At 32.7% G+C, this 144179-nt stretch overlaps 12 protein-coding genes, 2 long non-coding RNA genes, 1 other non-coding gene and 1 pseudogene across 21 annotated transcripts in view; 7 read left to right on the top strand and 9 right to left on the bottom strand.

Moving 5' to 3' along the window:
• Positions 1-5444: 5444 nt before the first annotated feature.
• Positions 5445-8962, bottom strand: LOC124830559 (tRNA-splicing endonuclease subunit Sen2-1-like). The gene is made up of 2 exons (XM_047304320.2): positions 8719-8962; positions 5445-6394 (listed from the first exon to the last, which is right to left on the bottom strand). Exon 2 carries the CDS (start codon positions 6387-6389, stop codon positions 5664-5666), a length of 726 nt encoding a protein of 241 aa, XP_047160276.1. The 5' UTR covers positions 6390-6394; positions 8719-8962; the 3' UTR covers positions 5445-5663.
• A 13537-nt stretch (positions 8963-22499) lies between these two features.
• Positions 22500-26461, bottom strand: LOC148197066 (uncharacterized). The gene is made up of 2 exons (XM_088093590.1): positions 26410-26461; positions 22500-23155 (listed from the first exon to the last, which is right to left on the bottom strand). Exons 1-2 carry the CDS (start codon positions 26459-26461, stop codon positions 22500-22502), a joined length of 708 nt encoding a protein of 235 aa, XP_087949716.1.
• A 704-nt stretch (positions 26462-27165) lies between these two features.
• Positions 27166-30923, top strand: LOC148197067 (putative E3 ubiquitin-protein ligase ZFP1; annotated as a pseudogene).
• Positions 30924-37773: 6850 nt separating this feature from the next.
• On the bottom strand, positions 37774-38574 carry LOC148197068 (uncharacterized). The gene is made up of 2 exons (XR_015780188.1): positions 38265-38574; positions 37774-38163 (listed from the first exon to the last, which is right to left on the bottom strand). It is a non-coding gene; the product is annotated as an uncharacterized LOC148197068 (long non-coding RNA).
• Positions 38575-44255: 5681 nt separating this feature from the next.
• On the bottom strand, positions 44256-47439 carry LOC148197069 (uncharacterized). The gene is made up of 4 exons (XM_088093210.1): positions 47172-47439; positions 46908-47069; positions 45933-46151; positions 44256-44675 (listed from the first exon to the last, which is right to left on the bottom strand). Exons 1-4 carry the CDS (start codon positions 47382-47384, stop codon positions 44334-44336), a joined length of 936 nt encoding a protein of 311 aa, XP_087949336.1. The 5' UTR covers positions 47385-47439; the 3' UTR covers positions 44256-44333.
• Positions 47440-58200: 10761 nt separating this feature from the next.
• LOC148197070 (uncharacterized) lies at positions 58201-60831 on the bottom strand. The gene has a single exon (XM_088093591.1). It carries the CDS (start codon positions 60829-60831, stop codon positions 58201-58203), a length of 2631 nt encoding a protein of 876 aa, XP_087949717.1.
• Positions 60832-63158: 2327 nt separating this feature from the next.
• On the top strand, positions 63159-65024 carry LOC148197071 (uncharacterized). The gene is made up of 3 exons (XM_088093592.1): positions 63159-63647; positions 63934-64058; positions 64529-65024. The coding sequence occupies exons 1-3, from the start codon at positions 63159-63161 to the stop codon at positions 65022-65024; spliced, it is 1110 nt and encodes a 369-aa protein (XP_087949718.1).
• Positions 65025-65051: 27 nt separating this feature from the next.
• LOC148197072 (uncharacterized) lies at positions 65052-66022 on the top strand. Its single transcript, XM_088093593.1, has 3 exons — positions 65052-65501; positions 65593-65664; positions 65858-66022. The coding sequence occupies exons 1-3, from the start codon at positions 65052-65054 to the stop codon at positions 66020-66022; spliced, it is 687 nt and encodes a 228-aa protein (XP_087949719.1).
• Positions 66023-66323: 301 nt separating this feature from the next.
• Positions 66324-67071, bottom strand: LOC148197073 (uncharacterized). Its single transcript, XM_088093595.1, has 2 exons — positions 66514-67071; positions 66324-66422 (listed from the first exon to the last, which is right to left on the bottom strand). The coding sequence occupies exons 1-2, from the start codon at positions 67069-67071 to the stop codon at positions 66324-66326; spliced, it is 657 nt and encodes a 218-aa protein (XP_087949721.1).
• A 2591-nt stretch (positions 67072-69662) lies between these two features.
• Positions 69663-71060, top strand: LOC124824739 (uncharacterized). The gene is made up of 2 exons (XM_047297240.2): positions 69663-69936; positions 70689-71060. The coding sequence occupies exons 1-2, from the start codon at positions 69702-69704 to the stop codon at positions 70916-70918; spliced, it is 465 nt and encodes a 154-aa protein (XP_047153196.2). The 5' UTR covers positions 69663-69701; the 3' UTR covers positions 70919-71060.
• A 268-nt stretch (positions 71061-71328) lies between these two features.
• TRNAV-UAC (transfer RNA valine (anticodon UAC)) lies at positions 71329-71401 on the bottom strand. The gene has a single exon. It is a non-coding gene; the product is annotated as a tRNA-Val (tRNA).
• Positions 71402-71498: 97 nt separating this feature from the next.
• On the top strand, positions 71499-75675 carry LOC124824740 (tetraspanin-19). Of its 2 annotated transcripts, none has more exons than XM_088092350.1 (6): positions 71499-71848; positions 72661-72760; positions 73444-73524; positions 73650-73754; positions 74555-74734; positions 75260-75675. In XM_088092350.1, exons 1-6 carry the CDS (start codon positions 71676-71678, stop codon positions 75269-75271), a joined length of 651 nt encoding a protein of 216 aa, XP_087948476.1. In that variant the 5' UTR covers positions 71499-71675; the 3' UTR covers positions 75272-75675. The 2 variants fall into 2 exon arrangements, with proteins under 2 accessions (XP_087948476.1, XP_087948477.1); XM_088092351.1 differs by having other exon boundaries at positions 71503-71848; positions 74555-74722.
• Positions 75676-93126: 17451 nt separating this feature from the next.
• Positions 93127-95993, top strand: LOC124846962 (protein ACCELERATED CELL DEATH 6-like). Its single transcript, XM_088092271.1, has 3 exons — positions 93127-93949; positions 94306-94859; positions 95248-95993. The coding sequence occupies exons 1-3, from the start codon at positions 93175-93177 to the stop codon at positions 95896-95898; spliced, it is 1980 nt and encodes a 659-aa protein (XP_087948397.1). The 5' UTR covers positions 93127-93174; the 3' UTR covers positions 95899-95993.
• A 2063-nt stretch (positions 95994-98056) lies between these two features.
• On the bottom strand, positions 98057-101320 carry LOC124842753 (uncharacterized). Of its 6 annotated transcripts, XR_015780077.1 has the most exons (5): positions 100915-101315; positions 100513-100704; positions 99619-99694; positions 99282-99373; positions 98057-98356 (listed from the first exon to the last, which is right to left on the bottom strand). It is a non-coding gene; the product is annotated as an uncharacterized LOC124842753 (long non-coding RNA). The 6 variants fall into 6 exon arrangements; XR_015780078.1 differs by having other exon boundaries at positions 98710-99694; positions 100915-101320; XR_015780081.1 differs by having other exon boundaries at positions 99282-99694; positions 100513-100700; positions 100876-101319.
• A 27117-nt stretch (positions 101321-128437) lies between these two features.
• On the bottom strand, positions 128438-130492 carry LOC148197074 (uncharacterized). The gene is made up of 2 exons (XM_088093596.1): positions 129445-130492; positions 128438-129255 (listed from the first exon to the last, which is right to left on the bottom strand). The coding sequence occupies exons 1-2, from the start codon at positions 130490-130492 to the stop codon at positions 128438-128440; spliced, it is 1866 nt and encodes a 621-aa protein (XP_087949722.1).
• Positions 130493-142780: 12288 nt separating this feature from the next.
• LOC148197075 (expansin-B3-like) overlaps positions 142781-144179 on the top strand; it is a 3329-nt gene continuing 1930 nt past the window's right edge. The window contains exons 1-2 of the mRNA XM_088092346.1: positions 142781-143099; positions 143655-143955. Of these exons, the coding sequence (XP_087948472.1) occupies positions 142925-143099; positions 143655-143955 (476 nt within the window). The 5' untranslated portion in view covers positions 142781-142924. The remainder of the gene's footprint in view (positions 143100-143654; positions 143956-144179) is intronic.

Here is a 144179-nt window from a genome sequence, read left to right on the forward strand (position 1 = left end):
TAACAAAAATTGTTTTACTTATATAGATATTTCAATCTCATATTTTCATTTTTTTTTACATAGATGGTTGAATGTCTTATTTTCAAGTATGTTATAAAAAAGAATTTTGTTTATATTGTAACATCTTTTGTCCATGGTCTATGTATCATACATAATTGAATCTTGTTAATTTGATGTGACAACATTCTATAAATGGGACTCTAAATAAATTTCACTAATCATTGTTTGACTATTTTCACCAAGAATGTATTTCCTTATATATTAAAAGTTTTAAAAGGTCCAATTTATTTAAACAATGGGATAAATCCAAAATAAATAAAAAATTCAATCAAATTTCTTATCTTTTAACACTAGGAGAAAATTTAAATTCATGAAAACAATAAAATTTTAATTCTAAGATATAGAATTATACTATGTTTTTGAAATTGTGAAACACTTCATCTTTTAAATTTTTAAATAACGGTAGAAGTTATTGTTACTGGATGAATTTGAGCGTGCAACTTTCACTTTTTTTTTAAAAGGTTGTTCAAAGATACTCTTATATCATATAAAATAAATATATTCTAAAAGATTATAAATTATTTATAATTGTATTGATACATTGTTATGTAATCAACAAATAGTTCATATTAGCACAGTTACTATGTAATGTATTGAATGACAATTGTTTTCGTGCTTTTGTTACAATTAATTAAGAAACAGTATTAAAATTTGCATTAAAAATCAAATATTTTATAACTTTGTACTTTTATGTACTAATTAAAATTATTCTCTTTCCTGCATAAATTCAAGTATTCTACACCAATTCTTAATAAGTTCATTTATTATTTAGGAAAAACTTTTGTAAAATACATAATAAAAAGTAAAATTTTATTTAGCACATTTACTAATTATAAAGATATCATATTCTTAAGTATTTACCACAAGATAACATTTAGCAATTTACTTGTATCCAAATTTTGGCTTATTCTAAAAATGTGATGAATATATAAGTTATTTTGTTTCTGCGTTGAAGTTTCGTGCAGGTTTACTATATATAATATAATATAATAAAAATAAAAATAAAATTATTTAAATAATATATATATATATATAATATTAATTATAGTAAAGAGTTATATTTTACATTATCGATGATATTAACTCTTGGTAAATAAATTTCCTTTGGTTATGGAAATCATCGGGAAAAACAATGTCGATAAACAATTACCGTAGTTTTAATGGAGTTTTCAAAAATGTCATTGGGTTTTTCAAAACTACTGTTACTTGTTGGGGTTTAGTAAAATCGTCGCTACATGCGGGAGTTTTTCAAAATTATCGTTAGTTATTAAGGGTTTTACAAAACCGTTTTTTACTAAAAATATTTCCATTATCTTAAAAATAATTTAATAATAAAATACATAATCAAATTATTTAAAACTAAAATTAAATATTATTATATAAAATAAACGATAAACATTGTTAAATACAATTAATTGTTCAACATAACAAATAACATTATTCAATAATAAAAGTTAAAATAAACATGTTCAACAACAACGATTGTTTTTGTTCTTCTTCATTATCTTCATCATTTTGTACATTTTCTTAGATCATATACCTACAAATAAAATAATGATTAGTTAATAATATGTTAAAATTATAAAGATCGAGACTATTCGAATAAACATTAAATTCATTTATTTCTCCAACTTCTTGCTTTTCAGAATGCCTAAATAAAACTTTACCCAAGAACACAGTAATTATACTACTTAAGTGATTTGAAACTCTCCACTCACATGAACTTCCTTCACTCTCTTGTTATACTCATTTTCTTCATCTCTTCTTCCTCCCCATCTACTTCCCCTTCGTCTTCTTCATCGTCCCAACCAAAATCTTTGAAATGCCTAGAAACTGAAGGATGGTCCCTTGCTTCTCCCACAATTTTCATTATCTCCTCCACACTTTGAAAAAAAACTTGGGTTGCATCTTTGGTAAAAGACAACTTGAGCTGATTCAGTTAACTCTCTTGGAAGATTCTTCAAAAACCATGGGTGGCCATTAATTTTCTTGAGATTGATTCTCTGATAAAGAGAACCAGGTGTGACAGTTAGCTTGATGTAAACTATATATTGACTCCTGATATCACATTCAATCAAATGTACTTTCAAAAGCACAAAGTTTGTATTTAAAATGTTGTCTTCTATTAAAAGCATATCAAAATTGGTCAATAAAGTGAAGATAACCTAGGTTAATCAAAAATAGGAAGCTTTATTTGGATTTAAAGCAACACAAGTAATTTTAATAAGGACTGAGTGTATGTTAAACTTTTAAAAGCATGAACTAGTCAATTCACTCGTCGGAGTCAATAATGGCACCAAAATTTTGAAAAGAAAATACCATTAGTTCTTCATAAAATATGATAAGATTTATTTTCAAATTTGACAAGTCTCAATTTTACATTTTTCGGGATCACTGGCAATTTTTTTATCATCATAAAAAAGTGGAAGATTGTTTGTACAAAGAAGAAGATGGACATTTTGCTTTGATAAAGAATTTTGATGATGATGATTCATGAAAAAGTTTTGAAGATTTAAAGAATGTCTGGATTTAAAAGATACATTTAAAACTTGAGAATTTAGTTGTTTTGTAATCTGTGTATTTTATTTAAAATGAGTAGATCAAAAGTCAAAAGGTAGAACTCAACCAACAAAACACTCTAGATAATTTTACTTTTCTTAAAAATCCCTGTGATAATAAACTATCATAAGTGATAATCGATTATCATAATCGACTATCATAAGTGATTAATGACTGGATGTAGGACCTTTTGATCTGAATTAGTATAAAAATAACTTATGCAAGCTTTTTTTTCCATACTCTCTTTTATTTACTTGTTATTATTCATAGTTATTTTTTTGACTTGTTAAAGATATTTTAAAAAAGTGAAAGTTTGTTAAAAACAAACGATTTCTAACGCAAAACCAATTCACTCCCTATTGGTTGTTGTCTACTCTTTAACAATTCCGTTATTCATTTTCTACAATTGATATCAGAATTTGCTTAGATAGCTATTCAAATTTTTCGAAAATGGTTGGATAATTTCAAACATTTGCAAAGGGTGTGTCTATTAACAAACCACTTCTTTTTAATGGTGAAAATGATCTATTCTGAAAAGTTAGAATGCAAATCTTAATGGAATATGTTGATAGAGGTGTTTGGGATACTATTTTGAATGGACCATATTTGTCTACTATTACTATAAATAATGTGCAGGAATCAAAGCTATTTTTATAATGAATTATGGAAGAAAACAGAAGGATTTAATAAGATGTTAAGACTAGAAATATTATTTCTTCTACTTTATCTCTATGAGATTTCTAGAATTTATGTTTGTGAAAACGCTTAGAAAATGTGAGAAGTTTTAAGAGTCACTCATGATGAAGGCACATATCATGTTAAGTTGACATTTTGTGATTCAAGATCTTCATCAAGCAACTCATCTAGCTCAAGCTACTCATGAGAAAGCAAAATTATGTTTAATGGTAAACAATTATGACATCAAGAGCCAAGTAATAAGTATTTCCAGTAATAACGATGATTTTGTTGATTTGCAAAAAGCTTTTTTATAATTACTTTATGAATATGAAAATTAGACGTTGTTCATGAAAAATTAAAATAAGATTTTAAAGAATTACAGTTTAAATATGAAAAAGCTTTAGATGAATAAGTCATTTTAAAATTGAAATTTCTAATTTAGAAATGAAAGAAGTTTTAATTGTTGAATCTCTCATTGAATGTCAATATTGTAAGAATCACATGTTTGATATTAATATTCTTGAGAATTTAATTGAAGTAGAAACCAAAAATAAAAATGTTAAAAAGCCAAATTTTAAGAAAAATAATTTTCATAAAAAGAAATCAACTCTTAAGAATAAGAATATGAACAATTATTTGAACACAACCTATTATTCACTACAAAGTTTCATTTTGAACCTCGAGAACAAGACTCACATGGAAACAAGTTTTTCCACACATTGAGTGACTGAAAAGAAAGGAAAAAAATGAACTTATTTTGATTTAGACTTTGATTAGGTGAAATCATTGCTCTCTACACAGTAACTCCTACGGTTCACTCATATCTTCAAAATGAAGAATAAATTGGTCAAAATTTGAGAGAGAATAGAAGAAGAATATATTTAAAGAAATGGCAAATTTTATAAAATAAAACTTGATTAATTCGTTTTCTAATTATAACTCAAGCTTTTAATAAAAAAGTAATCAAAACTTCATTAATATTATCTACTCCTATTCTTAAGTATTTTTCAGATCTTACGTTAATATATATCTAATTTGACTTGGAATCCAGTGTAATGTAAATCCATAGTGACGTCTAAAATTGCTTTAGATAATTTTAACTTTTCAAGTCTTAAACATAGATATAATGACTTTAAACAATTTAAAAATTTTCACATCTTAAATATAAATACAAGACGTCAAATAAAATTGTCTGAGAATCCAAACACCAAATTAATCTTTAGTAAAACAATTATTATTTATATCTTTTAATTTTACTGTCTTTATTCTAATTATTCTGGAGAATACTTCTCAAGTATATTAAACTGTTTAATACTTACCAAATTATTTTTCACAATGTTAAAATTGATGTACATTCATAAGGGATTTTTTAATGATGAAATTTCAATTTTGAAAGTTACCTTTTAGAAAACCAACATTTATGATTAAATAAATGGGACATCAATTTCCTTTAAATTGCTCTGTATTTACTATACATTGGTACAATAAAATAATTGAAGTTAATATTAGAGAAGGGTTTAAAATTGCTAAAATTTATTTCAAAACTTTGAAATTCCAAACATCAAATCAAATATGAACATAGATGCTATAATATGTCTACAAATTATCACAGGCTTAATAACACTTTATATCAGTGTTTAATTTTGATTCTTTATTTATAGTTTTCTAAACAGAATTCTTATAATTCTCCATCTTTCATCTAAAATTGCATGTAATAGTACAAATGCATTTGAAAACATAAATAATGTTTAAATAAAAATAATAAAATATCGGTCTCATTATTATTTTAATATTTTACGGATTTTCTTCTAAACTATACATATAGTAATATATTATACTTCCATTGTAATTTTATTAATTATTAAATGAAATTTAAAGAAACTCAATTCGAACAATCAACAACTATAAATACTAAATATGACTAATTGACCAATTAAAATTAAAAGTAAGAATCACACAGAACAAAAACACCAAAATTAAAATTAAATCAAAGTATAAAATGAAGTGGTTTCAGCAGAGCATGCCTCAACATTGGATTCAAGCGAGACGAGGATTAGGTTATGCAAACATGCATATGGAGAACCTTCAGAAAAAAGAGATAGCAATGTAAATAAAAAAAGGAATATTTGACTATTGTTGTCCTTGAATAACAAACAAAGACAGTAAAAAATATTTTTATACTATCATATTTGACAATATTTTGAATGCTGAGAAAAACAATGGTCAACATTATAAAATCCACTTCAGTGTAAGCTACTAAGAGTAGCTTTTGTGTTTAGCTCTAAATATGACGTGAAAAATTAGCAAGACTTGCATTGAAAATATGTATCTATAATTACTCTTTGTTATCTTATCAGTGCTATGATCTACATATTTTCACGGTTCTGTTCTGGACTCCATCTGGTGATTGTGCACTCTTCAACAGTATAGTTTGCAAGACATAATGGAGACTCGTTGTTACCAATTTCATTGATCTGTAGAACCAATAAGATTTTTGCAACACTTCCAACAAGTCGAGTTGTGCAATGAACATCAGACCATAGTCTGAGTCTTCCATTCAGGTCTTTATGTTCTCCCTCTGATAAAACAAGCACACCATACTCAGAATGGACCCGAGATGGATGGTGGCGATAGATAACAAAGTCTACACCATACTGAGATCCTGACCGTACTACCCAGTTTTTCATTCGAAGGTGGGAATAAGCCTTGTAGAAACAAGGGAATGTTTCTTTCTTCGACTTCATGTAATGCCACAACTCTTCATAATTTTGGGAACCAGTACCACTGCCATTAATCTTAAGGCATTTCAAGGAATAACATAAGTAAAATGCCTCCTCAAAACTTAATTGAAACCAGTGTTTGTCCTTTTCAATTGTTCTCACAGGTCGACCAAAGCATGCTTTATCAAGCAGATCAAGTTGCTCTGCTCCCACTGCTAACTGTACATTGTTATCAGAGAGAAATCCACAAGTATTTGATTGAACTAGAGAAGACTTGAGTTCAAATACAATCTTTGACATGGGTTCCTTGAGCGCCCCGGCTTCTGCGTCCTTTTTGGCTTTTGCATCTTTTCCTTTCCATCTTGGTGCCATTTGAACTTACAAGATGAGTAAACAAATGTGTCAAATCCAGGTTAGTGCTGCTTTAACAAACTTTACTAAAATAAAGGTAATGGCCGATGATAGGATATAAAACAGTGGAAAAATATTCAAGTTCCCCCCCAAAAATAGCAAGAATGTTAAGAAAAGCTTTACTAGTCAACTCCATTTGCTTGGACAACTCAATTTATAAACACGAGCAAATTTGTACACTTACTAACACAACCATTAAGTAAATTACATGACTCAAAGTCCTAACAAGAATTACAGTGCTTAAACTATATTAGTTTACTTTGGATTTAGTAAAAACAAAATTAAAAGACAGTTATAACCCAATAGACAAATATAATGTCAAATTTAGAGGGGGGGAGAGGGGAGGGGACAGGGTAAGAGAGGATCCAACCTTAAATATTTTCTTACCATATCAATTATATGTGCTGAAAATTAACAAATCAAATTCTCATAAAATAGAAATGGTCTCAGACTCGGCTTAGAAACAACGAACTACCATCTCAATTCTATGCTTAATCAGTATATTATGAGGCAAAATAGACATCTTATTACAAACCAATTATGATGTGTATTAATCCATTTCAACATTTAAATTTTAAGATGAAAATCAAAAGGAAATGAAAATTTTCACCAAGTAAATGCTACCCAGTCTGCCATCTTGCTACAAAATGAGCTCAAGTGGTATTATTACTTGTAAGCGAAAGTTTACTGTAGATAAGAAATCATGCAACTGAACATAGACATAATAATAAATTAATATATCTGTACAAAGTCGAAACCCAACGTTGACTGAAGCTTAATTTTACAGTTTAGTATAAGTACGTAAAAAACCCAAATAAAAAATATGCTTAATTATTGAACAAGTAGAATTCCTTCTTAATGACCTCCACATTGGAACAAAATGACAAAGAAGCAAACAATTCATAACAGAAATATTTTGCTTCAGTGGTACACCATTTCACCTAATAAAATTTCAATGTATCTCACATTTTAGTCCCTTAATTGCAAGATTCCACTTATGAAGTCCCAAAATTTCCCATTTTGCATACGAAATTAATCTTTCTTGTTAACATTAATATAATGACCAGTCCATAATTTATATATAAAACATCCCCAAAAGCAGACCATTCCTTTATCTTCTCCTACCACTATACAACTCACAGAACCACCAAAAATGAATCTCTATTTTAAAAGTGAGATTCTATGGGAAACCAGTTATTTAAATCTTACACAGTGTTGTCTATATGGAAAATTTACACACATTGTGAACTGAATAGGTTTCCAAAAAGGATGCTAACTAAAATTCATACCACTACCAATATCACCCACAGCCGAATTTGGTGCCTAAAATCCCCAATGAAATTCAAATTAAGTTGGAAATTAGTAGAAGGCATTCAACTCCATTATCAATCCTTTTGAACGAAAATGCTTGGATCTCTACCATGTTTTAAGTAGTTGCAGAGAATAGGGGAGAACATAGGAAGAGTAAAAAAATCAACAACACAATGATAGAAAATAATAGAACAAAACAAATATTAAGTAACACTGCAATTCAAGGTTAAGCTTCTTATCCCCTTTCTCCTTCCTAATCTAAAGTATCGACCAATTCAGAAGATTACACCTACGCAGTGAATATTTCAATGTTAAAAAAACACAATAAAAAGGAAACTCAGTGAAAACAAGAAAAGAATGAAATAGGTTGAAGCAAAACAGTGAGAAAAACGTAGATTGGGATGGGTCATACAGCATATACCTTGAATAAAGAAAAGGAAAAATAATCATGTTTTAAAGCATCGAATGGATTATTCTAAAACAATGTAACCGATTTGTTGATTCGTCCAGTGAGATAGGTACGATAAGGAAATATATGGTTCGGGCATTTTGTCAAACAGTTACTGACATATCAATACCATGTTTTTTTTTTTTTCTTTTCTCCTTTGTTTCGAAGTCCTTTTGGGAACTTATTCCAGATTCAATATAAGCACAAAAACCAGAAAGATGAACAATATAAACATGCATACAAGCAAACTCAATTTTACAGAATAAAACTGATATAAAAAGGAAGGGAGAATAACAGTAACAGTAAAAGCTCCATGTCTATCCTAATCACTACTGTTACTTAAGAAGTTAATTCTACTGTGGATTGGATTTGCGTGAGGACCATAACATTCTCCAATAAACGAATAACAGTAAAAAGCTCTATGTCATACCCAAATCACATTACCTCTGCCTAAATCTCTAATTTACCAAAACCTCTAATTACCAATGAGAATGAAAGACCTGCAAAAACAGAAAGAGTAAAGGGATGAACCTGATGAGGGTTCCGAAGTGAGGATTTAGGAGGAGGATAACGGTGAGAGCGGAGGTTGGGTTTCCGGTCAGGGTTTTTGGTGACGGTGGATTTGGGTTTCCTATGAGGTTTTCCATAACGGGTGTTCGCATGACCAATGTGAAATGCATGAAGGTTCCACTAGAATGAACGCTCGACGAGTTCGCGATAAGGAATGAAGGTTCGCGAAATGACACCGGAGAAGGGTTCTTGAAACGAGGGAGAAAGGTTTCGAAATGTATTTCAAGTGGAAGGTTTATGCGAAGGGAAAGGGTTAGGCGGACGAGAAAGGTTTTTAGAATAATAACTTTCGGGAATTGATTTTCTTTTTGTGGAAAAGAGTATTCAGAGGGAATTTTATTTTAATAAGAAAAAGGTTAAAATCCTTCCATTTTTATAAAAAAATTCAATCAGTCCCTTAACTTTTATTTAGTTTAATTTAATTATATAACTTTTTAAAATATTTAATTAACTTCTTTTCATTAAACTAACCTTAGATTAGAATTTAGATTAATAATTTAATATATAAATTTAAAAGAAAATTTAACGTTAATTTAAAATAAAAATTAAAGTTTCGGGAAGTTTTCTTTTATACTACTTGACAATACAATATCAAACGAGTGTTTCATTATAAACTTCTAACTTATCAATCAATCATGTAACTCTAAAAATTTCATTTTTAACCTTCTTACACCTCAATTTGCACTTTTAATTTTTTCAAAAGATTTACTTTTTAACTTTAACAAAAATAATTTATTTTCTTCTCTTTTTTATTAAAGGCACCTTAATGAATATCTTTTTATTTTCTTCTTTTTCTTACAAAGTCACTCTACATCACATTAATAATAATTTAATTTAATTTAAAATTTAAATATTATTTAATATAAGTTTATATTTTAATAATTATCAAAAATATGAATTTATAATATAATAATAGTTATATAAAAAAATAAATAATAATAAAAATAAAAAATGAAAAATAAAATAATAATAATAATATTAAATTTGATTTGATATGTTAAAATATATTAAAATATTAAAATAAATTAAACAATTATTAAATTTTAAATAGAAAAAAATTTAAATATGCTAACGGTTTTGTTTTTTTATTTGAAATTTAATAAATATTTCATTTAAATGAAAATTATAATATTATTTATTATATTTTTATATTTTAATAATTATTAAAATATGATTTATATTTTTATAATAGTTTTATTAAAAAATAAAAATAAAAATAATGAAAAAATGATAATGAAATAAAAATAATATTTAAAATCACATTTAAGATATTTAAATATATTAAATTATATTAAAATATTAAATTAAATTAAATAATTATTAAAATTAAATAAAAAACAAAATTTTAAGAAAATTTTAATCGGATATCCATATCCGAGTATATTTTCAATTTTATTATTATTATTATTATTTTAGTTATTTTTATTTTTATTTTTTTAATAAAATTATTATAAAATATAAATCATATTTTAATAATTATTAAATTATAAAATATAATAAATATTATTATTTTTAATTAAATTAAATATTTATTAAATTTTAAATAAAAAACAAAACCGTTAGCATATTTAAAATTTATGTTTCTATTTAAAATTTAATAATTATTTAATTTATTTTAATATATTTTAACATATCAAATCAAATTTTATATTATTATTATTTCACTTTTCTATTTTTTATTTTTATTGTTATTTTTATTTTAATTATTTTATTTTTATTTTTTAATATACTATTATTATAATAAATCATATTTTGATAATTATTAAAATATAAAATTATATTAAATGATATTTAAATTTTAAATCAAATTAAAATTAAATTATTATTAAGGTGGTGCAGAATGATTTTAGTAAGGAAAAGAATAAAACAAAAAAAATATTAATAAGGTGCCTTTGATAAGAAAGAAAAGAAAATAAAAATATTTTTATTAAGTTAAAAAATAAATCTTTTGAAAAGGTTGGAGGTGCTTGAGATGTGAGAAGGTTAAAAATTGAATTTTTGGAGGTGCATGATGAGATGTTGAAGGTGTAGGATGAAATACTCATATGTAACTTTTAACTCTTGATGAAATCAATCCAAATTCCAATTGAACTGTATCAATTATACAAATCAACGACATATTCATATTACAGATGCAGAAAGTGAAGCATTGGATCAAGGGTTAACAAATTATCTCTCTCACTTCAATATATTCTGACGCACAAAGGATAAATAAAAGAAAAAGAATAAATAATAATAAGTATCCAATGTACCATTTATCAGAAAAAGAAATCTTATATAGAAACATTTCCTCTTTAAGATAAAAATTGTCATCAAACATCTTACTAAAAGAGTTATTTGTAAGAATTTAGAAATTCAGAGAAAGTGAAAGACAAGTGTATGTAACTGATTGGACAGGTCGAATTTTGATGATAGTATATAAAGGAATTTTTCAAAATTTCATGCCACTTTCTGCATGCACTATCTCTTCTCCAACTTTCTGAAATCTTCTTTTCTCCTTCTTCTCTCTAAAATTCTCCTCCTTCTCTCTACAAATTTTCACCTTCTTCTTTTTATCATCAATCAGGTTGTGCTTGAGTCTTCTTGGTGTCAAGGGCTTTTCTTTTCACCAATCAAGTTGTTGTTTTGGAGTTGAAATTGTAGGATGCTTTAGAAGTTACATACGGGTTAGGTAAGATTGTGGAAGTGTAGAATTTGTCTGGTTTGTTCGAGGTAAGGGAAGCTAACTAATTTAATTACTTGTTTTTAATGTATGAAAATATTGTTTGATGATTTTGTGTATGTGAAATTGAATGATTTGATGTTCGGTGATGTTTGTGTGAAATGTTATATGTTATGTTCATGAGTTTGGTGATTCTGTATAATTCTGGTTTAATGCCTGAGAAAATTGTGAGGAAGAGTGATGGTGAAATTGGAAAAAATGTTTAGTTTTGGTAGGGTTAAGTTTTATACTAGGTTGTAGGGTTAAGTTTTGGATTAGCGTTCGTTCTCGGTAATGCTAGGTTTTATACTAGCACTCATTCTTGTTAGCGCTTGGTCTTATACTAGCAGTATGCTAGTATTGACACTCGGTCTTATATTAGCACTTATGTTAGTATTAGCGATCTGTATTATTGGGTTGTGTGGTCTCTTATTAGAGCTCGTTCTTATACTAGTGCTCAATCTCGTACTTGTATTAGGCTTAATTTTGTTCGGTTTAAGTTATAGGTGTTCAACTTCTCATGGACTAAACTATAGGTGTTCGTCTTAGGTGATAGCGCTCGGTCTCTTACTAGTATTTTATTTAGTACTAGCGTCCGGTCATGTACTGGTATACAACTTTGTAATAGTGTTCGATTTTATCATAAATAGTGAGTTTCCGTTCGGTCATATTCGGGGGTTGTGTTGTTGTCGTTCGATCTTCTTCTATGAACGATTATTTGGTCTTTAAATGTTCATTTCACTGCTTGACTTTGATTGCTTGTGATAGTTGTATTGATCTACTATGTATGAGAAATTATATTGAAATTCAAATCGGTCATATGTTTCAAGTAATGTGGAAGAGAATTCCAAGGAGGAATGTCTTACTGAAATGTGTATTGAAGTGGTAAAGTATGAATATGGACAGTGAAATCCACGGAGTTCATCCTAATATTCTAATGATTACCAATTCTCAAGTAGAGATGGGTAATGCATTGTGTGAGAATGACAAGAGGTCCTAACCCATAGGTTCTTGGGTGAGTTATAACGGACTAACCTCGGGTGGCAGCTGATGGTTTTCAAAGTTACTACACCACCCGGATGCACGAACGGCCTCAAGCTACATATTCATAAATTCGGATGGTCGAGTCAGGTGTTTGGTCTATACATGAATATTGTGATCGGTCTTAACTATTTGAATGTTCAATTTGTATATGTTTGCTTGTATTCAGTTTTAGTATGTCATAGCGTTCGGTTCTGCATTGTTTGACCTTGTGCCAACTGTATGTATGTATATGCAATTAAATTACATTAGTTTACCCTTATTTCCTGTTTTATCCATGTTTTCGTTTGGTTTATTCTTACGATGATCACCCTTTGGGTGTGAGTAGAGGGGGAGGAGTGTACATTGAGCAGGAGTTGGACGGCGAGAATCCTACTGTTTAGATTATTACCATTCGGTCATATTGTTTTCTATAGTTTTGAAAAACCGTTTGATCAAATTTTAATTTTTTTTTATATAAATCGTTCGGTTGTGTAAATACTTTTGTGGTAGTATAGGAATTGTGTAAAGTTTTAAATTTTAGAGTTATTTTGTAATAACTGTAAGGTTAACTTTATTTTTTCAATAACTGTTCTATCATATTATTAAATGATGATACCTGTATATAATTTTGATGTCAATATATAATTAACCGTATTCATAATGATAACTATGCTAATCATATTTTTTAAGAAAAAATATTTCCCAGAATACTAAATCATATTCATTACAAATATGTGATTTTATCGTATTTTTTTTAATTATCGACGGTTTTGGTAAATACATTTCTTACCGTTAGAAAAAATGTTGGGAAAAAATATCATTAACAAATAACTTTTTAAAATGGTGTCCTATCCTACTTTTGGACGTTTTTAAAATTGTCACTTACTTATGAAATTTTTAAAAACCACCACTGTTTGTGGGTTCTTAAAAGGTTTAATAGGTTCGGAGGTCCCTATATTTGCGGGTTCGTTTCACTTGGGTCCTCCAATTTTAGAAGTGATCAATTAGGTCCCTAATTTAACAAAATTGAGTCAATAATACCCTTTTCGTTAAATGCAAGGGAATCTGAATGCAAATTAAAAATTGCAGAAATTGTCACGTATTAAGCTCAAACTCTGCCACCTGCAAATAAAATGATGCCTTAGCATGCCACCTGTTTAATTTGCATTCAGATTCCCTTGCATTTAACGGAAAGGGTATTATTGACTCAATTTTGTTAAATTAGGGACCTAATTGATCACTTCTAAAATTGGAGGACCCAAGTGAAACGAACCCGCAAATATAGGAACCTCCGAACCTATTAAACCTTCTTAAAAATCATCGTTATTTATGGGGTTTATGAAAACAGTCAATATTTATTAAGGTTCTACAAAATCGTTGATATTTACGATGATTCACCAAAATCGTCACTAATTTTTAAATGTGTTAGAGTTTTCAAAACCGTCGTTAATGAAAATAATTTAAAATTTTTATGATTTGAATTATTTGATTATCATAAGAAAATATTTTAATAAAAAATTCTAATTTCAATGATTTTTTTTTCTAGCTTGATACATTCTCTTTTTCTTGTGAAAAAAAGTTTACATTTCCAATGATAGAGGGAAGGAAATTCAAGAAAACATAGTCCATTAGGCTTTGTTCGCTTGAAGCGATTTCACTGTTCACACAGATTTATGAGCGAAGAATTAAGTTGTCTTTCGTGTTCGTTTGAGAGGAAATGCAACGATGGATGACGGTGGATTTGCGGGATGGATGAATTTTTGGTCTCCTGCGATGGTGAAGAGATTAGGAGGGATTTATAGGTAAAAGTCACATGTGTCCTCAACGTTTTATTAAATTCCAGCATTGCTCTTCTTGATCAGCCTCTTCTGTGGCTTCGAGCGCGCTGAATCGTTGTCGTAAATCGGTGCCTGCGACCGATCCCGGCCCTGCCACTCATCGTCGACATCATCCTCGTAATCGTCGAGCTTGTGGCGCGGCTCCGGAGAAGGCTCGCGGTTGGATTGAATGTCATTGTAATCCATTAATGGCTTACCGTCTTCGTAACCCATGGCTGATGCTGTGTGTGTTGGAAATTGGAAAAGTAATTATCAGTGAATTAGAGGTAAGAGGGTTAGGGTTTGTGTTATGAGCGATATTGAAGAAATAATGAAATAAAGAAAAAAGTTAAGAGGAAGATAATGAATACATATGAAATGCAAAAGAAACAGAGTTGTTTTATATGAAAGGAGGGTTCCCCGAAAGCAAAAGAGACAAGGAAGATCTACTGAGATCTTGGTATAATTAGATCTTGTGATAACTTCAAAAATATTATTTTCAATATAAATAAATTTTTATTAATGGAATAAATCTAAATAAGACATTATAAAAATAATATCACATTAAAAATTGCAAAAAAAGAAACTTTAAAATGATTTGAATTTTTTTTAGTGGAGATATCATTAGATATGATTAGTATTGTTAACTCAAAATTAATCGATCTCACTTCCATGATAAATAAGTCCATACTACTTCATAATAAATTATATTATAAGCAAATACTACATTTTAAAATAAATTTATTTTACTACATTATAACTTTTATAATTTTTAAACATTAATTTTATAAATTATTCATAATTTTTTTCTTTTTATAAATATTTTTACAATTAAATATAACATTAAAAAATAACATTTTATATTACTTTTATAACTACGGGCATTTTGATAATTTTTAATTTCTACCAATTAAACTAATTTTTAAAATCTATCACATCAATCAAATCCTACACTAATTCTCACAAACTTTGCTTCCAAATGCACTCTCAATTAACCACAAATCCACTCAAAAAAACAACTAAAAAATTACCCTCAAATCCACTCAAATCCATTCAAATCATCTCTCCCAAATCATCTCCCCCAAATACACCCAAAAGAACACACCTTTAGTGTTAGTTCAGGTAGGTAATTGCCGAGGTACTCTAATTCAAGGTTGGGATCCCGCATAATTTTTCAAGGGGTAGGTAAGTGGTTAGTAATTAGTAGTACACAACCAAATGATTAGGCAACATTGCCCAAGAACAATATTTTCACCTTGTATAAAGCTTGTGATGCCAAAAGAAACCTCCTAAAAACCAAGAATGCAAAAGGGTAATTGCATTAAGGATCTCTCAATAATGGTTTGAATTTTTCTTATTTAATTTTTCATTTTTTGATATGGATATATTAATGATTTGATGATGAAAATATCATCAAGTAACCGAGAACTGTTTTTATAGTGGGAGCAAACAATTGATATTCAGTTTTAAGTCTGTCTTTCCAATGTAGTTTTTGGAGAGGAAAAAATCTGAGGTACACAATAAGGTAAAGAGTGTCTGTGACCAACCTGTATTCCTCCGAAACCTTAAAAAAATATAGTTCAGAATAGAATTTGCAGAACACAAAAAGTTTCCTAGTGAAACTTCTTATCATTTACATCCAACTGCAACATTTGGGCATCATCAACCACATATTAGAAAAATATTGAATATTGAGCTAACTGAATAAGGTTTGAATTAGTAACAATATAAATTCCACTACCTTAGACTAAAATGACATGGATCATTTGTTTGCCTTGAATTTAAATTGTAGTAAGGTAGACTGGAACCTATGAAACATGATGATGAGTTCGGTTGACCACATCGGATGATGAATGCAGCAGAATGGAAAAAATGGGATAAAGTGATTTAGTGGATTTAATAATAAGTGTCACTCACATTTAATGTTTTGTCTCTAAATCATGAACACTTCTTACTGTGGCATCATTGTAAGACAATGAGGATGTGAAAATAAAGGGAATGGCAAAGACAAATATTGACAAAAAGCTTATCAGGAAATGAGATTCTAAACATTAATTTTCAGGATTAACTTAATCGAAATGTCACCTAATTGTGAGTTTTACGTTTACATACTCTAGAGGTTGCAATGACAATAACTCGCAATCTCCAAACCTATACAAACATAAGCCCCAAACAAAATTGAGAAGAAGAATTAAAAATGGAGAGAAGAGTACTGACGCGAAAATAGGGTCAATGTATTGTGCAAGGATAAGGAGGTAGCCTAGTGTCTTGGAGCTTACGCCTCATGGAAGCTAAGTGAATCCCCAGAGCGTCTTCGTACAAACCGTAGAGGAAAATCAACGATTCCTTCTGGAAGAGTTTGGAGACACCGACATGGATAAAGAGTTGGTCCATGGCAGAATCCTCTTTCTTGGGGGAAACCTTTTTCAAGTATGAAGGAGACTCCATGGATCAGATGTTGATGACGCAAAAGCATGAACTGGTGAAGGATATGAAGTGTGTAGAGTGGTTTGGAAATACATCTTGAAGGAGGTTGGACCGCCCATCAAGGAAAAATGGTTAAGGAAAAAAGATTAAGAAAGTCAAGTAGAAATCAATCCTAATGAACTTAAGGAAAAGAGGAATGCAAATTTGGCAGAGGTTCTTTTCATTAATTCCAAGTTAAGAATACAAAGCTCTAGTCACTCCTATTTATAAGGATAGAGGAGAAACTCATTTTCAGTTAAGTGCATCAGAATTAGTTAAGGTGCATTGAATGTAAAAGGTTACTAAGCCTTCCTTAAGAGTTTAAATGCAATGTAAGGGAGTTTCTTCAATTAAGACAGGTTTTCTAGAGGTTCCTTGGGTCCAAGCAAGCCCAAAAAGAAGTTAATTTGCATCTTTACTCAAAGGGAAGTAAAAAAAGGCTCAAACTAACATTCTGTCAAAAATTGACTCGAATAATCGTTTATATTAGTCAAAACCTCATGTTTGGTTAAACTCTCTTTGAAATAATAAGTTATCAGGAGAAATAATCGATTATTTTATAAGCAAAACCAAAGAAATGGCAAAAATACAATCCTAAATAAAAGGAAACCTTGACCCGAATACAAGACCTAAAACAAAGACTTATGTAAATATTTACAAGGCTTAAGAGAAGGGAAGAACAAGCTTGAAAACATCATCTTCCATAAGAGTAGAAGTTATTGAAGTCATTCTTTTTCTTCCAATCTCCTAGTCATAGCTTGAGTTATAGCTCCCTGAATGGATCTCCATCGAGCTCCCTGGATGGTTTCCATCATACCGTTCCTCTTGAAAATCGATCTATCCTAAAATTAGAAAAATATTTAAGGAAGCACAACTTTGGTTGTCGATCTCCTCTGGATCAAAGATGTATCTACAAAAAATAGCAAACAAAAATTGAATGAATTGTTGTAGTGATAGAAGAATATACCTAAACAAAAGAACAAATATATATTTTTGCAAAAGATTTTATAAGAAAGGTTATTGGGCTTTATTTCAAAATCATTTTTTTCTTCACTTTGCTTTGGCCATTGCCCTATGTTGTGCAACAAAACAAAGTGATGTTTTTTTGTGAAGAAAAATCAAAATGATGATTACCTTTTGGTGATGAAGAGTTCAAAAGCACGCATACCTTCTTTGATTTTCTATCATCTTCTTTGGAAGGTTGTTTGTTTAACTCTTCTTCTTTTCTTTTTTTCTCTTTTTCAGTTTTTATCTTCATTTTTATTTCATCAGCTCTCACTTGTTGAGGTGTGAGAGGAATCAAAACTATTTTGCATCCTTTATGAAATAAATTTATTTTATTGGTGTAGCCATCTTGAGTAGATCGATGATCATATTTACAAGGCCTAGGAAGTAAAATATGATCTGCCTCCATTGGTACAACATCACATAAAACTTTATCTTCATAATTTCTAATGGAGATAGATATACTTACTTGTTCTTTAACTATTATCCCTTCATTCTTTTTCATTTATTGAAGCTTGTAAGGTTTGGGATGAGGAGTAGTAATTAGGGCCAAATTTTCCCTTAATATAGAGCTACAACAATTACAGCAGGAGCCATTGTCCATAATCACTGAACATGTATTTTTAAAAATTTACATCTAGTATGGAATATATTTTCCCTTTGTGATTGTTCTAACTCTACATGTTAACTTTCAAGAAGTCTTCTCACCAATAATAACTCTTTCTCACAAGGAAGAATTTCCTCTACAAAATCTAAAACTTCTTCTTCACTAAGTGAAGAGTTAGAGTCATCCAAGCTTTAGTGTGTTGATCTTTCAAAACCATTGCTCTTTTGCGAGGACATACAGAAGAAATGTGCCATCTTTCATAACACTGGAAGAAATGAACACCTCTTGTTCTAGTTTATGTAGACTTTTCCTTTTCTTTATTTTTATCCTATAACCCTTCATATTTATTTTTGGAAGGATAACCCTCCTTCTTGGAATCCTCCTTAGGGGTTACATGTTTTGGGTACTCCTTTTTAGGAGTAAACTTTCTTTTCAATCTTAATACTTAGTTGAGCTAGGTCATCAAGGTCCCTATAAGGTAAGAGCTCTACCCTATCCCTTATCTCATAATTCAACCCACTTTGGAACCTAGCAATTGTCAATCTTGGTTCTATCCTAATCTAACCCTCTACATAAGCAACTTCATTTTTTGTCTGTGCTATTCAACACTTATATTCTTTTGTTGGATTCTTTGGAGCTTGTCCATTAACTCCTTATAGGTACATGTTTATTTCTAAGGGTGGTTTTAAATTGATTCCAATAATGGATTTGGGAAAGTTATTAAGGCAATGGTCCTTAACCAAGGTGGTCCACAAACTTAGAGCTAAGGCTAGGGGTACTCTCCTTTCCTCACTAATGTGGTGACACTCAAACAACTTCTCAGCCTTCATCTCTCAGTCTAGATACTCGTCTACATTATCTCTTCCATGGAATGAAGGAAGGTCAACTCTTGATTCTTTAGGAGGATGATCTCTCGGTCTATGTGTTCTCCTAGGTAGGGATTGATAGAACTCGTCATATTGATGGTCACTAAAACTAGAAGAAGGAGATTTTTTTTAGTGTACCTTTTTCGATGGGATGTTTCTTCTTGTTGTTTCCCGTTATGTCAATCTATCATGAATTTGGTAAACAACTCTTTTAACTCACTTGTTTCTCTCTTTTGTTGTTTTATTTCTAATATGTAAACCCTCTTGACTATCTTTTCTCTGGGTTCCTAGCTTCACGTATTTTTTTTTTCAAAAGGGAAATCTAGTTCAGATACCTAGGAAAAATCGTGACTTGATGACTAGGTAAGCCTAATATGTTCTCGTGTAGTGGATTATGTTGGCTACAAAGTTCTGCGTTATTTTTTCTAACTCTTTATTTTTGACATAATTAAAAGAATGACATAATGCAGTAGACACCAACCAAATTTTAACATAAAGAGCACCCACGACATCCACAAATGCTCGCTTCCACCAAAAAAACACTTGAAGAAGAACATGCCGGTAAAAAGGAGAAAGAAGTGAACAAGTTAGCCAAAAAGAGAAAGAACATTTGACGAAGTTAAAAACACTTAGGTCTTGTTCTTTTGAGTGGATTTGAGGGGATTTGAGAGGATTTGAACATAATTTTTTTTGTTGTTTTTTTGAGCGAATTTAGAGGTAAATGAGAATGAATTTGAAAATAAAATTTGTGAGAATTAGTGTAGAATTGTATTGACATGACAAATTAAAAAAAATTATTTTCAAATTCATTCTCATTTACCTCTAAATTCGCTCAAAAAAATGACAAAAAAAATTATGTTCAAATCCTCTCAAATCCTCTCAAATCCACTCAAAAGAACAAGTCCTTAAAGAAGAACAGGCCATTGAAAACGAGAAAGAAGTGAAAAAGAAAATATGTAAGATACGGGATGACAAAATTAGAGATTACGAAGAACAAAATAATTTCATTTATCAGTATATTTTAGAAACTTTCAAAAAGAATTTAAAAAAAAAAAAGATACTTAACTGAGATTTTAATAAAATTGTCAAAAAATTTACGAAGGTTTTAATAAAACCGTCAAAATTTACAGAGATTCTTTAAACTTTTCCTAATAAAATTTAATATTTTTACAGTGATAAAAGCAAGTAGTAGCTCTCAAACCAATTTTTAACATATTTTCATCTAAATGGTTAATTTATTACTAAAATTTACGAAACTTTTATAACCCTTACTCTACAAATGAGGATATTAAAAAGTATATTAAAAAAAGTAATATTTAAAAGTGTCATTATTAATGTTTTTAATCCTTAAACAATACTAATAAACATGTTTGATTAGAAAAAATTAATGAGCATATTAAAAAGTATTAGAGTGAAAATTATTCCGTAACTGCATACCTTGATATATATATATATATATATATATATATATATATATATATATATATATATATATATATATTATATATATAATAGATTAGCATTTATTTTTAAATTACAATGATTATTTAATAAATTTTACCTTATCATTTCTTTAAAATTAACTGTTTTTTAAATTTGAACGTGTTTTAAATTTGAATGTTTTTTAAATTTTAAATAAAATGTTGATAACTAAACTTTAAAAAAAATATAATTTTAAATTTAAAATATTATAAATATACATTGAAATAAAAAGATGTTAGAAATGAGTTAAAATAAAATGTTATTAACACAAATTTGTATTTGTTAGTGTCAACACACAATTTTGTCGGATAAGTAAATAAATAAAAAATGAAATATAAAAGAATAATAATTAATGGTGGGTAAAAAGGATAAAATAATAACTATAATACCAGACAATATTTTTGAAATGTTAGTTTAGTATGGTAATAATTTGAATCAATATTACGACAATAATTATAAGCAATAATTAAAATAGTATATTAATATAATTTGCTGCGTCAGTTGCTTTTTTAAAGACGAAAATATGATTTTAAAAATGGACAAATTTTCTGACAATTATAATCAATGTCTTGAATATTATTTGATTTCTTTTTCTTAGAACCACGACATTTTCTTTACCTATTTTGTTCATGGTCAATTAATTCTCAATTAAGATAAGATTACCATAATAATATTACAATGTGTGTATAGTGATAGAAAAAAGGGAGGACGAAAAAAAGATGGAGAGAAACACTATGAAATAATAGAAATAGAAAGAGTACGATAGAGTATAAAGAAAGCTGAAAAGGTATGCCATACATAAACCCTTCTTTTTCATTTTTGGTTGAAGGTCTTTCTAAAGGTATTATTTTTTATTACACACCAATAATGTTTTTCATAAAAAAGAATATCTTCTCTCGTTTCTTTTAAGTATTGGTTATATCTTCCGCATCACGTGATGTTTATTTATTTTATTTAAAAATAAATAATAAATAAACAACTTCAAAATAAATAAAAAAATATTTCTTATCACGTATTTTCCTATAAAAAAATAATAATAAATCATAAAATAAATTTTATACGTACTCATTAGCCTATGGCCGATTTCATTCCTTTTTTCCCACAATTTTCAAAATAAAAGAATTTCTTCAAAATAAAAAAAATGATGTTAATCCTAATCGAGTTCACTTTCAAAAATCTAAAATAATCTATAATAATTTTCAAACAAACTCACAAACCTTTCTCTAGATAAAGAACTACGTGATCCTTGATTGTCCATGCATATACGTAGGAGCAAGGTCAATCCTTGTCGGGTTCATAAAACAAAAAAAAATATGTTTTGGTTTCTTGTTAGTTTATTTATATTATTATTTTTTAGGAAAAATTAAATATTTTGAAAAATCCACGTCAACTTTCTACATTTAAATAAAGGTACTACTTTTAGGCAAGTGTAGTAGGATGCTAATAACTTTCTTACTCGTAACCGATTCCCGAACTTAAAATTTAGTTTTCCCAGACCATGTCTTATTTTATGGTTTTTCATAGTTTTTTCATAATAAATTATGGTGACGACTCCCAAAATCTTTTCTCAAACCCTTTTGTTTTCGATTCGTTGTCCCGTGACGATTCTAGATGTGACAGTTAGTATAAAATTTTAGATATATATTACCAGCACTAAGATTCTTTTCCTCGTAAACAATGCGTTTGCATACAGATAGAACATTATATTTATGAAAAACTAAGAAAAGTGTAACTGAACAAATTCAATCAAATGATGGAATCCAAGTACAACATTATTATAGAAGTTTTTGTAGGTGGGGAAGCTTAGACTTTGGAATCTGTCTAGATATTGGATCAAATTTACATTTACAACACGAGCACTCGATTAATAAAACTCTTTTAGTGCGGTCTCCATGTTTGTGTACACTTGAAATCTTGGGAACTTGGTATTTGCACCACTTTCTACATCGTAAACATGTACTTTTGGTAACTTTGTTGCGATGAGGAGTCGTTTTTCTTCTTAAATTCACATTTTTATAATTTGAGTCACTTAGGTGTCTCCAAGCATTGTAAATGAGTCTAAAAGCACCCAATGTTGCGACTGAAGCTTTCTTGGTTGGATTCAGCATGACTACTAATTTGTTGTGTTGCATCTTGATGCTCTCAATGTCATCTTCAAAGCCCTTCTTAATGCCAAGAACTTTGTACCAATTTATTGCACCGTTGTCATCTTTTTCCATTGCTGCCTGGTGGATCTTGTATGCTAAGATTGTTTCATCAATGCCATCAACTTTTGCGTCTAGTGTTTTGGCCATGCTGGCACAAGTGATCGCCCCTTTGATGTTTCCTTGTTTAAACATTTCTTCTGCATCCCTTCGTGCAAACATTGCTAGAGAATCTACAAAATGCATCGACATGGCTTGCAATAAACAATCACTATGAATGTGTTTTTCTGAGGTTTGATTGATTTATTATTATGCTATGTGAATGATATATATAGATCAACCAATTAGCATAAATATTCTTACATTATCTAAAAGATATTATTCTACACAAGATAGGATAGTATCTATTATATATTATTATTTTATTTTTAACTGTTAGTATATTATCTTATAAATTTTTTATTAAAAAATTAAATCTAACTTATTTACTGTGATTAGTGTGTATAAGAGGATAGAATTTATCGTATGTATGTTGTATCTTTAGTTATATATATTTTCATGATTTATTAAAACTTATTCAAATGTAATGATTAAATAGAGTAATAGCTCAACTTATCTCGTCATTATTATATAGATACACTCTTATATCTTATGCATTTCTTTTTATTGTTCTTATTTTTTAAGTGATAAATTAGTGTAGCATTTATTTTATTGAATAAAATAGAATAATATTTTTATTTGATTCAACACCTGCCTTTTCTACTACTTCTTTTCACTTCTCATTTGTTCAACATTAAAACATAAATTATACTAACTAATGATAAAGAGGAAGGAATGCGGTATTCTTATATTAGGTAAAAGATATTATTATATATAAGATAATATTTATATTCTATCTTTTTAGTATTATCTTATAGTGTTTTCTTTCGGCATCAACGTAGGTATTAAAAAGAAATTATATTATACTTGTATATTGTATCTTAAGAAAATTAAAAGAAACAAATATATTGATAATCAAGATTATAAAAAAATGAAAAACATATATTCGTCTCCTAAAAGAAAAATTATTATAGATATATCTTATCCATGACTGAACTAAACTGTAAACAAAAATATTATCTTATAATTAAAATATTGTAAATATTAAAATCAGAAGATCATACATACATATTTATATATAAAAGTAAAATCATATTAACACAATCTTGTTAAAAAAAAACTGGCAATTACTTATTACTACACATAAGTAAACATTTTTTTCCTGTGAATAAAATAACGTTGAATTTATTGAAACACTAAAACAGATATAACTAATCCAATATAAACAAATGGTGATAAATCCGCGTTGAAAAATAATTAAAGATATAAATGAGTATAAATATCAAAAGATAACTTCGTCACTATCTTATGGATACGCACTTATATTTTATATAGATCAATTACATATTTTATTTATATTTTTGTAGGATTTTTTTAGTTATCTTAAATCTACGTAAAAATAACTTTAGTTATTTTATAGATTTTTGTTTCCAACTATATATCTTATGGATACGCACTTATATTTTATACAGATCAATTACATATTTTATTTATATTTTTGTAGGATTTTTTTAGTTATCTTAAATCTACGTAAAAATAACTTTAGTTATTTTATAGATTTTCGTTTCCAACAATATATAAGTAATGACACTAATTTTATTTCTATTTTATAAGATAAATGTAAGTATAATGATACCAATATTAAATATATATATAGCAGATATTCAAAATTGGATTTTCAAATTTGAATTTATCTTTAATAGTAAATATTTCTTTTTATTTTAATCAGTATATTTTGTTTCCAATATATAAGTAATGACACTAATTTTATTTCAATTTTATAAGATAAATCTAGTAATGATACCAATATCAAATATATATAAAAGATATTCAAAATTGAATTTTAAAATTTGAATTTATCAATTTCTTTTTATTTTAATTAGTATTTTTACAAATATCTATGTGAGATTTACAAATATTGTTAATGAATTCTTTCTTTCATTTACAAATGTTATAAATATTATTGAAGTTCGTCATGTATCACAATCTCAGGACATATTTGTGATCAATATAGACCAATATTTGTGTATATGTAGGAAATGGAGTATCACAACAATTCCATGTTGTCATTCCCTCGCTGTTATGAAATTTCTCAATTTAGATGTACATGACTTCATACCTTGTTTCTTCAGGAAGTCAACATATGAAGAAATATACTCATCAATAATCTACCCTATTAATTGTAACAACATGTGGGACATTACCACATATGCTGATGTCTTGCCTTCACCAAAAAAATATTGTCAGGCAAACCAAAGAAGAAGAGAAGGTTGGAGTAATGGGAGTTGAAAAGGACCAAACAAGAATGAGTAAGGGTGGCTTACTTAAAAGATATGAGCTATGTAGGGAACTGGGTCACAATAGAACTTGTTGTCCTAAATCAATCCAAGAACCAGTAATGTCATCTCAACCAGTAATGCCATCAACAAATGAGTCTGAAGGTCAACCCTAGCAGGGGAGGTTTCTAGGAAAAATTTCAAATAGTTGTGTGAAAATTTTGTAACATATTACTTGCTTCAACAATTATAATTGTTGTGTTTGAAATTTGAACAATTGTAATGGTTCTATAAACAATTTGACCACTTTTGTATGTTTATGGAATGATAACTTCTGTTATCTTTCTAAATGATTGCCTGTTTACTGCATTGAGTGAATAATTGCCTTTTTATTGTAGCTAATGGCATTGACTAAGTTTTTGATTCTGATGTTTGTGATGAGTTCACTCTTTTTGAGATGATTGAATGCCTCTGTGTTTGCTTTCATTTTCAATACATACACAGTAGGAGCTAAACAAATAAGAACTAAGTTATTGTGTTCATATTACATCCTTTATGTCCTATTGCCATATATGATCACACGGCGTCGATAAAAACCAAGACCAATACCACTAATGTGTATAGTTCAAAACAGAAGGCATGTTTGAAGCATATTGTTAACAAATTCCTTTGTGCCATTTCTTTAGTAAGAAAAGTAAACAATATGGAATGTCAATTTGGCTTCACTTACAGATGTTAGTTATCATGTTTCACTATCAATTTACTATGTACTAAGGTAAGGTAATTGTTTTACATTGATTAAACCATTCTTCACTACTATATAGAAGAGAAACAAAATAAATAGATCTCAGTTCATCTATTCACAGATTAAACTTAAATTACATAACAACATCCACAAGTTTAAAACAAGTCTTCAATTCATTAAAACAAAACAACAGTACAAAAAAGGTAGAACACATCATCCAATTCTCAACATTGAAACTAAAATTATGTTTATTACACATAAAATAGAAACCACCCATATCAACACCTTCATCCACTTTTGAACAATCAACACAGATTTGTCCAAATTAAGTATCACTTTCCTATCAGCCTCCCTTTCTTCATTGTTCAACACAATATCATTCTTTCCTTTACACTTGAAGTAGGTACTCTTTTCCTCAAACCTAACATCAGTCCACCATTTGAAGTATTTGCAACCAACGTCTTCAGTTCCATTCTATAAACAAAACAATCAACACCAATGACCTTTTCTCAAAAACAGTTACACGAAATACATAGGTTCAAAGAATCTTACCTTATACTTAGAGCAATCCCAAAATTGTTTGCCTAGATTCTTCGTACTCCTCCCAGTCCTCAACGCACATTTTTGTCCATAATGGCAAATCGATGAATCATCCAAACTCCTCAATCCTCCTCTACCACGAAAACAGACACTAGGGTTTTTCTTGTGCCACCCATTACATGTGGAAGAACAACATGAATGGTCCTTGAACATCTTGTGCAAAGAAAAAGAAATAGATTCACCACCCAAGCACCCACGTTGAAGAAGAACAATTTCCTAGACCTCACACACTCTTTTTAAAAGGAATTTTAGCAAATTAGGGATTTAACCAAATCCAAAATTTCTTTCACCCCTTCAAAGTTACAAAACTCACGTCATGAATACCTTGAATGTGCCACATACTTAAGATTTGCAAAGTCAGCATGTCATGTGACTATAATCTTAACACCGCTTACTGAAATATACGACAAGGGTCCAATTGATTCAATTTTACACGACTAGGGATCTAATTAAGAACACGAATAATAGAAGAACCTATTCAAGAGGATTTTGCATAAACAGGGACCTCAAAAATGATTAAACATTTTTTCTTTAAAAGGAAAATCTAGTTCACATACCTAGAAAAATTCGTGACTTGATGGCGAGGTAAGTCTCTGTACTCCTGTAATGGATGATCTTGGCTACAAAGTTATGCATTATTTTTTCTAACTCGTTTATTTTTGGGATACTAAAAAGAATGATATAATGCGATAGACACCAACCAAATTTTAACATAAATGCTCCAATTTCATTTATAAATTCACATTTCAATGCTTCAGATGCTAGTTCTTTAATTGCTTTCCCTAATGCAAAGCACACTGAAATTGGCATTCCTTTGTTACATACTCTAGTTCCTAGGGATCTATGATAACACATGACTTTAACGGATTTATTTCAAGAAACTATTTAGGTGATCAATACTATCAACCAGTTGCCCTTCTCTGGTCAAACCATCTGGAGTACCATGCCTTTTATTTTTAAACACAATATATGCAAGAGGACAGGTCACTCGATCAACTTTCATCCTCCAAGCAGCTTTTCAATACCCTTACAAAATTCACCATTTGCGAGCACATATATACACAAACCTCCAATTTTTCGACACCGGATGAATCTTTTTCTTGTGGTCTTTCTTGAAAACGTAATATATATATATATATATATATATATATATATATATATATATATATATATATATATATATATATTATTTTCTTTACTTTTGACGCATTTCATACAGACAAAATTTATCTTTTTTTTACACGTCTTTTTTTATGCAAGATGTTACTTCATTGGGTGAACATGATTTGGAAATTTTGAACATGTCATATGAGGCAAGTATATTATGCATATTCTGTTATATTTTTCTACGAATTTAATTTTGAGAAGCTTTAATTTGCTAACTTTTTGGAATTGGACAATAGAGCTTGTTGGGTATTTTGAACGGATTAACAATGTAAGGATGGGTTTGTGACAGTAAATTATTGCAAGAGTACTGAAGACAAAAACTTGTTTACTCTCTAATAACTTGGAGTGGGTAATTTATAACATGCAAAAAATTAATCTTTTTGTAATATGTCTGTTGCAACTGGGATCGTGACGGGACGGCGAACCGAAAACAAACGGGTTTAAGAAAAGATTTTTGGAGTCGCCACCATAATTTATTTTGGGAAAACTATGGAAAACCATAAAGTAAGACATGATCTACGAAAACTAGATTTTAGGTTCGGGAATCGGTTACGCGTAAGAAGGTGTTAGCACCCTACTACGCCTGCCCAAAGGCAGTACCTTTAATTAAATGTATAAAGTCGACGTGGTTTTTCAAAATATTTAATTTTCCCTAAACAAAATAGTAATATAAAGAAACTATTAAGAAACAAAAAATATTTTTTTTGTTTTATGAACCTGACAAGAATTTTGAAAAAGAAGGTTTGTGAGTTTGTTTGAAAATTATTATGGATTATTTTGGATTTTTGAAAAGTGAACTCGATTAGGATTGACATCGTTTTTTTTATTTTGAAGAAATTATTTTATTTTAAAAATGGTGGGAAAAAAAGGAATGAAACTGGCCATAGGTGGACGAGTACTTATAGAATTTATTTTATGACTTGTTATTAATTTTTTATAGGAAAATACGTGATAAAAAATATTTATTTTTATTTTGAAGTTGTTTATTTATTATTTATTTTTAAATAAAAGAATAAATATCACATGATGCGGAAGATATAACTAATACCAAAAGAAACTAGAGAAAATATTTTTTTTATGAAAAACATTATTTGTGTGTAGTAAAAAATAATACCTTTAGAAAGACCTTCAACGAAAAGAGAAAAAAGAAGGGTGCAAAGATGGCATACATTTTCAGCTTTCAATACTCCCCTAGTTCTTCCTTGATAGTTTCTATTGGTAGAGTTCCTTTAGCGTGAGAACTTACTTTTCTCTATACTCTCTCGTACACTTTCTATCTCTATTATTTTAAGGTGTCTCTTTCCCTCCTTTTTTTTGTCCCTTTTTCTATCACAGAGTGCGTATTTATACACACACATTGTAATATTATGGTAATTTTGCCCTTAATTGTGAATTAATTGACAATGAACAACATCGGGAAAGAAAATGTCTTGGTTCCAAGAAAAAGAAATCAAATAATATTCAAGACATTGATTAGAATTATTGTCAGAAAATTTGTCCATTTTTAAAATTATATTTTCCTCTTTAAAAACAATTGACGCAACAAATTATATTAATATAATATTTTAGTTACTGCCTATAATTATTGGCATAATATTGATTCAAATTATTACCAATCAAACTAATATTTCAAAAATATTTTCTAATGATGTGTCCTGCATTAAGGAAATTTATTTTAGGTATAATACCTATTTTGGTCCCAATTTTGGTTGGAAATATTCCAAATGATCCCAATTTTTTTTTGTTCAATGTTGTTCTAAAGAACGTAATTTATGTTCAATTTAGTCCTTCTTGTAGACGGCGTTTAAATCGTTAACGGCCAGATATCCAGATGTTCAATAAATGACACATCACCCTTGACACGTCATCATCATCTCCTACCTCCAGAAACCTAATTTCCCCTACACAGAAACCCTAGCTACCACCTAACCCTAACCGTCGCCGCCACGGTCACGACCAACCACCATCTTCGCACCTCCATCATTTTCTCTACCACCTAAGCCCTAATTGTTGAAAATGTATTTCTGATTAGGGTCTCAACTCGCCAGATCACCATCTTCGCGCATCATCTTCCTCGCGCTTCCAAAATCTTAGGCTGCCACCACTGCTGCGCAGCAAAGCCCATTTTAGGTCGTCGCCGTTGTAATAATCGCGCCACTCAACGCGAGAACCTCCAACCACCACATCTCCATCCGCGACGTCATTAAACCTGCAGCAAATCACGAGTCTTCCTTTTCTAGCACCAACCTAAATCGCGAGTTTCGTACAACATTCATAGCCAACAGCGGAATCTCCATGGCCGCCGCTACTACTGCCACTCCCCTTCTTCAACGTGCCGCCGCGGCACACACCTCCATCATCCTCGCCAACCCCAAACCTATAACCACAAGAACCAGAAATCCGTTGTGGCACACACCTCCATCACCTCCACCGTTCGGTAGTCTCACCCCTTCAGCAGTTTGGTTCCCTTCTTCTTCTCCCTCACTGCTTGGCCTCTTCCTGCCTTCCAACTCACAACGCCACAAAGGACTCCACGTAAGCCAATACATGACATTTCACTATGTAATTGCACATCTAAACATCGGGTCGTTAACGATTTAAACAGCGTTTGCAAAAAGGACCAAATTGAACACAAATTACATTCTTTAGGACTACATTAAACAACAACAAAAATGGGGACCATTTCGAATATTCCCAACCAAAATTGGGACCAAAATAGGTATTATACCTTTATTTTATTATTTTCTTTTTTCCTTTTTCTCTTTATCCACCATTAATTATTATTATCTTATTCTTTATTTTTATTTATTTACTTATCCGGACGAAATTGGGTGTTGGCAATGTCAGGTATGAAATTTAGTAACATGTATAATTAATGCATTATAATCCATCAAATGCCTTATTTTATAGGTAATATTTTAATCTTTTAATTTACTCTATGAGATTATTCATTTGGGTATGATATCTTACAAAGAGTCATGTTAACATTTTTCTTTGCACTATTAAAGGAATACTTATGCTCTATTTCAAAGGATGAATATAAGAACAAAGAAAAGATTAGAATTTTGCAATACCAACATAAATACCACATAGATTGCATAAGGAGATGATTACATGAAAAAAAATGTTTGTCCAATCTACAAATCAAAAGTATTAGATCTTGAATAGAAGGTGTAATAGAAAACACTTATTTCATTGTCTCTATTTACTACACATTCTTGTACATGTAATTAAAATTCTCATTGTCGATTTCACTTATTTGATGGTACTAGAATAATTGTACACTACAGTAAATATGCATATTACCATCAGATCATTACCAACGACCTTAGATCCGTCAGTAATTGCGAATTATCGATAAAAAAATTGATGACTTCTTAGTTTTCATTTATCAGCGGATATATTTGTTAGTAATGGGTGGGTGATTTAATTTACCGATGAAAAAATAGATGACCTCTTGTGTTTCATTTACCAACAGATATATCTGTCAGTAATGGGTAGGTGTTTTAATTTATCGGTGGATATCAGGATAAAATTCGGGTATTCCCTCCCTTAAATTCATTAAAAACTCTTGTCATTGCACTATTTTTCTGGTTTCCCAATTCCTTTACTACTCTTCCCCAGTTCATTGTCAGTCTGGTGTTCTCCTGCCTTCATTGGTGTTTAATCACGTCGTGGTCTTATCGAACCTTCATTGTTGTTGAATCACGGTGTGTTCTACAACTCCTTAACCTTCATTGGCCTTCACTCTTGCTATCAAGAAGCCTTGTTGTCATGGTCTTCCCCTTTCCTCTATGCTTACATTTGCCTAGAGTTCGTGGTTGGTGGAGGGTTCGTGGTGGTATGAGGGTTTTGTGGTTCGTGGAGAGTTTGTGGTTCACGATTCATGGATGCTAGCGTGAGGACGCCAATGTTGTAACGTGGGGCTCCCTAGTATGTTAAGTGAGGTCGATGATTCATGCAGCGTTGAGCTTAGACGATCTTGTTGGAGGTTTTGTAGGTTGTCTTGCATCAAGATTAAGCCATCTTCTTCTCTTTAAAGTACCAAGTTAGTTTTAATTAGTTTACCATTTTACAATCAAATTTGAATTCACTGTGATGTGTTTGTTAATTGTGATTGCTTCTGCTAATTGAAGAACTAAGGTTAAAGCAAGATGAATGAAAACTTAATTTAATTGTTGTTTGTTATCTTATAATATTTTATTAAAATGAAATTTATGGTTTGGTCTTTGGTGATTTCCAAGTAATGGAAATTGTTTTTGGGCTAGGGTGTAGCTATCTTGAGTTTTATCATAGTTGGAGTATTTTGACTAAGCCTTTTAATGAGAATTTGCGTTGATGTGTGTTGAGTTGAAATAACTAAGGGTGTCTTATTAGTAGTTGGTGGGTAGTAGGATTCATGTAATGGGAAGGGTTTTAAATTCTTACCTAAAGTCCAAAGTTTCTGGCATATAATGATGAATTCCTTCTTCAAGTGAATAGATCTTAATTACTAACAAAATTGGTCCAAATGGCTCTTCCCATGTAATTCTCATGTATGGCCTTACATGGTCTAATAACAAAAGCCAAATGAGATTGCCTTCTCTTTTGCACTCCTGGCATAATGTTGTTCCTTTCTCCTTAGCATCATAGACCAGGTCTTTAATGTAGTTGTTGATGATTCTGACACATTTGGAGTGATATCATTGTAATCCTCTGGTGGTCTGATAGTTAGTTTTGCGACATTAGCCTTCACTTTTTCAACCAAAGCATCGACAATAGAATCCATTATCAGGACAACCTTAAGAGCAGTGCACCTCTGCCCATTTTTGTTGAAAAAAATATGGAATTATAATTAAAGTCAAATTACTTAAGAATGTGATTTTTGTCGATGTTATATTATATCTTATGTATACCATAAGAAAAGCACACGGTGGTTGAATTCTAACCATTTAACATTCTAACATTTCAATCTCTTGCATTATTACCTATTGCTTCCTTGCGATTCCACGTCAGCAAAAATTAATTAAAAAGATTACAAGTGGACCAATCCTAATCTGACACATGTTAGAGTTAAAAAGTTGTCAATAAAAGGAGTTAATATATCATTACCCTTTATTAAACTACCATTTTACTACCATAAAAAATACATATGAACCTAGGGTATGGATGAGGACTATGTCTCTCAAAAACATATCTTACATGTATTTTATGTTTCGAGCTCTTTTCAACTTTTCACATTAAAAGCACAATTTAACAGTGACTATTTTATATTTGATTCTACCATACACATAGTCCTATATCACTTAAGAGTCGGTGCATGACGTAATTTAAATATTCCTTCTTCCTTCCATCTTTGGAGGTGTCTTTTAAGAAAAAAATTATAACGAAATTTCATGCTCCAAAGCAGACAATACCTCAAATATATGGTGATTGACCTTGATGTCACTCAACGAACTTGAGATTAAAACATTGACACCCACCGTGAGGTCGATAATGAGTTTCTTAGATGAACCATCGATCCCTTAAGCCCTCCATTGGGGATGACTAATTATTCTGCTTAGACCTCAACTGGAAGGGCTTATGGCCCATAGAGGGCGCCAAATGATCTTACATAGATCTTAAGCGTAGATTTGCAAGCAGATGACAAGATCCTAGTGGTGGCTTAAAAGCTCATGTTTGTCATAATAGGATTTCTTATTGCTTAAAGGCATAGATCCACCTGCAAAAGACTCTTGGGTGTGGTAGGAACATAAGTCCCCCAATCGAGGTCTAGGAAATAAAGGTTCATCATAATGAAGGGCTTGAGGAATCGATAGTTTATCATAGAACCTCGCTATCGATCACACGGTGGACGCTAATGTTCTAATTCCAAATCCCTCGAGTGACGTAATTTGGGTCAACCACCATACATCTAAGGTATTTTCCAGTTTGGAGCATGGAATTCCTTACTGTTTTGTCCTTAAAAGGCATCTCGAGAGTGGAAGGAGGAATGAGTATTTAACTTGCATTTGACGTCGACTCCTAAACGATGTAGAACTATTAGGTCAACTCAAGAGTAGATAAGAACAAAGACAAACGTCCACTAATAGAATGCATAAAGGGATACAAAGACAACGTCCAAGAGAGAAGCAAACATTTTATTCCCAAAACCTTTAATTGGGATCTTTATTTGTTGAGTTATTTGTTTATGCTCCTTTATACTAAAAATGACTGGTGATTGGTGGTACCACAACTATGATCACATAATACATAGCTACGTAAAAATAACCATAAAGAAAGGAAGGTAGAACAAAGAAATTTGAAAGATGAAAAAACTTACAAGTGCAAGAAAAACAACAAGAACAATGAGGGTTTCCTTCCATGGGCTCCTCTTGTGGACGCACAAGGACAAACATCATCTACTATAAATCCAACAAACATGGTACCATAAGTCCTCAAATGAGACACCTGAGTTACTAGACGGTAACATAAAGACCACAGAGGTGGCAACAATAGAATATCTCTGAGGTGACAACGAGAAAAGACCATGGAGGTGGAAATGAGAAAAGACCACAGAGGTGGCAATGAAAAAAAGACCATGAACGTGACACTCAAGCCCTTAAACGAGGCATTGAGTTATTAGATTGTAACATGAGAAAAAAGACCATGAAGTTGGCACTTAAGCCCTCAAATAAGACACCGAGTTACTAGATTATAACATGAAAGAAAAGACCATGATGGTAGCATTCAAGCCCTTGAATGAGACATCACATTACAAGACTATAACATGAGAAAAAGACCTTGAATGTGATACTCAAGCCCTCAAACGAGGCACAAAGTTACTAGATTATAACAGGAACAAAATTCCATGAATGTGGCACTCAAACTATTTAGACAACAACTTTAATCTAAAATACCTTCATACAACGCAAGGCATCAATAAAAATGGAGGAGATACCGAGCTAAAATAGACAACTCAAAGCACTAGATCATGCATAAAATAAGCTTGATATTCCAATGCTCGAGTAGCAATTCGGCATGTATCCAAGTACAAGGAGAGCACGAAGTACAAAAAAACCTCAACATTTAAGTACCCAGGCAAAAAATAGACAAATTCGACATGTACCCAAGTAAGAAAGAAGTCTAGTACCCAAATACAACTTGGCATTTTAGTATATGAGCTACTTGATCTGAGTATAGAAACAAAACAATTGTTCTGCATAACAATATCTAGCACAACAGTAACTCGGAAGCCTGGTACCCAAATACAAAGGTAACTCGACATGATAACACCTAAGTATATTAGTTAACTAAAAGAGCTAAATCAGCTTTAATCCATGATACAAAAAAGGATGCAGAGAAAAAGACAAGAGAAGAATGTACGAAAAATAGGGAAGCTAAACAAGCTTAAGCAGTAGAGGATTAGCTCGACATAGTTGGGCAATAGAAGAGAAAATCGACAAGCTTGAGTAGTACGGGAAAAAACCTGACAAATTAGGAGAAATATTTTCAAGGCTTTCTATCCTTATAAAGTCAGCATAGGCTACCAACCCGCCAGTCCTGATGGTGGCAATCTCGTTATCCAGGGTGACCAACATCAACATCAAGGCTAGCAAAACCTTTTTTAGACCGATCACCTTCCCTTGAATAGCCTTTACACTCGTCTCAACCATCTCAACCTTTATTATCAAGGTTGTCCTTTCATCCTTTGGTTACTGAAGTTTAGAGGTCAGTTAAACAACACAGTTAGAACTTTATGCCAACTCCAAGTCTTTATTCGACAGCTCTCGACCAACTTCAATACATAAGTCGACCAGATTGTCATCTTCACCTTATCCTCCTTCCTTGGAAGAGTCTTAAAAGAGAAGAAAAGAAACATGAGGATAAAACTCGAAGAATAGTGTGAGGAATAACATAAAAGATGCTCGAATGATTGCACGAAGAATACTTGAGGTGGCGTAAAGGATGAGAAACAAAGTCCAGTATAAAAACAAGTACTAAGGCTTTATAGTGAAGTCGATAACATAACATTATAGTGAAGCTTGCCGGAAGTTAGCAGCATCAAAGTGAAGCCAACCCAAACACATCACCATCAAAGTTAAAAGCCGAAGACGGCAACATCAAAGTGAAATATGCCCGAAGTTGGTAGTGCTAAAGCGAAGACTGCCTAAAGTCAGTAGCATCAAAGTAAAGCTTGCTTGAAGTCGACAACATCAAAACAAAGCATGCCTAAAGTCGACAACACTAAGCAGAGATTACCTAAAGTCAGCAACACAAGTCGAAAGGAGTATTCTCACATATCTACTTTTGAACAACTCGATCGAATGACCAATCTACCGACAAGCTTGGTCGAATGGCCAATCTACCTACGAACTCAGCCAAGTGACCAATCTACGTACGAGCTCAGCCAAATGGGTAGTCTACCTATGAGCTCGATTGAATGGTCAGTCTACCTATGAACTAGGCAAAATGGTTGTACATGCGAGCTTAACCGAATGGCCAGTCTATCTACGAGCTCAGCCGAATGGCTAATCTACATGCAAACTCGACCAAATGACAAATCTAGATAAAAGCTTGACCGAATGACCAATCTACATTCGAGCTCGATCGAAAGGTCAATCCACCTACAAACTATACAAGTCGGCTAAAGCTCGACCAAGAGATCAGCACGATAACATATGCCAAATCAAACTCCCGAGACTATGAGGCTTATATTCTTACCAGGTCCAATACTAAAGAGCACGGCCTAAAAAGGCCCATTAAGCTTTTTCATTTTGGAGCATCCCAAATCTAGGAGGCAATATCCACATATCATAACTAATCTCAACAGTTTAGTATTATGGTTACTATTTATAATGAGATATCATTTTGTTATTATTAACTATTATGTTATTATACTCGAGAAAAATATTATTTTAATGATAAGACAGGTTCATGGTCCATGTTGATCTTATAAATGCAACTAGTATTTTCTAAGAAATATTCGTCCAATATTTCATACTCATACTCATAGATTATAAACTCTCTTAATCACTTGTTTAGAGAGCCCTTTGCAAGTGAGTCTCCGCTAAATCTTACTATCTGTCCAAAAATTCATGCTCAATATTCCAATAAAATTAATATTCATATTATATAAGCTTATTGAACCCATTTCTATTATCATCAACACTTTCACTTATTATGCTTTTCAACCAAATTCTTAACTGTGTGTGACTCTCATCAACAAAAAAATAAACACAAGAAAAAAGAAAATCCACACTCCCGTGAGCAAACTACTTTAAAACTCTCACACCATTATTCTTAACAAATGTAATTCCCTTGCCATTTAAAACTAAAAGCTCCATTGTTGTTTCTTGAATCGCATCAATTATCTTAAACTTCACACCAATCTTTGCACATTTCTCGCCCTTAAAACCCCAACATTTCTTGGCCACACGCTTTCAATGTATCCTCCTTTGACTACAATGCAAGGAAAATTGATCAACACGTTTTCAATAAACCCCTTTCATAAAACATGTTTTCTACATATGCATTTACAACACCAACCACACCAACACAAACGTGAAACACATATCACCCCTTTAGATAACATATATTGGTTAACAAAGTATTAAAACAGGCTTTTTATAAACGACATGTACTTAGAAACAAATAAAAAAATAAATTAGAGACTAAAATCGAATAAATTAAAGTTGAAATACTAAAAATATAAATACAAAAAGGTTCCATCGGAACTAAAAACATTTTTTATCTTACAAGTTAATATTTTTATATAAATTTATATAATTTTTCTTTACTTTTGTAAAAGGTAGTTTTTTACATAGAACACTAAAGAAATTATAAAAACTTCTTATATATGTTCATAGCCATTTTTATATATAATCTATGTTTTGATATACTAATCACTTGGTATATTGACTAATTATAATTTGTACATATCCTCACATCATGAAGCAACTTTTGGATCTATTAAATATTTTTATGGTTTTCCAGGGTGTTTTTACTAGTAGTTAGACTAATATAAGAAAAAAAAAACAAGAAAGGCATAAATAGAGTATAGAACATAAACTCCTTGCCAACTTTTACTGAGTATCTTTTACATTTGTCCTTTTATTTTCACAATTTTTATTTTAACCATGGATTCCTTGGTAGACCAGAACACAGCGTCTGAAAATTTACAACTGTTCCTGCATCTGTGGGACACAAAACAGGGGTCCCCAAATCAGAGGGTCTAACAATTACCAACAGTGTTAAAAGCAATAGAAATTGATTAATTTGTTCCCCCTTTCACTGTAGATAGAAGTTTCATAAAGCATTGAACATGATTCTGTCTCCTTTTATGTTTCCAGCACGTCTAATTTCCAAAACCTCATCATAATTCTTCATCATTTGTGACCAAAAGCTTGTCTCTATTCAAATCCAAAAGTTTCATCGACCCAATAAATAACTTTCCAATCGAAATCAATGAATGAAAATAGTGTTAATATTAATCTCAAACACCAAAAACTAATAGAAAATTGAGGACCAGAAGAAGCAAGATATGAAAACCTTATATTACAAATTTTGAGTCAAAACAGCAACATCCTGGAACATGCAGCAACTGCCAGTAGCAACACTGAGGAAGAACATAGAGAATAATATATAGAAACAAAAAAATTTAGATTTAAACAAAAACAAACATGGACAAAACAAAATAATATATCCCTAAAATTAGAAGAAGAAAAAACAATAAAAGGGTGAGAGAGAAGAAAAATAGATATGAAGAAGAGAAACCTATGAAGAAATAATACAACCAATACCAAAAAACCAATCAAGTGACTTTGAATATGCCATGCAAGTTGTTACAATCACTGATCAACGCTTGATATGCTTGACTTTGTTCCAACCCTTCTTACATGAATCTCCCACAATCTTCACCCCTTTCTTGAGCAAGACCTTGAGCTCCTTGGCTCTATCTTTCACTTGTTGTTCAAACCCAGCCATCACAAAAACTCCTTTCAGAGAGAAAACAAACGGGTTGTGCTGGAGAAATTGCTAATGTATTCTACAAGGTGATGGAAGAGAAGATACCAACCTCTTTAAAGTAAGAGGGAGTAGTGGAATCCAACGCATCAAACGACACCTGGCGATGATCGGTTGGTGGAACCGATTTAAAATTTGATCTCAGTCGTCCTTTGATGCTAACATTGATTGCGGGATAAGCATAGAGAGCACGTGTGGGGACCACATGTGTTGTGTTGTAGTAATGCTGACACATCTGAAAGCAAAGTGAGTCTGGCCGGGACCCACGCTAGCTCACTTATAGGGTGACAAAATCTAAGAAATAAAAAGTTAGAAGGAAGAAGAAAATTTCTGAAAATTAATCAGTAACAGTTATTTTTCTATTAATTAAGTTGTGCTTGGAAAAGAATATTTATTCATTACTAAGGGATTGGGTTTAAGAATCATTTATAAACATATAATATTTATGGTTAGATGATTATTATTTTTATGTATTTTAAGTTAACTTACGAATATAAATATATATATATATATATATATATATATATATATATATATATATATATATATATATATATATATATATATATATAAAGTGTGTGTATTATACTATATAATTTGAGAATAATATATATATACATATTTATTGTTGTCTTTACGTAGGCAATTTTATATAATATATAACAGTTTATATCTTTTTCTATCATTTTCTTTCAGTTCAATCAATCTTAAAATAAAACGCCACTAAAGTATTTGTTTGCATGTCTACTATTTGTTTTTAAAGAGAAAGTCCATTTTCATGAATAATATAACCCTCTCACCCACCGTTTGTTCACACACGCAAGGATGGAGATCCAAAGTACACAAAATCAATAAAGAAAAGGAATGAAAAGGATTTTGTTGATACATATATGGAGTTATTATGTCAAGAAATAATAAAGCATATTTATTGTTTCAGAGAAAAGCTTGAGACACTGATAAATTATGTCAATAAAAAATTATGCAAAAAGAAATTATTAAATATAAGAAGATGAGTTTTGATATGAAGAGAAACTCTCATATATTTAAAAATAAATAAATAAAGGAGTAAATCTTGCTTACCATTTTATTATAAATGAAATTATTTTCATAAGATAAAGAATTATTTAAGTTTAAAGTCATAAATTTTGGTATTTTTTAATTGGATTTTATTATTGAATATTTAAATTTTCAACTTTTTTAATTAAATTTTTATTTTTAATGGGATGGTATGATTTTTATCTTATTATGTTTCCTTTTTTATTTGTTTGTATGTATTAAAAAAATATAAAAATATATGTTATAATATAAAATGATGATTAAGTTTATTATTTTTATTAAAAAAATTGAAGAACGAGGTCATTATACTACAATAATAGTAATAGAACTATTCCTTAACCATTATAAATTATAACATAGAAGTCATCCAAAACATAATGACTTCATTCTCGAATAATTTTTCAACAAAAATAATAAAAGCTATTTTTCATCTTATTAACCGCAATATTATTCTTAGGTTAACTACAAAACTTCTTATTAACAGATACAACTAAAGATCATGAAAGCTATAAAACTTTTTATTAACAGATACAACTAAAGATCATGAAATGACAAAACAACATTCACATCATTCACTTAACAATTAAATTAAATGATAATATTAAATTAAAAATATATAAAAATCATATTTTAGACTATTTCGGCAGGATTTAGAATCATAATCCAAAACATTCAAATTTGTATGTTTTGATGTCCAGTAGTGCTGTCTTCTCTCCTCTTCTTGTCCAAGCCAGTGACCTCGCGTAGTAATATTGTAATCAAGATTAGTTATCAGAGTTCAAAGTTCCCTTAAAAAGTTACCTGTCCTCAGAAATATTTATAAATTATAATGAGCTTACTGTTAGGTCTGACTCATTAATCACCAATGAATGACAATATTACTTGTCAATAAATGAGCCATTTTACTGAGCCGTTAACTGTTTGTCCGCTCAGTTCATTTGCCTAGGAGGTACCATCGGTCGGTCATGAACTCAAAATAACTTAGACTCCTCTACACTTTTACTGTTCGGTTGGTTACGAGCCCATAGTAACATAGACAAAAAAACATTTAGTAAGAATATAATTAAAAATATCAAAATTTATGAGAGATTTAAAATTTAATTAAATCTAAAATCAATTATGAATAAAAGTAATTTTAAAATGACGTGATTTGTGGATGAACATTTTCGTATAAAAGAATTTAATATGAAAATTTAGTATAATTTTCTATTTAATAATTATTTTGGTTTAGAATCTATTAAATAATTTATAATCAATTCTTTAACATTAAATCGTCACCCAACTTGAGGAAAATTATTATGAAAACCGATAAATTTTGGTATTAGAAAAACCGAGAGCGTTCATGTATCCAAATCATTAGTTAACGAGTAATTACTTAAGTGGTTAACATTTCTACTTTGACAAATGCAAGTTTCTTTCCAATAAATTTCTCATTATAATTGGGATGGCTGAAGTGATTGTATATTCATGGTTAAATTTAAATACTTAAATTTTAATAAGAGAAAAAAAAAGTGACAAAAAAACACTTCTGAACCAGTACACAATTTGGCATGTGGGGGACAAAAACATCAAAATTATGATGAGTGAGACATAACCTCTTAGGACGAATAACTATGTTTCCATAAAGAGAAAAATGATAAAAAGAATAGAAACAAAAAATCTTATTGATAAATTAAAATACTCCATTGATGTGAGTGATTTGGGAATATAGAAAAATACCACCTTAATTATTTTCATTTAAAAAGGAAGTGATTTGGGAAACATAAGTGGTCACAATTGCACTATAAATAAAATCTACTTGTGGGTTATTTCAGTTTAAATATATTTTAGTTCATATAATATTAGTAATTTTTTATTTTATCCTTATAAAATAATTTATAATAATTTATTTTAAAAAATTGAAATTTATCTTTAATGTTTATAATTATGTAATACATCCCAATTCTTCATATATTTAATGAAAGATTAACCAATCACATACTAACGATAAATTGAGTAAAATCATCAAATGATAACATCTTATTGAGTCATAGTATAAGATAAATATGTGATATCTCTAAAAGAATTAATTAGGGCAAAAATTATGTTAATTACCCGTCTATAGATACCTTTTATAAATAACATTACTAATTTCAGATTTTGAAAAGATTAAAACTAAAAACATATTTCATGAAAACCAAAATAAATAAAATACTAATTTAATATAAGAATTATAAATTAAAGGGAGAGAAAATTTTACAAGAACCAAAACAAAAGCATTATTGTTTCATAAAATTAGAAAAGCAGAATTAAGTAAATTATTTTCTTTTAGCAAGGGTTTTTTTTTTTTATTTTAGTTTTACAAATTAAAAAAGATTAAACAAACATCTTTAAATTAGTATAATCAACTTGCTTAAATAGGCTAATGTAGTTTAATACCAAAATTTTAAACAAAATATAAGTGTTTTATCTAAACAGGCTTATGATATTATTATTTAATATTTGAAGGGAAATAGTGGTGAGGAAGTGTGGGAGGTAAATAGACTAATAGCCAGTTTGAAATTTTCGATTTGAAACGTCTTAAACACAAATTTAATAGTTTCTTCCTTTGAGGTTAAGGCTCCTCAGAAAGTGGTCAGTGTATAAAATATAAACTCATTCAATTTCATTAAATGTTAGTGGAATAATAGACTCCCAAGAAATAAAGCATTTTGTAGACCCTTCACTTTCACATTTTTTTCATATATAACTTTTAGCTTAAATGTTAGATTTAATCCTTTTCGACATCCCTATTTATATTCAAATGTTTCAATTGGGTTCTCATTTTCTAAAGTGTATCAAAATGGTCCTTAATTTTGAAAATTGAGAGAGATGGCGAAATGTTACTGACGTGGCATTGACCTGACTTAATAGTGAGTTTTTTAGATTTAAAAAAGTGAAATTTGTAAATCAAAACGCAACGTTTTGATTTTTAACATAAACAGCGGTCGTTTATGAGAAGGAGGAATCCCTAAATTGATGAGGGTTTTGTCGAGGTTGTCACCGCGTCACAGCGAACGTTTCATGCTCGACCTGGGGCGCTGCCGGCGAGGTGGGTTGCCACCGCGTCACTACCGCACGCCCAAAGCTCCGTCCATCTAACCGCCGCGAGCCACCGCAAACCACCGGAGCCTTCGCGAGAGATTCTCTCCTCTCTCTGACGTTCTCTGGGCTGCGTCTTCCTAACTGCCCGCCGTTCACCACCGCGACCCAGCCACCTCGCCACCACCTCTTCTGATCTTGACATTGGCAGCACACCCACGCGCCATCGGAACCGTTTCCAACCGCGGCGTCGTCATCCTTGGAGACCGCCACCGATGGGCTCTCCTTTTCTCCTTTGTCTATTTTCAGTTTGTGTTGGGTTGTTGGGAATGGTAGGTTTCTGGTGATATGCGTGATAGAGGAAGCCACAACGTGCGCTGTGAGAGTTGAAGATGATTGAATTTGAATTTGAATTTGAAGTTGGGTGATGAAAGTGAGGCGTGATGGAGGCAGGATGATGACGGGAAATATGGTGGAAGTAGTGAGTGAGCTGTGAAGAAGAAACAAGTGGTTGGGATGGTTACGGGTGAGAGAAGCAGAGGGGTTGGAGAGTGGTTTGAGAAGTGTAGGATGAAGATGATGGGTATTGGCTGTCCGTGAGGTGTTGGTAGTGATGAGCCGAGGAAGGTGAATGAGGTAGGAGTATGGGAGAAGAGAATTAGCAGAGAGAAAGAGATGAAGATCCGGTGCTGGCCGTGAGATGTTTATGGGTTAGGATGAAGAAGCAGAGGGAGGGAGCCAGTGTCCCCAATAGTCGTTCGCTGTTTATCTTAAAAATCAAAACGTTAGCGTTTTGATTTACAAATTTCACTTTTTTAAATCTAAAAAACTCACCATTAAGCCAGCTCAATGCCACATCAGTAACATTTCGCCATCTCAGCATCCCATTCATCAATTTTTTTAACGCCGTCCACCCAACTTAACGGGAAGGACTCAATTGATCTCAATTTTCAAAATTAAGGACTATTTTGATTCACTCTAGAAAACGATGACCCAATTGAGACATTGATGTCGAAAAGAATTAAACCTAAATGTTATTATGGTTAATAGGTGACATCTAGCTGCAGCACGGCATATTACTTTCACCATTCCACTATTTTAACTTAAAAGTTTCATCAAGTATTAAAAATAGCACAATTAATATATTATATTTTTAGAATATGGTCTTTATATTTAATAGTCCTAAGCTTTTAGGAATTGCAGATAAAGGTAATTTAAATATAACTCTTTAAAAGATAAAGTTATCTTTTTTAAAAATAAAAATGTGTTGAAAGCTTTAAATTTTAAAATAAACACACAATGTTATCTTAATAAACAAGTTAGAATATTAATACAGTTTGTGATGATGAAAAAAAGTTATAAAGACAAACCTTCGTTTAGTGAGAACCATTACATTCAAAGTAAAGTAGAACGAAGGGAATGGAATATCACTCGAACAAAAAGATAACAAGTTTGCTCAATCATATTTGTAAATACAATTTAATAGAAATAAGATACTACTAGAGTGAAAGCATTGTACAAGGAATGTATAACAATGGAGGAATACAAATTCCCAGTCCAAGAATAGGAGCATCCAAGTAAACACCCAATGATGAACAATTGAAGGAAGTTCTCACCAGATAAGTGAATGGCACTGAATATAACTGAGCTTATGGCAACAGCTTGTGGCCATTCCATGGTGGATGAAAGTGATGTCAAAAGAAATCCCCTATAAACAACTTCTTCCAAAAGGGGAATGACAATGCAATAAGCAAGCACACAAGACACTCTTGAGATTCCACTACTTAGGAGCATTTCCTTCTGAATGGGGTTGCTCACAGGCTGCATGCATATGGTATAATTAAAGTTAGGGGAAAACACCACCATTTCATAACTTTCAACCCATTTCAAAAAATTTGCAAAATTTAGAATAACTACGTACAGAATCATGAGGTCTGGTAGGAGGGAATGGACAAAATGATAGTTCCATGGTTTGAAATAATAATGCTTTTAATAATAAGCATCAGGAGAATATGATAATGACACATTTCAACAGCTCACAAAGTTAAGTAGTAGTATGAGTGCTGGATATGTTCCACAATTTAATCAATCACTAAGATTGTTATACAACGTAGGCAGTGCATAACAGTTCACATTAGTTAACTTTAACAGGGTGTGCAGCAACTTCTCTAAAGTATTGAATTAAAATTATAACACGCATTTTTCAGCCATTTAGCAGTTTTAGAGCCTTATGCAATTATCTAACTTTTCTAAGTCAGAAGCCAAACACAACAATTGTTTCTTACCATCTATTTCCAAATTTGCCTTTACTCTCTTATTCCTTTAAGTTCCCCTTTATTCTTCCAAAAATGTAGTTCTTTGTTTTCTTACAACCAAGTGCTTTTCAATTTTTTAAAAAATGCTAGTTGATTGGAACTTGGATTTGTTTAAGATAATTTGGATATTACCAAATTACAACAGAGGTACATATTAAGAGTTCCTCAAAAGTCAAGAAAGAAAAAGAAAAGACACCACATATCATTCCAAATTTCTATAACATACATGTCATATCCCCATTAAACAACTGCTTACATCTTTTGTCTTCCCAATTTTACTTTATATTCCACACAGCCTCTGGCTTTATCCTGTTGCTTCTCACACCTGCTTCCATGTAAGCAAGTTTGTTATATCCCAAAGCCCTCTTTTGCCCTTACATATTTACTACATGGTTTAGCAACAGGAGTGCCTGGAACAACTTGAAAATGTGGGGTATTTTCCATGATTAGGAAGCACAATCTTTTGAGTCAAGGTTTATTAATTATACCTATTTACTAATGTTGATGCTTGTTAAAAAATATATTTCTGGTGTGAAAGGCAAAAACATAATGATACCAGTTTCTGGTTCACTACCTACAGCAGTATCGGTATTGAACAATATGGAATTTGAAAGAATGTGCTAGACATATAGTTTATATTGTTTCAGTACCTATGTAAGCAGCAAACACAATGCAAGAACTATGACAGTGCCGGGCATATAGTTTTATTTTTTTTTTCTACACAGATGAAATGATATAACTGGGAAAAAATGTAATCACCAACCTTGGAGCCATATAAATAGTCAGCAAGTAGAGATGTTAAGAAAATCAGAAGAGCAAGAAACCCAAATCCCAGAGCTGATGACAAAAACCAGTTCCTGTAGCTCCATGAGTTGTTCTTTTTGAAGAAATTCGTAAACTTGTATTGTGGCTTAGCTGTGTACTTCAACAAAACTAGAGTCCCACTAAGCTCGAGAATCTGAATGGTGAGAAGAGATAAGGCCTGCATCAGCGAGGGAAAAGATATTGTTAAAATGTCTGCTCTAAAGACATAACACTGTGAATCAATGAACCTAAACTCTGGCAGATGTAAATTCAGACATTGAACTAAATCTAAAGATGAAGGACCCTTTATATTATGTCATTTAGAAACACAAATTCCATTGATACTCATTGCACTGCCTTAAACTTCTAACGTACTCACTGCCTTATAAAGAAAGCTATCCCCAAGCACAAGAAGACAGCAAAGTACAAACCTTAAAACAACAACTTCCAATTAAATTTTGCAGAACTAAAAAACAAGTACTGTTGATCTATACCCTATTAAAACAACAATAATAGTTAGAGTAAATGGTTATGCGGAAATCAACTCAATTGAACTTCACGCCAATCCACCTCCCTGCTTCCTCCTAGATTTACTCCTTTGAAAGTGTAATTTTCCATTTACAATGCTTCAAAAAAATTTCCACGCACACCCTAAATCATCTTCTCTGTATTTTGGTCATCAGTCAGTTCCTCTCATTCATTTATTTGGTGTTAGCGCCTTATTCCTTAGTAAGATCATGGTAACGTACATTTGAATTACCAATTTGGTGATAAAATTTGGAGTAATATTGTGCTGACACGTTAATTTCTTAAAGAGACTAATTAAATAACATAAATCTTTAGAACATAGACAAAATAAGATCCTAAGATTTGGATGACATCGGGGTTTAATCAAATGATTTTGAGAAATAAATGAACAAATAACAAAAGTGACCTCAGTTTGTGGGTCAATAACAGGTTGTCCGTTGAATAAGGCCACAACGGATAAGCCTCCAAAACTGAAAGGGATGTGCAGAGTGAATAAATAGAGTGCAAGATTGCTCCACACATTTCCACTCTCCCATGGACTGTCTTCCTCTTGCAAGGCTGAGAATCCCTGGAATTTGGAATAACAAAAAGAACAATACTATTCTGTTCTTGATAACATCAGAATTAGAGGGTCTGTAACCTGAGAAAGATTCAGCATGGCATTTCATACCTGAGAAAAGGGTGTGATTTCTTCTTCTTCTTCTTCCCTTTTGCAAAAGCTCTTAAAACTGTGGCGTTGGAAGGGAGTGCATCTCAACCGCAGTTTCGGTGAACATAGTTGGCTATAAATCGTGTTTGGAGGATGAAAGCAGTGAAAGGGTGTGCCCAAATCATTACTAACAAATTTCGCATAAGCATATGGACACCCCAGAACCAACAACATTTGACTCTTGAATTCAATCCTTAATTTTTACTCATTCTTTATTCTACATAATAGTATTTCATGGGTCATATTGAAGGTCATGAATTTGCGCCAAATGTTTATTACTGTATCTAATCAAATTAGATTTGATTAGATAAGACATTGATCTAGATATAGCATTAATTAGTTAAGACTATAGTTAACTATGATTTTGTAAATACATTTAGATATATGCTTAAATTTTTAATATTTTGAAATTTATTATTATTGTTTTAATAATAATCTATATATAGGTATACTTTATTTTTATCCTAACTTGGATAATACACAACTTTTTAGAACTTTAAATAGTATTTTAATCATTATTTTTACTTTGTAATTTCCTTGTAGAGTTATTCTTGTTTTGAAAATAAAGATGGTTTATTTGAATTTCTTTACCATGCATAAATAAAGATTTTTACCATTCAGTCAATGTTAAAATATATGTATCAATTAGTTTTAGTATAACTACAGGAAAAATACGTTCCTAGGTGCATGCATTTTCATTTTTTATTAAGATAACACAAAAAAATTAATTTTTATCATAATTATTTAAAATTTGAGATATAAAATAAATAAATTTTATAATTTTATTTATTACAAATGATTTTTTTATTATAATTAATTAAATTAAAAGGTAATTGTAACATTTAATTTTAACATAAAACTACTAAAATAGGTATTATAGAGAAATGCTATTATAATTATCCATATATATATATATATATATATATATATATATATATATATATATATATATATATATAACCATAAAAACATAACTTATACCAAGATTCTATAGCACATAAGAAACAACAACTAAATTATATAAAACTTAGAGTCTTTAAAAAAGGTACAATACAAACTAGTCAAACCTAAAAACTAAACTATAACATCTCCCTTATTCTCAGCTGGATCAATGGTTACATTCCCATCTATTTACACCGATGAAAGTGATCATTTTAAAAAGAAGAAAAACAACACAAGATAAAATACACATAAGAGTAAGCTAATATGGAAAAGAGATTTTCATATAATAGTAATAAAGTTAATATTTCATACAAGTCATTCATACAAACAAGAAAATCAAATAAAGAGTTAAACAAGACTGAATTATCCCGATTCATATACTAATATCAAACTTTGACAAGTTTTGCACTTGTGGTGGCCTCTACTACTCTGTAAAGTCATTATCAATGAGTTTTATCTTACCATATACAAGGTTAGTCTATTATCATCTTTGGTCAAGATAAAACCCTTAGACCAAGACCTTGTATTCTTCTCACGACATACATCACCCTTCTTTACATGAGATTGGATAATAATTAGAGCTTAGATAACTTCCAATATTAAATCCTTATATCAATGCATTCACTAAGAAAACTCAAACTTAATCCTCCTTAGATCAGTATCAACTATCCTCGTACAAATTTCAAACACAGATAGTCACCTTAACAACTTATAAGATTTCATCAACCACACCAGAACAATGAACATGGAAGTGGTTGAACTTTGTTAGTCTCGTCCAACAAAAGTATCCATTTTCTCAATGAGTGGTGCTTGAAGGCCCACTCACCCAACTACCAAACATCTCACCCAACAACACTGCCACTGGAACTCACAGAGATTAAATTATCCAAAATCTATCCATCGACAATCAAGTTAGTGGCACCCAACGCCCACAAGTCAGTCAACTCACTAACTTTGGTGGGGTCTAGTGGTACTGAAATTTCGTCAAATGCCAGTTAAGTCAAAGGCCATTATCCAAGTGGCACCCATTAACACTCGTCGATGTATAAAAAATGTGAACATCCTCTTTGGGTTTTAATTGAGCAATTTGACTTTTCTCAAGCTCTTACACACTTAGCAAACTTCATAAATGTTTTAATATATCAGTCTCTTAGCTTAAGAAGTGTCAAATATGTAAAGATAAGATCGTCTAGTGAGACTAGACTGTGTATTAACTTAGGCTTTGAAGTTTAACATACAACACTTAACGAAATATTGTTTATTGAGTGAAGCATCTAAAGGATGTGTTTACTAAAGAAAAATGTTGAACAAAATAAGTGTTTGAACGTAATACGCAATTATAACGTTTCACAACAACAACGTTTTCCAATATATAGTCTAATAGACAATGTTTAACAAACAACATTTAGCAAAAGGAAATGTCTAAGTATACACTTATCAAAACACTAAAGATTAAGATTTTATATCTAAAAAGTGTTGGACAAACAAAGTGGCTAAAGAAAAGAATCATTTAGGATATCATTTAAATATGTTAAATGCTACCTTTAAAGATGACTAAATGATATGAGAATGTTTGATATCACAAGAGCATCTAACATATACATAAAAGTGTTAAACATTATAGGACTTCTAATAGAGTGTCTAATCGTCATAGTATCTAGTAAAAAATTAAAGCATCTGAACACAAGTTTCGCTAAACAGAACTAAACGATGTCTTTACCTGACGAGCTAACATGAGCCAATATGTTTTAAACACACAATTTGACTAAACGATCACCAACATCTAAAACATTTAATGCATGTATGAAAAATGACTTCTTTGCTTGTATTGAGAGCAACATCATAAAGAAAATAGGTTTAATACCTATTTTGGTCCCTCAGTTTGTAAGATGTGTTCAAAGTTATCCTTCTTTATTTCAAAAGTTCGCAACCGTCCTATATTTTGCAAAAACAGTTTAAGTGGATCCCTTTTGCTTACGGCGTTAGAAAACTAACGGCAGGTTGCTCTCTTGGCAAAAATTAAATGACTTGTCCAATTAGTTGGCAAGCTCAGCCAATAAGACACTGGCACATGGCAATCCCCTTTTCACTCAAAAGCTTTATCACACTTCTTCATCTTCTTCAATCGCACGCTGCTTCCCAAACCCTAATCCCCTTTTCCCCTTTCTGTGTTCAACATTGAGGTTCTGAGATCTGAGGTTCTCTCCACTACTACGTTGCGCCCCATCTCCCTGCCCTTCCGCACGATCACCACGCACTCGCTCACGTTCACTCTCATCGCACCTAGGGCGCGGTAAAGGAGTGTGGTGTAGGTAGCCATGTTGGTGAGGGCATCAAAACAATTTCAATCAATACAATCTTTACGCATATAGGAGAAAGAGAAGAGTATTACAAGATCTGGAAATATACAGTGGCACAAGATTTGAGGAAATACAGTATTACAAGATCTGAAAATATACAGTGACACAAGTTCCCTTTTCCAAATTTAAATTCAATCTCAACCTCGCTTTAATTGTGTGCCATTGAGATGAACTGAAACTATATCAGATTAACAAAAAGGGAAAGTCGGGGAGGACCGCTTCCACTCTAGCAATTACAGCTCTGCCTACGTTTATGTCTTTCTCCTCCCTCAACACTTCCTTGTGCCTCTTCTCTTTCACATGTTTGTCACCTAATACCTCTTAACTAAATTTGAAAATTAAGTAAATAATTTCCTTTTAAAAGGCAGTTTTGTTCCGACAAGGTGAGGTGCAAGGTGAGGGCGCAGAGGTAGGAAGAAATGGTGGAGTTTGAGGAAGTGGAGAGAAAAAGTTTTTTCACTAGATAAAGGTTTTCAGAGGAGGAGAAGGAGGAAGCTGCAGAAGAGTATGGGAAATGCAAAGCAATGCCACGTAATAAGAAATTGTACAGCTCATTCAGGTTTCGCCAGGAAGACAACTCTGCCGTTAATTTTTTTAACGCCGTAAGCAAAAAGGACTAACGTGAACCGTTTTTGCAAAATATAGGACGGTTGTGAACTTTTGAAAAAAGGGAGGACAACTTTGAACACACCCTACAAATCGAAGGACCAAAATAGGTATTAAACCAAGAAAATATTATATTCTTTATAACTTAATTATCTATATGACTCCGTTCTCTTTCTTACTCATTTATAAAGATATATTTCATTTATTCATCATAACACAGTCAAAGACTAATAACGCAAACCTAATTCATTCTTCATAACACAAACAAGGAATACTATCAACTCAAACTAACAACACAAGGGCAGTTAATAACTCAAACTTCTAAATCAAAGACTAATTACAACTTATTTTACCAACACAAAGGACTAACAACAATAAAGGAAACAAGATATATCACCAAGCACACATGTTAACTAATGGTAAATTGGAACTTCAATTGTCACGTAAAATAAACTTTAAAACTGTGCAAAATAAAAACTAAAATCAATGAAAGACCAAACAATATCAAAGTTTCGATCAAGAACTATTTTCAATTTTACGTAATACTTCAAAAGACCAAAAACATATTTATCTTTTAATTTTATTATTATTTAGTACCATTTTTTAACAATAAAAAACAAAAATAGTTATATTCTTAATTGTTATGTTATATATATTAGTCTGATTATATATGATTTTGAATAGGTTCAAAATTATTTACTTCATTAATATTTACATGATAATTTATAATTATAATTATATATTAGTTGCAAATAAATTAGTTAAATGATTGTAATCTAAATATAAGCCTCTGTCGTGAATTTCAGGTTTCAAATAATAGAAATAATGTAATAATTTTAAATATAATTACAGTTATATAATTATACATTATGTAACATGTAAATATATAAATGATAATTAGTTATAATAAAAAATATATAAACAATAATACTTATTCAAAATTGTATTTAGAAATAAACACATTCTTTGTGTTAAATTAACTAGTATTTAGAACTAAGTACTCATTCCTACCTCCATAATATTAAAAATAAAATATAGCATCTATTTAAAAGTATTTAAATTCCCACTGCATCCTTAACCCAACACTCCTAAATCAAACAATAAAAATATATATACATACATATATATATATATACATATATATATATATATATATATACACATACATACATACATACATACATACATACATACATACATACATACATACATACATACATACATACATACATACATACATACATACATACATACATACATATATATATATATATACATACATACATATATATATATATACACACTAATTCAAACATAAACTCAATTCAAACCAAACATCTTATACATGTCATAACCTAGACAAGACTCATCTGAATTAGGTATGAATGTCGAACTCTCGTTAGTTTGCGCACTTGTATGGTAAACAGTTGGCCCACCCCAAGCACCACACAAGGTTAGTTCATTTCAGTTGCCTAGGGCCATGATCAAAGCCTACAGACAAGAACCTCCCGCTACTTTCAAATGGACCTAAACAAATGTGTTTAAACCAACATAAACTCATTTTAAAGTTATTGATCACATGATTTCAATCCAAAATTAACCAAAACATCACTTTATAAACCCAAATTGAATTTTGTTATAGCTTATTTTTAAACAACTTAAGGATTCCAACAAGTCCCAATTGACTTACTAACACCCTCCAAAATGATCATTAGACACAGAACCTATAATTTAAATTCTCACTAGTCCAAACCCCCAAAAACTAGTTCTAAACCAAGCTAAACTCTACCTATCAACCACCAAACACTCTTACATCAAATTTCCTTCATTTGAATGCTTAGACAAGTCACAAAACATCTCATAATATACCAAAAATGCCTCAAACCAGTTTACAATCCTTCTCTCACAATTTCACTACCTAAAACCCTTTTTCCCTTCACAACACTACCAAAACTCCTAGATTTTCAACTCTTTATTCCATACACTTTACAACACACATTCAAATTAGTAATGCAACATGTTAACATACAAATTCCAAACCAAAATATCATCCAATATACCTCACATCAACATTTCATCACTAAATTCTCAATTACATCCAATTAAATAAGTTAAAACTAGCACAAACACAAAAATGACACCAAATCAGTTTAATACACATATAAACATCAAATTTATACCACAAACATCAATTAAAGAAAATTCTAGCTTCCCTTACCTCTCAAAGACACTACCCAACTCTAAGAACGCTTCGCCGATTGCAAACGAACAGAGTCCTTAGAACTCTAGATGAACCAAGAACATGTAGGAGATACATGATTACACATGCAACTGTACAAGATTCCTCTAAAACATATTTGGAAACAAAAGAGGAAAAAAGAGTTGAAACTTACTTGTTCTATTGAAGAAACTAATCCGGTAAAAACGTAGACCTCATTATCGTGGTCAATTAGGTACCTTTTAATCGTCAAAGAGATGACTCAAGAGTTAGAACTCTTAGAGAGAATATGGAAAACTGTAGAAAAGTGATTTATAAAGAGATGATACATTTTAAAATAATAAAACTCGTTTATAACAAAACTATTTATAATAAAACCGTTTAATATTAAAATAATCGAGCCTCACTATTTTTATACTACCACCACTTCTAACATACCAGCTTTTTTGGGTTTTACAATTATTATCATTCTCCCTTTCTTAAAAAGTAGTTTATTTTATATATTGAAAAAATTAAATGACCTATTTTGGAGAAAAAAAGCTCAAGTGAATCACTTATTAAAATTACTTGACAGGTCCTATGTTTGTTTTAAGGACTTATTTTTACTTAGAGTGATTCTTCCTACACCTTACTACCTTCATCCTGCACCCCCAAATTTTCTTCTTTACCCTTCATTTAACAAAAAGTCAAAACTTAATTAATCAATTAATGTTTCTTAACCACCAACCATTTTTTGTAACTGCCAACAACTAAAATTTCTTTTGGTATAAACCCTAAGTTGCAGCCATCTTCTTCGTTTCCACTGTTTCACTGTAGCATAGCATTCTCTGTTCACTGCTTTTGTTTTTTTTTTTCACTCCTTTACTGTATTGAGTTAGTGGTTATCATTCCCTGACTGTGCTGGGTGTGCTGGGAGATCTGGTGGTGCTGTGGCATTGTTGGGTGTTAACTCTTTGGCAAGTGTACCAAATCGTTCAAAGTAATAAAACCGGTAAGACCGGATATCGTTTCCCAAGAGACTCGTGTCACCAAACAATCGTATAATTTCCAACTAACTTAGACTAAAGAATGCTTCATAATTTGTGTTTTTATGCAAATAAAGTAAACATGAAACATAATTAATAAAAGTGATCTTAGATACTCAAACACTTGGAAATGGAAAGATTAGAAATGATATGGAATGGTATTGTTGGGGGTATGATTTCACCTACTTCACTCTTATGTAAAGAAAATCACTTCCTCTTCATTCAAAAGCCAATGTCAATCTACTAAATTACTCAAACCCAATTCCTTGGTAGAGAGAGCCTAGACTTCCTTATTAGACTCCAATTCCTTGGAAAACCTAACAATTATTTCTGCATTAAGAATTGAGATCTTAAGACAACCAAAAGTCCTAGCTCTATCCCTAGATACTATTTCCTTTAGGTGTTTAATCCAAGTCCAGATTTACCCAACATTTTCCAATATCAAGCAAACCCTAAAATCATGTAATGGGTAGCAATTTCACAACAAGCATTAAGAAAAGGAATTAAACACTAACAATCAATGAAAGAGGCATAAATTCATTCAAAACATAGTATTTTACATAAGATTTCAGTGGCTACATCAATCCCCCAACAATAATGAAACTAGCTCTCCATGAATGGAGAGCTCAAGCTTACAACAATGGTGGAAATGGGAGAAGGAAGAAGACCCAAGGATGAAGAAGGACTGTTTCCACAGCTCCTAGCTCGCCTCCAAGAGCTCCAATTGAGAGAAATCGTGTCTGGGCAGCAAAAGATCCCTTCCCCTTCGCATTTTAGGGTTAAATAAGCTGTCTGCCACATCAGTAAAAATCGCGCCCGGGCGCCCTCTGTCAGTCGCGCCCGAGCGCGAAGCTCTCGTAAAAATTCAAAACTGGCGAAAAGTCGCGCCCGGGCGCCCTCTCTGTTTCGCGCCCGGGCGCGAGCCTCTCGCATCTGGACGAGCGCCCAATTCTGGCTTGGACGAGCGTCCTCTGCCTGGGACGAGCGTCCTATCATGGACGAACGTCCTCTCCTTTGGACGAGCTTTCTGGACGAACGTCCTCTGCCTGGCTGGACGAGCGTCCACTTCTGCCTGGCTGGACGAGCGTCTGCTTCTTGGACGAGCGCCCGCTTCTGGGACGAGCGCCCTCGGACAAGCGTCCTCCTGGACGAGCGTCCTCCTTCCTGGACGAACGTCCACTGTCCTGGGACGAGCGTCATCCTTCCTAGACGAACGTCCACTGTCCTGGGACGAGCGTTCGCTCGTGCTTCCACTCTGGACGAGCGTCCGTTCTTCTGCCTTCTGGACGAGCGTCCACTCTCCTGGGACGAGCGTTCTTGCACTGCTGATGGCATTTCTTCGTGCTAATTTCTTGGTCCAGTTCTATCGTTTGTTGGAGAGTCTTCCAAGCTCATTTTTAGCTACAAAATAAGGGATTATTGATGAAAGTACATCAAGGTAGCCAAAAACACAAATATATAGAAAACAAGACAAAACAAGAGGACTAAGCAAGTTATAAGTTAGAAAGGAGTTGATTTTGCTACTAAAATGATGCTTAAAATATGGTAAAATTTAGCATTATCAAATACCCTCAAACTTACAACTTTGCTTGTCCTCAAGCAAAAGTACTTCTCCTAGCAAACAATTCAATCACAATGGTCTAGCTGGTCAAGCATAGTTTCAATCAAATAAACAAAATCAATCATGCTTGCTCAACTTATAAATCACATTCAAGAGACAATATAGTCTTAACAAGCTAAACTTCAATCATGGTGCTCACAAATTAAAAGCCACAAGATAGATGCAAATGATAGATCAACAAACATGGCAAGATGTTTTCAATGAGTGCATGGAACCAATCCTCACCAAGGAAAGTGTTTCACTCAAGCACAATGGTGTATAAGGATGTGTGTCTAACTCTCAAATATCACAATGTTACACAAATAAACTTTGCCTTTCGTTTCAACAATTTCAAACACATTACAAGCAAGTTACATCACAAGGACTTTTTGAAGCTTGTATTGTGGCTGGGCTAAGAAGAAAAATTGGTTTTTTCTCAACAACAAAGTACCTTGAGATAAGAGACCAAACAATTTAATTCATGATATAACATAGTATCTCTTTTTCTCCAAAATTGAATAAACCACTCTCAACCTATTTCCCAACTCTTGGTCATTGAATTCATGTTTTTGTTTTTCTTCCTCTTTCTTCCTTTTCTTTCTTTTTAACTCAACTTATTGTTTTCTCAATGCTCCCCTTTTTACACTCCCCCAAACTTAGACCATTCTCCTCACTCTAATATATATGATCATCTCAACTCAAGGTAAGGAGGTTAAGGATTTTTCAATAAGCTTAAGGTTTCGGGAATGAGAAAGTTTTCTTTAAGGTTCAAAGGTTATACATTGGCTTTTAGGTTCAAAATGTAGAAGAGGTGGAAGAACAAGATGGCCTTGATCATTTGTAACAAGCAAGCAAATAGTTCAAATAGAGAAACTTAGGCAAAATCAACTGTGATTCCAAAGTAATAACATTCAGCAATAAACTCTGAGGCACAACATCTCACAGGTTTACTCAAAGTTCCAAAGTTTGATAAACATCATGCCAAGAATATTGATCACAATTAAAACCAAGCATCTATCTAAACAGATACAAGCAACCACAATCTCTGTTCAACAAGCTCAACCACATAATCTAAATCAGATTTTCAAAACAATTCTCATAGATAAAGAGCAAGCACAAGAGATTTGCATTCATTTCAAGCTTAACATATGATTCACTCAAATCACCAGACCAATTGCACAAGAACTATCCACAAGGCAAGTCAAAAAGAAATCAAAAACACAAATACTGAAAGCAAATAAGAACTGGAAATTAAAACTGAAAAACCGAATTAAAATGGACTCTTTGCATCTCCAGCAGTGTAGGACACTAGCGTCACTTTCATCTGAAACATCTTCCTCCAACAGTAGAGTATACTCCGCAACTGCTCCACCTCCCCCATCAGTAGGGGCCTGGCCCCCAAGCCATGCTACACGAGCAGCAAAATTTTCAAGTCATAGGTTGGCCAATGGTGGTTTCAAACTTGTTAAGTCCTTAGGAAGATCTTATCCTGTAACAACAAAGCTCAAAGCAAACTTAGTATCTCATAGTCAACAACTGGAGAGAAGAATCCATAAAACAAACTAAAAGAAATATGCAAAAGAAAGCAAAAAAAAAAAACAAAACAATGAAAGCCAAAACAAACAAAGACAAAAGTACAAGAACAAAGAGGGAAATCTTAGAATTAAGCTTCCCAAAGGTACAACAACACAAAAAGGAATAACAACACATCAAAAGGAGTGTGTGAAAGAGTGCAAAAGAATGGGAAACTCATCATAAATCAAGAAAACAAAAGTGCAGAACCAGAATTTTTGGTGCTGGGCGCCCCTGGTGCAGCTCACGCCCGGGCGCCCCTGGTGCAGGGGGGCTTGGGCGCCACTCAGTCAATCTGGTGCAGAGGCCACTGGTGCAGCTCGCGCCCGGGCGCCCCTCAGCAGGGGGGGCTTGGGCGCCATATCAGTTTTCTGCATAATGCAGATTTCTGCGAAATTGGCCACTCACCATGTGATTTTTGGTTCTAGACCTTCATTCAATGCACTTACACACAAACCAAGCTACAAATAACATAAAACTTATACAAACCACAAAAACAACATTACAACTCAAAAATCACAACAATTCAAAACTACACAAACATGCAAAACATAAGCTACTAATACACAAAACACAAAAATCACACAACCACAAGTAAAAAGGGTAAGAAAATTGGGTTGCCTCCCAAAAGCGCTTGTTTAACGTCATTAGCTTGACATCATTAAGCTCAAGTTTGATTCTTGATGTTGCAGTGTCTCTTCTTGTCATGACACCAACATCCTCTCAGTAATTTCCTAGTCACCAACTTGACTCTCCTAGAATATGGAGCCTCGATCTCAAGTACTCCATTTATCTTGATGTTCTTGATGACCCATAACCTATTCTTGAATTTCACTGGTTTGCCATGTTTGGGCTCATCGCTTGCTTTCACAGAATTTTGGTGAACTAGTTCTTCTTCCTTTTCTTCTTCCTCTCCCTTTACTCTTGGGGATAAACAGCTGAGGCTCCTCTTGACCAACTTGGCAGCTTGCTCTGTTAGACTAGTGATTGATAAAATTTCATCAGTGGCTTCAATACTAGTCTCTTTTTCATGATTTTGCTGCTCAACCCCAAAGACGTTGAAAGTTACTTCCTCATCTTGGTCCTTTAATTTCACTGTTCCTTCTTCCACATGAATGACAACCTTTGCTGTCTTCATGAAAGGTCTTCCAAGTATGAGTGGTATCTCTGCATCTTCTTCCATGTCCATAACTACAAAATCCACTGGGAATTGGAGTTTATCTATTTTGACCACCACATCTTCCACGACACCATACGGATACTTGATGGATCTGTCCGCCAGCTGCAGCATCATTTTTGTAGGCTTGACTTCAAGACCACCAATCTTCTGAAGCATAGATAGGGGTATCAGATTGATACTAGCCCCCAAGTCAATGAGAGCCTTCCCTATATCATGGTCTCCAATGGTGCACGGGATGGTGAAACTTCCCGGATCTTTAAATTTTGGAGGGAGAGTCTTCTGCATGATGGCACTACAATTTCCCTGCACTTCAATTGTTTCCTCATCTAAATACCTCTTTTTCTTGTTGAGGAATTGCTTCATGTGCTTTGCATAGGCGGGAATTTGTTGCAATGCTTCAGTAAAGGGTATGGTGATCTCAAGCTGGTTGAAGATATCCATAAACCGCCCCAATTGCTTCTCTTTCTCCTTTCTTGAGTAGATTTGTGGATAGGGAAGAGGCTTCTCAACTTCCTTTCCTTTTCTTCTCTCATCTCCCTCTTCTTTCTTTTTCTCTCCTCTAACATTTTCCTTTTCTTCTGACTCATCTTCTTTCAATTTATTATTCTCTCCACTAACTTGTTCCATCTCATAATCTTTCTTTGCTTTTTCCTCCATCTCTCTCTGAGCTAATACCTTTCCACTTCTAGTACTGATTACATTGCATTCTTCCTTCGGATTAGTTTCAGTATTGGCTCCAAAACTCTTATTAGACTTTTCCTCTAGCTTCTTGGCCAGTTGACCAACTTGTATCTCCAAATTCCTGATGGAAGCTTCCGTGCTTTTATGGTTGGAGATGGACACTTGCATAAACTGCTGAAGAGTATCCTCCAACTTTGAGGTCCTGTCTAATAAAGAGGAATGTTGTTGATATTGTTGTTGTGGTGGTCTATTTGATGGCCCAGCTTGTTCTTGACCCATGCTTGGGTGAGGTCTCCACCCTTGGTTGTAGTTACCTTGTCTACCTTGATTACCCATATAGTTCACCTCTTCTTGGGACTTTGCTTGCATGGCACACTGACCATTCACATGATCTCCACCACATAACTCACAACCTTGATGTTGAGCTTGAGAAACATTTTGGAGCTCTTTTGGCAACTGAGAGAGTTTGTTCATGAGAGCTTCAAGTTGTTGAGTCATTATCTTGTTTTGAGCTAACAAGGCGTCCTGAGATTGTAGTTGAAAAACACCTTTTTGTTGGAGTTGAGCCCTTTCATTTTGCACTTCATTGTCATTAGAAGCCATATTCTCTATCAGCTCATGGGCTTCGTCTGGAGTCTTCCAGCGGATATTTCCTCCTGCTGAGGCATCCAACATCAATTTGGTTTGGGATCTCAATCCTCCCAAAAACATGTTGAGAACGGTAGGCTCATCAAACCCATGAGTGGGTGTCTTTCTCAGTAGCCCTTTGAATCTGTCCCAGGCTTGACTCAGAGTCTCATTGACATTCTGCTGAAAAGATGAAATCTCCTGTTTCCCTTTGTTAACCTTGGACTGTGGAAAGAATTTGTTGAGGAATTTTGCCACAACATCTTCCCAAGTAGTAAAGCTATTTTCAGGGAAAGAATTCAGCCACATCTTCGCATTACCTCCCAAGGAGAATGGAAATAAGCTGAGCCTTATCGCTTCATCCGGCACTTGATGAATCTTTACAGTGTTGCAAATTTCCAAGAAAGTTGCCAAATGATTATAAGGGTTCTCGTGTGATAGGCCATTGAACTGATTACTCTGCACCAGATGGATGAGAGCAGGCTTCATTTCCATGTTCACAGCATTTACCCGTGGTCGAGCAATACTATTAAAGTGGAGCGGTCCTGCGAAAGTAGAGTAATCTTCCAAGGTGCGCCTTGCTTGTCTATCACCATTGTCATTCATATTGTCACCCATATCCCCCATTTCCTGATCAGCTGTAGGAGAGTTTGGTAGCTCAGAGGTTACAGGTGTAGGAGAAATGTCTCTTGAAGTCCTGTTTTCTCTTCTTCTTTGGCTATTGTTTCTTCTTACTGTCTTTTCAACTTCAGGATCCAATAGAAGAGGTTCAAGTGATGGTGTGCTTCTAGTACGAATTTTTGTCTGCATTCACTAAAAACAACAATACTAGAGCACAAGATTAACTTTAAGATTAATAAAAACAAATTTATTCACAGTATAAAGAATATAAGAATAAAGCCTAAGTTGGTTAAGAATTACACAACAGTAAAGTACTAACACCGAGTCCCCGGCAGCGGCGCCAAAAACTTGTTAACTCTTTGGCAAGTGTACCAAATCGTTCAAAGTAATAAAACCGGTAAGACCGGATATCGTTTCCCAAGAGACTCGTGTCACCAAACAATCGTATAATTTCCAACTAACTTAGACTAAAGAATGCTTCATAATTTGTGTTTTTATGCAAATAAAGTAAACATGAAACATAATTAATAAAAGTGATCTTAGATACTCAAACACTTGGAAATGGAAAGATTAGAAATGATATGGAATGGTATTGTTGGGGGCATGATTTCACCTACTTCACTCTTATGTAAAGAAAATCACTTCCTCTTCATTCAAAAGCCAATGTCAATCTACTAAATTACTCAAACCCAATTCCTTGGTAGAGAGAGCCTAGACTTCCTTATTAGACTCCAATTCCTTGGAAAACCTAACAATTATTTCTGCATTAAGAATTGAGATCTTAAGACAACCAAAAGTCCTAGCTCTATCCCTAGATACTATTTCCTTTAGGTGTTTAATCCAAGTCCAGATTTACCCAACATTTTCCAATATCAAGCAAACCCTAAAATCATGTAATGGGTAGCAATTTCACAACAAGCATTAAGAAAAGGAATTAAACACTAACAATCAATGAAAGAGGCATAAATTCATTCAAAACATAGTATTTTACATAAGATTTCAGTGGCTACATCAATCCCCCAACAATAATGAAACTAGCTCTCCATGAATGGAGAGCTCAAGCTTACAACAATGGTGGAAATGGGAGAAGGAAGAAGACCCAAGGATGAAGAAGGACTGTTTCCACAGCTCCTAGCTCGCCTCCAAGAGCTCCAATTGAGAGAAATCGTGTCTGGGCAGCAAAAGATCCCTTCCCCTTCGCGTTTTAGGGTTAAATAAGTTGTCTGCCACATCAGTAAAAATCGCGCCCGGGCGCCCTCTGTCAGTCGCGCCCGAGCGCGAAGCTCTCGTAAAAATTCAAAACTGGCGAAAAGTCGCGCCTGGGCGCCCTCTCTGTTTCGCGCCCGGGCGCGAGCCTCTCGCATCTGGACGAGCGCCCAATTCTGGCTCGGACAAGCGTCCTCCTGGACGAGCGTCCTCCTTCCTGGACGAACGTCCACTGTCCTGGGACGAGCGTCATCCTTCCTAGACGAACGTCCACTGTCCTGGGACGAGCGTTCGCTCGTGCTTCCACTCTGGACGAGCGTCCGTTCTTCTGCCTTCTGGACGAGCGTCCGCTCTCCTGGGACGAGCGTTCTTGCACTGCTGATGGCATTTCTTCGTGCTAATTTCTTGGTCCAGTTCTATCGTTTGTTGGAGAGTCTTCCAAGCTCATTTTTAGCTACAAAATAAGGGATTATTGATGAAAGTACATCAAGGTAGCCAAAAACACAAATATATAGAAAACAAGACAAAACAAGAGGACTAAGCAAGTTATAAGTTAGAAAGGAGTTGATTTTGCTACTAAAATGATGCTTAAAATATGGTAAAATTTAGCATTATCATTGGGCGAGAGGAAGAAGAGAGGTATGTTATTCGCGGAATCCTAACCGCACTTCGAAGTGCGTTTCCTAGTGGTCGCACTTGGAAGTGCGTTTTATATGTTTCTGTCGCACTTTGAAGTGCGTTTCTTATATGTGCACGTTTTTCTTTCATTATGTTTTATGCTACGAATTTTATGAATTTTTATTTTAAATTTGTTGTTTATGGATTATGTTTAGTTAGTAGGCAGTGTATTATTAGTCTGGCAAAAACCTCTTTAATAATATTTAGGTTAGTTAATTTTTAATAATATTTAGGTTAGTTAATTTTTAATAATATTTAGGTAAGTTAATTTTTAATAATATTTAGGTTAATTAATTTTTAATAATATTTAGGTTAGTTAATTTTTATGTTGAAAAGATGAATATGGAAGTTAAGATCCCACCATACTCAATATTATTCTCTTGCCTTATCCAGCAACTCAATATTATTCTCTTGCCTTATCCATCAATTTAATGTCCACTTACGAGAGAAAGATACTCTATCTAGTTCGGGGCATAATTTGTAGTTCTAAAAATATAAGTTTTCATTAACATTAGGTTAAAGATCTTCTTTATAGTTTCATTTTAATTTTAAAAGTGCTTTTTAATTTTTTTTGTTATTTAATAAATTTTTAAATTGTAATATTTATTGTAGGTCATATTTAATTATATCAGATGGATAAGTTCCCATATTTGGATTCTGAAATAAATTCTGATTTTATATCGGAGTTTTCTTATTTTTTAAAAGAAGTGGGTGAGGGTGATTACACAGATCAATTTTCCACTGATCAAATATTCCCAACACGCGCCGATTTAATTGAATGGGTTCGAAAGATTGCATTTGATCTTGGATTTGTTGTCGTCATTATAAGATCTGACACAACAACTGGTGAAGCTGGTAGAAAGACATTTATTTTGTTAGGCTGTGAAAGAAGCAGGAAGTATAGGAAGTATAAGCCAGATGTTCAACCTAGTGTCTCTGATACAAGAAAATGTGAGTGTCCGTTTAGGTTGAGGGGTAAACCTAAAGGAGATGGTTGGGTGTTAAAGGTTATGTGCGGCTATCACAACCATGAATTAGCAGAGACTTTGGTCGGTCATTCTTTCGCGGGTAGGTTAAATGCTGCTGAACAATCAATTCTTGTGGACATGACTAATAGTCAAGTAAAGCCGTCAAATATTCTTTTGACTCTGAAAGAACATAATGAAGATAACGTGACCACGATAAAAGCAAATATATAATGTGAGGTACACGTACAAACGATCTTTGAGAGGGTCTAGAACTGAAATGCAACAGTTGATGATGTTGTTAGATAGAGACAAATACATCCAGAGAAGTAGATGTTTGGACGATTCTAACGTGGTAAGTGACTTGTTTTGGACACATCCCGATTCAGTGCACTTAGTCAATTCTTTTAATATTGTTTTCTTAATGGATACGACGTACAAGACAAACAAATATCGACTTCCATTGCTGGAGATTGTGGGAGTCACATCAACTGGTTTGACATTCACAGCCGCCTTTGCATTACTTTCAAGTGAACGCCAAAGTAATTTCACTTGGGCATTGGAAAGGTTCAAAGGATTATTATTGACATCAGAGGACGGTCCACGCGTTATTATCACTGACAGATACCTTGCTTTGATAAATGCAATTAATAATGTCTTTCCGGAGACTTATCAGATGCTATGTACATTCCACATTGCGAAAAATGTTAGAGAGAAATGAAAGATGTTAGTGGATAAGGTTGAGTCAATGGATGTGTTGATGGAAGTGTGGCAGAATGTCATGGATTGTGACTACCGGTCCATGTTTAGTGCTTATGTTCATCGTCTTGAGTATGCCTCTTCTGCATGGCCTCTATTTTTTGATTATGTCAACCGCACTTGGATAATTCCGTACAAGACATACTTTGTCAAGGCGTAGACGAACAAAGTTATGCATCTAGGCAACACTACAACAAACAGGTAATTTTTATTTTCATCGGCTTCTGTACTTATGTATTTCATATTTGTGTGTAATGTATTAATGTGATATGTGACAGGGTTGAGTCTGCGCACTGGAACCTGAAGAGATTATTGGGATCTAGTATGGGAGACCTATGCTCGTGTTGGGATGCTATGCATAACGTCATAGTCCTACATCATAACAAAATCAAGGCGTCCTTTGAAAAAAGTTTGAACGTAATGAGTGATGCTTACAAAGGTTTAATATATAGAAGACTTGTTGGGCGTGTTTCACGATACGCTCTAGGACTTATTGCTGATGAAATTGAGCGAGTCAATAAAATAGGTATGGACAGTGGTCGTTGTGGATGCATTTTGAGCTCAACATACGGCCTACCATGTGCTTGTGTATTAGCACGATATCAACCTGGAATAATTCCACTTGGTGAAATTCATGTTATGTGGACCCGTTTAAGCATTTCAAGTATTGTTTCTTATGAATCGCTTCCAGAGTTTAGCATTGACCGTGAAGTTGAATTGGTACAAGAAAGATTCAACAAGGTTGACATCGGTGAAAAGGTCAACATAAAGTAGAAGATGATCGAAATTGCTTGCCCAGAGATGACATCTATGGTTGCTCCTTCGCATAAAGTGAAAACAAATGGTGCACAGAAGTCTAAAGTTGCACGGCATGAGAGGTCTACGAAACGTGACCCATCATATTTTGAGCACGTTGACACTTTACATTTGATGACAGAGTCTTCATCACGAAAAACAAAAGTGAAATCGAAGGCCAAAGAAGAAACGCGAAGGACAATAGCTATGTTAAATCAATTTCATCTGATTTGTCGTCCATACATTGTAGATGTTGTTGATGTTGTTGCCGATGGTCATTGTGGTTATCGATGTATTGCTGCTATGTTGGGCCTAGGTGAAGAGGCATGGCCCGTTATCCGACATGACCTCTGCCAAGAATTAACTCAGTGGCGTGATGAATACGCACAATTAGTAGGAAGCTACGATCAATTGGAAGAACTACGACAATCATTGATTGTCCATGATCGATCACAGGTATTTCTTATTTACCTTATAAACATGTAATATATTTATAATTTTGTATTTCTTTTCATAAGTATTTCTTATTTACCTACATGTATTACAGGTTAATGCTAAGAAGTGGATGACCATACCTGACATTGGCTATGCAATTGCAAATCGATACAATGTCATCTTAGTATGTTTGTCATATGTTCAGAGTTTTACCATATTTCCACTAAGAACTTCACTGCCTACAGATGTCACACAACATCAGATGTTATGCATTGGATTTGTTAATGGATGTCATTTCGTATAGGTAAACCTTCGTATCACAAGTGAAGCATTACCCATTGGATGTTATGATTTACTTACTAATATTAATTTTTCAGGTTCAATTACAACAGGGTTGTCCCTTACCCATGGTGGACATAATTTCGTCAAACCATTGTTACCCACAAGCGCGAGCATGGTCTACATTTTATACACACAGGATGCAATCATTTATGAATTTAATGACAGTTAATACGACTTATGTAGATCTTAGAGAAGACTGAAATTAAGTTTGTTATGTAACTTTTTTTTTGCAGTTGTAAATACTTTTCTTTATATAATTTCATTAAACAAAGGCGATTCATACAACTTGTTAAATATATTATAATTAGTCAAACTATTAAAACCATACAAAATTATGCAATATTTTAAACACTTAAAGTATAAATAACCGTTACATAAATAACCATTAAAAAGGCAATCATATATAACAATGTCCTTTCAAGAAAATGATGCACGTCCACGCACATAACGACCACCTCTTCTAGTACTAGACTCATACTCCTCAACAGACCTACGAGCTACCTATAGTGTCTCAGTAGTACGTTGATAAGCTACAGTGCCCTCTGTGACGTCTCGACAGGTTAACATGCCCTGCAACATCCTGATCACACGCCTCATACCCTTGAAATTAAGATAACCAAAAAAAATTTATTAAGTAAACAAGAACAAAAATTGATGAAAAAAATCAAAATAAGTTAGTTTCAATACATACCAACAATCCTAGCTCAGCCGACCGTCTACGACGAACTGGAGGCACCAGCCTGTCATCTGGAATGTCTCGCCTCATGCGCGGTGCAAGACTAGGTCGTTCATCGTCGTTGCCTGAAGTGATGTACGGGTGCGACACCCGCCTAAACCACGTTATGTATCCATCAACACACGCATGTGGCTCATGAGCCTCAACGACACTAGTAATGGCATACTCTACATACCGCAACGAATTTAGATCAATTGTAGGAATGTTTGGCATTGGAAGACTATCAGGTGACCGTGGTATGATCTGCTGAAAACCAAATTGACGCAACACGCGTTCAGGTAGATGTCGATGAATCATGTCGCCTAATAGGATCCATCCCGAGTACATAATTATGGCAATGAATGGGCATGTACGTCTTTGCGAAACGTATGGATTCCAGATAACTACATCATAAGTGAGGGCATCCAGAAATGTTCGGCCCTCTGTCAAACTCCAACCCACCCTCGGGGGTATGTATCGTGAAGCACGTGGATCAAGTTTTGTGTACCTCTCAGACACTTGCCTCCTTCCCATTGCAGGAAAGTGCTCATATATCCAACTCTACAAAAAAACATTACTTCCATTGTTTGATTCATTGTCAAACAATATTAAAATAAACTTAGAAGATGGTAATGTACCTGTAGAAGAGTGGAATATCCAGCTATCTGTCTGACCTCACTAAAGCTACCATCTCCTAGCTGCTCATATGTATGTGCAAGTGCTGCTGCTCCCCAAGCATATCTCGAACAAGCATTCAAGTCTCGCAAGAGAAGGAGATACGATACTCAAATTAGAGTCGCACTCTTATTCGTAAAAATTGTGCATCCAAGCAGATGCAACAAGTATGCCCGAGCAGCACACTCCCAACGCTTCTGCTCGATGCACTCTTGGTAGACCTCGCGTAGCCAGCTGAGCCTAACTTTTGGACTACGTGACTGTTTCATCTCAGCTGAAGCTTTAGCGTGGTCCACACCAAGCAGCTCCATGATATGAGATCAAGCCTCATCATACTCTAACTCCTCAACCTCACAAAATTGTCCCATGATGGGTAGGTGGAGCAAATTCATAAAGTCAACTAATGTGACACTCATCTCACCTATCGGTAGGTGGAAAGTATTAGTCTCTCGGTGCCACCTCTCTGAAAGGGCAACGATCAATCCATGATCGACATACAAGTTGTATGACAGGTTCACTAAACAACCCAACCCCGACATGGAGATATAAGGCTCAATGGTCCCATGATACATTCCAAAATGCTTCAATTTTTTGCCATGAGTGACAACCTTTATCTCCCTTCGATCTTAAATAAAAACATAATTATATAAAAAAAATGTAACATTTATTAAACAATTAAAATTTAGGTTGATGACTAACTCGGCCTTGCCATATGGCAAATGCAACATGCAAAGGTATAGTGGGTAAGTAAGGAGGTGTCATGTGGACCTCCTGGGAATCCACCATCTTCACCTTCATCTTCATCTTCATCTTCATCTTCATCTTCATCTTCACCTTCACCTTCACCTTCATGTTCTTTCTGACTAGAGTCATGCTGCTGCTGAATATCCTCTAATCATCTTGACCATGTCCATGTTGTAATAACTCCTCCTGCTCCTCATAATCATGCTCATCAACGCGATATTCTTCTACTCGTCTTCTACGAGCAGATGTCATAGGTTGTCTTCTTTCATCATGTGATGAAGATGATGGCTCACCACGAGAGGATGAATTACCATGATAAGATGATGCACCTCTAGTTTTAACCATATCTATTAACCAATTATATTATTAATATATTATATACAAAAAAGTAATTAATTACATAATAAAAATATTCAAACAAATAATAAGTAATCAAAGAATATAAAATTTCAAAAAAATACATATATAATAATTAAATAATTACAAATAAATCCAAAATAATATTTAACAAAATTTACAGATGATAATTATTATTTAATTCAATAAAAAATGTAATAATTATTTCAATTTCATAAAAAATTTAAAAAAATTAAATAAAATTAAATACATAATAAATAATATATTACGAAAATAATAATATGTTAAAAAATAACAAATTCAACAAAATTTAACAAACAAATAAAATAAATAAAAATATATTAAGAAAACATTTTATTTATCAACTAACAAAAAAAATTAAATTTATTATACTAACCTAATAAAAAATAAACCTAATAAAATAAATATATACTAACCTAATAAAAAATTAACCTAATAAAATAAATATATACTAACCTAATAAAAAAAATTAAAAAACCTAGAAATCAAAGCTAAACGCTATTCGAAATGCGGCGACACCTAACGCACATGGATGTGCGGTTAGTGTGAGCCGCCTGGGAAACTCTCCGCATATCGATATGCGGTTTCCCTACTTTCCGCACTTCCAACTACGGAAGTCTGCGACCACTGGCGTTTAAGCAGCTGCTCTCCGACGACCAACACCAACACCCAGCGAACTCAAAAAACACATGCATATATTTGTATGACAGCAAATACCTACATTTTATCAAGATACTAACCTGGACGCCAGAAAGCACCTAAGATTTGTGAGAAATCAAGCACCGAGGAGAAACGCAAACAGCTTGGCACAGGAGGGAGGAGAAAAGAGGGACAGAGGAGACCGGAGAGAACAATGGGAGAGGAGGGAGGGCGGAGGAGGAAGGTGTGATTTAGAACGGGTGTAGGGTTTGAGGGTGAGATGCGGCAGAGTTCAAGTTTCAAAATTAATCAGCCTTTTAAAAATTCAAAATATTCTTGTTGACTGTGTTGAGGGGTATACTTTAGAATTAAAATATATTTTAGAGGTATAGGACGAAGGTAGTGAGGTGCAGGGAGAATATCTCTTTTACTTATGTGAGTCTATTATATGACATATTATATAAAGTTATGAAAGTATTTTATGATATATCTATATATTTCAATGAACTCTTCAAAATAATTTTCAAATAATACTTACAACTAGATCAAAATGATTTTATTTATTTTATTTTTAATTATAAAAACTTTATAAATAAAAACTTACATAGTAGCCTCTTATTCATTAAACAATTAATCAATAAACATAAATTAAATAAAGATAATAAATTCTTAAATTAACATAAGCATGAAATATTACAAGTCTGGAGTTCTTTTTTGAGTTACCAATCATGGCGAATGTGGCGATTCTTGAGCTCAGTAGAAACTGTGCCAAGACAGTGGAAGAGATAGTAAAACTAGAAAGAAAGATCTTTCCAAAACACGAATCACTAGCTTCATTCTTTCACGATGAACTGAAAAAGAAGAACAGTGGATTGCTTTATCTTCACGTGGATGGCGAGCTTGCAGGCTACGTCATGTATTCTTGGCCTTCTTCCCTGTACGCCTCCATCACCAAGCTCGCAGGTTCCAACCCCATTCGTTTTCTTGCTTACATCTATCTCATGAAAGGATGGTTGCATTCAGAAACTGAAATTTGGTCTTTCCAATGCTAGTGTTTGTTTCGTTATCAAGAATTCAAGTCATGCCCATAACTTGTTTGATGAAACTTCCCAACTAAATAATCTGAGCCTTTTCTACTACTTATGAAGAAAAAACTATCGTGGTGTCGTATATCACCCGCAGCTAGTGAAAAGTTTTACGAAAATCAGGCTTAAGTGTCCGAATTGAATAACTAGTGTAATGAACTATAAACGTAACCTTGAAGAAAATTAGTCAAAACCATAGAAAAATAGCCAAAAGCTTTGTTGTAATAACCTAATGACAAATGTTTAATATGATTTTATTTAGCTTTTTATCTTTCTTAATTAAGAAATAAAAAATGATCAACCTGATCTTTTTGCTATTTTCGTTTTGGTTCAAATTGTAGTCCTTTATTTTTAACGAGTATTGCTGAATCTTAAACCTAAGTAGTATGATATGATATGTTTAATTTGAATCTTTTTGTTATTTGAATATTACTAAAATCCTGTAGCATAGTGTATAGTTATAATGCTATAAGATCATGATATTTTATGTCTTTAATATTATTTTATACTATTTATTATGTAATTATTTTTGTTGAAACTGTTTATTGGCAATATGGGTTTACATTGCTGGGATTGAATCTTCAACTTTTGGTTATTGGCAATATGGGTTTACACATTTTGGTTTATTAGTGAAGGAGCAATATAGGGGACAAGGCCACGGAGAGACTCTGTTGAAAGCAGCAGTTGAGAAATGCAGGACAAGAAAAGTTTCGCGCATAATGCTTCATGTGGATCCCTTGAGGACTCCTGCAGTGAATCTTTACAAGAAATATGGTTTCCTAGTTGACACTTTGATTCAAGGCTACTACTCCTCAGACAGAAATGCTTATAGAATGTACCTGGACTTTGATTCAAGTTAAAGGAAAAACTGAATAAACATTTTATGTACCATCTACAATTCACTCCAAGTGATTTAATTAAAAGAACAAAATTTGTAATGATGATTTTTATTTAAGCACTTGTGAAAGACAAAAATTCAATAAAGAGGGGTTCGTGGTTTCACTTGTGTATTCCAACCTGAGAATGAATGTCTATGCTGTGTATTTGTCTGTCATATTGGAACCTGCTCTGTCAATGACTGGTAGCGCAAATGTCTAAAGAAGAAACTTTAGAAATATTGATGATTACAAGAGGAACTGCTCAGAATAATTTTGAAGGGTTTCAAATAACATTTATTTTTTATTTGGGTTTTTTCTGATAATGTATAAAAGAAATAAGTTTTAATATATTTTTAATTTGATTATTCTAGGAAAATAGTAAAAATCAAAATTGTTGCTGCCCAGGATCGAACTGGGGACCTTTAGTGTGTAAGACTAACGTGATAACCACTACACCACAGCAACTGTTATACTATATTTTAAGAAATTATTTATATATATTATAAATTATAATAATGACGTCATAATAGGCTGTAAACCTCATAGCCATAAAGTAATCTAAAGGAAAAACTTATAACCTCCTTGCTCTCTTCGAATCCGTTAAGCGTACGAGCCCTAGATTTCGATCTAGGGTTTCTTTGCGCTCTAGTTCAATTTTCAATTCTGCTTTCATTGGATTCTGGGGGTTAAGTTGTTCTTACATTATTCCATTTCCCACGAATTAGAAATCACAAAGAAAATGGTGAGGGTGTTGAGAAGCTGCATTCAATCCATATTGAAGCTGGTGAACTCGGTGATTGGGATGGCCGGGTTAGCCATGATTCTGTACTCCGCTTGGATGATTAGGGTTTGGCAGAGGGAGATGGGTGACCTCCCCTTTGGTCACGATTCTGATGATTATCCACCTCCATGGTAAAATATTCATTTTTTCCCTCCATTTTTTTTTTCTATTTATCCTTGTATTAATGAATGAGAAAATTTGGATTTCGATTGACCAGTGAAGATGGATTTCAATATTTTTAATAATGAAATAAAATATTAAAAATTATGATTTGATTTTATGATATTAATGTGTTTTTATTGCTTTTGTACTAAAATGTTGAATGAAAGATAACGTTCTAGGAAACCAAAGGAGTTAATTGTGGAAGAGAGAAATGTTGATTGGGGGAGTCGTTTTTGTCATCATAAAGCTGTTGAATTTTGTGCTCTGTCCACTTGCAAGCTCTTAATGGAATTAAGAGAACCGGGAAATCAATTATGTATTACCCGGACTTTTGGAGCAGGGTTGGGGTTCTGGCTTAGGATATAAATATATTCAAGGTGTTAAATTGTAGTCACAATAGCAGTTTTGTTATGATTCTTGATATTGAAGAAAAGTTATTGTAGTTGTAGAAACTTCAAGAACCTTAACGTTAGACACAAACCAGTTTTTAAAACCTTAGATTTGTTCATTGTGAGGAGCACTGGATGGTACAAAAAATTTATGTGATACAAATCTTTTGAACGTGAATATATATATATATATATATATATATATATATATATATATTGTGGGAATTGCAGGTGGGGGAGGGGATGTTGTCAAACTGATTGCTTATTTTTGTGATCTTTATGGATAGATATACTCAGTATTTCCTGCTAGTTTAATTCCGCTTTACATTATTAAATTTTCTGGTCTGTATGGATAGATTCTGAAGACATGTTTTTTTTTCTTTTGAAATCAGGTTCATTTACACGTTTCTTGGCCTTGGAGCGGTGTTCTGTGTAGTAACGTGTTTAGGTCATGTAGCTGCAGAAACTGCTAATGGCTGTTGCCTGTATTTGGTATCCTTTTCTTTTAGTCTACCATTATTTTAGTAACAGATACGGCTCTGATGCTACACATGGATATGGCATTTCTTAAAATTTAGGTTGCAAGCATGGGAGTACAAATAACATTTATGTGAAAAATTGTATATATTGTAGCATATCATAAAATAAACTAAAATATAAATGCATCATAAAATTACTCTTACGGTATTTTTGAAGCAATTTCTCTACATCTAAATTATAATTTTTTTAATTTTAAGTGCTAAATGCATAGTATGGAAAAATGTTTTAATTTAATAAAATACGAAAGTTATATTTAAGGTAGCTAGCTAACAATTTAAATAATTTTTACTGCTGAAAGTTTTAATTTTTTTCACTGAATTTGAGACATACAATTTTAATTGCTGATGTTAGTTTTTTTATTTTTATTTTTATTTTATTTATTTATTGTTATAATACAATATTTAAGATAAGTATAATCATTTAATAATTTACGTAAGGGAATGTTCACCGTTCAATGTAGTCATTAATTCCCTCTACCGAATTATTATCACTTAGTTGCACTTTTGGTGACTGTTAAACAACCACTATTATGTTTCAGTGCTGAAACTTTTAGTTTTATGCAGTTAGTTGTGTTCAATAGCAAAGCCATCTCATTAAGTGGTCATTAAGGCAATGTTAACCTTGACTGCTTACAGTATATGGTGTTTGTGGTTTTGCTTCTCATGCTGGAGGCTGCATTAACTGTTGATGTATTTGTGAATCAGGACTGGGAGAAGGTATTGTTGTCTATAAAAAATAATTTCAATAATGTTTTTGTTAATTCAATGCTTTTATATTTTAAAGTCTTCTCTTCCTGTGACATATTGAATCTGATCCATCTAAACGTGAAAATTGGAGTCAGGACTTCCCAAAGGACCCCTCTGGGAGTTTTGATCAGTTCAAGAATTTCATCAGATCAAATTACGAGATGTGCAAATGGGTAGGCCTGTTTCTTGTTTCTGTACAGGTAAATCTCTCTCTTCTCTGTCTGTGGCTGTAATAATTTATGATACAATTATTGTTGAAGCATATTATTTACCTATTGCCAAAGTTTCCTACTGAATTCCCACTTCCAAGATCATTGCAAGTTTTAAACACAAGTTTTTTAATTAAAGGGAACTTTGTATTCAGGTTTTCAAGATTGTCTAAGTAGCTTCTTTCTCTTATAAAGCATATCGAGAAAACTGTCTCCAATGATTACAGTATACTGAATTCTTTTAAAAAATATTGCTTTCCCAAAGCAAGTTTAGGGAACCATAGTGTGTAAGACTAACATGATAAGCACTACACAGCGGAAACTTTCTTCTTTTGAACACATATCTCTTTCATACGGTCAATAACAGCTTTAATCTGTAATGAAAAGATGGAAAATGAAAATATCAGCTTTCATCATTTCTTTCTAACTGTATCCTGTTTATTGTCCCTTTTATATTTATCTCTTTGGTTCCTCTACTGATAATTTTAATGCATATTTTATTATTAAGGGATTCTTATAGGTAGTACTCCTGTTGTTGATGAGATCTAAACTGTCATTCTAGGTATATAATTAACATGTAAAACAACTGCCAACTGGTACAATGTGTATACTCTCTCTAATTCATTTGTTCTGTCAGTAAACTACGTAATCAGCTAGTACATATTTCTTGTTACACTTTGTTCCATATTTCTACTTGCTTTTGGTTCCAAAATCTGAAGATGGAGTTACATTTGGAATTTGGTTAATGAATGATGCATTGACGGATGGCTGCCTGTGCTGTTAACAAGCAGGGACTCTCTTTACTATTGGCAATGATACTCAAAGCACTAGGACCACATCAATATTATGATAGTGATGATGAATATACTCCTGACAGGGTGCCACTCTTGAAGAATGCTCCACCTCAATATGTTGTTGTTGATCCAGGATATGCACATGGAAATGAAACATGGAATAGGGTAAGTGGCAAGGTAAACTAGATTGGAATTCTTTTCTTGATCTTAACTTTCTTATTTGAGTCGTCACGGATTTTCTTTATGATTTAGTTTCACTACTACTCTGTTTAAGTACGTATTATCATGCCCCAGTCTCATTGTTAGGTGGTTTGAATAGGCAAGTTGGCTTATAGACTGTACGTCGGTGTATACTGAAAATTTGAAAGTGATGATGTATTAGATTGAATCTTTAGTACTTATGATAGCGATCTCAATTTTCTTCATTCATTTTTCGGAACTTTTTTTTGGAAATTAGAGCATTAACCTCTACTGATGCTTTATTGTTGCATGATATTGATTTAATTTTAATGTTAACACTATTCTGTCAGTGGTCAAATACATTATGAAGTCGCTTTATGATTTCATTTAGTCACTATTTATTTGTTTCCTTGGTGAGACAAGTCCTGGTTATTGTTTTACTGTATAGTGGTCAGCATGTTAAATCTTAGCTCTAGCTTTGAACTTCTCTCCATTTAAATGAAAGTTTCCTTCTTTAATCAGTCAAATAGGTAAGGCCATAGCCTTCAATTTAACCTTGACGTCTGGATCCATGGAAAGTGAGGCAAGCAGTCCTTTTTTATGCCAATTGGTTTAGAAGATGACCTACACGCTGGAGACGGATTAACTATTGAATCAATGGCTATGGGAGAAACAAGTGCTTATCGTGATCCTGGGGACAAATAAACCATTTTCACACAGTTGTGAGTAAACGTGTGTAATCATCATATATCATGTCTGTTTATCGTAAATAAAACACAATCTCTTGATGAACAACCCCCTCTATCTTCTGTTAAAAGTATCTACGAAGGTGGATCAATAGATATGAGCAAATATTCTTTTGTTTAAACTGGGTTCTCATCATTCATCCATTGTGGATACAAAATGGAGTTTTGGCGTCCAGTTCATTTACACAAAAACATCATTGGCCCATTTTTTTTCACGCTTTTATCTGTTTAAACTTCTTTGACTTGAGATTCTGATAAACTTCATTTCACCACTTGAACAAAGGCAGAAGAAAATGATATTTTGCAGGTATCTTTGCGTTAATTGCTTTAAAAATGGAAACAGAAAAAAATTGTTTTAAATTTGAGACAAAGATCCTTCTTTCTGTTTTATTATTAGTGTAATGTAATTAACACCTTTTTTCCAGATTGTCACAATAGCAAATAGAGTAATTACAAAAGTAAAGAAATGAAAGGATGTTTTTTAACTGATAGTATTTGTGAATGTCTTCCATTAGAGGAATTCGTGGTTTTGTATTATTTCAGTGCTATAGGAAGAATTATATACTTGTTATTCAAGATTCATACTTTATATGGAATACTAAGAAAGAACTAATGACCATAGCCATTAGAAAGTTGTAATTTTGTTAGGACTATGTAATTTTGTTATTTAGGAATCGATAGTTAACTATTTTTTATCAACACTGTAACAATGGTAGATGGAACAATTTATATGAACAGGATTTAATGTTATAATACAGGTTTTATGGGTGAAATTTAATCTCGTCAATGTTACATCCGTTATTTGAGATATTGTTTTTAAATCTTGTTCTTTACACCTCCTTATTAAATTAATGCATGACTATGAATATTATATAAATTTACATAATATATCAAACCTCACATAAATATATGATAGTTGTCCAATATCACCCAAGATCAATAAGATCGACAATCCTACTTATCATTGATCTTAACGAAACTCAAGCTATCGTCGGAACTTGCATCTAAATACTGTATGTATATAATTTTTTATTTTTATAATTACTTTTGTTTTTATTATTCTCTTGACCTATTTAGAAGAAAACAACTAGAGGAAATAAAAGTACGACAAAGTAAAAGTAATCTGAACATGGGACAAGGGAGCACCTTTAATCCTCCACCTTATGAATCCAAATCTCAATGGGAGCTTAACATTGTTAATATTGGAAATAACCAAAATCCTTCTCAAAGGACATGTGACTACACACGTAGGTAACCAAGGTCTAAAAGTATCCTTTAGCATTGGTACAGAAAAAGTAGTAGAAGTGAAGGTAACATAGGTAATCTCATTGGTACATAAATGGATCATGAAGATATCTGTATACTCTTTTGACTATTTCATGGGGCTTCTTCTTGTACCTTCATTCAGTCAAAATATATATAAAATGAAAAAAAAAATTAGGTAAGCACTAATTATTGCTCACTAAATCACATTTATTGTACTCTATATGTAGAGTCATGCATCCCAGGTGTCTTGTTTATTTTCTCGTCTCTCTACTTATGTAGTTTTCATGTGGTGTATTTGCTTCGTTCAGCTCCATCTCTTCTCGGATTAATACTATTTTTTTTTCATTTGTTCAACTTCATCTTTTTATCTCGAATCTTTTATGAATAAACATTTTTGTTCAATAAGTTAGGTTTGAAATTTTATTCTTATATTGTTTGAAATTTATATATATTTTTATGATGTTGTATTAGATTTTGAAATCTGGTTAAGAAAACTCATTGAATTTCAAAAATGTTAAGGAATTTACTGAATTTAAAAAGTCGGTTAAATAAATTACTTGATTTTGAAATTCGATTAAAATATTTATCAAATTTCGAAAAGGAATTCACTATATTTCGAAATTTGATGAACACTTCTATCAAATTTTTAAATCTGATAATCATTTTTCCTAAATTTCAAAACTCAGTGAACATTCCTACACAATTTAAAAATTCGATATTCATTTAATATTTTCTTTTCTATTTTCTTTTCTATTTTGTTTTATTTTATAATTTGTTTACTTGTTTTATTTTTAATAGTTTCTTCGAACGTTGGTGCTATGAAGAAATATGTTAGAGCAGCAACAAAGTTGTGGCATACGGGATGGAGAGCAAAGAAGAGCCGGGAGGTGCGGTGTCAGGTTAAAGAAGTGTGAGAGTAAAAATGGATAGGTGAAGTAATTATAAGGATAGAGAAAAGAAAATTTACTCTTGTTTGAAGGGTAGTTTTGGCATTAAAAGAATGCTTTGAAGGTGTACAGAGAAACCTTGGAGGTGCACGGAGAAAACCCCCTTTCATGTGAGTTTTGTGACACCATGACAATGGTTAAAGAAGTTATATATTTAATATTAGACTTAATACTTATTTTGATTCCTTGGTTAGTTTTATTCAAAATGGTCCTCTCTTTTCTGAGATGTTTATAGTGGTCCATTCTTTTATAAAAATGGTTTAATTTGATCAGTTTTGCAGACGGTGTTTAAGTTGCTAACAACATAATGTCTACCTTAGCTAATATTCAATGAGTTGTCCAATTTTAAAATACGTAGCAAGATGAGTCCAAATGACATGACAATGTTAAAAGTTCTTGACCTTAATTAAACTCTCTATTACAATTAAATTTATTTTACCTTAATTAAACCCCAATTCACTATCATGAAACCCTAACTAGAAACTTCTCTCCCCTATCTGTTTTCTTGGTTCTCGAACAGACCGACCCAGACTTAGGGTGTCCCTATGGGTTTCATAAGGTTCTTTCTTCTCTTTTGTCTTGGCTTGAAATCACAAATCCTGGTGGCATGAGAAGGACGAAGGCGATGCATTGATCGTTTCAGGTGAGACTCGTCGTCACGTAAAGAACTATGCTAGGTAGGAGGTTTCGTCTTCTCCTTTTTTGGTTAGGGGTCGTGATTGGCTAGAAGGGCATGCTCCCTTCTTCTTCTCTATTCTGGGTTGTTTTCGCAGGGAAGGAGAGGCATTTTCCAATGGCTTAGGCGTGACGCTTTCTTTGTGCAACTAATGCTTCAATGTCTTCACCGCGAGCTTCCGGGGGCAGGCGCGGCGTTTCGCGATGCAAGGAACTTGTCCTCCAGCGTCTTCACAACAGCAAGGGCTTGGATGAGATTAACGATTCAAATCAAGGTTGAATTTGGGTTCTGTTCTTGATTGTTCTCTATAGGTTTTGATCTCGCGATTTGGGACTAGGGTTTTGATTTGAGATTTTGGAATTTTTTTCATTTTGAGGGTGATGATTGCAGTTAATGATTTTTCAGTGGTGGTTTGGTTTGGAGTTTCCAATGGTGGTTTGGGTGCGAGCAGTGGTGGCCAACGACGTGGACTGATTGGTTTATCCTGTTGGCCTGGTTGCATAGTAGGGCTATAGATGAGACAAATGTGTTTAGTAAGAGGAAGATGAGAATCTATTAAGAATAAAATAAAATAAAAAGAAAAATATAAAAAGTGAAATAAAAACTTTTAACATTATCACGTCAAGTGGTCACGTATTTTAAAACTGGACAACTTATTTAATATTGGTTAAGGTGGACATTACACCGTTAGCAATTTAAACACCATTAGCGAAAATTATCAAAGTGAACAATTTTTACAAAAAAAAAGAACCACTTTGAACATCTCTAAAAATGAAAGACCACTTTGAACAAAACAAACTAATATAGGAATCAAAATAGGTATTAAACCTTAATATTATTTAAATGTGTGAATCGTATTTTGTATATATATTTATTTTAATTTTGTGTTTTTGAGTTAGTCTAACATTTTTTTACTCTGAGTGATATTTTTTTTTAGATATTATTCTTGATTATTGTTGTATTGAATTCTACATTTTCATAATTTCAAAATGACCATATAGTTTGCCAAATTTACTACTTTCTATCAATTCTCAGACAAATTTATTACATTTTTGTATAAAAATTCATAGATTTATCTTTTTTATATCTAGCTTAAACTTTTTGTAATTGAACTTATAGATCTAACTACAACTCATAAGTAAGTCCACAACGGTAGCTAATTAGAGATAATATATATTATAAATGTGCTCTAAGGGAGATTGAATTCATTCATTTATTTTTTCGATTTTAGAAATTTTCTTTATTTCTTCTTTTATCACAATTTTTAAATTGCTTATTTGTCTTGTCTTTGTTTTTTCTTTCTTCTTTGTCAATGGAGATCTAATTCTTGAATGTCAACTCACAATTAAGAACATATAATTCGAATTGAATTTGTTATTGATAGTTTATACTCCAAGTTTGGTTTTCTTCTCTCTTATTTAGACACACAAAAATATGTAATTTTTCTAGAGGTTTATTTTTGCATTACCGAGAGTTTTAACTCCCAAAAAACACGTTTTCCGCGGTTGCAGAAAACCACCGTCACAAAATTACGGACGATTTTTGGTAAAACCACTCCTATTTCCAGGAGTTTCTAGAACCGTCGAAACTAATCATGATACTGAACCGTCCCTATTTTCAGGGGTTTCTGGAAACCGCCGGAACTAAGCGGGGTTTCTTGAAAACCCCGGAAGTAACTGTGTTTGAAAGAAATGCCCTTATTTCCAGAGATTTTATCCAAAACCGCTGGAAATGCTTTTAGATCATTTTTTTGTGTTGAAATTGAATTATGATAAATCTGATTTTAAAATCAATACAATCAAATAATATAATCTAAAATTATTTATATATGTATTCATAATAAAAAGTAATGTTAATAGAAAAATAATTCAAAATTAATTTCAACTAAAAAAATGCTAAACTCTTTTATCAGTTGCATTTCATAACAAAATAAATTTATCACTTTTTAAATTATTTAAAATTGATAAAATTCAATAATTTTTATACAAATGTTAGGTTGGGTTAAAAATAACAATTTTACAAATTCAAAAGTAAAATTTTAAAATAATTTTAAACAATTTAATAACAGTTTAAAATAAATTCTAATGTAAAATTTAAAACAATAAAGTTTAATATCATATATAAATATAAATAAATTAATCTTTAATAAAATTATAAATTTTAATAAAAATATTTGTATAACATTTAACTAAAAATTAAATTTTGTTTAAGTTTATAGAGAAACAAAATTGTTTAATTTTAAAATAAATTAGAAGTAAACTGAGACCATTAATATAATGACACGTGGCATGATAGTGACACGTAACACTATTATTATTACATTACACTTGATACTGTCATATCATGTAACGTTAATTTGACATGTGTTAATTTTTTTTTCTAAAAAATAAAAATAAATATAATTTAAAAACATATTTAGAAAAAACACAAAGTGATATATGACACTCTTTAATAGTGTTATAGTAAGAAAACTGATACTTTGACACACATAATTATTTTACATTCATTTGACACTACCTTCCTTACTTTTTTTTTCTTCTTTTTTGAAAAACTACAAAAAAGTCACTCTTTTAAGACCATTTTATCCTTGTGAGGTGTGTCAAATAAATGTAAATGTATGCCATGTTCTCCTTACTTTCATAGTAAAGAAGAAAAAAAGTAAAGGAACATATTGCAAAAAAAACGTAACAATTGAATTATTTAACCTTATTATTTTTATATAGACATATGAACCAAACAGTTGTCCAAGCAATTGCTTTTGCCTTAGCATCACATAATCATGGATTATGATCATTTGCAGCTTTCTATCCACTCGAATGACGCAAGCCGGAAATAAAGATGGAGCGAGAAGATGGAGCAGATGAAGAATACACAATTCTCAAGTGCAGAAGATGGAGCCTCACCACTACTGCATAAGGAACGTTTTTGGGAAAAAAATATTGTGAATTTTGAGCTTTATGATGCTGTTGAAAAGGGGGACGTGGATAACTTTATTGATGTGTTAGGGAAAGAGTGTGCAAAAAGGAAGGTGCCTTTGTCTGATATTTTTGATTAGGTAACATGGGCAGGTGATTCACTACTTCACGTGGCAACATATTTTGGAAGTGAACAAATTGCAGAGTTGATTTCTGGTCACTTTCCTGAGCTTCTTACTGCGAGAAATGTGAGGGTATTGAGCCTTCCTTGTGTGGGAGTGAAGGTGTCTTCCTTGTCCTTGTGTAGCAAGATTACATGTTCTTTAGCTGAATTGTGGGACTACTCGAATGTATCTGTATGGAGAATCTACAGATTGGGCTGTAGGAGCGGCTACAGTCGGTGAGGTAGGGTACATGAGTGAGACTGACTCTTTCCATTATGGTGTTTATGGTTTGGTGATGCTCATGAATTGTTTATGACTATGATAGTCATGGAGGTAGTATATATATGGTGATGATCATGGTATGGAATGCTTCAGGTGATGTGATGTTGATAGTAGTGTTACGATAATAGTTATACTGAGTAGTTAGCATATGTGCTACTGAATGTATAGACCAAGGGTCAAGGATCAAGAGTCGGGGATCTAGTAACTGGATAAGGCTGATGTTTGTGTTAGAAGTTTAAGAATCCTATTGTTATTACTATTGAGTATGAGATGGTTGTTATGGTTGATATATTCATTGTATTTAATATTGTTGTTATGATTGTTTTAACGGTAGCTTACCCTATACATGTTTGTGTGTGTGCATGTGAATGCAATGATTGTATAATGTGTGATGTTATACGTGAGCAGATGATGTTGTAGATGGTGTTGAGGCATAAAAGATTCGAGAGATGAAGGGGGACAAACTTGGGATTTTATTTACAGTTATTATTTTTGAACTTTGAGACAATGTAATTGAAGTCATTTTATTTTCTTCGTTGTTTTCATTAAACAAATGTTTTGGAACTATTATGTTTTATGCACAATGATATGTTGAGGTTTTTGAAAATAAGTTTCCGCGCAATGATAAAGTTTTGAAATTTACCGGTTTTTGTAAGCCCGTGACATCCCATAATTTACGGTGTTACATAAAACCTTTGGTGTAAATCTCAAACAATTATAGTGAAACATCCTTCAATCTAAGGTTGATTGGAAGGGAAACTAGATGTAAGCATTGAGGTCGAACCAGGATAAAACCTTGTGTTTGTTCTTCTCTCCTTATCTCTTTTACTTTCATTGCATATGCGTATTACTTAGATTACAAGAAAGATTAAAGATCATTCAAAGTTTGTGAAAAGATTTAAATAGCATTCATTTTTAGTAATCACCAATTCACCCCTCCTCTTGGTGTTGAGAAACAAGACACTTCTTTTCTAACACTTTCAATATTACAACGAGTTTAACCCACTCCTGGTTTCAAGTATTATTACACCACTCCTGGTCCCTTAGACAACACATCTAATCCGAGTTTAGCCTCTCCAGGTTCTATCCCTAGACAATTGTCTAGACCAAGTATTCTTACACCACTCCTGATTTCAAGTATAACCCATTCTTGGCTAAGTATTATCTACCATTCTTGGCACCTTTAGACAACACGTCTAGTCCGAGTTTAACCTAGGATCTATCCCTAGACAATTGTCTAGACTAAGTTTAACCACTCTTGGTTAAGTATAACCCAATCTTGGTTGAGTATTATTCGTTACTCCTAACACCCAAATATTCTTACACCACTCCTGATTTTCAAATGTTTGATCACAAAATGAAAATAATTCTCTTAAAGAGAATGTTTAGTCAATACAAATTAATATTCCCAATTTCTTGTAATTGCTCCCTATTTCTCTTCCTTTTTGAGTGAAGATATCATACGATATATGCTCAGAGTAAAACACTTGATTTATGTTAACTCTTTTGTTTTCTTTATTCTCTTCTTTGAACATTTGCGTTAGGTGCTCTAAGCACAAAAATAAACTTTAGAGTAGATTTTCAACAAGGTTTTCTTTTCTTTTCTTCTTTTTTTTTTCTCTTCTCTTTTTCTTTTCTCTTCTTTATTTTTAAAAGATTTTGATGTTGTATGCTCCATATGAAGTGGCAAGAAGTGATGATGATTCTTTTCTTCATTCTTACTAATCACTTTTCTCAATCTCTTATGCTAGAGCTTGCTTTCATTTACTCTTTTTCATATTTCTTGTGTTGAGATTGGACGATATAAGCTTTAAGATGAGATAGAGTTTAAATGAATGGTGATCTTTCCTGAGCATATTCTCTCTTTCTTTCTCTTCTCTTCTTTTCTTCTTCTATTTTTCACCTCTTCTATATTTCTTCTTTAACCACCCTTCTACATCTTTTTCAATAACAACAACTTTGTTTTCTTTAGTTGATCTTCTTTATATAGTAGTCTCTCTTGAGATATGACCGTTGGATGCTGAATTGATTTTGGGAGGATAGTTAGCCTTTAAGTGGGAGGTCAATCTTTAGTCTTTTTCGTAGAGGTACAATGCTTTTTCAGCGTTTACATTAAAGAGTAGCTTGTATTTCTCTATCAGAGTAGAAGCCTTTAGTCTTCTCTCAACGTCTTTATCCTTCGTGTGCAAATATTCTGATTAATCCTTTGTGTATTCTTGTTTTGCACAAATAACAAGGATAAGGTATACAAGCAAAATAACACTTTATAGACGTTAATTTGTACTACTTGTTCAAAACCTCTTCGGTAAGTAATGCATCGTTTAAGTATATTGTTCAAGGAAGGTTAGACGATGTATAACACTTTTGACAGTATACGACATAAAGGATTAGACTCTTATGTAAAGCTATATTAGATGTATATTGTGGCATGCTTTTCATTTAGACGATGTTCTTTATAAGATACTTTTGTTTACAACATTTTTTTATGTACTATGTTAAGCTTCAGTATTTTTATGATTCTCAAGAATAGATATTTCAATTGCAGAGCTTTTGAACATATCCTACTCTTTTGCGCATATTCCTAAAATAGTTCCTTTTCGAAATGTTTTTCTTTTCATCTCTCCATGACTACAACTCCATAATCATATTATCTTTAAAACATTCATATAAGTTTTTTTTTTATTGATCAAACGCTTCCTGTAAACAATGTGTTAGACGACATAGACTTTAGGAAAACATTGTTGTGTATGTTCTTATCTTGAAAAAACTTTACATCAACCCTTTGATGATTTGCATTGGTTTTCGTATAAAGGTTTAGGTTTTCATTTGATTTTTTCAAATGCTTAAATGTTTCAAGTCAATTAGGCATTTATCTTTTTGAAAAATATTTCGTTTAATGCTTGTTGTTAAATTTCAAAATTTGGGTTGCTAGACAATCTAGTTTCTCTAGATGATCTCGTATTAACATTGAGATTTGACCATATATAGTAATTGCACCAAAAAATAACTTTGTTAATATTTTTTTATCACTTTAGACAATAATTGGACCTTGTTAGGCCAAACTCTTTAGAATAATTGTTGGACTGGATATATACAATAAGAAATAAATAAAAAATGAAAATGTGTTTTATATATGTATATTTAGTCAGAAATTAAAAATATGTGTATTAATTATTTGTTTATTGCAATGTTCAAGAAATATTTATTTAATGATAAATAGAAATTAAAATTTTAATTTGAAGTCAAAAAGAGGTAGTCATTATAAAAATAATCCATTCACTTTAAAGAAAAATGATGTTGATTTTTATAATTTAAAGAAGTTTTCATGGAAAATTGTAAAATGGTAATTGTTTCTACCCAACACCAAATTATCTTAGCAGAATACTGAGCATGGATATCCGGATAGGATATCCGGATAGGTGACAAGATCCTTGTTGTAGCTTAAAGTTTCTTCATGATCAAAATGAAATTCATTATTGTTTAGAAGGGAAAGATCCGCTTGCATAAGATTATCTTATGCTCAAGTTGGTAAAATTGTTTAGATCTATAAGTATGAGATATTGAGTGAATATTTATTGAGAATATTAAGGGTAAAATAAACTAAAAATATAAAATGTAATTTTACGAATTTTTGTGTAACTTAATAATATAATAACATGGTATTTTTCGATAGTTATTGTATTGTATCTAGAATATGTAAGACTAGTAGTTTAAAATGTTGACATTCCAATGTTTTTGGATGGAAGTGTAAGAACTACAAAGTGTAGAACTTGGAATATAAAGTCTTGGGCAAGTTGATTTATTTTTCGTAATGGAATAAGGCCGGAAAGTGCAACCATGTTATTTCTTTTTATTTGTTGTGGTTTTGAAATAGCCTTCTATTCAATTATTTGCAAGTTCACATTAATGGGACCTCTTCAGAAAATGATATTTATGTCCCAAAAACATCACACCCACATGCAACATTTTTCGTTTTGATGTCAATTTTCCGAAGAGTTTGAATTGACAACTCCATTTTCTGGGAAAATGAAGAGAACATTACCAAATATAAAAAAGCATGGAAAATACCACATGTTTTACAAAGACCGCTGCCATTACAAAGGGAAGAACGTATCTCTAACGTGAGAAACTTTCTTGGATCATAGTAATGTGACACGCATGCTGATAAAATCCTAGAATTAAGAACTGAATCTTAAAGAATTAATTTAAAGAATTAATTTTACAACATCAATAATCACCTATTTAAAAGGGAGATTAGTTATCTGAACATAAGTGGTTAATGAGTTCTTATTAAGAGTGTCCAGCCGGAGTTTCTTGATTAATATCTTGTAGGATGGTGACTCTTATATTACACATTGCATTAAATATCTTATATAAATAGACTTCTGACTTATCAGATTTCTATCTTTCCAATTACCAACTAACTCTTCTCCCCATAGAAGGAATTTAAGAAAGGAAAAAATAGAGTTCATGTTTTAATAGGCCTATTGGAAGAAAATGATTTTAAAATTTGAATTATTTTGTATACTTTTATAATTTTAAATTTCAAAATATAAATAAGCACTTTTTTAACAACTTCTAATGTTTTATATTATTTTTCTTTCATCCTAATCACTCCCACAAAAGAAAAAAGAAAAGAAAATTGGACTAAGAAACTTTGCTATATGTTAATTCGAAAATAGAATCCCTTTCTTACTCTTCTATAGGGATAGAAAAAAGCTTGTTCTATTTTTTTTTTTTAATTCGCTTCTGTTTTTGAAAAAAAAAACCTGATTGGATTAATTTTTTTAATTGAATATTAAGATAGAAACATATATATATATATATATATATATATATATATATATATATATTATTTGCTTAGTCTTTAGTTTTGTAACTTTTTTTATTATATCATTTTTCTCCTCTCTTCCAATTATTTGGTTTGTTTTACATTCATACAACCCACTCACATTTTCAAGATTCTTTATTTCTTATCATAACCTTAATTACATAATTTTTTCTTCATGTAATTATTTTCAAATTGTTTTAGTGTAATTATCTTCCAATTGTTCGGCTTGATTATTTTCAAATTATATTATCAACTTTAGTGAATCATACAATTTTTTATTCTATTTGATCTTTAATTTTTATTTAAAGAATTTTTGTTTTTCTAAAATAATTTTCATTATCTCTCAAAATTTCAATTAGTTTGATATTTAAAACGTTTTCTTATATTTTTAATATAATTTCGTTCAATGTTGTATCAAATCACATGCATTAATTATTTTACTTCTTTCTATTAATATTTTTATTTGTTATTTATTTTTATTATTTAGAATATTGTTTTGATGATTTTTTATTTACTTAAAAATGAGAAAGTTAAGCATCATGTAAGGATGAAAACCCTTAATACATTGTATTAAGGTTTTGAATCAAACGTTGTGTCAATCCATATAAGGGTTAGACTTAGGTCTCATTTGTGTTGTGTCTCCTCCCTGAATCCTCCCCTCTGTAGATCCATTGGTGTGGATCCGAGCTAATGGTTAGTCTTGATGATTGACTCATATGAGCACAATGTGGTCTTCTATTGAAAGTCTTCTTGACAAATGGTTAAGGAAAATGTGTCTCATAATTGTAATTATCATGGTTTTTATTAGGTTTATTTTTCGCTTGAGGGAGAGTGTACTAATAATTGTCATTATCATGGTTTTTATTAGGTTTATTTTTATCCTTTATTGATATTTTTTATTAAATATTTTCAAATAATCATTGTTTTATTAAATAATTTTGGAAAAAGAAGTATCTGGATTTTATTTGTGTAATATTCTGTAAATAAGTGAAAATATCAAAAGATTGAAGGATATATCAAGAATTATCATTCAAATAAAATTCATTTAAGTACATTTAATAGGCCTAGTTAGTTTAGCCAACTTTTCCCAGTAAGCATCGCCCAACGAGAAAGGTTAAGTAGCCTAACTACTCTATTTCGTCCAATGACCTCTACGTTACGAAAATCAATAAATAGAATTCGTCACAAATTTAAAAATAATCTTTTGGGGAATAAGGAACTAACCCTAAAGGAGACACGATAGAGATGCATTATAGAGGCTAGAGACACTCAACACCGTTATTTTCATCATCTATCCATTTTCTGGTGGTGAGAATGTCTATGAGTGACTAACTTCCTTATTTATTGTGGTTGACTGCAATGTATCTTCATTCTTTCTGATTTTTTTTATTTAGTATCATTCTTTTCCACTACTCTTATGTTCTTTTCTTAATCTTAATTACATGATTATTAATTGCCTATTTGTTGGTATCTATTTATTAAGTAATAATTTAGACCCTTAATTAGGATAGAACAACTAATAAATTTTGTCTCTAAACATAGAGTTTTATCTATTGGTCAATTTAAACATCTAAATTTAATGTGAACTTTCCTTAAAAATATCTAAAGAATTATGGTTGTTAGCTTGTGGTGTAATTGCTCAAGTGAAAAGTTGGAAGTATATTGTTTAGTGTGTTTTACAATGAATTGAAACGTGAAATCCAACACTAGTGAAGTCTTTACGGATTTTCAATTTCATCACACTACAGTAAAAATGTATATTTCCAACAAATAATTACTGACGGATGTCAATCCTTCAGTAATACACATTTACAGGTGGATTTACCAACGAAATATGGATGGTTTCTTATTGATGAATATATTTGTCGATAATGTCCGTTATCGAGGATAGAGGATATGATTATTATCGAGGGATTATGACTGTCGGTAATAACCTCAGTAATGTCCTTTACCGAGGGACTGTGACCATCGGTATGTGCTTCAAGGAAATGAAATCAGTATTTGGCATTTCCCTCCTCCAATTTCACTTTGAAGAAAACGTTGTCTTCCCCGCAGACGTCCATTGCTCTTCCCTAATCTCCCCCTCCTGTTATTCACACACCCACTGCTCTATCCCAACCTCCATTGTTATTTGGTCTTCCCTAATCTCCATTGCCCTTCAACTTTGCCCTTCCCTAACCTCGATTTCTTTTAGTCCCCAATCACGTTCTTCAATGTTGTCTTCCCCGCATACGCCCACTACTTTTGTTTACAACATTTTTTTTATGTACTACGTTAAGCTTCAGGGCTTTTATGATTCTCAAGAATAGATATTTCAATTAGAGAGCTTTTGAACATATCCTACTCTTTTGCACATATTCCTAAAATAGTTCATTTTTGAAATGTTTTTCTTTTCATCTCTCCATGAGTACAACTCCTTAATGATATTATCTTTTTTTATTGATCAGACGCTTCTTATAAATAATGTGTTAGACGACATAGACTTCAGGAAAACATTGTTGTGTATGTTCTTATCTTGAAAAGACTTTATATCAACACTTTGATGATTTGCGTATTTTTTCGTATAAAGGTTTAGGTTTTCATTTGATTTGATCAAATGCTTAATTGTTTCAAGTCTAGTAGGCATTTATCTTTTTGAAAGAATTTTCGTTTAATGCTTGTTAAATTTCAAAATTTGGGTTGCTAGACGATCTAGTTTCTCTAGATGATCTCGTCTTAACACCAAGATTTGACCATATATAGTAATTGCACCAAAAAATAACTTTGTTAATATTTTTTTTATCACTTTAAGCGATAATTGGACCTTGTTCGGCCAAACTCTTTAGAATAATTGTTGGACTGGATATATACAATAAGAAATAAATAAAAATGAAAATGTGTTTTATATATGTATATTTAGTCAGAATTTAGAAATATGTGTAATAATTATTTGTTTATTACAATGTTCAAGAAATATTTATTTAATGATAAATACAACTTAAAATTTTAATTTGAAGTCAAAAACAGGTAGTCATTAAAAGAAAAATGATGTTGATCTTGAAAGTTTAAAGAAGTTTTCATGGAAAATTTTTAAATGGTAATTGTTCTTACCCAACACCAAATTATCTTAGCATAATATTGAGTGTGGATATCCGGATAGGTGGCAAGATCCTTGGAGTAGCTTAAAGTTTCTTCATCATCAAAATGGAATTTCTTATTGCTTAGAGGGGGGAGATCCGCTTGCATAAGATTATCTTATGCTCAAGTTGGTAAAATTGTTTAGATCTATGAGTATGAGATATTGAGTGAGTATTTCTTCGAAATACTAAGTATATTTATAAGATCCACATTAATTGGGGACCTATGTTATCATTGGAATAATACTTATCTCAAATATATAACAATAAAGTAGTTAATAATAATAGAACTATATCTCGTCATAAATAATAATCATAACACCAAAATGTTGAGATTAGTATATAAAATATAAATATAAATAAATTTAATTTTTAATAAAAATATTAATTTTAATAAAAATATTTGTATAACATTTATATAGAAATTAAATTCGTTTCAATATGAAGAAAAAATGTTTAATTTAAAAAAAATAGAATAAAATTGACAGTAAAACCCTGAAAATGACACTTGGAAGGGAGGGACAGATGTCTCAAATACAAGAGAGTGAGCATTTTATAGAATTTCCCAAACCACAGCTCATCTCATTTTCTCAGAAATCTGCATTTCTCTAAAACTCAAGCCTCTACCTTTTTTCCTCCTTCTCTCTAGAAATTCTTCATTCCCTTTCACTCTTTTCTTCAACCAGCCACTGTTTAAGCAAACTAGGAGTCAAGATCATTGTTTTTCACCGATCAAAATCAAGCTTAGAGTTGGTAAGTTCATCCTCTTCCTAACAAATCTGCTTTCGGACACATGCAAGTCAAATCTCTGGTTGCATGTCTTCATCTATTTCATCTTCACAAATTCTGATCATGTTTTGGTCTGTTGGTTGATTATTCTTTCTTGATTGGTGGATTATAGGTATTGTAGAAAGTTTTGGTGGTGGGGAAAACAATTTCTGTTGTGAGTTAAGCTTGTTGTCCGATCAAGAGGTAAGGGAAGCTAGTAATTTAATTATGTTTTCTGTGTGAGAATTAGTTGTTTAAATGTATGCATGTATGATTGAATGATTTGGTTGCTGAATTGTATGTATGATCGAGAATTGTGAATCGTTTGGTTTCTGCTGAAATAATGTTCGGTTTGTCTTGGTTGGAGAAAAAGTGAATGAGTGAAATTGAGAAATTGAAGCTAAAAATGAAATTAGGTAATGAATTGTGTCTGAGCATGTTTATTTAGACTTGTTAGAGCCTTTATGTTTTTCTGTAGGGTATGAAAAGTGATAAATCTGACTTTGGGTCCTTGTGTTCTTATTTTGTGTAAATTGAGGTGAAACCTGTCATGAAACTCTTTAGTTTGGTGTTTTTGAAGTTTAAGTATATCTGCTTAGGTGTGAATTGATATATGATTCAAGTTTTGAGGATTTGAAGTTAGTCAAAGTGTTTAGAAATGGTCATGAAGGGTGTTGTTCAAAATTCTATAGAAGTTCTGCAGAATTATGCTGAATGCTGAAATGGTTAGTGTTGACCGTTCGGCCTTGTTCTGCTCTCGGTCATAACTAGGTTAGTCTCTTTAGAGACTCTCCAGTTTAAGACCGTTCGGTTTCTTAAAGAGTGTTCAGTCTTAGACTGGTACTTGGTTTCGTAAAGAGTGCTCGGTTTGTACTGACACTCGGATTTCTAAAGAGTGCTCGGGCTGTACTGACACTCGTCTCTCGAAGAGTGTTCGGTTGGTACTGACACTCGGCTTCTTGAAGAGTGTTTTGTTTGTACTAGCACTCAGTCTCAATAGTGCTTGGTCTTGTACCAACGCTCGGTCTCAGTAGTGCTCGGTGATGCACTAAGCACTCGATCTCGTCATATTACCAAATGTGATTGAAATTGAAACTAAGCTCGTAATATTTGGTCTAAGCTCTTAGATTTTGGTTATAAGCTTTAGTATTTGGTTATGTCTAATTATAGATGTTCTAAAGTATTCAATCAAATCTTTGGATTTTGTATAGTAATATCCCATTCGGTCATGTTTACCATAGGGAAACAATATCTCATACGGTCATGTTCGCATATAGGGGTGTTCTACCATCAGGTTTTATTCATAGTAAGTGTTGATATTTCCGAGTCAGTTGTGCTCAATGGTGATGTTGTTTTGTTCGGTTTGAAGTTATTTAAAGGTGTTATGGATGAGGAAATATGTTGTTAATGAGGTATGGTATTTAAAATGTGATATGAATGGAATAGTATGGATGTGAAGAAGTATGATGTGAATTGTATTATATGGATATGAACGAGTGTTCCAAGGAGGAATATCTCAGAAATGGTTATGGAATTGTAAAGTATGAATATGGTCAAACTAAGCTATCGTTCATCCTGACATTCTAATGGTCACCGAGTCTCAAGTAGAGAATGGTGGCGCATGTGGTGAGAATAGCAGGAGGCCTTGTTGCGTATAGCTTGGGGTTCCAGCTATCGGACTAATCTCATATGTAGACTTGGGTTTCCAGCTACAGTAAGGGATGAAGGGCTAACCTCGTGTGGCGGCTTGGGTTTCCAGCTATGGTAATTCTGATGATTTTCCAGATTACCTTTTAACGAGTGCAAGAACGTCGTAGCTACATAATTCATACAGTCTGGACAGTCAAAGTGAAAGTGGTCGATTATAATATGTTGGTGTGATTTACGTAGAAGTATGATTGTTTTATGTGTTTGTATGAAATGTATGTTTACATAGTTAATTAAATTACACTAGCTTACCCTTATTTTCCTGTCTTGTCATGTGGTTCGTTCAGTCATCCTTGTCTTTGCAATGATCACCCTGTGAGTGTGAGCAAGGTGCACACGACTCTTTGGAGCAAGCGCTGGAAGAAGAAGAAAGTAGTTTAAGAGCAAGACTGTTCGGTCTTGTACTCCTTTTGTATTAATGTAGGACCGTTCGGTCGATACACTTCTTGTATGATCGATCGGTAAGTTCTTTTGGTGTGTATTAGTATTGTTTCTGTAAAGTTTTTAATTTATGATTATTTTAGGATAACTGTAAATTAACTTTATTTGTCCTGTAACTGTTATATTTTATTGTAAATGTAAGAACTCTTAAATATAGTTTATAGCTATATTTTTTAGATGTTACACGTCACATTGTCACATTACACTTTCACTATCATATCATATCATATCATATCATATCATATCATATCACGGTATGTGGCACAACTTCAATTTAACATATGACAAATTTTTATTTTTCTAAAAATTAAAAAATAACAATAAATATAATTTAAAAAATATTTAAAAAAAAACATGAAATCACATGTAACATCTCTTTTAACGTGTTAGTAAGATATTAACCGAAAAGATGTGATTGTATGAAAATTTTCAAAACAAGCCAAATTAAGAAAAAAAAGAATAAAGGGACCGATTGCGAAAAAGGATAACCATTGAATTATTTAACTTATTATTCTTATATAGACATATGAACCAAACAATTGTCTAAGCAATTGCTTTTGCCTTAGCACCACATAATCATGGATTATGATCATTTGCAGATTTCTATCTCGGATGACGCAAGCCGGAAACAGAGATGGAGCGAGAAGATGGAGGAGCTGAAGAATACACAATTCTCAAGTGCAGAAGATGCAGCCTCACTACTACTGCATAAGGAACTTGTTTGGGAGAAAAATATTGTGAATTTTGAGCTTTATGATGCTGTTGAAAAGGGGGATGTGGTTAACTTTGTTGATGTGTTGGGGAAAGAATGTGCAGAAAGGAAGGTGCCTTTGTCTGATATTTTTGATCAGGTAACATGGGCAGGTGATTCACTGCTTCACGTGGCCGCAGATTTTGGGAGTGAACAGATTGCAGAGTTGATTTCTTGTCAATTTCCTGAGCTTCTTACTAGGAGAAATGTGAGAGGTGATACTCCACTTCATGTTGCTGTGAGGTCCAAGAACTCCACTATAGTCAAGCTTGTTCTGTCTCAGTATGCCATAGAGAAGTCAAAACACGATGGTTTGAAGGATAAGGAGATAACAAGAGAAACAAATGAGTATGGGAATACTCCTTTACATGAAGCTGTCTATAGTGACCATTTTGGTTTGGTTGAAGAGATTTTACATGCAGATGAGCCTGTTGCACATTATCTGAACAAGTCCAGGTCTTCACCACTGTTCTTGTCAGTTATGAGTCCAGATCTGAAAATTTTGAATCTTCTGTTACAAATTCCCTTTCCTGCTGATCAACCACTTCCACAGTGTTTCGGAAACTCTCCACTCCATGCAGCCCTTCGAGAAAGGAATCCTGGTATTAATTCTTCACACCAAATGTCGTTATAGCTAATATTCATAATCAACGAATTAAATAGATTTGAAATGTCTGCCTGTTATATATATATATATATATATATTTTAAAATACTTTTACCTATTGTATGAATCAACACTTACTAACTTTGCCATCTCTTTATGACATTTTTACATACTATAAAGTCGATTTAAAGGGTTGAAATGATATTATTCTAATAGACCAAAAAAACATAATTATTTAATGTTTAATTTCTAAATAGTTTGAAAACTGTTAGTACAATATATGTATTTAATATTTTTTAATCTTATTGTTTGCAAGATTTTAATTAATTTACATTGTTTTGTTGAATTCTAGATCTAATAAGAGAGATATTAGGGAAAAGAGAGGAGCTAATTTACTTGAGAGATGAAGAAGGGGGTACTCCCTTTCATTATGCAGCTTACACTGGTTATGTTGAAGGATTTCGTATATTGTTACAAAATTTATCAGAGAAATCAAACCAAAGTCTCCTAGAACGGAACAAGAAGGGAAGTTTTCCCATTCATGTTGCTTGCAAAAGGGGTCATGTTGAGGTGGTCGAAGAATTCCTTCGACATGAATTGCCCATTAATCCTTATGTTCTACTCAATCAAAAAGGTCAAAATATTCTTCACATTGCAGCGAAGTATGGAAGAACTAAAGTGGTACAACACCTATTGCGGAATCAGAAGATCGATCAGTGTGCTATAAATCATAGAGATAATGATGGAAACTCGCCATTGCATTTGGCTTCCATAAATTTATTTCCAAAAGTTCTGTATTTTATAGCACAAGACAAGAGGATTAACGTGAATATCACCAATAACCACGATTTAACAGCTCGAGATATTGTTCAATTGGAATTTAAGACTCAGGAGACTGTTCGAAAGGTATGATTAAGAATGATATACTAGGGTTTCACCCCATGTCATGCAATAGAGTACCATGTGTGGATCAAAGAGGATAAAATCAAATAAAAAATGACAAAATAGATAAATTTCTACTATATGATATTTGAGTAAGAACTAATCTTTTGGTTTCACCGTGAATATGTCTGAATAATAGAGTTATAATTGTTGGGTACAAACAAAGTCCCACTGTGGATATATGTATGTGTATGTGTGTGTTGAACCTCCTTACAATAATTTGCTGCATATTTTCATTTTATTCTCTCATTACATACCAAATCACAACTCGAATTCTACTTGTTGATGATGCATAACTTCGTATGCTAATTTTTATACTCTTTTTTCTCTTAACTTTTTTTAATTCGTGCAGCATCTAGCCAATTCGGTTTTGATACACGCAGGCGTATCCTTGAAGTTAAATGACATGTTGCGCCTTCAACGCCAACAATCACCAAAAAGGGATTTGCATTTTAAAAAACCCAGCACATTCTTAGTTGTGACCACTTTGATTGTCACTCTGACATTTACTGGTTTTTTGGCTGTTCCAGGAGGTCTATACAGTTCTGATGACTCAAATCCAAAAAATAGAGGGAAGGCTGTTTTGGCTCATACACCACTTTTCATTTTATTCACCATCTTAAACACAATAGCTATGTTTAGTTCGGCAACTTCATCTGCACTTATTTTGTTGGCTCAAACTTTTGACGCTGAATTGGCACATAAGGCAACTTGGTGGGCAATACAGTTTTTGCTTGTTTCCTTTTCAGTATTGCCAGTTGTATTTTGGAGTGCTATAATTCTAGTTCTAGACCCTAATGATTTACTCGTACTAATTTTAATTTATTTAGGACAAATATTAAGTGTATTCTTGTCCTTTTCCCTGGTTGGATTTAATCTTCTTCAATTTCGTCCTATTCGGGGACGTGGTCTTAGGATTTTTATTGAATTACTAGATTACGTCAATAAGCCAGAAGATTCATTTTATGAGAAAGCGATCAAGGACAAGGAGAAGTTTGTGTAATCAAAAGAGCATGTGTAGCAAGTGGATTGAACTATATGTTGAAATTATATGGACTTTGATTATGAAAATTAATATTTAGCATGTTATTAGATGAATATCTATTATTTGAAGTTATGATGTAAAAGGGTATAATGGATTGAGATAATTGATAGGTAAATAAAATGTAGTTGCATTAGTAGTTAGTTTAGGCCATTTGCATGCATAATTATATTAATTGAATCATTTTGTTAAGCATTATAGTTGTTTCGGATCATACAGTTGGATTTTGTGTTTTTTCTTGTTAATAGGTGTTTTATGAGGGTTAAAATCACAAATCAGGAAGAATAAGTGCTTAAGATGTAGAGGTGAAATCAGAGAGCGCCACAACTGAACTATGGTTTTTTACCCAACCTGTGGATTTGCTTCAGGAGATGTAGACTCAAAACCAGAGAGCTCCATAACTGAGCTGCGTTTTTTCCACAACCTGTGGAATTAACTAAGGTGTGCAGAATGGAAACCAGAGAGGTTCACACCCAGATTGTGGATTTTTCCATGAACTGTGGAAACGGTCAGAGTAGTAATCAACCTCTGATATTACGTGAAATTAAAGATTAAAGAAAAAAAGCATAAAAACAAAAAGAGACAGTTACTAAGAGAAGTAACGGACCAATTCCACTAATTTAGAGGGGGAACGCACGTAGGATGGAGGATTGAACGGACGGACACGGAGAGGATTGAACGGACGGACACGAAGAGGATCTAGAACGCAAATTTCTTCTTCTTCTCCCTGGGGTTTTTGGGTGATTTTTTTATTCCAGTATGCAGAACTAATTTCCTTTTGTTAGAGAATTGATTTAGTACTTTGATTATAACTTCTGAACCTTTTCAATTGATGTTTTGTTAATTTTAATTTATCTCAGTGTTCTATTTATGTTTTGAATGTCTTTCTCTATGAGCAGTTTCACAATTGGGAAATTGGGGATTGCTTGCGATTGTAAATAGAGCAGATTAGAAATTGTCACAATTGGGAAATTGGGCATAGCTAATTAGTTTACAATTGAGATGGTAATTGTTCTCCATAACTTCATTAAATTTTATAACTGGCCTAAGGGATTGGGGGTTAGAATTTGATGAATATGTTTGCCTATCTAAGGGATTAGGGTAAACAAGCTCTTAATAAACTCAATCTCTTAATAAACTCAATGAGATAATTATAATTTGCACATCAATTAGGAAGGGTTAAGAATTTATATGAAAGCATACAAAAATTCAATTCTCTAACATTGTTTATCTTAATTGAATTGTCATTTGTTTATGTTCACTATTTTACTTATGGTTGCTCAAAATTATACGAATTAGTAATCTAGTACTCAACTATTTCAATCTCAGAGGACGATATTTTATTACTACAATAACAATTGGTACACTTGCCAAATTGTTTATCAATAATCTTTGCCCTAATTTAAAGAACATAAGATTACTATTCCATGCATAATAATTTTAAAATGTTTCATGTTGTGGCAACATATCCAAAATCTATGTAATCTTCTTGTTACCCCGCAGCTGAAGGTTTCTATTTTAGCTGATAGTTTTGTTTGGTTAAAATTTATTTTGCTTATTTATTGCTTTTGCTACCTTCCCCTTAACAAAAAGAAACGAAAAAATTAAATTAGGATTTAGGTTTTTCCCTTTTACCCTCAACATTTTTTGCTCTTATTTGGACGTTATTTGAGCATGCTAGCACTACAAAAATTTACAATTTTACCGGGGGTTATTTTTTCCGTTTCCGACGGTTTTAACCCCCGGAAAATACGTTACCCACGGTTAGAAAAACTGTTGGGAAAAGCTGCGTCGGTAAGTAATTTCCGGCGGTTTTTTTAAAAACCGCCGGTATTAGCGGGGGTTTGTGAAAACCGCCGGTATTAGCAGGGGTTTTGTGAAAACCGCCGGTATTAGCAGGGGTTTTGTGAAAACCGCCGGTATTAGTGGGGGTTTTGTGAAAACCGCCGGTATTATTGGGATTTTCCAAAACCGCCGGTATTAGCCGGGGTTTTCCTGAAACCGCCGGGAATATGCAATTCAGATTTTTTTTTTATTTATAATTTTGATAAAAACTCTTTAATATATCAATCAAAAAATTTGAAATTAAAATTTTATATTATAAAATAAATTGTAAACATGTTTTAACACAACATATTATTCAAATAATGATTTATATTTATACTTAATTACACCTAATAAACTAATATATAAACTAATGAAGTCCTCTTTAAAACCTATGATACAATAAGAACCTCACATAATTGCTTAAAAATTTCCATTAAAATGATCTAAAGTGTAAAATCCTACAGAGTTGTTGAGTGAGTCCTTTTATTGCGTTTGAGATTATCTCTTTTTCTCCTTTGATGACCCACTGGATTCTCCTTTGATGACCCACTGGATTCTCCTTTGATGACCCACTGGTATCCTTGTAGGTAACCTTAAAACAATATAAACAAATATTAAACATCAAAATTTAGTACCCTAATTTAGTACCCTAAAACATTGTACATAATCAAAAAAACAAATGCCTAGTGAAAAATATAACCTTGCACCAAAAGCTCGAACTTCTCATTATTTGTACATAAAACAGTCACAGACACATACTGTTCTACCTATAAAGCATTGCATAATAGTTATATAGTTTTTTTTATAAACATTAAATAGTGTTACTTATACAATGCCGTGGTGGTTACACCAGTGGCAATTATTATCCTAGTTTGATGAACAAAACAAGTTATTGATTAGTTCCAACAGAGAAAAAAAAAAAGAAATAAAAATAATGGTGATTACCTGTTAGACAACAAAATAAGAGTGACTAATAAAAGAAATCAATATTAAAATGTTATCAGCCACAGGCACAGTAATTGTCACATTAGTAACGTTGAATTTGAGAATCAGGGCTAAATCTTTCCTTTGACTTGAACACTCTGAGCCAAAAGGACAAAGGTAATCCAACTCTAACCAAATAAATAAAAAAGTTTAAAAAGAATACACTGATATTGTAAATGAGATTATTTTCTTGTTAAAAACTAATTAAATATGTTTATAGTCTTCCATAAATAAGACAATATTAATTTTTAGTCTCTTTTTCATGTAGCATTTATAAAACAAGACTGAGAATGGAAATAGTGTATTTATTTTTAAGTTGAAACCAGCATTCAACTTGAATCCTCCAGTATTTTTTTCTAGTTACATTGAACTTCATAGAAAGTTGTAAAACTTGAATGCAAACATCCTATGATAAATTTTCATTGATGAGAAACAAAAGAGAATATAGTTTTAGGATTAAAATGAAGCTTTACATAAGATTTGAGGAAAGTGAAAGTGATAGGAAAGTTAAGCAACAAATGTGTTTGAGATACCTCACTCATGGTAGGTCTGCAAGTTGCAGATGCCCGAATGCACAGGGAGGCAACAAAGGCTACTCTATTAATCTGTGTCACATCATAAGCCCCTTTGCACACACACACACACATATATAAATGTAAGACAATAAGCAACATAAAAATAATGAATATCATACCAAATGATAAGCTTAAAATATGCATCAGAAACTTAAAATTGTAAACAAAGAAAAGAAAACAACCTTCTTCTGTGAATCAAAGTACATACTATAGGTGCCACAGAAGGAGCTTCACAAAAGCTTTCTTCCACCATTAACGATAATTTTTCTAATAACAGATTATGGAATGAACTTACCATTTCTTCTTCATGTCGTCATGCTTTCTCAAGTGCCCTTTCTTCTCTTCTTTTTTTTTACCTTTTCAGTTTCTGCCTGCATTATGATTTTTACCAAGAACTTAGTGAATAAAGGGAAGACAAAGATAATGGTTAGTTGTTTGACAATTTCATCATTATAACTTAGTAAGGCTGGAAGGCAAGAAGCAAGAAGCTACAGCAAATATTTATTTAGTATTGCCTACAAAGTAGTAAATATTTATTTTATCTTTTGCAGAAAAATGCATATCTTCCATTCTCTCTGTCTCATTTTTTCAGCTTTAACTGAAAATGCATCAATAAAAAATTCTTGTGAAACATTATACAGTTCCTAAAATGGGAAGGACAAGTTATCACTATGATCAAGCATATTCATACCTTAAGCAGATTTAGAACATCACCAGTTAAGAATAAAACCAACTACACAAATGTTTTATAGGAGATGCATGGACTATAATGAAAGACAAATCAACATGGGTTGAACTAGAAGTCACCATCATTCCTAAAAATCACATTACCAAGACTTAAAGACTAACCCTTTCATGGACCACAGTTACCCTCGCCGTAAAATAATATACCAAATCGATATTCTCTTGCAATATCCTTATAACCAGTTACAGTTAGAAAAAACTTCCACAGATATGCATCTCTTAACCACAAAATCATTGAAGCATCATAAATACATGTAAATTGAAATCAATAATCAAGCATCAAAAAACTGTATTTGTACATTTGGACTTCTCCAGGAGAAAATCACACTAAAGTACTAGATCAAAGACTATCACTGCCTCTTAGAGGACTCACAGCCTGAAGCCAGTTGAAGTTATTATTGCAAACAAATAGGCACGACCAATGTAGTGAAAACCAAGATCCTACCTGGGATGGGACAGGTATGCCCTTTGCAATTGAAAAGGTAAGAGGGAAAGACTCTAAAACTTTAGTAATAGCTAAAAGGTATGCCCTTCCCAAATTGTTGTGCTAGTTGCGTTTCCTTTGATTGATGAACCAATTATTAATTTGCTTCCATTGCAACCCTGTCTCCTCCACAAGTTTTACCTTGTCATCTTCCTTAAACAAAGAAAAATCAATGGGTTAGAGTTCATCATAAAAATTTGAACCAGTCTTCCCATTCGCACGATGACCGGTACCGAATGGAGATGAGACAAAGCCTGATTAGATCTTCCTCTAGGGGAACCATATTTGGGAAGAATGAAGAAGGAGGAGCAAAACCCCTCTCACCAGATCGGAAAATCGAAGGAAGAAAGGGAGGGAGCTCACAACGATGTCGGTTAGGTCAAAAGCCACTATTGTTTGTCGATGATGTGGTTTCGAATTAGCGAGATCTGAGCGGCGGCGGCGGCTTCAACAATTTGGCGAAGGTGTAGTCGTGGATGAAGGAGATACGATGGCCGATATTGAAGAGGTGCGTTGGTGCTGGATATGATGAAGACAACAACTGCCGTGGATGGACGTGAAGAAAGGCCCTGACTCTCTCTTTCACGAGCGAAGAAGGAGAGAGGAGTGAAGCTGGTCGCACCGACGACGTCGCCGGACACCATGCTCGTCGCAAGCGATTCTTATTGGAGGAGTGTGCGATGGCCGACCTTCTCTATTAGTTTGAGGGTCATTTCATGAAAGAGAAGAAGACGAAGCGTTAGAGGTTTCTTTAAAGACGAGCAAATGTTTTGGGATACAAAATATTAGCGCGATATAAAGCGGGAAAATGAAAAAATATTTTCACTTTACAGGCGGTTTTCACATACCGTCGGAAGTTTTCAGAGGTTATGATAACCGCCGGAAGTAAACCCCTTCTAAAATACATTATTTTTGTAGTGTAGATTGTGTCTCAATATTATGTTAGAAGCAATTTGTTTTTTTTAATTTATCAACTAATATCAAAGTCTTTATGCATAAGATGGTTATTCCTTAGCTATCGTTCAATTTAATCTAAAATACTAAAAGAAAACATGATACTGTTTTGAATATAGAATTTTAACAGTAATTTATTTTTTAAAAACTTGAAACTTTTGATGATTGTTTTAGTAAAAAAAAAAAAAGGCTTAATTACCTACTTAGTCCCCATGTTCGGAGGTAATTTGCTGTTTAGTACCCAGTTTTAAAAATGTAGGCATTTGATACCTATGTTTTGAAATTTGTATCAATTGAATCCTACCCACTTAACGCCGTTATAAATCTAACGTTTTTCTGACATCAACTTTGAATTGTGGACGAGCGGTAGTGGACGAGCGTCCTCTTGGTGGACGAGCAATTGATAACGCTCGCCCTGTGGACGCAAGTACGTTCAGTGGACGCTCGTCCAGCGAAGCAAACGCCCAGTCAGGACGCTCGTCCAGTGAAGCGAACGCCCAGTCAGGCAGAAGAGGACGCTCGTCCAGCGAAGCGAACGCCCAGTCAGGCAGAAGAGGACGCTCATCCAGCGAAGCGAACGCCCAGTCAGGCAGAAGAGGACGCTCGTCCAGCGAAGCGAACGCCCAGTCAGGCAGAAGAGGACGCTCGTCCAACGATGCTCGTCCACTAAGAGGACGCTCGTCCACAACCGCTCGTCCACAATTCAACGTTGATGTCAGAAAAACGTTAGATTTATAACGGCGTTAAGTGGGTAGGATTCAATTGATACAAATTTCAAAACATAGGTATCAAATGCCTACATTTTTAAAACCGGGTACTAAACAGCAAATTACCTCCGAACATGGGGACTAAGTAGGTAATTAAGCCAAAAAAAAAATACTAATACCAAACACCTAAAGTATTCAAAGTAGTGTTAAATATGATTTTGATTTTTCAATTCTCATGCAATTCCTTTTTGAAACTTTAATTCATTTTTATTTCTTCTTTTATAGAAACTCGTAAATTTAATCCTCCGACATTAACTTTGTTAAATATTTTATGAGGTATCTAATACAGGTTTACAAATTTAAATTTAGGGTTATTTAATTAGCTTTGTTAAAGTTTAAACATAGATCCTGGTTTCTCAGAGACACTGGCTTTAAACCAAGCCTTTCCTTATGGAATTATTTTACTCAAGAGAGGCACTGCCAGACTTTGGATTAGAACTAGAGTCTTCACATGAATTAGGATTATGCTTATCAGATGAAGGTGGTTCAACCTTACCCCAGGATTTTTTTTTCTCATCTAATGTAGTTTCTTTTTTAATTTACGAAGATAGCGTATATGAAATAGCACGGTTTTGTAAGGCAGAATTCAATTTTTGAAAAACCAAATTCTAATTTCTTATTTTAATAATTTTCACAAAGAGATATATGTTAGAATTTTTTTTTCAGAAAATCAAATTCTGATTTTATTTATTTTAATTTTTTAAAATATATGTTGAAAATCTTCAACAACGATTTTCGAAAATCGTTTACGATCTAAACATTTTTGAAAATCATTAAAAGTCTAAACAGTTTTTAAAAATTATTAAAGATTTTTGAAAATCATTAAAAATTTAAACGAATTTAGAAAATATTCGAGTCTTTACCAACTTTTGAAAATTATTCAAAGCTTCAACAGTCCGAAAATCGGTGAAGAACTAAACATAAAATCGTTTTTCAAAAACAGTTAAAGGTTATGTTAACTTTTTACATATTTTTTAAAATTTTGTCTTTAATTTAAAATTGATAAATAATTAATTTATTTTAACCTTTTAATATGATTTAATATGTTATTACACTAGTACAGCAAAAGGAAACGACAACGGTTGTTTTTTAATATACACTTCGATTTTAGAATCGTGACATATACAGACGAGGTAAAAAGGTCTGACACTTTAGGCCGCGGTTCCAACCGAGGTAATAACCTGGGGATATGACAATTGTTCTTGCTTGAACCATAGCCAAAACCCTGTTTTTCTTAAAAAAATTTCGTGTAACCTTTGGCTTCGGTTTTGCCACAACCGACGTAATAACGTTGGGATATGACAGCGGTTCCTGCTTGAACCGCGACCAAAACCCTATTTTTTTTTAAAATTTTCGTGTAACCTTTGGCCTCGATTTTGCAACAACCGAGGCCTATTCTCCTACAATATTTTTTAATAGTAGGTCTGTTTTTGTGATATCCATTATCACAAAAATATATCTACATATCAAACAATATCATAACAACACAGATTCAACACAATAGTCAATATTTACATCATATAATGTACAAAGTCTAATAACTATAAATCAACATGTTCTAATGTATTTTAAATCTAATAACTATGAACTATTATATAATCTAACTAAATGTTTTGCAATTGCTTTCCTTAAGAATGTAAGTGGCTTCTCAGGAATTGGAGTAGGAGTCTTGAATCTCTGCACAAGACAATTGATATTAATTAGTGTATATGACATAGAGATAATGATGGAAACAGCCATTGCATTTGGCTTCCATAAATTTATTTCCAAAAGTTCTGTATTATATAGCACAAGACCAGAGGATTAACGTGAATATCACCGATAACCGCGATTTAACAGCTCGAGATATTGTTGAATTGGAATTAAATACTCAGAAGACTCTTCGAAAGGTATGATTAAGAATGATATACTAGGGTTTCACCCCATGTCATGCTATAAAGTACCATGTGTGTATCAAAGAGGATAAAATAAAATAAAAAAATGACAAAAATAGATTAAATTCTATTATATGATACTTGAGTGAGAACTAATCTTTTGGTTTCATCATGGATACGTCTGAATAATAGAGTTATAATTTGCTGCATATTTTCATTTTATTCTCTCATTACATACCAAATCACAGCTCGAATTTTACTTGTTGATGATGCATAACTTCTTATGCTAATTTCTAAACTCTTTTTTTCTTAACTTTTCTAATTCGTGCAGCTTGTAGCCAATTCGGTTTTGATCGAAGCTGGCGCATCCTTGAAGTTAAATGGCATTTTGGATCTTCAACGCCAACAATCACCCAAAATGGATTCGCATTTAAACGATCCCGAAATTATCAGTTGTGGCCACTTTGATTCTCTCTCTGACATTTACTGCTTTTTTTAGTATTCTAGGAGGTCTATACAGTTCTGATGACCCAAATTCAAAAAAAATAGGGATGGCTGTTCTGGCTCATAAACCAGGTTTCTGGATTTTCAGCATCTTGAATGCAACAGCCATGTTTAGTTCTACAGCTGCATGTTTACTGATCTTGGTGGCTAAAATTTCTGACACTGAATTGGCACGTCAGGCAACTTGGTTGTTAAGATGTGCCAAATATTCTATTAAAGGATATTAGACAATCAAATATTGTGTTAGTTATAATTTAGATATTATTATAATTTGTGCAGATTTGTGTACCTGTCATTCCTTTAATAGATGAAGGATTATAGGATCCTTAAATATATATATATATGGTACTCTACTCTTTGAAATAATACATCAGAATTATTCTTTAAAACTTTTATTATGGTATCAAGAGCCAACACTGATATCCTCTAAGATATAGGAATCAGTGATTTTTTTCATTGAATATTTCTGATGGCTTCTTCCGATGACAATCAATCGGAGAAACATGATTCTGGAACTTCCGCTGCTTTCAAGAGTTATATTTCTACTGTTGCCGGATTTGTGACCAAGTCAGGTATATCTAACTCTGCCCTTAATCTTTCTGTTGTTACTAAGGATAGTGATTGGATAATTGATTCGGGTGCTACTGATCATATGACTTGTGATCCTCATATATTTACTAATTTTTCCTCTAATTGTTCTAAAACTGTTATTATTAATGCCAATGGGGTCTCATCTCCTATTGAAGGTATAGGTACTATATCCCTTTCACCCTCCTTATCGATTCCTGATATTTTATTTGTTCCTACATTAAACTGTAATCTTATCTCCGTCAGCAAGTTAACCAAATCACATTCTTGTGTTGCCTTATTTTACCCAACCCATTGTCTTTTTCAGAACATCCATTCCAAGGAGAAGATTGCTAGTGGTAGAGAGAGTGAAGGACTGTATTATCTTGAAAATGTCTCACAATCAAACCATAAAAAAGGATTGACTTGTCTTGCGAACGATCACATACAAGATAAAAACAAAAGAGAAATTTGGTTGTGGCATAGACGGTTGGGACATCCCTCTTTTGGTTATTTAAAAAAACTATTTCCATCACTATTTCATAAATGCAATATTTCTGATTTTTTTTGTGAAACTTGTGTTTTGGCAAAAAATCATCGTGTTGTGTTTCTTTTAAGCAATAACAAAACTAATTTTCCTTTTTCATTAATTCACACAGATGTTTGGAGCCCTGCCCCGCAATCTACACATAATGGAAAAAAATGGTTTATCAGTTTTGTTGATGATTGTACTCGGGTAACCTGGGTACATTTGCTTAAATATAAAAGTGATGTGTGTGATGTGGTTCGTTCCTTCTATCATTTTATTGTTACACAATTTAACACATCTATTAAGGTCATTGGATCAGACAATGGAGGAGAATATTTTAAGACCGAATTAATAGAGTTCATGAACTCTAAAGGCATCTTGCATCAAACTACATGTCCTTATTCACCACAACAAAATGGAGTGGCTGAGAGGAAAAATAGACATATATTAGAGGTGACAAGATCACTTTTGATAGATGGTAATGTCCCATCTCATTTATGGGGTGAGGCTGTGAGCTCTGCCGTTTATTTAATTAATCGAACTCCTTCTAGTGTGCTTAACTTTCGAAGCCTTTTGATGTGTTGTCTGATCATTGTATCCTTCCTCCCATAGTTTATTTACCACCTCATATTTTTGGATGTGTTATATATGTTCACTTACACCCACATCAACGTACAAAGCTTGAAGAACGAGCGATCAAATGTGTTTTTGTTGGGTATGGATCAACTCAAAAAGGTTATTGTGCTTACCATCCACCATCAAGGAAATTTTATATTTCTATGGATGTGACATTTAATGAGCATGAATTTTTTTATGTTGATTCTCCACTTCAGGGAGGCAATGAAAGTGAAGTGCATAATCATGATGTTGGTATGTTTGATTGTGAAGATAAATTATTGTGTGAGGATCATTCTGCAGGAAGTGAGCCAATCCTAAATATGGACCCTTCTTTTCTGGATAATACAGTGTCTTCTGATCATAACCAATTGGCTCAATCTTCTCCACAGGTTCAACTTGACTCTTCAGAGGTACCTTCTGATCCTATCTCTGATAATACTAATGAAATTGATCATGGAATTTATTCTTCTCTGCGTGAGACCACTAACACACCAAACACCGAGTCTACTACTATTCAATATATTCATCCACCTCGTTCTAACCGTGGTCAACCTCCAGTTAAATATGAACCAGACCTCCAAGCCAAAGTTAAATATCCCATTAGTAAATATGTGTCATCTCATAGGTTATCTCAATCATATGCATCATTTGTATCTCAATTATCTTCAATTTCTATTCCTAGTAATGTACAGGAAGCTTTGGGAGATCCTAGATGGACCGAAGCAATGGTTGAGGAGATGGCAGCTTTAGAAAAAAACAACACTTGGGATCTTGTGTCCTTACCAAAAGGGAAGAAAACTGTGGGCTGCAAATGGGTCTTTACAATTAAGCATAAAGCTGATGGAACTATTGAGAGGTATAAAGCACGACTTGTGGCTAAAGGTTACACTCAGTCTTATGGTGTAGATTACCAAGAGACGTTCGCACCAGTAGCCAAACTCAATACTGTGAGAATACTTTTGTCGCTAGCTGCAAACCAAGATTGGCCTCTTCTACAATTTGATGTGAAAAACGCTTTCCTACACGGAGAAATTTCAGAAGAAATTTATATGGATTAAAACAATCCCCAAGAGCATGGTTTGGAAGGTTTACCAAGTCTATGAAGGCTTTTGGCTATAGAGCAAGTAACTCTGATCACACCTTATTTTTTAAGAGAGGAAAAGGAAAAATTACAGCTTTGATTATATATGTAGATGACATGATTGTTACAGGAAATGACCAAGATGAGATTTCTAGTTTACAACAATACCTTGCATCTGAATTTCAGATGAAACAACTTGGAAATCTTAAATATTTTTTAGGTATTGAAGTAGCTAGATCAAAACATGGTATTTTTCTATGTCAAAGAAAATATACTATTGATTTACTATCGGAAACTGGGCTGCTTGGAAGTAAACCAGCTGATACACCAATTGAACAAAATCATAAACTCTTTCAATGCTCAAATTCAGCAAACATAGACAGAGGAAGATACCAGAGGCTGGTAGGAAAATTAATTTATTTGTGCCATACACGTCCAGATATCACCTATGCAGTGAATGTTGTTAGTCAATTTATGCATGACCCACGGAAGCTTCATATGGATGCTGTTGAAAGGATTTTGAGATATTTGAAGTCCACTCCTGGAAAAGGAATTTTGTTCTCAAATCATGAAAACTTAAAGGTAGAAGGGTATACTGATGCAGATTGGGCAAGTTCAAAAGATGATAGAAGATCTACCTCTGGATACTTTACTTTTGTAGGAGGGACTCTTGTAACTTGGAGGAGTAAAAAACAACCTGTAGTAGCAAGATCTAGTGCTGAAGCAGAATTCAGAGGCATGGCACTAGGTGTATGTGAACTTTTGTGGATTAAAAATGTGCTATCAGATTTGGGCTTTACACAAAATGAAGCTATGAGTTTGTACTGTGACAATACTTCAGCTATAGCAATTGCTCACAATCCTGTGCAACATGATAGAACAAAGCATGTGGATTGATAGACATTTCATCAAAGAGAAGCTTGAAGCTGGAATAATTTCATTTCCTTTTGTAAGATCAGAATTGCAGTTGGCTGATGTTATCACCAAAGGAGTATCAAGAAGATTGTTTAATGAGTCTCTATTCAAGTTGGGAATGTGTGATATTCATGCACCAACTTGAGCGAGAGTGTTAAGATGTGCCAAATATTCTATTAAAGGATATTAGGCAATCAAATATTGTGTTAGTTATAATTTAGATATTATTATAATTTGTGCAGATTTGTGCACCTGTCATTCCTTTAATAGATGAAGGATTATAGGATCCTTAAATGTATATATATGGTACTCTACTATTTGAAATAATACATTAGAATTATTCTTTAAAACTTTTATTATTAGTTAGCAGCAATGTGTTTGTATATTTCCTTTTCAGCATTGCCAGTTGTATTTTTGGTTGCTTTAAGTCTAGTTCTCGATAATGATTCAATGCGATCGATTTTCGTTATTATAGCTCTGTTAGGCAGTTACTTGTCAATACCTATTCGCCTATTTGGACTTAGTATTCTTCAACTCAATCCTACTCGGCCATATCTTCTTAGGTATGTTATTGAATTTGTACATTACGACAATAAGCCAGAGGGTCCCTCTTATCAGAAAGCGATCAAGGGCAAGGAGAAGGTTGTGTAATCAAAAGAGCATGTGTAACAGGTGGATTGAACTATATATGTTAAAAACTTTTTGGACATTGATTATGAAAATTAATGTTATTTGAAGTTATGACATGATAGAGTATATGGATTGGGATAATCTTTGTTCCATAAATAATAATTTTAAAATGTTTCATGCTATGGCAGCCTAATCCATTATCTTCTTGTTAAGAGCTGGTCAGCCACTATCGATCATCTTCTGAGCTTTTCTTCTTATGGAGCAATACCTCACTGCTGAAGGTTTCTATTTTAGATAGTTTTGTTTCGTTAAAATTTAGTTTATTTATTTATTGCTTTTGGTACCTTCCCCCTTAACAAAAAAGAACAAAGAAATTAATTTAGGATTTAGGCTTTTCCCTTTAACCCTCAAAACATTTTTGGTTTGATTTGTACGTTATTTGAGCATGCTACATTGTGTATCAATATTATGTTAGAAGCAATTTTTTTTTTAATTTATCAACTACTATCAAAGTCTTTATGCATAAGATGATGCTTATTCCTTTGCTATCGTTAATCAATTGAATCTAAAATACTAAAAGAAAACTTATACTATTTTTGAATATAGAATTTTAAGAGTAATTTAATTTTTTTAAAACTGAAGTTTTTTATGATTGTTCTAGCAAAAAAGTACTAAGACCATGCACCTAAAAGTATTCAAACTAATATGCCATTTTTTCATTTCCCAAAGTCCCTTTATACTCATCATTCCTCGACCTCTTGAATTCCCTTCCGTCTTTATTATTCTCAAAACAACCTATTTACTCCAATATTCCCTCTTTAACACCTTTCTTTATTTGACCATTTGTCTTCTATGTATAACTATCCTAATAATTATCAATTAAGTTAGCATTTTATCTATCATATCAATCAGCATTGAACTTATTAATCCAGTCAATATTGAACCTAACACCGCGAAAGGTATGATTAAGAATGATATACTAGGGTTTCACCCCAAGTCATGCTATAGAGTACCATGTGTGTATCAAAGAGGATAAAATAGATAAAAAAATGACAAAATGGAATAAATTCTACTATACGATATTTGAGTGAGAACTAATGTTTTGGTTTCATCAGGAATATGTCTGAATAATAGAGTTTTATAATTTGCTGCAAATCACAACTCGAATTCTACTTGTTGATGATGCATAACTTCTTATGCTAATTTCTACACTTTTTTGTCTTAACTTTTCTAATTCCAGCAGTTTCTAGCCAATTTGGTTTTGATCGAAGCTGGCGTATCCTTGAAGTTAAATGGCATGTTGCGTCTTCAACGCCAACAATCACCCAAAAGGGATTTGCATTTAAAAGATCCCAACACATTCTTAGTTGCGGCCACTTTGATTGTCACTCTGACATTTACTGCTTTTTTTAGTGTTCCAGGATATACAGTTCTGATGACCCAAATTCAAAAAAAAGAGGGAAGGCTGTTCTGGCTCAGGATCCAGGTTTCTGGCTTTTCAGCATCTATAATACAGTAGCCATGTTTAGTTCTACAGCTGCATGTATACTGATGTTGGTGGCTCAAACTTTTGACTCTGAATTGGCACGTAAGGCAACTTTGTTCGCAACACTGTGTGTGTATATTTCCTTTTCATCATTGCCAATTGTATTTTTATCTTTTTTAGGTCTAGTTATAGATAATGATTCACTCCAATTGGTTTTAGTAATTATAAGTGCAGTATGCAGTTTCTTGTTGATCCCTATTTGCCAATTTGGATTTAGTCTTCTTCTACTTAATCCTACTGGGGGACGTGCTCTTAGGAGTTTTATTGCATTACTACATTACGACAATAAGCCAGAGGATTCCTCTTATCAGAAAGCGATCAAGGACAACGAGAAGTTTGTGTAATCAAAAGAGCATATGTGTAACAGGTGGATTGAACTATATATGTTCAAAACTTTATGGACATTGATTATGAAAATTAATGTTATTTGAAGTTATGACATGATAGAGTATAATGGATTCGGATAATCTTTGTTCCATAAATAATAATTTTAAAATGTTTCATGCTATGGCAGCCCAATCCATTATCTTACCCCACTGCTGAAGGTTTCTATATAGTTTTGTTTGGTTAAAATTTAGTTTTTTTATTTATTGCTTTTGCTACCTTCCCCCTTAACAAAAAAGAACAAAGAAATTAATTTAGGATTTAGGCTTTTCCCTTTAAACCTCAAAACTTATTTTGGTTTGATTTGTACGTTATTTGAACATGCTACATGTTGTATCAATATTATGTTAGAAGCAATTTTTTTTTTTTAATTTATCAACTAATGTCAAAGTCTTTATGCATAAGATGATGGTTATTCCTTTTCCATCGTTAATCAATTGAATCTAAAATACTAAAACAAAACTTGATATTATTTTCGAATATAGAATTTTAAGAGTAATTTTTTTTTAAATTGAAAATTTTTATGATTGTTCTAGAAAAAAAGTATAAGACCATGCACCTAAAAGTGTTCAAAGTAATATGCCTTTTCTCATTTCTCAAAGCCCCTTTATACTCATCATTCCTCAACCTCTTGAATTCCCTTCCGTCTTTATTATTCTCCAAACATCCTATTTACTCCAATATTCCCTCTTTAACATATTTCTTTATTTGACCATTTTTCTTCTATATATAACTATCCTAATGATTATGAATCAAGTTGGCATTTTATTTATCATATCAGCATTGGACTTATTAATCCAATCAATACTAAACCTAGGGTGTTACTCCCTCCACCACTACAGAGTGCTCCCTCCATCTCTCCATCTCTTTTTTACCCTTTAATAATATTTAAACGGATGTAGATTGAAAAAATGTGAATATGCATTTTTAAACGGATATCAACATTCGTTAAGTACAAACGAATGTCGACATCCATTTACCGACGTTGAAATCCGTTTAAAAAAAGTGAATCTTCTTACTAATGTGTTTTTTGCTTTTTTTTATTTTTCCAAACTAATCCTGTAAAGCATTGATGAGTGGATTTGATTGATCAGTGCAGACATTTCTTTCTCATTTTCCACGTATTAGCTTTATGTTTTAAAGGACACTTAATACAATTAATGCCACAAAAAAAGCTGAATTACAGGACCCCTGTAATGCCATTTTCATGCTCAACAAAATTCACAATTCCATTTTTCCTTTTAATAAATGCAGTGCCATGCTACATCTTCTTTGTACAAATACCCAATCCAAACTAACCTAAAAATCATTAACTGGAATTCCAATTTCATATTATCATCTAAACTACCCACTCCCGTACCCACTTTCTGCTCCTCCTAAATGCTTCCTCTTCATGTCTCATTCTTCCTTGCAAAACCAAATACTACTACTACATCAATCACGAACATCCATTCAAATAAAAAATAATATATATATATATATATATATATATATATATATATATATCATCATCACCACTAGGATGACAATTAACAATATATAAGCTCATATAATTGTGTCTGCTTCTGTAATTTACTACAACCACCTGGGTTTAACTTTTGTGGTGAAAGTTGGCACTTTTCGGAGACCCACAGAGGCTTGTGGGCGTTGTGTGGGTTAAAGCCTTGCAAGCATACAGTGAAGGTGACCACCGCTTTCGAGTTATAAAAGCACCACGAACAACCACATCATCGCGTCATGAACCAAAACCAAAATGAAGAAGAAATGGAAACGGATATGAAGAAGGAGAGAAAGTGAGAGTTGGGAGATTGAAAGAAACGAATCTGGAAGTGAGAGTTGAGGGTGAGAACAAACGGGTTTGGAAAAATGAGAGGAGGGGGGTGAGACTGTGAAAATGAATCAAAGATTTAGAATTTCAGAAAAAGGTAAATAAATATGATTAAAGTAAAAATGGGTGCTTTTGTAATTAAAAAATTTTTGGGGAAATTTGGGGAGGTGCAGGGAGCTTTTGTGGTGGTGGAGGGAGCAACACCCCTAAACCTAATAACACCACATCGTTCTTTGGCCTTAGTATCACATAGTGTAAGACTAAAAGTTGTTTAGACGAAATTCAATCATTGATCCAATCGATAATGAGCTTATTAACTCAATCAGTATTAGGTTTAATACTCATAATCCCCTTAACCTTAGCATAGTAGGATGTAAAGTTAAAAGTTCTTTAGACCAATTCCAATCGTTGACCAAATCAACATTAGGCTTATTGACTAAATTGATATTGAGCCTAACACCACAATGATGAAATATATTATTTGTGAGAAAATTTTAAAACAAATTGAAATTCTAAACTTTTATCAGATTAATTAAATTACTCAAGATTAGATAATTTTAAATTTCATCTAAAAACAAAAACTTAAGGTTTCTCGTATTCTTATATTTATGTCTTTTTTTTTCTTCGACTTGATTTTGGTAGGGGCACCAATGGCTTGACCAAGACTTTGAAATTATTGGAAGTTTTATATTTTGGTTGCTAACAACTAAATTTTTATTATTCATGTTGATAGGATTCTTTTTATTTTTTTCATTTACATTAGAAAATATTTGTTATTGTAGACCTTTTTTTCAGTTGAGTCAAAAAAAATTCAACGAATATCATAATGATTATTTGTTGTTCAGTTTATGATATCTCATTATAGTCTTTTGCTTAGCATTATTAGAGTAATTGCAATTACTATAATTATCTGGACGGGTTGGAGGATGAGAGTGTAACACAGGAAATCTCTAGAAAGGGAGGCTTAAATAGAGTTTTAAATCTTTTCGCAAAACAATGTTTAATTTCTTTTGCAGGAGTTAGACGATCTATATTTCTTAAACATTTAAATATTTAAAACAACATTTAGGGAAAACCTTTGAAAACCAAAAGCAATAAGGTACACTTACTTTTATACTGGTTCGCTCCAAACTAAGCTACGTATAGTTCTCTCTTAAGCACTTTTAAGGGGTTCCACTAATCACAAATGATTACAATAAGTTTAATCGCTCCTAGTATACAACTGACCCAACTAGTTAGGACAATTATAACCACTCCTAGTATGAACTGGTCTAACTAACTAAAATTTTTAACTCCACTCAGTTAAACTTACAAGTATTTTACTTCACTTTTGAAAGAAAATAGCAAAGTGTTTTCAAGATTACAAGAATAGAAAATGTAACTCTCGTATAGAGGATTTAAAATCAATACAAAGAGATTACGAAAACTAGTAAAGTGACTTTTATTTTTCAAAGAACAAGCGTTAGACTATGCAAGCTTAAGAAAACAATAGCAAGAGATAGTATGCACAGATAATTCTTGGTTATTTCATGAAATCCTCTTTATATAGGCTTCTTTGAAAAATATATGTTACTCAGAGCTTTTGGCTTTCACATAGGGATGTAGCCTTTTGTACTAGATTAGAAGCTATGTAGCGTCTTACAGAGACAATTATGATGTGTTACGAAGAGACTGATAGAGAGAATGAAGGAAACATTCCTAGAATATCTTCATATCTCTAAACGTTCTTCTAATTCTGATGTAGGCTTTTTAGTAAAGGTATTGTACTGATACTATCTACACAGAAAAAGAGAGTACAACACAAAAGACAGTAAAGTACTACGGCGTACATGCAATAAAGTTTTAAATGATTTTAGTCGTTTTCGCAAATCGTTTAGACATTATATGTTTGAGTAACTTATATCATTTAGGATACTTTTAATATATAGTGTTTAGCGCTTTGCGTTTAATATCCTAGACGGTTCACGTTGTTAAACACTATTTATTTCAAATGCTTTGTTAAACTTCAAAACTAGGTTTGTTTAGACGACCTTGTCTTAACTTGTAGCATTTAGACGATATTGTCTTAACAATCTCCCCTTTTTTTTATGTTTAATAAATACTTATGCTAAGACAAAAGGTATAAGAGATTTTGCTATCAAAGATTTTGCTATCAAAGATTTTGCTAGACGTGATAAAGTTGTTCAAATATAAATTCATTCAATTATATCATGCTAGTTGTTTTAGCTATCTTTTTTAAAAATATTTTTCATGTGTATCAAGACAAAGATAGTTATCTAGATTTCTTTACATAGCATTAGATCATAAAGATATCAAAGTATTGAATTATATATATCAAAGCTTTATATTCATAGAGCATAGTACTCAACATTTATTCAAAATCAATCATAGCTCATGGTTTATCAAAGAATTAATTCATATTTCATAGCACATAAAGTATCATAGTATGTATGAATGAAATCATAGCAAGTAAGTCAATTTTAGAGTTATTTGAACATTATATAAATGATTGAAAAATGACTTTCATAAGTCATAAATCAATATATGAAATATATTAGAGTATTCATAGCAAATTATATCAGAGCATGTAAGAAACAATATTAAAGTGTTTGAGTAATGAGTCATAAGATGACTAACGGGTCAGAGTAATCATAAAATGATTAAGGTATCAGAGTGGTGAAAACATTGAGCATAATTATCATATATTAGAGTAGAAAAAGAATGAGGTATCAGAGTATATAAAAAAAAAGAATGTGTGTCCATAAAAAAATTTCTTCCCTTGAATAAGTTATCCCCTCAGAATTATTTCCTACCAAAAATATTTTAGCATCTAATCTTCTCCCCCTTATTAAAAGGGTTGAAAATAGAACATCATGGACCACTAGTAGGTGATGGTGGTAGTGGAGGTTGTGGTGGTTGGGCAAGTTTGGAGAAAAGTTGGTTCATAAGGGCATTGAGGGTGTTGATAATAATTTTGAACTTGACTTCTTGTTCTTCTTTGATTTTGACAAGTTCTACTATTTTGTGTGCAAGAGGCAGGGCTACCCCTCCAAAAAAAAATATGAAGGGTCACAAGATAAAAATAAAGAAGACGAAAAGTCAAAAGAAACTAGAACAAGAAGTGTCCAATGCATCCCCCTTGGACGGTTTTAAAGGGAGAAGGCTCTCATTCACCCCCCTTGGACAATTGGAACTCTAGTACAAAAACATCGTATAACGTCGGTGATTTTTGGCCTTTCACGTCAAATTTGAGATCGACATCATATCAAGAGACGTTAAATTGACGTCGAACATAGAACAATTTGACGTTCACATTAAAGCAAATTAACGTTGAATTTTGTCAATATTCGACGTTAATAAAAAAATTGTTTTTTTAATTAATTGTGATCCTGTTTTAAAACTCTACGAGACCTGAAAAGTAAAAAAACAATAAATTTCAGTTTTTGGTATTTTATAAAGCATGAACTATGAACGTATAGCGTAGTATCAACAACAAACAACAATAACAAACAATAATAACAAGCAACAAACAAGTTCAATCAAACCACAACAAATAGGTTCAACCAAACAATAACAACAAACAAGTTCAACAAAAAAAAACAACAAACAAGTTCAATAAATAAGTTCTTCAAAATGAAAACAAAATCTAACCTTCAAAAGGTGGGTGTCGAAATAAAGTATTGCCACCAATGAGAGAGAAAGCAGAATGCACCTATGAAGGACAAAAACACGAAAATAATCGGTCAAAACAAACGAAAATCATACATAAAGTAGTTAACTAACATGCATTTGTAACAAACGAAAGAAAGATTACATGTGATGGTTGTCAAACTTCGTTCTAGAAAAGTTTGAGCAGAGAAGAGGGTATCGCGCGCTAAGATAAAGTGAATGAATTTTCAACCTCCCGCTCAAATTTTTATTGAATTCATTAACCTTTTAACATCTAATGCTGGGGCATTTGACGTTCTATATTCTTTTGACGTCTAATTCTAGGGAATTCGACGTGAAACATAAATACATTTTCACCTTCGCACCAAGCATTTTCGCAAAAATTATCCAATATAACAAATTGATGTCGAATTACAACTTTAAACGACGTCTAATAATTGCAGTTATTCACAAAAATGTCACCAGTCATTTTTAACGTTGGATATTCAGTGATTGGACGTTGAACGCGTGACTTTATACGTTATTTTTGCATTAGTGAAAGCTTTAAAAAGGAATCTAGTTCAATGTACTCTCCTTCCTCCTAAGAGTTCTCCTTCTTTTATAAAAGGAGAGCTCCTCATCTTGTAAAAGATCGTGGAAATAAATGTTAGTGAAACTTTTTCCATCATTAACTGTGAGGTTTCCTTCCTAGGTAGGTTTCCTTTATAACTAAGCTACACAATTCTAGGCTTAAGCCTCCAGAGATTGCTTCTGTGTGAAGTATTCTTCATGGCTTGAGTGTCAAGTCAGAGCTTGAGGAAACTTTCTATGATGGGTTTTCTTCGTGCGGCTCAAGCCCTATATTTTGGCGTTGCAGCCGTGCTAATCCAGTTTGCTGTAAATTTCTTAGAATTTCTCTGTTTTTCTTTAAATTTAAACTTTGATTCTTGAATATCTTTTAAACTTGCAAAACAAGTTAAATTGAAGTGCTTAACACAGATATTGCACATAATCATAACAAGGTATGTATCAAATTAACATTAAGAATCAACTCATTTTGGACATTTATCAGTGGTTAAAATCGAATCTAAAAATTTTAACAGTGGTATTTCAACTATATTAAATAAATGTTATTATAGCTTTATGGCATCAATTTCTATGTTGGTGGAGTAACTGACAGAAATAAGAATAGTGATAGTTACAACCGCCACCAAAGAATGTATTTAACCACCGTTAAAAATTAAAATTTTACTAGTGTATTTTGTCTCAAATATAAAAAATTACAAATATTTAATAACCCTTCAAAATGTGTTTTCCAAAATCCTAGTTAATTTACCTTGATTTGTTGAATTATAGATATAGTAAAAGAGGACATCGACAAAAATACCTAAGCTAGTTGATTTAAGTATGAAAATATTGAAAGTATTTCCTTTCCTTATGAAGGAAACAATATCTTGTGCTTTGATAGAAGAAAATAACAACAAAAATTATCAAAGTATGTAACTGGAAATAATTATTTCCAAAATTTGTAAGAATTCATGAGGAGCAATAATAAAATAAAATGACAACAATAATCACAAAAGAGAATACCAATATTTTTAACGTAAGAAAATATTCTCAATATGGAAGTAAAAACCCACAAGTACAAGTCAATAAATCAAGCTCAACTAAGATTAAATATGAATACAAAAGAGTTAAGTCAAAGCACAAATAAGTGTTTATAACCTGGCAATGCATCAAAGCAATAATGTTCTCAAATATAAAGAACAAAGAAAGAGAACTTCAAAATAGAGCAGCAATGCAATGTTGATTTCTTTAACAACGAACCTCCAATTGATGATCCCAACAGTTAGACTGAAGAAATTTATGCCAACAAATTTCTCTCTTTTTTTCTCTTCCAAGGAGTGCAAAAATAAACCTCTCTTGTGACTCTGGTCTCTCTTGTGACTTTGGTCTTTCTTGTAACCTAAGTAACTGATAACAGTAATTCTTACCATTACCTGAGGTGCATTTTATACCAAATTAACTCTCTTTTAGCTTGCAACTTGCTCAATTCTCTCTTTTATCTCGCTTTTGTAACATTTATGTAGTCTAGGTTACACTTAGGAGTTTTCATCATTAATTCCCTCATTTTGTAGGCTTATTGTGTGCTTTGGAAGTACATAAAGCAAATCAAGGCGTTGGAACCTAGGAAAATCACCAAGAGCATCAAAATCTTGATCTCATGAAGCCAAGATCACGCTTGGCGCCCCTATAAGGGCCCTAAGCGTCATTTGCCTCGTAGATCACGACTGGGCACCCCGTATAGGGCGCTGATCGCCATTTGTTACGCAAACTTGGCGCCTGGGCACCCTAGTCAGGGCGTTGAACACCATTTGGTTCGGCAATCCCACGACTAGGCATCCCATCCAAGGCGCTGAGCGCCATCCAGTTCTGCAAAGCTCGCGCCTAGGCGCCCTCCTGTCTGGTCGCTGAGCGCGACATTTGCTTATGTGGCACCCTAAACCTATTTAAGGCTACCATGCAACGAGAGAGCGATCTTTTGGCAGCTGAAGCACAAAAACACGTTCTTGGAGCAAGCTTGGGTATGTGGGAACTCTCTATTATTCTTCCTTGGGTTTCCTTTGCTTTCCATTTCTTCCATAGTAAGCTCAAGCTCTCCATGACAATGGAGAGCTAACTTCATTTTTTGTTGAGGAAGGATGTAACCTCTGAACTTCATGTATATGAAAATGCTTTGAATATATATATATATATATATAGCTTCTTACATTGAATGCTAGTGGTTTTTCTCCTTTTCTTAATGTTTGTTATGTTTTTGACCATTTATAACTTGATTTTTGGGGTTTGTTTGATATTGGAAAATAGCTCACGAACCTTGACATGGAGTAAGCTACCTAAAGAACATAGTATCTAGGAATGGAGCTAGGACCTCTAGTTGTCATAAACTTCCTTTCTTAATGCAGAGTTACTTATTAGGGTTTTCAAGGAATTGAAATCCAACAAGCAAGTCTAGGCTCTTTAAATCAAGGGATTAGGTTTTGAGTAATCTATTAAGTTGACATTAGCATTTTAGTGAAGATGAGTTTTAATATGCATGAAGTGAAGTAGGTGAAATCTAACCCCAACATTATTATTTCATCTTATTTCAAATCTCATTCATTTCCAAGTGTTTTGGCTACAACAATTCATTTTATTATTCACGCAGTACATTTATTTTAATCACATTTAAACCTTACCAAATGGAATCATTTTTTAGTTTATATTAGTTAGAAAATATACGATTGTTTAGTGTTGCACGAGTCTCTTGGATAACGATATTCAGTCTTACTAGTTTATTACTTGAAACGATTCGGTACACTTGTCAAGGTCTTAACAATAACCCGTCTTCACTTACCTTAAATAGTGAGATAAAATGTGATTGATTATGTTGAACTTTCTTAAACACATAGTTATCCAACCCAACACATCTTTTTTTCTCACAAACTATGTGGAGGTAAAGAGTCAATTCAGGAATTTTACAATAAACTTCAAAGTTCAAACTTCTTTCTTAAGAATGTCTTAATTATCATATTAGCATAATTGTCACCTAATAAACTTTGTCTAACTCTGATAACATCCAAAGCATCACTTATCGAAAGCTTCAAACTAAAAACATCCATTTTAAACTCGGGATAGAAAAACAAGTCAGTTAAGAGATTAATAAAAACACACTTAAACTAAAAAGAGCTAAATATTTTTATTTGTAGAACTTTCTTTAAGTAATTTGTTTTCCTTTAGCAATTAAAAAAATACGGTACAAATGTTTCTCACCAAACAGAACAATATAGTTTATGAAAAGCTCTACAATAGAGGCATGTGTAGAATGCAAAGCTACACAGAGAAGTGCTTCTGCACCTGTTATTTTTTTCTTCCCAGAAGGGAAAGGAAATTATACAATTTATGAATATAAAAGCCTGGAAAACACAATAGAGAGAATCATGTGGCTTGTAAAGCCTGGAAAACACAATAGAGAGAATCATGTGGCTTGTTCGGACAAGCCGTAAAGTCTATTGTCGCACGCTAACACATGTACCACCAAGAAAAAGGAAAACCAAACACTCCTTTGCATTCAACACATTTTTTCTCCTTTCCTTTCCTCTTCAACGTAGCTTTTCTCAAAGCAGTGTTTGTGTTCAGTACTCATTTTTCTAGGGTACCCCATCATGTTGCTCCATTCTTGTATTATATTCACTCTTAACGTGCCAAATTGTTGTTTAATATTGTATAGTGTGATTCAGAAAATAAATTTTACTCAATTCACATGCAATGGAACCCTAAGGCCTCTTTAACGACCACTTAAACGTACTTTATTGAAAGTCACCGGAATCACTTTTTAGTTGTGTTTAAGTAATACCACCCTCTTTTGAGTAGATATCGTGATTCATGGCCATTTGTTGCTTTATTGTTATATTAAAAGTATTATTATTTGTTAAGAAATTATTTTGTAGCCACTTTGTCTCAAACCACTAGTACAAGTCAGAAACCGTGATTTATATGATTCCCTTCATTTATGGTTTTCTATATAAATTGTTTTATGTTCCCCAATGAATTAAGCATTTACTTTATCCTTAAAAATAATATTGTCAAATTGCTTTCTGAAATTATTTTTTAAGATAAAAATAAATTCCTAAAATCAACTACCTACTATTATTTTAATTTCCAGACATAAATTACGATTACTACTATTTTTTTAAAATATGTATACTATTGGTGTTACATATTTATGAATTTTGTTAATAATTAATACATATGGAGAATCTAATGTATACTTTTTAGTGGAATCTATTTTAAATTATTTCATTTGGGATATTTGAATTTGAGATTTTGCTAAATCCATTGAACCGACGACTTATTGATAAATTAATTTTATTACTTTAGTTACATATTTTTTAATTTTAAACTCGCGTATATTTTTAGAAACTTTTATTCAAATTAAAAAATAATAATATGATATAATGTATCAAAGAAGGTGGTGGAATCATTAATTTAATCAACATTTATACTAATTTAACTAAAATATTATATTAATTTAATCAACCTATGAAATGTACAATCGGTATACCTCATGAAAATATACATTTAACATTTTTCATAAAATTAACTATAAAGTGTAGCTCGAAATTTTTCATAGGAGCATATTAAAATGAAATTTCTGAACTTTTATTATTATTATGCATCGATATTAATGGAAGTAAGAACCAGGGGATTTCACAACAGAAACAATAGATTAAGAATCCCTTTGAAAAGCAATTTGGTATGATATAACATGTGGTATTTTAGGATATTCATGTTGGAGGAAGTTCGATGCAAAACTAATCATGGGCTTATTAAACCTTTTCTGAAGTTGTTTTTTTGTGAAAGAATTGTCTTATTTAAATACATATTGTGATCTTTCATCTAATTTATCTTTATTTTCTTACAAGACACCACGACATATTATTTCTTCCCTTAAATTTAAATTCTTTTTATAAAGAAATAAAGAAAATATATGCTTAAGAAGATTAACAATAATACTAACTTATGTACAAAATTAAAATTATAAAATTAACTATGTTTTAAGTATATGAACTTTTACATGAAATTGGAATTTGTTTATGTTTTTTTATATATTTTGCTTTCCAAACTTTAAAATTTAGTAGATATAGTCTTTTAATCCAATTACATTAAATGTTTTGATATGTGAAATATTTTCCTATCTATCATTAAACTAAAAATGTGTAAAATAATGTAAACAACTCAAATACTGATATGAAACGTATTTAACATATAAAAAGATTAAAATAATTAGAATAAAGAATTATATTTATTCGTTTTTAGATTTTGAAAACTAAAATATATCAAAATTTTATACATAAATTAAGTTTAAATTACATTAAAATTAAGAAACTAAAAACATAGCTTAGTTTAATCAATTACTTACAAGAAGCATCAACCGAGAAAGGAAAGATGACAAACCACTGAGGTCAAGGTGAAAAAATTAGAAAAAATTAAAAAGTTAATTATTGAACTTGTAACTTTCAAATGTGTGACAGTAAAAAAAAGTCGAGTTATCAATAGAAAATATACACAAAATTTACTGACATGAACCAAAGCTACCTAAAAAAGATGTATATCCCCTCCCTAACATTATGAGTCATCAAAACTTTCTGTATCCATACTCTAAATTTAATTAAATACCCCTATACCATCTTGATAAAGACAAAACCACACAAAATCGCTTTATTACCAAATGGACGGATTAGTGTTACGAAATTATGACATTCAATTTAAAAAATGAAAAAACAACCTCTCTGTACCTTATGAAAACCCAACAATATATATATATATATATATATATATATATATATATATATATATATATATATATATATATATATATATACTCGTTATTAATTAATTTCTAGATAGCAAAATCTGGTAATGTGGTTTCAGATTTCAGTGACAAAGCCGCAGGAAAACACAGAACTGAATATTTAATACCTGAAATTTCTGGCTACTGCAATAGTTTATGATTAAGATATTAATAACACTACAGTAATCTTGTACAATATTTTGCATTAACGGTAATTACATATATTAATGAGATTAGAATAGGAAGCACCATTCAACTCTGCCACTGACTTTTGGCACGTGTAGTTTTGAAGCTTGCAGACAAATGCAAAAGATTCTTTGCACAAATCACAAAACCCATTTTTGAAATTTTGTAGTATTTATAGCAGTGGATAGTACTGCAAATATTTCACCTTCCCCAATATCATTATTTTGCTACCTTGGTACTCAGCACCAACTTCCAGAATCCTCACCTTGGATCTCTCACATGTGTGAAAGCAAACAATCTGCGGATTTCCTGGCAGGTTGGAGATTCATTTCTCATCAATACTTCATCATGAATAATAATAATAATAACAACGTAATGTAAGCAAAATTTAACCAAGATAATAAATACAAAACTTAATAACTTTGAAAACAGTGTCAATTAAGTACGCACCCCTTCTTTTCCTTGCCTAACCTTTTGGAACCAAAACTTAGAAATGAGTAACCTGCTTTCATAATGTCCCCTTCGTTAGTCAAACGACCTCTAGTTTTCTATGATTTTGTTACCAAGCTTTATCTTTCTTTTCTAGATCATATACCTTTTTCTATATAGATAAACTTTGTTCAAGTCTTGCACAATTATTAGGAGCATCAAAATTTTGTACTTTTAATGAAAATGTGGAGGATTATGTGAAGATAAGATTTATTAAAAATTTAAGTAAGTCTAACTCTCATATTAAATAAATATATGAAAAAAAAATAAATAAGTAATTAAGAAGATTGTTAATCTATTATTTAAAAATTTTGGATTAGAGGTAATGTCAATCTCTTATGTAAATTTTGACTTATTATGTCTTAATGACATTAAATCTTTCCAAAAATCAATCAGAATCTTGGTGATATCTAAACGACTTGAATTTCAGACAGATGAGAGTTCAAGTGTAAATTTAAATCTCACATTGTGTACATATGAGGAAAATGAACATTTTATAAAAAAATATACATATTGTCTTAAGGTTTTGTTCTGGAAGTAATATAAATGCATATGAGATATCATCTATTTTAGAAATCTAAAACCTCTTGGTTTTGTGCTTAAAATATGTTTGGAAGAGTTAAAAGAAAAAAATGTATTTAAATTGTGTTTAACCTTCATTTTAATCAATGTGATATTAAGTATATTAGTTAAAATTGTTTTTACTATATTATGGAATATTTAACTTAAAGTAACAAGGTTAACATGTGCAGTGTGATTTTGTTTATTTATATACGAATATGATCCACAATTTTGTATGATAAATATAAAGATAATTGTAATAGATGCTTGTAGGCCATGAAGCCAATCAATCTCAGAAACTATCTACAAATTTCTCGAACAGTGAATATATCCAAACTATCCACAAATTTTTTGAAATAACATAGAAACTTAATTATTTTTGTCACCATATTTCAATGACAACAAAATAACGAAAAGTGATCACACACTCTTCAAAAAGAAGTAAAAAATCTAGTAGGGACAAAATCATATCACTGTATTCTTGAGTATTATTATGCATGCAAATTTTCTCATTAATAAGTAAATGAATCGACTTTGTATTCATGTATTAGTTTAGTCTATTTTCATATATTTTTTGTATTATTGGAATGATTTCATCATGCATTATCTTTGTTTTGAATCATACATTTGGGTTTGTGCATTGTTCTTGTAAACCGGTGTTTTGAAGTTTGCAACCATAGTTTAGAGGGAGTTAGTGTCAAAAGTGAAGAAACAAATTAGAGAATTTCACAAGCAACATGTGAATTTGGCTTCATGATATAGAATGCAAACCAGTGAATTCCTAAAGTGGCAGGTGAATTTTTCAACGAGCAATATTAACTTTTAATATTGCATGAACTGAAAAGGATTAAAAGAAAAACATAAAGGAGAAAAATAGAAAAAATGGTTGAGGGAGAGGTAACTACCTGTGCAAAAAGAGGAAATGTGGAAACTATAGGGGGAGGAGATGAGATTGCAAGGGAGACCTTCTACTTCTTCTGATTCTAGATTTTTTATTTTTTTGTTTTTACATTATGAAGGATAGGATTAAGGTAATACTTTAGGTTATAGTTTCTTGACAATTGTTTAGTTAATTTGAATTATCTTTTTATGGTTTTCATGTTCATTCTATCGGCAATTTGACAGTTGATTGGAGATTGTGTGAGATTATAAATAAAACAAATTAAGTTTTTGTCACATTTGGAAAATGGACCTATTTAATTAGTTTGTAATTGAGATGATCATTGTTCTTTGTGATTCTATTAAATTTTATAACTAACCTAAGGAATTAGATTATAATTTAATGAAATAGGTTTACCTATCTTAGAAACTAGGGATAAACGGTATGAATAAATTCAAATAGATAATTATATTTTTTGGTTGAATTGAAAGGAGTAAAATTATAACTCTAAATAATCTGAAGTGAATAATTATATTTCTTGCATTTAAATGAGTAAAATTATATAGGAAAGGATATGGAATCATGACTTTTCGATTGAAGTTTTTATATATTCTTATGATTATCATTCGGTCTAATTTTTAGTTACTCTTAAATTACAAAAATTAATAATCTAATATTTAACAAATTCAATCCTAAAAAATAATATTTTATTATTAATGTAACTATTGGTACACTTACTAAACATTTAACACCGCAAGACAAAAAACAAATTCTCTATATTGTTCATTTAAGTTTTTACACTCTCCCAAATTTGTAGTCTCTTAACCTTATTTTCTTTTTTTAGACACATTATAAGTTATTATAAGTTATGAGTTTCACTTATGAAATTTTATTTTGTTAGCTTCTTTTAAGATATGCTTGTATGACGAGGAATGAGAGGGAATATACCTTTTTAATTTGTAAATTATCTCTAATTTTGAAAAGCGAACTAAAATGAAGAAACGATCCCATAACATAAGTTTAATATCATTTTTATTTTATTTTATCTGATAAATATTATGTTGCTCTACAATTCAAAAGTAAAGTATATCCTCTTTCATCGTAATCTAATTATTTCAATTAATGCTCAAACTATCTTCAATCAATATAAATATTTAAAAAATCATCAAAATTTAGATAGTTTAATAACCAATAATATAGTTTTTTTTAATATTTTATAACTTTAATGTTATTGTTGTTCAAAAGTAATTTACGTTTACATATATGTAAAGGCTATATAGTACAACGAGCAAGAAACTTAGATTTTCTTTAGATAGAAATTTAGAAGAATTTTTTTGAAAGCTTCTCTATGAAAAAGATTCCATATTTTTAATTAAAAAACTCTTAAAAAATTTCATAGATGCATTTATTAAGCTTTTGTTATTATTATTATTTTTTTTTCTCTTTCGAATTAGATGCATGTATGTTAAATCTAAACAATAGTACCTACGACTTGAAAATAGTCCCCCATGTGACCATTGTTATTATATGACAAAGTCTAATAAATTCATCAACTAATTAGATATTACAATACTGTAAATGTTTGTACATGCAGGGAAACGTAGCCATCATGTAATAAATCCGCGTACTCGTTATTAATATGAGCATTTTAGAAATGTTTTCATTTTCCTTGAATCATATAATTCTCTTAAAATTAAAAATGCAATCTTATTAATAATTTTATATATTCTTAAAAAAATTGTTTAATTGAGCTGAATTTTAAATCTTGATACATTATATCAAATCAAAGATACTTTTATTTCAACATAAAGTAAAATTTTGAAATTATTATAGTCTTACTTGGGAAGTAATTTAAAATTCTAATCTTTAAAACAAAATTTTAAAATCCGCCTCGTCTTTATTAGATTAAGCAAATTACTATATAGAATATATCATATTTAATAATTTATGACATTTTTATTCATGTTCAGTTATTTAACTTTTAAACAAGGGACTCAATTATCTGGTAACTATATTGAAATTTATGGGGAATATTTAATGTATAATTAGATTATGTTGGAAAATATTTTACATGCATCGCAATTAAGTATATATTTATAATTTTACCAACCCTTCTATGTTTATGATTTTAATATAGAAACGTTTTAAACGGATGGAGTCTTTTACATGCAGAAGAAAAAGAAGTGTTCACACACTTTTGTCAACAAAATCCCTCAAAATTCACACGGACAGAAGGTGAGAGTTAGAACAGCAGGGATCCACTACTGCCAACAATTTGGTCCCACAATGGAATCTCTTTCAGAACAGACTCATCAAATCATAAATTCAGATAGTATATAAGAAATTTAATGTTTTTATAATAATTTTCTTAAAAAATATTCTAAATAAAAACGAAGAACCATTGTCAAAACTCTATTCTCTAGCCATTATTTTCATTTATGTTCGTTCTCTCAACATAAATGTTTCTTTAACACTCGTCTTTAGGGACCATAAACGTTCACAAACAATAATGAAAACCTTTAAACCTTAAATTCTTGACATTTACACGACTCCAATGAAAACCTTTTTCTTTTAATCTATTAATACATTTTTTTAAAATAGAATAAGTAAATTTTAAAGGCAACAAATACTTTTAACCATTTAGCGAAGTAGCCATCGCTATGAGAATTAATATTTGCTAAGGCAAGTGAAAGCAGCGTATAATGTCCATTCCTTCTTTTTTTAACGGTCAGGGGAAGTGATTTGATGTAGACAAACAGATGGTGTGCGCAAATCATTAGCGTGTTCTTGAAATTTTTTACATTTCTTAACATAAGTGATAGTGTTGACTTTGATGGTCGACTAATAGTACTAGCCCTTAAAATTCGAATTGTCTTGTTGTCTTAGAATCAATTTCACATACATTATGAATTTACTCGCAATTTAGTCGGCTTCCACTAGCATGAGCAATTCATCAGCGGTGCAGAAAAGTTTCTTCTATATAGGTTCTCTCCTACCTTCGGCGAATGCACCAAAGTAGGCAAAAATGAACAATTTATTACCGATCTAGGCAAAAATTGACCAAAAGTGAAGTCGTGGGGGGTAAAAACGACTTCCAAAGAAGAAGTCGTGCCCCCCCTGCACGACTTCACACTGTTCATATGAACAGTGTTGAAGTCGTGCACCCTAAAAACGACTTCTGGGGCTTGTAATCGATTACAATGAAACTGTAATCGATTACAGAGTGATGAAATGGAGACCCTGCAGATTTTGAAATGAGTAGACAGGAAAAGAACTGGTAATCGATTACGGCATGTGAGTAATCGATTACCAGGTTGGATTTGTAGGAAGAATCACTCTTGTAATCGATTACAGGGTTTTTGTAATCGATTACCAGTGGTTTTTGTTTGGTTTATGAGAATGAATTTGTATTTGACATATGTTATGTATTGGTTATGTTATAGGAAAAGAGAAGATAAATATGTCTAGGAAATATTTATAGTAATATATGAGTAATGGATTTGATTACAATTTGGTAAGATTAAGAATAAACTATTGGCGAAAAGGACAATTTCCCCTATGATGACCTTCGTTGCGGCAGTAAGAGCATTTTCTTGGCTTATCTGGATTGGATTGATCCATTTCATTATGAAGCCTATTTGTAGATGGTCTTCCGGATGCCTTTCGTCGCATTTTAGGATCTGGTATGAAGTTTGGACCTGTATACAGAGACCAATAGTCTTCATTTTGGATTGGGTGAAATTGTACTTGGTATGCCTTGAAAATATTGTGAAGACTGTATACCGGATCGATTACTTGGGTTAGGGGGATATGCGAAAATGCACAAACAGCAATGACATGATGACATGGGAGTCGAGTAGCTTGGAAGTGTCCACAATCACACCACCATTCATTTAGACTTACCTTGTACGAAAGTGGAACTGGGCGGTAGTGGTGAGGTGTTGAAATTTCTTGAACATCAAATTCAGAATTTTCATGATTGTAGCGATGAACATGACAATATGCGGATTGTTGTTGATTTTTCCTAATGATGTCGGCGATCTGTTCAGGATATTGGTGTCCTGCTTGTATCATGGAGTTGGCCTTCAATCCGCGTTCAACAAACCATGATTGTGTCCTCTCAAATGTTGTTCTGATGAGAGCACATATTGGTAATGAACGTGCACCCTTTAAAATGGAGTTCATGCACTCAGCAAGATTAGTCGTCATATGTCCATATCTTCTCCCTCCATCAAAAGCCTGAGACCACTTTTGTAATGGAATTTTATCTATCCATTGAACTTGCACTGGGTATTGGTTTCTCAAAGCAGCAAGTTTTGCTGTAACAGTCGGTTGCTTGACCTCGTAAGCTGTAATAAGGTAATAAAGAAAATTAAATTAAAGAATAATAATGTTAACAAAATTATAAAAGTATATAAGTGGTAGAACAATTTTTGTATGAGTACCTAAATTGATGAATTGTTTTTTGAGGTCGTGATTTTTGAATTTGGTGTTGAAGTTGGATGCTAGATGACGTATGCAATAAACAGAGTTCAAACCATCCTGTTCCCAACCAACTTCATCTGATCTTAAGGCGGACAATATACCCTTTCCTCTATCAGTGATGATGCAAATATTTTGGTCATGACAAATATGTTCTCGAAGTAGTTGAAAGAACCATATCAAGGCCTCCTTTGTCTCACCTTCTACAATGGCAAAGGCCAGGGGAAAAATATTTCTATTGCCATCTTGAGCTATGGCGGTTAGCAAAGTTCCATGATATTTACCCGTGAGAAATGTGCCATCAACTTGGAGAATGGGTTTACAGTACTTGAATCCTTCTATGCAAGGACCGAAAGACCAGAAAACTCTTTCCATAATATAGCAATTATCGTCGGTATCTCCATCAATATTCACAGGAGAACCAGTGCATTGTAAAATTGTACCTGGGTTTGCTTCCTTGACGGCATGCAACCACCTCGGCATGTGGTTATAAGAGTCCTCCCAGTCTCCAAACTCCATAGCAAGAGCCTTCTGTTTGGCGATCCAAGCTTTTCTGTACGACACAGAATATCCGAATCGACCCTTAATATCGGCAATCAAACTCTTGACAGGAATGGATGGGTTTGTCCGGATTGAATTGGATATGATCGTGGCAATGTGAGTACTATCAAGATTCGTATGATCTTGAGATAGTATTGTTGAGAAACACGAATGTTGTCCGTCTATATTTTTTATTTCCCAATATTTACGGACTTTGCTATAACCTGCCCTAAGACGCCATTGACAACCGTTGTGATATTCCAGACAACGAATAACATAAATGTTGGGTTTGGACTCAACGACGGTGTATTTGTAACCGTTTGTTATGTGATAATGTTTGATTGCAAGAATAGTTTCCTCCTTTGACTGGAACTGCATACCTTGAATCAACTCTGGAACTACTTGTGCAGATGATTGTGCTATGTGGCCGTCGTCGTTGTTGTCATCTTCGATTATGTTGTCTAATTCATCATCCGTGCTGAAGTCATCAACGTTATCCAATATTACAGGTTCTTCATCAATTAGGTGCGATGATGAAGATGATGGCAAGTTCCATGATGCCATTTTTAAGGAAATATTCGGAAGACTTTGTTGAACAAGCTTTGGTGGAAGAGGTTTTGGTCGTGCAAATTGAATGTGAAGATAGCCTTCTTCTTATATAGCGTATAAACTATGCACAAGCATCACTGTGTGTTATGATGCAAAATTCGAAGTTCTGAAAGCAATTTCCTACAGTCTGAATATAGCACTGGTGGACACTGTCATCTACACATAGAGTTTGATGTAATTAGAAGGTACCAATAGTATAAGTTTATATTAATATAGGTATCCGTAAAGCAGTGTCACTTTGATATCCCTGCACCGTCATTCATAGGTCCAGTGTTACATTAAATTGGATGAATAAAATATTGTGTGTGGATTAATAAAATAGTTTGTAAATTAAATTAAATATAAAAACAAAAGGATGTTTTAAAAAAAGGAATATAAAAAAAATTAGATAAAAGGAAAAAGAATTAGAAAAAGTAATTAAAAAAGACAAAAAGGGAAATTGGGGGGGGTGGCACGACTTCAATAGGTGAAGTCGTGTACCCCCTACACGACTTCAATTATGAAAGTCGTGTAGGGGGTACACGACTTCACCTATTGAAGTCGTGCCACCCCCCCCAATTTCCCCTTTTTGTCTTTTGTAATTAGTTTTTGTAATTTTTTTTTTTTTAACCCATTCCCATTGCTTTTACCATGGAATAATTACCTTTTTCTTCCTTATATTATTCCAAATCATGAAAATTTTGTTATATGAATTTAGTCATTATTTTCATTACAAAATAATAAATATGTAAATTATATTTATCCATGCATTGGGCTACGGGGCAAATGGTACAGACGCATGCTTAACGTTTTGGTCTGAACACCAATAATAGTATTCAACTATGCACACCAAGTTTCCTATTCATTTGCATGCCTACATTTACTTTCATATTGTACATCTACTTTTTCATTGCACATGCATGTCATATTTTTTGCAGGTTGAAGAATCTCTGAGGGCAATTATTATGAAATGTCATTTCGCATTTCATTTCTTCTCCCGTGACTTTAAATTGGTTAAGGGTGCATTTCATTTCTCCCAACTTCTTCTCAGTTTCTACACCCAAACCACTTGTAGATGCTCTTTGCTTCCATATCCCTATAGTCTACCAATACCAAATCTCAGTTCCAAAACCAAAAACAGTTCCAATAACCCACTCTCACCCACAAAATCGAAATGGCTTATGCCCGTCACCTTCCCGTTGATATGTCCCTTTTACGTCTACAAGATAAACACATCGTCCAGTCTATTTGGGAAGGCAATGAAAGAGTAATTTGCCCTCGAAGACATGCAATTTGGTTAGCAAAGCATGTTAACGAAATTGATGAAAGAATAAAGAATATTTTACATGGAGCAGGTTTTATCCATATTTTACAAGCCTCAAGTATGGAGATAAGTCACAACCTTGTCACTGCTTTGGTTGAAAGGTGGAGAGTGGAGACTCATACTTTCCACTTGCCTCATGGTGAAACTACAATTACATTGGAAGACGTTGCATTACAACTGGGGCTTCCTATTGAAGGACAGGTGGTGAGTGGCATAAGTTCTGGTCCCCTAACGGTATTTTGTCATCAACTACTAGGAGATGTTCCACCTGACAATTGTGTAAGGGGAAACAGAATCAAGTTGTCATGGTTGAATAACACTTTCCGCCAATTGCCTAATCATGCAACGGAACAGGTGATTGAACAATACGCTAGGGCGTATATGTTGATAATAATTGGGAGTGTGATCATGCCAGATACATCTGCAAGCATGGTGCATTTGATGTATCTTCCCCTTTTGGCCGACCTCCATAACGTTTCACAGTATAGCTGGGGATCAGCCACGCTCTCCTGCTTGTATCGTGCCCTTGATCACGGGACTAGGGCTGACCAAGACAATATTGGAGGGTGCATGATCTTGTTACAGTGCTGGGCATGGGAAAGAATAACATGTCTTTCACCAGAATTACTTGAAGTCACAGAACACGAGATTTCTTCTGGTGCAGTTTTTCCACTTGCCAAAAGATGGTGTCGCACAGCACAGTCTGCTTTCCAGGACACTACAAGTGTTAAACAATTTCGCCAGAAAATAGACGACGTATCACCTCGACAGGTATTTTTTAAATACATAACAAAATTTTTGTTATAAAATTTTTGTACATTTGATGGCTTAATGAGTATACCCTAAACCAAAAACTTCTTATGATGCAGTTCCTATGGACACCGTACAGACGTCCTGAAGTTTCAGATCTCATTCAAGTAGAAGTGCCACCGACATGTCGGGCACTTGTTCCACTTATATGTTTCTCTGTGGTAGAATACCAACAATCCGACCGGGTCATGCGACAGTTTGGTTTTAGGCAAAATGTTCCTCATCCACCAATGAATCTAGATGAGGAACATAAATTGGATATGAGAGGACGCGCTGATTGGAATTGGCATGAACACCATCTTCAGTGGATTGGATTGTGGAATGACCGGCATAATCGTGTCTTCAACGGGATACCTTTTCAGAAAAATGGTCACTTGCGAGATGAATCGGAGTATATGCAGTGGTATATAACTCATACCATCCGGTACATTGCGTTAATAGAAGATTCAACGGACTCTGAGGTACTACAATATTACCTCCAAAAACAATCATTATAGTGTTCATATGTTGTGTTAAAAAGTAATTACAAATTGTGTTTCACAGTATGACATGGACCACGAGGAACACTTCCAGCCGCCATCTCAACACCGTGCATCTTCTTCATATCATGATCCACAAAGGTCAGCCTCTGACCATGGCAACTATCAACATCCAGCTGTAAATTCAAGGTTTCAACAACACATTCCACCGACACCAACATATCCTGGGGTTGACAGTGGTTATTTCGCCTTTCCACCATCCACACCGTTCAGCGCAGGTCCATCCAATTATTTTGGAACCACCACAATGACTCCCCCATCTTCATACGTACACCCATCATCCTCACATAACGTCAATCGACCCACATTTGACTATCAAAGCGTTCAACAGTGCAATGATCCAACGGATGAAGACCAACCAACGCACGATCCCACACCTCAAGAACGACCACAGAGGCGAGCCCAACGACATCGACGACGCCCACCGTGTGGAACTGGAGGACATAGATAGAATGCTTGCCTTCTTTATCTATAAACATGTAATTTGTTTACTTCTCTTAAAGTAATTAAAAACAGTTTTATCATCAGAAATTATTATCGTCATATTACATTATTCAACTTAACTTTATATACAAACCAATTGTAAAACATAATGCATTCATTAACTAATTTAACGTAACAGGCCAAAAAGTTATCTAAATCCACACACAAGAATGACTGGTAATCGATTACATCTCTTCCGTAATCGATTACCAGTCCACCAGTGTTACAATTTGCAGGATTTTTTCAAGTACGTGTAACCAGAAGCCCTGGTAATCGATTACGTGCTGTCCGTAATCGATTACCACATAACCATCATAACACTTCCAGGATTTTCCACAGTGGGCTTTACCAGAAGCACTGGTAATCGATTACATGCTGTTCGTAATCGATTACCAGGGGCTCGTGTAATCGATTACATAAAATCAGTAATCGATTACTCGACGAACCCTACTCTATATATTTAACTTTTTCTCTCTCCTCACGCACTTCACCCCTACCACTCGACCTGCAGCGCCTCCAAGGGTTCTTCCACCCTCTCAAACCTCAAAAAATCACCACATCTTCCAACTCTTTCACTCTAAAACACCATAACTCCACTTCCCTTTCAATTCTCTACACTTTGGACTGATTGGATTTTCAAATGGCGGAATCTTCGAAAAGGCAAAGAGTAAGGGGATCATCTTCTAGAGGTGGGGGACGTGGCCACCGTCAACCATCACCGCCACAAAACTCTCCGCCACCCTCACCACCGCCGTCACCCACCGCTGAAGACCACAATGTTCAGTTTTCAAATGCTGCACAAGCCCAAAGGTATTTCTCACTATACAAAGACCGCCCCATCATTGAGCCCAAATATCTAGATGACGATTATTTTGACACCCATGATTTTGAATTTTTTGGGATGCTTAAAAATTTGGGATTGGATGAATTTTGCTGTGATTTTAGTTCTTATAATCCTCATTTGGTGCGTCTGTTTTATAGTAACCTAAAATTTTCTGAAAATGGCACCATGAAAAGTGAGGTAAACAACATCCAAATTATTATAAAACCCAGTATTTTCGCTGCTATAGCCAATCTTCCCTCGGTTGGGTTGGCCTTTGAAGGGAAAATTTGTGAGGAATGGGCAGAAGATTTTAATATGAACGCAGCAACACAATTATTTTGTTTGCCCCACAATCGCCCCACCACTAGATTTCTAGCCGGGAATATGACAGCTGAGGCTAGAGTCTTACATTATACTGTATGTCGTATTTTGTTTCCCCGTGTTTCTAACTTTGCACAGGCAACCGAGGAAGATCTTCTCATTATGTGGGTTATAATGACGGCAAAGCAGATCAACTGGACCCATCTAATCCGACATAGGATGAAGAAGGGTTTGAGGGACGGTGCTCCACTTCCATATCCAACATTGGTCACCCGCATCTTGGAACATTTTCAAGTTCCACTGGAGGATGAAATAAAGGTCCCACCAAGAAGGCATTGGATGGTATCAGGAGCAGTCATACAATCATTTGGACTCATCCAAAATGCTGACAACAGATGGGTGCATAGAAATTCTCCTCCTCCACGTCAACCTCCGCGTAACCCACCTCCTCAACTACCACCACCACCACCTCCTCGTAGTCGATTTGATGACGTCATGGACGGGATAAACAATCTCCGAACATTTGTTGGCGACAGCTTCAATACACTTAATGAAACGATGAATGCAAGATTTCAACAATTGGAGCTGAATATGGGTGACCGGTTCGATACCATTGATGCTAGAGTTGAAAATGTGGAGCACGACATCCAGTATCTGCGTCGTCATTTTGGTCCACACGGTGGATCATCTTCCTAGATGCCTTTCAATTTGTACTTTCATTTTATTTTCATTTTAGGTTGTTCTTCTTTATGTAATGCACTTTGTATTGAATAAAATACTTTGTCTTTTCATATTATCATATTGTCTTCTTTTTATTAAATCAAATTATATACCCTTCCTATACAAAACAGTAAATCACAATGTAATCAACACCGATGCCTGCTTACACAACTTCATATGAACACACTTAATAAACTTCAAAATATCCACCACAATTACCATACAAAATTTCATAAACCAACCAAAAACACACTGGTAATCGATTACCACGACCCTGTAATCGCTTACCAGTGTCAATCTTCCACCAAAAACAACCTGGTAATCGATTACAAACCCGCCGTAATCGATTACCAGTGAGTTTTTTCCCATTATACTTGAAGTCGTGCTGGGTGACCACGATTTCAACCCGTTGTAATCGATTACCAACATATTGTAATCGATTACAATCCTCTGAAGTCGTTTTTGGGGTGCACGACTTCAACACTGTTGCTATGAACAGTGTGAAGTCGTGCAGGGGGGGCACGACTTCTTCTTTTGAAGTCGTTTGGGCCCCCCACGACTTCCCCATTTACGTAAATTTGTTTGACTTTGCCTATTTTGGTAATATAACAGGCAAATTTGCCTATTCTCGTGCAAAAACCCCTACCTTCACATATTTCGTCGCTTATCTGGTATCGCTTGGTTTTAGCGACTCTCATTCATATAACTTTTAAAGGAGTTGAATTATTTCTTCTTGCTAGTATCTGAATACTTCCGTGGCAAACATGATTTTCTTAGGATGGTCAGCTAAGATAGGGTTTGGTGTATCACCGTAGTGAGGTGTCCTTAATTTTGAGGTTACTCAACTTTGATAGTGTTGGATTTATCAAAGGAGGGGTTCACCGGAGAGATACAACATCGATGAGATTTGAGTCCAACTACATAAGGGATTATCACAATTCTCTATCAAAAACCTTAAGACAATAGGTTAATGGGTCTTCACCCTTATATGGTACTTCACTTTCTCATTTCTACCCAATGTGGGACTTAAACTCACATTTAGAATTCTAACAATCTCTCCCTTCGAGGGTGAATTCCTTCCACATTGGTACACTTTCCCTCTAGCGGAAGCATTCGAATATCTCTTTTCGTATCGTCGTTCATTTTAACAGGACATGCTTACTTGGAAACCTTTTCCAGGAAGACTTTCAATACAGGGACCATTGTACACATCGTAGCCTAACTAGACTAATACCATTTGTTGGGTTTATAAAAGGAGGGGTTCACCAAGGAGATACAACATCAATGAGACCTAAGTCCAACCACATAAGGGATTAATGTCACTCTCTACCCAAAACCTTAAGGCAGTGAGTTAATGGGCCTTTACCTTTATATTGTATTTCACTTTCTCATTTCTACCCAATGTGGGACTTAGACTCACACTTGGAATTCTAACAAACAGTTCCTCCACTCTTACATTCTTCTTCCACGGGATGTGGTCAATTTTCACCTCTTCAAAAGCTTTAATGAGTTTCTTCGAGGCACACAAGTAACGAAACAAAGATTTATCCTTCGCCTGAAATTAGCCATTGAATTGCTCGACCACCAACTTTGATTCGGTCTTACATAAGATTTTGTTGGCTCCCATGTCACTAGCCAATTTTATTCAGGTCTCGTACTCAGCTTGATTATTTGAGACCTTGAAGTCAAATGACAATGGTTGCTCTATTTTTAGGTTGTTCGACCCTTCTAGGATTATTTTTGCTCCTCTACCTTTTTGCGTCGATGATCCGCTAACATGCAATACCCATAATGAGTAGTTGGTTAATGTGTGCCCCTACATTTCAACTAAGAAATCTATTAAGTGTTGACCCTTCATTGTTCCTTTGGGTTCATACTTGAGGTCAAACTCTGATATTTCTCATCATATGGTCGGTTAGTTTTGGTATACGCATTATGTTAGTTATTGAGTAATTCTTCATCATTATTATCTAATGACTTTAAAAATAGGATATATGCCTTCAAGTCTCCATAACTAATGTTAATGCAATTTTTTTTAATTTGTTGGTACCTAGTCTCGACGTCTTGTAATACCTAACTAACGACACATAAATGGGCTAATGATATGGCTTTGCTTATACCAAAGCAGCGCCTATGGCATCTTTCGAAACTAACAGGTATATTTGTATCTCTCGGTTAGGGTTAAGCCTGCAAAGACAAACTATGTTGCAATAGTTGTTTTAACCTACTAAAAAGCTTTTTCACACTAGTCTGTTCATTTTTCCTTGAACGCCTTATTCATGGTTCTGAGAATTGGCCTGATGCGTTCAGCCAAACATGGAATGAATTGGGATATGGATGTCAATATATCAACGAGTCTTTACACTTGGGCTTCTTGGGCTTCCCATTTTTATTATCGTCTGACACATGTCAGGATTTGATGTGATTCCTCGATTAGAAAGCATAAAGCCTAAGAATTTTTCTCCTATTACTACAAACACAAACTTGTGTGAACACTTCCTCTAGGTTCGCTACATGCTCTTTTATGGACTTAGACTTGACCACCATGTCATCAACACACACTTCCATATTCCTACCAATTTGTTCTCGAAAAACTTTGTCCATAAGACGTTGGTATGTTGCTCTCGCTTTCTTAAGGCTGGAAACATAACTTTGTAACATAAGTTAGCCTTGTTTGTTATGAACTTGGTTTTATCTTTGTCAGGGTAGTATTTGATTATATCCAAAATAAGTGTCAAGGAAGCTAAGGTCTTGGTGACCGGATGCGTCGTCCACTAGTTGATCAGTGCTAAGTAAGGGGTAAGGATCTTTTGAACACACTTTATTTAGATCCATGAAATTTGTGCAAATATGCCACTAATTGTTCAACTTTTTCACCAATACAACATTAGCCAACCAAGTGGTTTATATGTTATGTAGATTTAACACCATACTAACTTGCTACAATATAAAAATCATTACTTTTACTTGATTAAGAGACAAAAGCCATAGAAAAATATAAATCACAAAAAGAATTAAAAGAACAAACAAATTTATTCATCTAACATCAGAATCCAATTAAGAAATTACAGTAAAATCAACCTAGAGGCTTAACACTCTATGGAATATGAAAATAACATGAAAAAATATGAAGAGAGTGTGGAGAACATGATAAAAGAGAGAGAAGACAAAATTTGAACCCCCAACAAGTTCGTAAGCTCGTCTTATGTGTTTCTCTAAGTCTCTTTATATAGAAATTGGATTGAGCTTTGTTTCAGGCTTTTATGTTGTTGTAATCTTCTTTATGATAATGTAATCTCCTTCACTTATGTTCTAAACAATCAAATATTTTCAAGATATATTTAATTGTTGTGGAGATCTAAATATATTTGAGAAGATATTTGCTAGATTAAAAAAGATTTGCCAAATATCTTTTGATATTTACTGATATAGTTAAATAAGATAATTATTTAACAATATCAAATAAAATATCTTAAGATATATTTTCTTCAAATTATCTTTAATCATAAACATTTATCAATTATCAAATCTCTTTTAGTAGAAAAAATTGAGAAACCCACAAGATCCAATTTTTATTGCATATTCTCTCTTCTTAACTTAGCCAAATTTCTTCACTTTTTCATGTTATGCTTGGATTGACTTATTGTGGTCTTGATTATTTGCTGTTCTTAGATTTATCTTTAAGATGTCATGAAAATTTAACCAATTTATTTTCACAAGTCAATGAGCTCAACGTAGTTGTAGTTGCACTAACACACCTCAAAATATTCAAACAACATTTATGCAACTAAAAAGTTATTTTGAACATGTTTTTGTATCTCACACTAAATAAACTCAATCATAACAAATCCTAATTAAAATATTCTATTAAAATACAAAAACCAATTAAGAATCCAATATTAAAAACTAAATGAGGACATAAATATGCAATCATTAGTGGTGTAGTGAATTTCTTTAATAAAGTCAAACTCTAACAACTTGTAAACTTTAACATTGGTTATAATACATTGCTTTTCTCCTAGATGTCTTTTTTTTCTGTGTGACCAATCATGAATCCTTGCATATGGACAATTTGTGACACATCACGCTTGAGTGAATCCTTGAATGTCGGCTATTGTTCATGTAAACAAATCCTTTTTCTTTCTTAACTAGACTTATATTATCCTAGCTTCATTGTTGATAAGTTCGACACTAATATGAGTAACTCAATCGGTTCCTACAATCTCTATATTGATGGTTTCCCCTTTTGGTTTTATCCTGTCTTTGTTATTCATATGAGGGTCAAGATCAGTCATAATGATTAGCACATGCTTCCTTCGAGCTTTGGATGGATGATATGTCTTTACCTTTAACCCGTTGGCATAACATTCCTAAGTGATATTTTGGTCAACATGCACAGTCACAATATGTACCTTTTTCATAAGGGAAATTCATCGCCAAATATGGTGTTCACATAATTTAGCCTAAAGCGTTAAAACACGACTGAGTAACACATTATATAATGTGTTTGCTTCCACAAGCAAGTACCTCATGCCTTACCGGCTTCCTTTCCCAAAGTTCATGCGAAGATCCATGTATCCTCGGGTGTCTTGATGCCCTAAAAAGCCTACCATTTGCTCTAAATATGGTCGGAAGAGTTCTTTTTATATTAACAACTTCATAAATGTCTTCCAATAGAGTATGTTAACCAAACTTCCTTGGTTTAAAAGCATTTTTTCTACCGCATAATCAACTAATTTGACAATGATCACCATAGGATCATCATGGTCGGGGTTGGGTGCTTAAAAGTCATCATCTATGAATGTTATTGGGCACATGCTACTTTTAGGCTTATCAACCATGATTATTGTTTAGAGGGCTTTGACATACCTTTTTTGTGCTGAAGCAGTATGGCCGACTCTTGCAAAACTACCATATATTGTATGAATGACGTCTCTTAAAGGTATGTCCCTACTTTGACTTCTACTTTTGTGTCTACACATCGGTCTAAACCATTCATTAGGCTTACTATTTGTTGTTTTGGGAAACTCTTTTCGTGTTCTTTTATGGCTTATTGGTTGCTCCCACAAACTTCTTGAGGTGCCCATCTTGAATTAACTCCTCAATCTTATCTTTCAGGATAGCACATTTCTTTGTGATATGGCTTAGATTATGATGATACTGATAATGTTTGGCCTTGTAAGCATTAGAGGGTGTTCTCGATTTTCTTGGAAGAGGTAGAAGCTTTACACTAAGTGTTTCATCTAAGATGTGCGACCAGGTGACATTAAGTAAGGTGTGACTGGTGAAGCACGAACCTCTCAATTGGTGTCTAGTCAGCTAGTCACTTTGATGTAGGTTTCCTCTAACCTTCTTATCAACGCTCCTTTTGTTGGATCTTTCTTCTTTCCTTACTTGTTTTCAAAAGTCCCTCGGGTCCTCCAATTGCATAAATTTTGTAGCTCTTTGCCTCAATTCATCTACGTCATACAAAGGTTGTTAGTGAATGATCTGGCCTTAGCGCGATAACCATGAGGTATAAAGCCACTTCTTAACTTAAGTTTCTTATCAATAGGGTTGTCTTCTCAAATCTGTGCATAAATGCTCTAAGGATTTCTCCATTCCCCTTCCTGATATTCACTAGTGTGATGGAGGTTAGATGGTGCAATTGGCTGGTGGTAAATTGAGCACCAAACATCACTCTAATTGTGGAAAAATAATCGATGGAATTGATTGGAAGATGAGTGAACCATCCTAGGGCTTCTCTCTTCAAAGACATGACAACACCATTTGCGTTACAAATATACTAAGATGCTTGTATGGATGCGAAGACCTATCATATTTTTTGAATACCGACACCTTCCAGTTGTTCGATAATGAGGCGTCCATGATCCATATGTAAAGGAATGCATTATGATTGTGTCCAAATAGTCATGGCGAAATGTTTGTAATCTTTATTGGCCTCATCATTGTATCCTTGAATTGTTCATTCTTGCTCAGCTCAAGGCTGCTTGGTTGGCTTAGGTTGGGTTGGAGTGGATAGTATAGGTCTTTTATTGTTCATATTATGCCTTATTAACGTGCCACGCACAAAGCTTGCAACTCTTTTATCTCCTATTGGGTCTCCACATGTTGCTCCTCAAACGCTTCTTTTACTACTATATTGCTCATCCTGCTCCTAGCGATCACCATACGAGTATCACAACGTTCACTCAGCTCCACGATGGACGTCAAAATGTTTTTGTAAGGTTGAGATCACACGTTCATCTTTTTCTTCATGATTCACTTTATGTCGATCGTTCTCCCCTTCAATATCTTTCTGCTTACTCGGACGATTTGTCCAATTGGTTACCTCTCAAAGACATTTTGATGCTTAAGTTAGTGTGTGGTTAAGATAAAGTATAATAAATTCAAAAATATTAAATGTCTCACTAACACACCATATTTATATGTTTTTGGATGAGTCTTTCCCTTAACGTTGGCTTAATGATGTCCTAATAACCGTTTAGTCATGTTTTGCATGTTAATCCCACAATCAACTCTGATTATTACTTCCTTTACATATGATACTAGGTTGATAGGTCTAAAGCATCTTTTTCCTATTTCATGCACGGTATGTACAATGTACAACTTTTATATATTTTTTTTTATAATAGGTATAATGTGGATATGTTTCCTAAAGTATAATATTTATCTTTGTTTTCTTTTAATTTTTTTCTTTCAATAAATTTTTATATGATTAAAAATGATAGATAAACTTTGAAATCTGAATATAACTGAAATGTCATAATTATAATGATGTTTAAGATGACTTTATTTAAAAATAAATAAATATTTTAATTGTATGGTTATAAAAAAAATGTAAATGTATTCAATTCATATTAAGTATACTAAGATTTTCTGTACAATAATTTTATAAACGAAAAGATCATAAATGTACTTAATTGTATAAAAGTTCAAAATAAATTACAATTTTTTTAAAATATTTAACTCGAGATGAAGAGAGGAGGTGACTCATCTGTGAGCCAACCCTTAACACCCTTATTATTTACTCCTTAAAACCCTGACCCTAATCCGTTTCTTAGTTTACAGGGTGATATGACTAATAGACCCTTGTGCCTTCTACCCGCGCAAACGCGGAATTAACGCCTTAACTAACGGTGGGACCCAAATTAAGTTCTTAGTGGCACCCTTTCGTAAATAACACCAAATGAATGGACCACATCGTAAACACGGTTACTCCTGTTGTACTATAAGAAACCCAAAACTCCTTTTAACTGTCTAACTAAACTAAGCCCACAGACACTCACCACTCTGCCGCCACCACACTGTCGGCAACGCCCCAAACGCCACTCCCACTCTTTCGTTCCAACCGCCTCGGCGCGCCACCCACTTTGCTTCTGTGCACAATGCAGCTACACCGTGCCTCCACCGCGGCAAAAGGCCTTGCCTGCTTCATTTTTGCCTTGAAACTCGTGCTGTTGTACGCCGCCGAGGGACAGCCTCAGCACCGCGGTCCCGACCTACATTGGTACCCCGGAACCGCCACCTGGTACGGCGACCCCGAAGGAGACGGAAGCACCGGTAAATGACCTTCACAAGATCTCTTCTTTCCACATTTCACTCACTAACACACAAACACACTTCACTCGCCGAGTTAACTCAGTGAATACAAATGCAGAGACATAAAGACAAAATTTAGATTCTTATCTATTTAGGTGAAATCTTAATTTTAACTAGAAAGTTACAAAATTTAGATATAATTTTTTGAGATTTGGTATGAGTACAACAATTTAGTCTTTTCATCTCTTTCTTAATTGCACAAGTTATTGTCCAATCAGTTTATCTAAGTGCTTTGCTTTCAATTCTGTTCTTAGTTAAAACGTAAGTTTCAGTTTGGAAATTCGCAGATAAAGGTATGCATTACTTGTTTACATAGAAATTTCTTAATCTGACTGAGAAACAGTAAATACATATCTGTTTCAACCTCTATGGCGGTTTTAGGTTCTTTATCCAAGCGATAAAAACTTGTAGAGTTTGGTAAAAGTTTTGGTGAGAAAGCTTACAGATTTTGGTTATGTGGAGTGAGTGTTGTGTTGGGTTAATGATGAGTTTGTAGTGTTAATGTTGTGTGTGAAGGTGGGGCATGTGGGTATGGTTCGATGGTGGATGTGAAGCCGTTCAGGGCGCGAGTGGGAGCAGTGGGGCCCTTGCTGTTCATGAACGGCGAAGGGTGCGGTGCCTGTTACAAGGTGAGGTGTTTGGACAAGAGCATATGTTCGAGACGAGCTGTGACAGTAATAATTACCGACGAGTGCCCAGGTTGCCCCTCTGACCAAACACACTTCGATCTCAGTGGTGCCGCCTTTGGTCGCATGGCCATTGCTGGCGAGAACGGTCCTCTCAGAGACCGTGGTCAAATCCCTGTCATTTATCGAAGGTATGCATATGCATGCATTATGCTTTACAAACATTAAATTTCACATGTGAAATTTTTTTAGTGATTTACAGCTATATATATACACATATATGTAAGTGTGAATCTGAACATTGTTCAGTTGATTATATTACTTTATTTGGGGCAGAGGGACCTTGTTATGTGGCATGGACTCTTTGACTGTGACTGGGACCGTTTTTTCCTTCTTTTGTTTGGTGTGAAGATTT

This window comes from Vigna umbellata, chromosome 6 (genome assembly GCF_029865625.1).
Source record: "Vigna umbellata cultivar VRB3 chromosome 6, Vumbellata_1.0, whole genome shotgun sequence".
NCBI classification, from domain to species: Eukaryota; Viridiplantae; Streptophyta; class Magnoliopsida; order Fabales; family Fabaceae; genus Vigna; species Vigna umbellata.

Excerpts from the sequence above, each read along its gene's own strand:
- LOC124830559 (XM_047304320.2), bottom strand. The coding sequence starts at position 6,389 with ATGGCACCAAGATGGAAAGGAAAAGATGCAAAAGCCAAAAAGGACGCA.
- LOC148197066 (XM_088093590.1), bottom strand. The coding sequence starts at position 26,461 with ATGGAACTGAAGACGTTGGTTGCAAATACTTCAAATGGTGGACTGATG. Across the intron at positions 23,156-26,409 it reads AAATGGTGGACTGATGTTAG|AAAAACACATTCATAGTGAT; the intron begins GTTTGAGGAAAA and ends ATCAAACCTCAG.
- LOC148197069 (XM_088093210.1), bottom strand. The coding sequence starts at position 47,384 with ATGTTGTTGGTTCTGGGGTGTCCATATGCTTATGCGAAATTTGTTAGT. Across the intron at positions 46,152-46,907 it reads TTATTGACCCACAAACTGAG|GCCTTATCTCTTCTCACCAT; the intron begins GTCACTTTTGTT and ends TCGCTGATGCAG. Across the intron at positions 44,676-45,932 it reads ACTATTTATATGGCTCCAAG|CCTGTGAGCAACCCCATTCA; the intron begins GTTGGTGATTAC and ends ATATGCATGCAG.
- LOC148197070 (XM_088093591.1), bottom strand. The coding sequence starts at position 60,831 with ATGCAGACAAAAATTCGTACTAGAAGCACACCATCACTTGAACCTCTT.
- LOC148197071 (XM_088093592.1), top strand. The coding sequence starts at position 63,159 with ATGGATAAGTTCCCATATTTGGATTCTGAAATAAATTCTGATTTTATA. Across the intron at positions 63,648-63,933 it reads TGGACATGACTAATAGTCAA|ACAAACAAATATCGACTTCC; the intron begins GTAAAGCCGTCA and ends ACGACGTACAAG. Across the intron at positions 64,059-64,528 it reads TTCACTTGGGCATTGGAAAG|GGTTGAGTCTGCGCACTGGA; the intron begins GTTCAAAGGATT and ends GATATGTGACAG.
- LOC148197072 (XM_088093593.1), top strand. The coding sequence starts at position 65,052 with ATGACATCTATGGTTGCTCCTTCGCATAAAGTGAAAACAAATGGTGCA. Across the intron at positions 65,502-65,592 it reads TTGTCCATGATCGATCACAG|GTTAATGCTAAGAAGTGGAT; the intron begins GTATTTCTTATT and ends CATGTATTACAG. Across the intron at positions 65,665-65,857 it reads ATCGATACAATGTCATCTTA|GTTCAATTACAACAGGGTTG; the intron begins GTATGTTTGTCA and ends TTAATTTTTCAG.
- LOC148197073 (XM_088093595.1), bottom strand. The coding sequence starts at position 67,071 with ATGGGAAGGAGGCAAGTGTCTGAGAGGTACACAAAACTTGATCCACGT. Across the intron at positions 66,423-66,513 it reads CGGCTGAGCTAGGATTGTTG|GGTATGAGGCGTGTGATCAG; the intron begins GTATGTATTGAA and ends CTTAATTTCAAG.
- LOC124824739 (XM_047297240.2), top strand. The coding sequence starts at position 69,702 with ATGGCGAATGTGGCGATTCTTGAGCTCAGTAGAAACTGTGCCAAGACA. Across the intron at positions 69,937-70,688 it reads CTCCATCACCAAGCTCGCAG|TGAAGGAGCAATATAGGGGA; the intron begins GTTCCAACCCCA and ends TTGGTTTATTAG.
- LOC124824740 (XM_088092350.1), top strand. The coding sequence starts at position 71,676 with ATGGTGAGGGTGTTGAGAAGCTGCATTCAATCCATATTGAAGCTGGTG. Across the intron at positions 71,849-72,660 it reads GATGATTATCCACCTCCATG|GTTCATTTACACGTTTCTTG; the intron begins GTAAAATATTCA and ends TTTTGAAATCAG. Across the intron at positions 73,755-74,554 it reads TGTTTCTTGTTTCTGTACAG|GGACTCTCTTTACTATTGGC; the intron begins GTAAATCTCTCT and ends GTTAACAAGCAG.
- LOC124846962 (XM_088092271.1), top strand. The coding sequence starts at position 93,175 with ATGGATTATGATCATTTGCAGATTTCTATCTCGGATGACGCAAGCCGG. Across the intron at positions 93,950-94,305 it reads CCTTCGAGAAAGGAATCCTG|ATCTAATAAGAGAGATATTA; the intron begins GTATTAATTCTT and ends GTTGAATTCTAG. Across the intron at positions 94,860-95,247 it reads CTCAGGAGACTGTTCGAAAG|CATCTAGCCAATTCGGTTTT; the intron begins GTATGATTAAGA and ends TAATTCGTGCAG.
- LOC148197074 (XM_088093596.1), bottom strand. The coding sequence starts at position 130,492 with ATGGCATCATGGAACTTGCCATCATCTTCATCATCGCACCTAATTGAT. Across the intron at positions 129,256-129,444 it reads AGTTGGTTGGGAACAGGATG|CTTACGAGGTCAAGCAACCG; the intron begins GTTTGAACTCTG and ends ACCTTATTACAG.